This window comes from Capricornis sumatraensis, chromosome 21, assembly GCF_032405125.1.
Source record: "Capricornis sumatraensis isolate serow.1 chromosome 21, serow.2, whole genome shotgun sequence".
In the NCBI taxonomy this organism is placed as follows: Eukaryota; Metazoa; Chordata; class Mammalia; order Artiodactyla; family Bovidae; genus Capricornis; species Capricornis sumatraensis.
This window is the reverse complement of record NC_091089.1, coordinates 37,452,241-37,596,419: the sequence shown is the minus strand read 5'-3', so window position 1 is coordinate 37,596,419 and position 144,179 is coordinate 37,452,241. Positions and strand designations below refer to the sequence as shown.

General features: G+C 41.4%; 1 protein-coding gene, 1 non-coding gene and 1 pseudogene across 4 annotated transcripts; 1 reads left to right on the top strand and 2 right to left on the bottom strand.

Moving 5' to 3' along the window:
• The first annotated feature begins 31,822 nt into the window (after window positions 1–31,822).
• GREB1L (GREB1 like retinoic acid receptor coactivator) lies at window positions 31,823–142,182 on the top strand. 3 transcript variants are annotated; one of them, XM_068993567.1, is made up of 32 exons: window positions 31,823–31,979; window positions 32,191–32,388; window positions 44,156–44,332; window positions 51,356–51,532; window positions 53,592–53,714; window positions 72,404–72,532; window positions 76,193–76,309; window positions 76,915–77,034; window positions 78,038–78,175; window positions 79,727–79,912; window positions 84,210–84,536; window positions 85,674–85,802; window positions 86,346–86,480; window positions 89,107–89,304; window positions 104,084–104,264; window positions 105,945–106,137; window positions 109,846–109,979; window positions 114,279–114,618; window positions 119,054–119,169; window positions 120,212–120,456; window positions 123,178–123,749; window positions 124,003–124,105; window positions 126,603–126,758; window positions 127,254–127,393; window positions 129,672–129,833; window positions 129,966–130,170; window positions 134,053–134,218; window positions 135,405–135,632; window positions 136,536–136,677; window positions 137,623–137,823; window positions 138,121–138,259; window positions 139,418–142,182. In XM_068993567.1, the coding sequence occupies exons 1-32, from the start codon at window positions 31,823–31,825 to the stop codon at window positions 139,579–139,581; spliced, it is 5,898 nt and encodes a 1,965-aa protein (XP_068849668.1). In that variant the 3' UTR covers window positions 139,582–142,182. The 3 variants fall into 3 exon arrangements, with proteins under 3 accessions (XP_068849668.1, XP_068849669.1, XP_068849670.1); XM_068993568.1 differs by lacking the exon at window positions 72,404–72,532; XM_068993569.1 differs by lacking the exons at window positions 72,404–72,532; window positions 84,210–84,536.
• On the bottom strand, window positions 60,602–60,774 carry LOC138097757 (U2 spliceosomal RNA; annotated as a pseudogene).
• On the bottom strand, window positions 66,553–66,655 carry LOC138097770 (U6 spliceosomal RNA). The gene has a single exon (XR_011146513.1). It is a non-coding gene; the product is annotated as a U6 spliceosomal RNA (small nuclear RNA).
• Window positions 142,183–144,179: the final 1,997 nt, after the last annotated feature.

Here is a 144,179-nt window from a genome sequence, read left to right as displayed (position 1 = left end):
AGAATAACGTGGCGTTGTTGTTGTTCAGTCACTAAGTCATGTCCATTTCTTTGCGACCCTATGGGTTGTAGCACACTAGGCTTCCCTGTCCTTCACTATCTCCTGGAGTTTTCTCAAACTCATGTCCATTGAGTCGGTGATGCCATGCAACCATCTGATCCTCTGCCACCCCTCCTCTTTTTTACCTCAATCTTTGCCAGCATCAGGGTCTTTTCCAATGAGTTGGCTCTTCCTATCTGGTGGCCAAATTATGGGAGTTTCACCTTCAGCATCAGTCCTTCCAAAGAGTATTCAGGATTGATTTCCTGGGCTTAGGGTTGCCTGTTTGCTCAATCTGGCAACATTCTCTGGGGTATTCAAGATTCATATTCCTCATTCCATCCCTAGACCCATGACTCGTAAATCTCTGAGGGAGAGGATAAGGAATGCACACAGTAAATGTGTTCTTCGGGTGATTCTGTTGCAGTCCTTAAACTAGACTTTGTGAAAAACCCTGATCTAAGGAGTTCTGAGCTAAAAGGGCGTCTTGGTAGCCACATTGGTATCATCAGGAAAAACCAGTAGTCACTCCAACCAGGCTTTCTGTTTTGTGACATTCAGGTTGAATCTAGCCCTTGCTGCAGCAGTTGCTGAAACAAATGGCAACATCCTTTTATTCTTCCTCACTGTGACTCCTGATTTCTCGTTCAGCACTTTCTCCCGCCACCACCATCACCATCTGACCAGCCTCTCTGCCCAGGTCAGCAGGACTGATTCATTTTACCTCACTTGGCTGTTGGTTGCCTTCATCCATCTCTGTGATCGCTTTTCTCCACTTTGTCTTCCTAGGATTCTTCTTGGTCTCTTTACATTATATCAGGAATAAAGAGCACTGTGCCTTCCAACTAGGCCATTGGTCTATATCCCTCAGGTCCATTAGGGAGTTCCATTTATATTACCTCTCAATGCAGATTTTCTCAGGGTAGGTAATAGAAAGAAAAATTATAAGGGAGAGAGAAGATCATATTCTTGGATGGAAATTTGTCTTTCTGGGTTGTTTTAAATTTAGCTTATTAGAAAATTTGATGTTTAAAAAAATACTAAGTAGAGTCAAATGTAAATGGCGTAGAATCCATCACACCTAATGTAAACAGTGTAGTGTGAAGGACGCCCATTTTCTTTTAGTCTGACTTCTGAAGTAAACTAGGAATAGCTTTTTAAGTTGTTTTAAAATCGAAAGCAATTCCTTATGGATGTCATTCTAACTTCACAATTCTCTAAATAGGGATTTTCACAATTTGTGTAAGTAAACTCACGTTTAACCACTTAAAATTTGTTAGTTCTCTCTTGAATTTTAATTAACAATTTTGTTAACATTTTGGGCCATTTCACATATTCTCTTCTGTTGCTGTAGAGAGCATAGTGTAACTTAGCTTGAAGAGCACAGCATATAGGGTTTAAAGAATGTAGGTTTGAATCTCAGCACTGCGGATTTTCTCAAACAAATTGCTCAATCTTTTGGAATCTGTACTCTTTTTAAAATTTTTTCTTTAAAAGAATTTTTAAAATTCATTTTAATTTTGGCTGCACTGGCCAAAAATATTCTTCCTTGCTGCAAGCTGGCTTTCTCTAGTTGCGGTGAGTAGGGGCTACTCTCTAGTTGTGATGCACGGGCTTCTCGTTGCGGTGGCTTCTCTTGCTGTAGAGCGTGGACTTTGAGGCACTCAGGCTTCAGGAGTTGTGCCCTGTGGGCTCTAGAGTGTGGGCTCAGGATTGTGAAGCTCGGGCTTAGTTGCCCCACAGCATGTGGAATCTTCCTGGACCAGGGATTGAATCTGTGTCCCTGGCATTGGCAGGTAGATTCTTAACCACTGGATCATCAGAGAAGTTCTGGAGTCTGTATTCTCATGCAATGAATACAACATGTGTCTTAAAATGCTACTCTGAGGATTAAATGAAATAAAGTGTATCCAAGTTCCCTGTACAGTTCTGAGGTGTTGTTTAGAAATTTTGGGTTAATTTAGTTGTTGGTTACATCTAATGACAAGTAGGATACCTCTGTCAGCTTGAGACTGAGGCAAGATTTTATAGGTCTATTTCATGAGTTTTCTTTGGCCAACCTAAAATAATCGTGTTCTTATAAAGATCTGGAACCTAGGACATGATAATGGGTCTTACTTTTGTTTTCATTGCCTTTTTAATCAATCAAAGGTACTTTATTGATAGGGCAGCATATCCCTCTGGAATTACCCTAAGTGGCCTGGCTCTGTTTGATTGTGATTTTTAAATTTCCTTTGCTTGCTCCTAAGATTTCTCCCAAACTCCTTAACCCATCACAAGGGCTGACATAAAGGAATGGAATGTGGCCTCCATCAGCACAGCACCTCATGTAGCAGCACAGTAGAAAAAAATACAGTAGCTCTGGAGTCAGAGATCATGCATTTGAGTACTTGGCTCTTTACGAGGGATCATACAAGGATTAACTGAGATAATATACATGCATGAAAGAACTCTGAAGCATTATTCTTCCTGTGGTTACAGATTTATATATGAAGTGTATTAACGTTTGTTGTATGCCTAATAAATACCAAGTGCTTCACAGTTATTATTTTCTCTCTTTTAACCCTGTAAAGTAGAAGATACTTTTCCCATTTTGCAGATAACTAGCCTCAGGCCACACGGATGTAGAGTAGAAGAGCATGATTTGAGTCAGATTTCTCCCTCATTGCACTGCTTATCTTTATTTCTTTAGAAGCAACATGGGTCAGGCCACTCTTGGTCCTGCCTCTTGACTGTCAAGGAGAGAAGAAAGGAGTAGATGAGAAAATGAAGGAGCCTCTCCAGCAAATAAGGAGCTGTCCAAGAAAATACACTGTCACTGACGTGACCGGGCTTCTTTCTGTCACTGTCTATGCGACAAAACTGAGAAGGCCAGAGAGGCCACAGCAATGATGAGGGTTTCTTCAGTTGAGAGCTTGTAGTTAGGGGTCACCATCCACAAACAACTTGGAACGTGGCTCTGCCACAAGTCCCTCTCAATATATACATCTTTTCTCTCTGAAACGAGAGTGATTGGCTGATTATTTACTTGTATACATATTATAAGAATTTTAAACCTTTTTATAATTTTATTATATGATGATATAGTGTTTAAGCCTAGAAGAATGGGGAAGTCAAAAAGCTTTTTGGAATTCAGACTCATTGACTTTTCCAGTGTTTTTTCACTTGAACACAAACGAAGTCAAAAGTTTTCACCTGACCTAAAAGCCTCAGGTCAGTGGTCCCCAGCCTCCAGAATGTAATGCCTGATGATCTGAGGTGGAGCTGATGTAATAATGATAGAAATAAAGTACACAGTGAATGTATATTCTTGAATCATCCCCAAACCATCCCCGTGTCCTGTCCATGGAAAAATTGTCTCCCACGAAACTGATCCCTGGTGCCAGAAAGGTTGGGGACCGCTGCCTCAGGTAACATCAGCCCATTAGCTGTAAAGCATTTCCTTCTGTTTTTGTGTAGCCTTGCTCATGACCCTATTAGGGCCCGATGAAACGATGGGCGCACCTTTTTAAGGGAAAGTATGAGCCGGACTGTTTTTGTTCTTGGTGAGGGGTTTGATTAGATTTTAAACCAGTGATGAGAAATTAATTTTTGAAAAGTAAAATTTAGGGGGAAAGGTTATCATAATTACATCTCAATTTTGATCTTAGGATTTTAGGACTATTTAAATGATCAGAACCACATTTGCCCATCTGCTCATCTGCTAGTGAGAAAGGGAGTCTCTAAATACATTTGTACAGTTTCAGACTTACTGTTTGTCCGAACACCTGAAGATGTTGAGTGGAAGGCCATTTTATCTACTCTTACGCAGAGGAGACCATGTCTTTTCACAGGACTTTAAACAAGTGATTGTTTCTATTTTACATCAGTATTATTAGTCTTGACAAAATGGATTCTTTAGTGAGCAAAATGGCAAACAATATTGGAGGCTATTAAATTTATTTAACATAATTTCTTAGTTGTCCCTCTCCCCAATAAAAAACAAATAGCAACAAATCTCAGCCTTCCCCACATGGAAATAAATCTCCCTTCAACATTTTCAAATTTAAATATCTAAATTGTATCTGAGTTTAAACTTTGCAACAAAAGTGAAACAAGCATGTAAAGTGATAGAAAATGTTCAGAAAGCTACACCAGGGCCTAACTTTTCTCTTCTTTTTTGGCCATTCATACCCCAAAAGTGTTGCTTATATTCTTTGTAAATGAGGTAACAGTGTGGAAGAAAAGTCACTTTACAGTTGGAGAGATTTGAGCTTTTCTGGTTGGTACTTAGAGTAGCACTTTTAAATAGAGTGGTAAAACCGAAATGATGTGTACAACAAATTTTAATGTCATGATAGGCCTTTAAAATGTCAGGAAGACTCAAAGGGAAAAGGCCCATGTGTCTGATTCATGAATTTTGGTCATGAACCATTTTTTTGAACCCTGTTCTTCTAGGCGTCAGTGCCTGAAACACAATTTAGGTGGAATTATTTTTTTTTAATAATTGCACTTAAGTACCTGGTGATCTAATGAAGACAATTTCTTAATGTGTCAAAATGAGTTATTTGTAGCTCACTTGAATCTTTTGTTGCCTTAAACTAATCTGCTTTAGGGCTCTTAAACCCAGGCATTTTACACTGCAGGCTCTAGCAATGGCATTCGTTTGGAATGCTGCCTTTTGTTTACTCGCCTTCCCAGACCCTTACGGCTCCCTTTGGTCATCTGGTGTCTTCACTAATGTGATTGGTACTCCTAGGCTCTGCAGGTAGCCCTGAGCCTTTATATGTGGGATTTACAATGGGACTCACAACCCTGGCTGCTAATGAAGGGAGGTACAGGGATTTTATTTTTTTGTTTTTTTGTTTTTTTCAATCTGTCTTCTGAAAGAGTGAAGGAAAATTGTATTCTGGGTTTGCTAATTCTCCTTGTTTTCCATTTACTTGAATTTTTACAATTGATCTACTAACTGTGGTGCAAAATTACAAATATTTTTGTTTAGGAGTAAGAATGTTTCATCTGGCAGCCCTTCATGTTAATCACTGGAATTGTTTATTCTCGAACCTGCAAAGAACAAAGTGGAGCCTCTGTTTAAACTCAGCCAACTGGCATTTCACCTTCATCTGTTTTTGTCTTTCAGGAATTTTGACCAATTCTCTCTTTTTTTTTTTTTAGTATATGACAGGGAGCCTTGCATTTTAGTACCAGCCTTGCCATTTACTACTTCTGCAATCTTGAGTCACTTACACCCTTTCATTTCTCATCTGAAAATTTTTAAAAAATGAAAGTGTTAACCAAAGCACACATGAGATCCAATATGATGTCTCATATTCTTCTAGCTTTTTTCTCTTTTTTACTACTGAAGTGCCCTTTCATTTGGTTTTTGGGTAAACCTACATTGAAAAATGTTTTTACCAGCGATCAAAGCAATAATCAAATATAAAGCATCAGTGTCTTTGAGCTTCCCAGGTGGTGCTAGTGGTAAAGAACCTTCCTGCCAATACAGGAGATGTAAGAGATGCAGGTTCGATCCCTGGGTCTGGAAGATCCCCTGGAGGAGGGCATGGCAATGCAGTCCAGTATTCTTGCCTGGAGAATCCCATGGACGGAAGAGCCTGGCAGGCTACAGTCCAAAGGGTTGCAGAGAGTCAGACGTGACTGAAGTGACTTAGCATGCCCACATGCATCAGGGTCTTAATTTTAAAAGTAATGTGCTTTGTAGATTATAACCCAGTTTTATAGGGAGAGGGTTTCATTCGCCCATTTTCCAGTACTGAAACATGGAGCCCATTTAAAAAAATTTATTTTTCTTATTCTTATTTTGGCTGTGCTGAGTCTTTGTTGCTGTGCACGGACTTGGTCTAGTTGCTGCAACCAGAGGCTGCTTCTCACTGCTGTGTGTGGGTTTCTCATTGCTGTGGCTTCTCTTGTTGTAGAGCACAGGCTCCAGTAGTTGCAGCATATGAACTCTGTTGTGGCATTTGGGATTCCCCTGGACCTTGAATCAAACCCCTGTCCCCTGCATTAACCACTGGACCACCATAGAAGCCCTGGAGGTCATGTGTTAATTGCTGTTTATAAGGCGGTGGTTCTCAGGTGTGGTTTAAAGGTCTTCCAGGGGGTTATGGGATCTCTGGAGTTTAGAATGAGAAGGGACACCAGCTATCATCAGGTCCAATCACTTGAGTTTCACTCAAGGATTCAGGAAACAGAGAAATGCTTGGTGACTCATCCATGGTCACAGAACCTAAAGAGTGGCCCTCAGGGCCCACCCAAACTCCAAACACAACCTGGCACATACTAGGGTGGAGGTGTCCTAATCACCTCTTGATGAAAAACAGAATAAAAGGTTGAGAGGAGACTGTTTATTCCAAGTCTGGAATCTTAAAAATCACTGCTTGATAGTATTCGATAGTTGGTTAGTTTCTACACTGAGTTTTACAGGTTAAAGTCAATCCAATCTCACAAATATTTAATAAGAACATACTGTGCATGAGGACGCATGATGGTGGGGTCACACACCTAAAGCTGGACATCCTGGAGTGTGAAGTCAAGTGGGCCTTAGGAAACATTATTAGAAACAAAGCTAGTGGAGGTGATGGGATTCCAGCTGAGCTATTTAAAATCCTAAGGGTGATGCTGTTAAAGTGCTGCACTCAATATGCCAGCGAATTTGGAAAACTCAGCAGTGGCCACAGGATTGGAAAAGATCAGTTTCATTCCGGTCTCAAAGAAGGGCAATGCCCAAGAATGTTCAAACTGCTGTACAATTTTGTTCATTTCACATACTAGCAAGGTTATGCTCAAAAGCCTTTAAGCTAGGCTACAGCAGTATGTGTACCAAGAACTTCCAGATGTACAAGCTGGGTTTAGAAAGGGCAGAATTACCAAAGATCAATTTGCCAACATTCATTGGATCATGGAGAAAGCAAGGGAATACCAGAAAAACATCTGCTTCATTGACTATGCAAAAAGCTTTGACTGTGTGGATCACAAACTGTAGAAAATTCTTAAAGAGATGGGAACACCAGACCACCTTCCCTGTCTCCTGAGAAACCCTGTATACAGGTCAAGAAGCAGCAGTTAGAACCAGACATGGAACAACGGACTGGTTCAAAATTGGAAAAGGAGTATGGCAAGGCTGTATATTATCACACTGTTTATTTAACTTCTACATGTGAAATGCTGGGCTGGATGAAGCACAACCTGGAATCAAGATGGCTGGGAGAAATATATCGACAACCTCAGATATGCAGATGATAATACTCTAATGGCAGAAAGCAAAGAGGAACTAAAGAGTCTCTAATTGAGGGTGAAAGAGGAGAGTGAAAAAATTGGCTTGAAACTCAACATTCAAAAAACATTCAAAAAACTAGGATCATGGCATCTGGTCCCATCACTTCATGGCAAATAGAAAGGGAAAAAGTGGCAGATTTTATTTTCTTGGATTCTAAAGTCACTGTGGATGGTGACTGCAGCCATGAAATTAAAAGATGCTTGCTCCTTGGAAGCAAAGCTATGACAAACCTAGACAACATATTAAAAAGCAGAGAGATCACTTTGCCTACAAAGGTTCATCTACTCAAAGCTATGGTTTTTCCATTAGTCATGTAAGAGTTGGACCAGAAGGCTGAGCGCTGAAGAATTGGTGCTTTAGAATTGTGATACTGGTGAAGATGCTTAAGAGTCTCTTGGACAGCAAGGAGAGCAAACCAGTCAATCCTAAAAGAAATCAATTCTGAATATTCATTGGGAGGACTGATGCTGAAGCTGAAGTGCTAATCAGGTGGCCACCTGATTGAAAGAGCCAAGTCATTGGAAAAGACCCTGATGCTGAGAAACACTGAATGCAAAAGGAGAACGGGGCAGCAGAGGATGAGATGGCTAGACAGTATCGCCAACTTGGAGAAGACTTGGACAGCAAGGACATCAAGCCAGTCAATCCTAAAGGAAATCAATCCTGAATATTCATTGGAATGACTGATGCTGAAGCTCTGATACTTTGGCCATCTCATGTGAAGAGCTGACTCATTAGAAAAGACCCTGATGCTGGGAAAGATTGAAGGCAGGAGAAGGGGATGACAGAAGATGAGATGGTTGGATGACATAACTGACTCAATGGACATGAGTTTGAGCAGGCTCCAGGAAATGGTGAGAGACAGGGAAGCCTGATGTGCTGCAGTCCATGGGGTTGCAAAGAGTTAGACAGGACTTAGTGACTGAACAACAGCAACTGTGAAACAGTTCCTGCCCTTACAGACAGCCTAACCAGAAGATAAAACAAGTATACAAAGTATACAGATATTGTCGTGTGAGTTGCTGGGAATAAAAATGGTTTTTTAAAAAGATTTTCAGAGTCTCAACAGACTTTTTGAAGATTTCAGAGTCTGAAGGGGAGATGGATTTAAATAATAGGTCAAGTGCCCAGGTCAATTCAGGCAACTCACATTGGGAGAGAAGAAAGGAACCGGAAAAATAATGAAATATTAGCAAGTTTTCCTACTATTGAGTTAGTGATTTATACAGTAGAAAACCCTCCCACCACTCAGACTGATATCACTATAAATTCATTATCCCTAACCATAAGTACAACTTAGTGATATCTTTGACTGTCCTTGACTGAGTTGGTCTCCTTCTTCTTAAGTAATTATTTCAAAATACTCCTTTCTTTTCAAGTCTGTACCCACAACCCTTTTCTCAACAGGCTGCTCTTCTCACTCTTGGGAGTCCCCGAAAAGTCTCAGTAATTGCCTTGACTTTAGCTGACCTCTAAGAACAATTGATGCCAAGAGCTTTATCTCCAACCTGCTTCCCCCTAAACTTCAGAAGCATCTTATCAAATTACTGCTTGATATCTCCATTTGGATATTTCATAGCCATCTCAAAATCAGTATATCTAAGACTTGAAAGCATCCCCATCTTCCATTCAAAACCTCATCTTCTTCCAAAGTGCCCTTAATCAGAGAAGACACCACCATCCTCCCCAATTTGCATTTTTAAAAAACTGCTTTGGGCCAGAACATTCCCAAATGCTGAAGGAATGTCTAGTTAAGCGGTTGGAATAATCCAAACTATTGTACTGCCTGTCATACTATTTCATACATTTCATGCCATTGTATGAGAGATAACCTAGCCAAGCAAAAACATGACACTGAAGTAAGATGAATCTATGTCTGATTCCTGACGTGACCAGTTTTCAACTAGCCATGTGAGCTTGAGCAAATTATTAAACTTTCTAAGACTGGGTTGTGTGTGCATATGTGTACTTAGTCGCACAGTCGTGTCTGACCCTTTGTGACCCCATGGACTGTAGCCCATCAGGCTCCTCTGTCCATGGGATTTCCCAGGCAAGAATACTGGAGTGGGTAGCCATTTCTTTCTTCAGGGGATCTTCCCGACCCAGGGATCGAACCCACATCTCCTCTGTCTCTTGCGTGGGCAGGCAGATTCTGTGCCACTGAAGCAGCAGGGAAGCCCCCTTGTCTTCTGTAGATGCTGTGCTTTTTCATGCTTTTGAGGGATTCTTGCTTATTTTTTCAACACTCTCCTTTCCTATGTCAGTTTGGATTACATTGACAGGAAAACTCTTAAGTAGCAAGTTAGTAGTTTATTTCTTTCCCGCGTAAAAAGAGTTCAGAAGTCATTGTCTAAGGCTGATAAAGCAGCACTGCTGTTAGCAAGGACGCCGGCTCCTGCCTTGTGGTTCTGCCATGTATGGGCTGCTTCCATCCTTTTCCTCTCTCCACTCTACACCTTCTAGTACCTGAGTCCACTGGCCATCTCCTCTCTTCTGTACCATCCATCACCTCATCCTTTTCAGGATGAGGAAAGAGTCTCATCCTGCAAGCATCTCCTTCTAGTTACTGTTTTCTTCCCCAGTGGTTCAGTGGTAAAGTATCTGCCTGCAATGCAGGAGACCTGGGTTTGATCTCTGGGTCAGGAAGGTCCCCTGGAGAAGGGAATGGCAACCCACTCCAGTATTCTTGGGCTTCCCTGGTGGCTCAGATGATAAAAAAAAATCTGCCTGCAATGCAGGAAACCTGGGTTTGATCCCTAGGTTGGGAAGATCTCCTGGAGGGAGGCATGGCAACCCACTTTAGTATTCTTGCCTGGAGAATCCCCATGAACAGAGGAGCCTGGCAGGCAGCAGTTCGCTATGGATGGAATATTAGATTGCGCTCAGGAGTGGAGGTATTAATGTTTTACTTTATCATGTACACTGTTGTTGTTCGGTCTCTAAGTCGTGTCCGACTTTTTGCAATCCCATGAACTGCAGCATACCAGGCTTCCCTGCCCTTCACCATCTTTAGTTTACCTCTTTTAGTTCCTTTATGTATATAGTAGACTAACTCTTTTCATTAGCTGGAAAAGTTTTTCTTTTTGTTTTAGCTGTTAAATATTAATATATGGAAGTTGTATATGTTTATTAGTCAAATTTGTCAGTCTTATCCTTTGTGATTTCCAGGCTTAGAAAGCTAAATTCTCACTATGACACCATAATAAATCTTGGTACACGATAAATATCGGTGTAAAAAATATTTAATTCTGTTTCTACAGTTTTTATATGGTCTGATGTGGGTGGGCATAGAAATCTATTTAAGTATAGATATTTAAATTTAATGTTTTGTCTCTCTGGCATTTATTTTTAGTGTCTAAGTTGTTAGATGTTATTTTTTGTATTGTTGATCCTTACTTCAGTAATGAAATGAACAATTAATTACTTTAAGTAATTAAATGAACAATTGCTCCTTCCCTTTATTGTTTTCAGTTCAGTTTAGGTCAGTCTCTCAGTCATGTCTGACTCTTTGCGATCCCATGGACTGCAGCACGCCAGGCCTCCCTGTCTACAACCCAACTCCCGGAGTTCACTCAAACTCATGTCCATTGAGTCAGTGATGCCATCCAGCCATCCCACCCTGTCATCCCCTTCTTCTCCTGCTTTCATTCTTTCCCAGCATCTGGGTCTTTTCAAATGAGTCAGCTCTTCACATCAGGTGGCCAAAGTATTGGAGTTTCAGCTTCAGCATCAGTCCTTCCAATGAACATCCAGGACTGATTTCCTTTAGGATAGACTAGTTGGAACTCTTTGCAGTCCAAGGGACTCTCAAGAGTTTTCTCCAGCACCATAGTTCAAAAGCATCAGTTCTTTGGCGCTCAACTTTCTTTATAGTCCAACTCTCACATCCATACATGACTACTGGAAAAACCATAGCTTTGACTAGATGGACCCTTGTTGACAAAGTAATGTCTCTGCTTTTTAATATGCTGTCTAGGTTGGTCATAGCTTTTTTTCCAAGGAGTAAGTGTCTTTTAATTTCATGGCTACAGTCACCATCTGCAGTGATTTTGGGGCCCCAAAAATAAAGTCTGACACGGTTTCCACTGTTTCCCCATCTATTTGCCATGAAGTGATGACACCAGATGCCATGATCTTAGTTTTCTGAATGTTGAGCTTTAAGCCAACTTTTTCATTCTCTTTCACTTTCATCAAGAGGCTTTTCAGTTCTTCTTCACTTTCCGCCATAAGGGTGGTGTCATCTGCATATCTGAGGTTATTGATATTTCTTCCGGCAATCTTGATTCCAGCTTGTGCTTCATCCAGCTTGGCATTTCACATGATGTACTTCGCATATAAGTTAAATGAGCAGGGTGACAATATACAGCCTTGATGTACTCCTTTCCCAATTTGGAACCAGTGTGTTGTTCCATGTCCAGTTCGAACTGTTGCTTCTTGACCTGCATACAGATTTCTCAAGAGGGAGGTCAGGTGGTCTGGTATTCCCATCTCTTTCAGAATTTTCCACAGTTTGTTGTGATTCACACAGTCAAAGGCTTTGGCGTAGTCAATAAATCAGAAGTAGACGTTTTTCTGGAACTCTCTCGGTTTTTCAATGATCCAGTGGGTGTTGTCAGTTTGATTTCTGGTTCCTCTGCCTTTTCTAAATCCAGCTTTAACATCTGGAAGTTCACAATTCATGTACTGTTGAAGCCTGGCTTGGAGAATGTTGAGCATCAATTTGCTAGCATGTGAAATGAGTGCAATTGTGTGGTAGTTTGAGCATTCTTTGGCATTGCCTTTCTTTGGGATTAGAATGAAAACTGACCTTTCCCAGTCCTGTGGCCACTGCTGCATTTTCCAAATTTGCTGGCATATTGAGTGAAGCACTTTCAGGGCATCGTCTTTCAGGATTTGAAATAGCTCACCTGGAATTCCGTCACCTACTAGCTTGTTTGTAGTGAAGTGTTCCTAAGGCCCACTTCACTTCGCACTTCAGGATATCTGGCTCTAGGTGAATGATCACACCATCGTGATTATCTGGGTTGTAAACATCTTTTTTGTATGGTTCTTCTGTGTATTCTTGTTACCTCTTCTTAATATCTTCTGCTTCTGTTAGCTCCATACCATTTCTGTCCATATTTATTGTGCCCATCTTTGCATGAAATGTTCCCTTGGTATCTCTAATTTTCTTGAGGAGATCTGTAGTCTTCCCCATTCTGTTGTTTTCCCCTATTTCTTTGCACTGATCACTGAGGAAGGCTTTCTTATCTCTCCTTGCTATTCTTTGGAACTCTGTATTCAAATGGGTATGTCTTTCCTTTTCTCCTTTGCCTTTCGATTTTCTTCTTTTCTCAGCTATTTGTAAGGCCTCCTCAGACAAGCATTTTGCCTGCATTTCTTTTTCTTGGGGATGGTCTTGATCCCTGCCTCCTGTACAATGTCACGAACCTCTGTCCGTAGTTCTTTACTCTATCAGATCTAATCCCTTGAATCTATTTGTCACTTTCACTGTATAATCATAAGGGATTTGATTTAGGTCATACCTGAATGGTCTAGTGGTTTTCCCTACTTTCTTAAATTTAAGTCTGAATTTGGCAATAAGGAGTTCATGATCTGAGCCACAGTAAGCTCCTGGTCTTGTTTTTGCTGACTTTATAGAGCTTTTCCATCTTTGCCTGCAAAGAATATAATCAGTGTGATTTTGGTATTGACCATCTGGTGATGTCCATGTGTAAATATATAAAACAATTCATTGTTTTAGAATGCCTCAATTATCATACAATAATGCTTACAGATATTAAAAATTTTTGGACTGTCACCAATGAGCTTCTCATTCTTGTGCCAGTCCTATATTTTAAATTATTAAATTATTCAGGCAGAATTTTTGAGTGCCAGAGGGCACCACAATAGGTGCTGTGATTTCAATAACAGGCAAAACCCAAAAAATATTGCCCGTACTTTCAATGTAGTTTAAAATTTAGGAAGAAAGACAAGCATTAAAACAATTGATCATACAGATTACATAGCTCAAAAGTGAATTAAATGTTGAGAAGGAGATGAAAAAGGTTCTTTGAGAGGTTTCAGCAAAGGGCTGAGGGAATTAGGGAAGCAGTGCTTCAGAGAGGATCTAGAAGGATGAGGGAATTTCACTGGGCAGAAGTGAAAGGATGAGTGGTTTCACAACAGAGGAACAGAAGTGTCTAAGTTGGTCAGTGTTTCTGGAGCCCAGCGTTTAGGAAGAGAACATTGCAAAATAAGACTGGAGAGGTAGGCAGGGATATTTACAATATTGATTTTTATCCTCAACAGTATAAAACTTCCACGGTCTTTAGCAAAGAGTTGGTGATTGTATTTCACTTGATGCAGAGTAGTGATTGAAAAGTGCCAGAGAGGAGGCAAGGAGAGCAGCTAGGGACGTTGATCCTGTCTATTGGCAGAAGGCCTCAGCTTCTACCCATGAGGGCCTCTCTACAGAGCGGCTTGGGTGTCTGTACAACACAGTGGTTGCCCTCTCTTAGAGCAAGCGATCCAAGAGGTCAGGGAAGAAACTGCAGTATCTTTTTTTTTTGTAAACTCCACGTGAAACATGGTAGAGGGAATCAACAATTCCAGAATTCAAATGATTACTTGATTTGGAGTATTTCCCAGTTTTTTTTTTAATTTTTATTGGCGTATAATTGATTTACAATATTGTATTAGTTTCAGGTGTACAGCGAAGTGAATCAGTTACATATATATGTATATCCACTCTTTTTTTTTTTTTAGTATTCTTTTCCCATATAAGCCATTACAGAGTATTTAATAGAATTCCCTGTGCTATACTGTAGAGTCTTATTAGTTTTCTATTTTATATATAAGAAACTGCAATATCTTTTATGACCTTGGAAATCACACATTGTCACTTGTTCCGTATTTTACTGGTCATGTAAGTCAGCCCTGATTCGATGTGGGAGTGGATTACACAGGAGGTGGGAACTATGGGGCCTGTTGGAGGATGGCTGCCACATACTAGAATCTGCAGAACTACCACATTTCATTGCTGGGTGGAGTATTATGGGAGTGCAAAGAGAACTGAGGAGCTGCATAGGGAAGGAGGAAAACCAGAGAGCTGTGAAATGAAACCCAGCAAAAGGAAAGGACATGTTAGACAAGAACCAAAAAAAAAATGTTCACTGGATTTAGTGACAATGAACAAAAGCTCTTTCTTCATTTAACATTTATTTTGACTCACCTCCCCTTGTAACATTTTTCAAAAAGATGTTTTCCCCATCTTTTCTCTGATAATCTTCCTTATGAATTTATGAATGTTTTCACAATGTTCCACCCAAATTTTACTGTACTTTTGATTGGAATTGTATTATTATTCTGTTTGAGAAACAAGTATTTTTACCATTAGCTTTCTCTGTAAGAAACGCAGCATATTTCTCTGTGTGTAAATTTTCACTTATATCATCCAGCTCACCTTTGGCAATTGAAAAAATGATGTTGTTACAGATCTGTCATTAAGATGAGTCGTGTGCGTTCTTCATGTTGTTCCGGTTGTGAATGGGATCTTTTCCCTTCGCCCACTGTAACCATAATGTCTTCAATCTGGAAATGGATTACCTTTACCTCTCATTTTATGGATAAGGAAATAGGCCCAGAAAAGACAGGCGACTTGGCTATGGCAGAAGGGTTGGGAACCACAGATCTTAAACATCCAAATTGTATTGTCCTGGGTTACTAGGAAATCAAGTTGCTTACTTAACTGGTCATACCTTGTTAAAATTACTACTCCCTGAACTATCAGTTTCATTGTATCTGATTTCAAAGTAGCAGCAACCATTTCATAGCACACCTCCAATTTTTAGCATCATTGTTTTGAAATATAGTGTCATTACTTGAGGAACTTCAGCTCATCTCCATTCAATTCTCCCAAGACCTGATTCCCACCAGACAGGAACTATTTCTTCTTTGAGGTCTAAATAGACCTAACAACCTATTGCACTGAATAAATATTTAATGAAGATTGAATATTTCCTCTGTGGTGGATCAATTACTCCTGCTGACTCTCTGAGGAAAGCTTTTTTTTTTTTTTAATGTCATGTGGTAGGTTAAGAAATTTGTTTTTCTGAGTATTGTTATTAGTGACAAAGTTTGTTTCAGTGATATAAAAAGCCATGTCCCTTTGGTTTTTTCAGTTATCTGTTCTTCTTGATTTATATGTGCAGGATCTCATACACAAATCTGAGATTCACTGACCTGGTAGCGTGCAATAAGGTCATCTGCTGTAAGAGTTGGTTTATTTTTTGCTTTTAGAACTTGTGGTGTTTGGAGCTCTAAAAATGAACACTATTTGCTAATGAGGTATAAGGATAGTTAGATATTTTTATTGATAAATAGCTCCAAAAACGTGAATAACTTTTCTTTGAATCAACAAAACTTTGTATTTCTTGTATTTTTAACTTTCAGGGCCATATAATTAATTTTATTCTTTTAAACTTCTCTTAACTGATATTAGATTTAAATGAAATACATTTATATTTGCCTGTAGAGTCTCTAAATTTATAAAATTAATGAATAACGTGAAAGTTTTCATATTATAAAATCAGAATCATTATAGTGGATTCATTTGGGGCAAGTTGTTAATGTGGCATTCAGACGGAATTTATCAGAATCAATTAGAAGAACAAAGCCCTGTCACTGAAATGAAAATAGAAAGCAATGAGTAGGTAGGGAAAAGAGTGTATATATTTTCCATCTTCTCTGTGTATTAGCAAGCATATGAACATAATTTTGAAATAGGAAATTCACGCCCAGTGACAAAATGTTCTCCATGTTTAAGGAGTGTTTAAGGAGTAACTTCACTGTTTCCCATCTGATAACTTCTGGTACCTTTATTTCAACTTAAATAACTGTTGACATTGTTTGGTATTTATTTTACTAGAGGAAAATTGTATGTGTGTGATGTCAGTTATAGTACAAATTTGATAACAAGTGTAGAATAAATCAGTTGAGTCATAGTGGTCTGCTATCTGTTCTTAAGGTCTTTCTGACCCAGGAGTCTGTGACCTGTGAAATCTCCACATTTTTGGGTTTGCTAAGATATTTTACAATGCAAGGATTTAAATTTACATGAACATCACTACAGGAAGTTGGCTGATGTAGCCCAAGATGTAATGGATAGCAAGGTATAAATTGGGAAAAGTTTAAGAAGTTCTGACAACAATCAACATGTGTGAGAAGAAAAAGGCTGAAGTTGAAGTTTCTTTCTTCTTCAACTTATTACAGCAAAGAGAACCTGAAATTTAACCTGGTATTTTCAATGCTCTGATTATTACAACAGCATTCCGTTTTGTGAAAGCATTGCCAAGAAAACCCAGGGTTACACACTGTTCTTGCATCTGATTGGAAAGGGCATAGGAGTTGTTTATAAGGTACTGAAGATCCAAAGCTGCACAAATGAAGGTTGAGACTTAGGGGGGAGGGTTGAGTCAGGGAAGGGAAGCCTCCTAGACATTACAGCTCTGTCCAGAGGCCAAATGGGAGATAAATCACTGCTGGCCACCTCTCTTATTATTGAAATGGTTCAGCCCTGGGGTTTAACTGAAGGCCTTACAGGGTTTTGAAGTGCAAATGGGATGGTGAAGGGTAAACCCTTTTAGGGTTTCATTTTGATGGATTTTTTTCCTGTGTGGATTTCTGGCACTGACTGTGATCTGGAAGAGGCCCTGAAAAAAGGAAAAGTTTTGTTTTGTTTTTGATCAATCAGGCAATAAGAACTTTCCACGGGGGTGTACTTTTCTTGCGTGCAGTATTGATCCTATTATGTCTTAAAGTAGGTCTTTTAATTGGGTCTTCTTTTTTTACTTTCTGCCATGGAACTGTCATTTCAAGGTCACGTCTCTCTCTTGATATTAATGCCAAAATTTGAGAGTGTTGAATGAGGTGATGTTTTTGGATCAGGGTTCTAGGGGGACAACTTAGGGTCAGTGTGTGTTAAACAAAGCTGTCTAGTTAAAGATCATCCATATTAGAACAAGTCCTTTCATATTGATAAGCAGTCTATAATTACCTAATCTTTTTCCCATTGATCTACCTAATTGTATGTGTTCATTTAATTATTTTATATACATATGTTTTTCCAGTATTAAAATAAGGATCAGAAAATTCTGACATTGTGAAATATTTGTGTTGTTTGTACAGATACACTGAAGTGTTTGAGGAAAAAGAGAGACATAAGATAATGTTAAAGAAAAAGATATGTTGACTTATCAACTTAAAAAGTTTTCTTTTACCCCACAAATACTCTACATGCAAGAGATAAAATATCTTTTAAATTTTATTTTTTCTAGTAAAGTAGGGATGAGTCATTAGTTTCTCCAAAAAGAAAGAAGTGTAACTTAAAAGATTTTTGTACAAATTTTTAAAAAAAATTAAAATATTTGTATTAAAGAAATGACATTATAAATGCTGACATTTCTTCTTAGAAATAAGGCTGACAGACTTTTCTCGAGTATTTGGCTCTTTATTTTAGATTTAACAAACGTATTTGTATCATTTACCCTGCTTGAAAATGATAATGCATTTAGCTGCAGCAGAGTTCTGTGTTGCTTGATATCTATTATAAAAAGGGGTTGTTAATCTTCATAATTGACATTGATCACAATGTTCTTAATTGCTCTCCAAGTCAGTTTTTGTTTTTCTGTTCTAAAATTTCCCTTCATTGTATTTATTTAATATTAGAAATTTAAAATTAAATTTAAATGTTAGAATTTAAATTTGCCTTTTGCTGCATGAAGATTTTAAATGCTTTTAAAAATGAAAAGCAGCCTGCTCGCCCTCCCCAAACCGAGATGGTATCAAGCAGAGTCCCCTGCATCTACAGCATCCATATCATTAGTTCGTTGCTGGGAGATGTTAATATGACCTTTTCTTTGTTGAAAAAGAGAGCTGTAGTCTTTCCCAGAATCCTCTTGTTAATAGTCTCTTTAACCCAAGTTGGAGGTTGTCTGATGAATGAATGGTGAGCTTTCTTTTATGAGCTACACATATTGTTGACATTGTGTCACACTGCTTTTTAATTTCTAATGTGTTTTTAATTTGCAAAGTATGTGTATCCTTTCACACCAGTAGCACTGAGCCAGCATTTCGGAATCTAGACATTGCTTTAATGCAGATGAGGTGGGTCAGGCTTAAGGATGCTGTATCATAAGGCTTAGATTTACTGAAACACACTTGTGAATGAATTTCACTTTGAATATTGTTGAGTGAAAGAAGATACTGGGAAAGGCTTTTCCCCTACAAGAACTTCTCTTGCCTCTTGGCAAGTGAATTGCCCCAATATAAAAGCATTGAGGGGGGGAAAAGTGAGCTGCAGAGTGAAAAGGCAATCCACAAATAATCACTCTTTTCTGCCTTTGATTGTGTCAGATTTTTTTGTGTGTGTGGCAATTGTTTTCTTTCTCGCTTAGAAGAGGTTTATGGTCCAGTGTCTGTCAAGTCAGACCCTGTCTTAAGGTTGCAGTTGTATTTCTCTCTCGAGTTCCTAGAGGTGATGTTATCTTTTGTTCACTCAGCAGTGTGGTCATTCCTGGGAGCATCTGTCACTTTAGGCATTACAAGATGGATGGGTCTCCAGTGAACTGCTGGTTGAGGCAAATGGTGAAAATAAGAAAAGACAAGGGGTTTCAGGGTCTGCAGAGAGGACAGACAACAAGGAAATACTGCTAGAAATCAAGAGTAAGCTGAGCAATAGAGGAAGAGAGAGCAAAGATGGATCGTGTGTCCTTTTATAAACATCTTGGAAATCAAAGTCTCGGGGTGGCTGCTGTGATCTGAAGGGGACATCTTCGACATGGTAAACAGTCCTGTGCTTTGGATTTTCAAAATGTGTTTGGATATATATTTTTTTAAGTGTGGGGAAAATGTTGGGAAATTACAATGATATAGAATGTTTTATGTAAGGACTTTGCTGTTTGGATGTGGTAGTAATTTACAAATTCTTTTATTGGTAAAATTTTCTTTGTATGTATTTTTTGTTATGCTCTCCTTCCTCTTTTTTTTTCCTTTCTTGTAAGCATTTGAGCATCTGCAGATAATAAAATGTTTGAAAAGTTTCAGCTATATAACTAACATCCTAACTGTTTCTTGAAGCTTCTTTGACATTTTTGCAGGGGAATTCTGAAAATTCTGTGCTCATGCCTTAGGGAGGCTGAAGCAGATAGTAAGTTATTTTAAGTAAACTTCCACTTTAATCAGCTCTTTGAGGAGAAAAATATAATTGTTATCACTCTGTGAGAGCAAGATGGAGATTTTGTATTATATTTGAAATTCGTTTTGTTGGTGAAAGTCAAAATTTGTGAATGCCGGCTGATCAAGAGTACCTTCTGTGGTAGAGAAGGGACAGGAAGGAGGTTGGCAAAGAGTAAGAAAAGGGAAGGAGGGGAAAGTATGTGGTTGAAAAAAAATGATTTTGTCAAACTTTTTGGCATTCGTCTATGAAAAAACCATAGGTTGAAAGGCAAAGAAATTAAGATGATTAGAAGCTTTAAGCTATACAAATGGTGGAGTATCTTCCTTCTCTATGGGTGTAAATAATAGATGAAAGAGGAAGAGTGACAACAAAGGATCAGGTCGTTTAAGAGAATGTGTGCAGCCTGAATAGGGGTCTGTGGCCCGGGGCCAAAGGTCTTAGCTTTGAGTGTAATTAGAAGAAAATACAAAAATGTCATTACTAGCAGGTGAAGTGTGCAGCACGTGGCCAAAAATTAGCAATTTTAGACTCTGAAGCCACTGGAATTGGATTACTGACTTTTTTTTTTTTTAATCATTAAGGTCCTTGTGGAGTCATATAGTTTCATTGGCAGTAATGCAGTTTGACCTTGCTGACCATATGGGGTAATCTTAGGTTTGGATGGAGGGAGCAAGACTCTTGACTCACAAAAAGATGTCTACTTGTGGGTGGGTGGACGGGTGGGTGTGAAATGCATGAGATTGAACATCCAGGTCTTGCATTTTTAACTGTGCTTTTGCCTGAAGACATTCTTCTGACTGTAAGGGAGGTAAGATATTTTTATTTCAAAATCTAAAATGGTTCTTTTCTCTCTTTCAAGTTGTCCTAAAAGGAAAATAAAATGAAAGCTTTTTTTAAAGTAAATATACATTGATATTACTTTACATATTTTAGTGCCGTAAATATGCATTGAAACCAGTATATTCTTTAAAAAAATCCTTTTATTTTCTCTTTAGACATAATAACAAAATAGAAACACTTCTAAGTTATGTATAAAAATCAGTGAAAATTAGTTCTTATTTCATTTTCTGGTTCTGACTATATTTTCTTGTATATTTACTATAATCTACTTAGCAGAAGAATATGTTCACTGTAATTTTCAACCAGTTATATGTAATTATAATTATTTAGTTTAATTTCTTCTAGGAATACACTAATCAAAAGGATAGGAAACAGTAGTTGCCTTTATTCTTTCAGGCTTTGTTTGTTGGAAATTATTAAACTGTTCATTTCAAAAAGTTGAAAAATAATTTTAATCAACATTGGTTATGTCTTAAATTTTTGATACTTCTTTAAGAAGATAAATTTTGGTGTAGCACCAGAAATTATAAAACTCAAACTCCTTTGAGTAAGGAAATTATCTTTCACCAATTTCTCTCCTAAAAATAAAAATAATCTGTGGGCTTTAAGCATTATGGTAACACCTGTCCAAAATGCAGACTTAACAGATTTATTCCAATTACATTTAGTAGGGGGAAATCTTAAAAAGGAATTATTTCCAGGTATGTAAAGAGTGATCATTTGAGGAAAGAGGAATATTGTATCTGCCCTTTATAATATATATGGAATTGTATAAGACTGATAAATTTTCTAGTTGCAATATTTGTAGAATTGTAAATATTTAAGTTACTGTATTGTGGAATATAATGCATTTGGAAATTAGTTCATGTCTTTATGTATATATTATTTTTTGTTTTTGCAGGTACAAAAAAGCTTTATTCAAGTAAAATCTAGGCAACAGGCTCCCTGAAGTGTTGACAGCCCAACTAAATCATGAACATGGTTCAAAAATGTTAATAAATAAACCAAGGTATTGTACAATTATAATATGTCCCCTCATCCAAATCTTTCATGGTCAAATTTGGGAAGGGAACATTTTAGAATCTAAATAAAGCTCTGTCTTTGGCACTTAAACTGATGAAGCAGATATTTCTATGAGCTCCTCTCCTCCTATTTTCTCTCCTCTTTGCTTTCCTCTCCCCTCCCCCATCCTCGCCACCAAAAAAAAACCCCAAAAAAACCCAAAACAAAACACTTTCTCAGCTTTTAGGTTTTTCTTTTTTCTTACAACAGCCTCTGTGTTATATTTCCTGCATACCTAAATTAAGACAATAAGAATTCAGCTCTTGGTTCTTTGTTGATTGTGGTTTTATCTTTCAACTTGTCTAACAAGAGAGACATCAGATTATTGGCCTCCGCAGAGAAGACCAAACAGCCTCTAGTGACTGCATGTATTTACATTTTTTAATCATATACCCTGAGATGTATGTTTTAAAAGTTTTATGAAAGTTTTCTGTTTCTATTTTTGGCAGCCTTTGAATGCAAGGAAGGGGAGAAAGGTGATCCTGTCCTTTTCCCCTTCTATGTCAAAGAAAATAAAAAATCCTCTTAGAATTAAGAATTAATTTAGGGACACTGCTTAGGTAACTCTTGACTGTCAGGGCATAACCAAGACCGGCTCCCTCCTTTTGGAAGTTACAATGTACTTAAATAGCCTGACATTTCCAAGAGAGGCCAAAGATCTTTTCCTCTTTTATGACCCGTTGTATCCTTTAGAGGCCAAAAAGAACAAGAGAGGTCATTGCCACTTCAGCTCGGTTCCTGTAGTTCCTGCGTGGTGACCACGCAGATCCTGAAACCTAGTATTGGCTTAACATTTGGGCCTGGGACATCTGGAAAGTGGCCCGCGATCTCCTCGCGAGAGGGAGACACGGTTGGGTTTTGTTACACCAGGTGCTAGGAGGAAGCCTCATTCGCCTTTTTGATATGGGAGGCAAATTCTGTGGGCCCTGGAGTTAGGCTTCAACAATTGAAGAGGTCAAAGGACAGCTGAGTGGGGTCAGTGAGACACCATGGGGTGTATTTTGTTACTGAGTAAAAGGAGCAGGCTCCTAAAACCTTCAAGGATTCTCTTGAAAATCTTGTGTTGTGAAAAGGTTTTATGAGTCTCATGGCAAAAACTCCTGATTTATCTAAGGAATGCTTGCTTTTGCCTAATGGAAGGATAATCCTTACCAAATGTTGGCAACGACTATGAGTCAATATAGGTCTGAAAGAACAGTTAGGGTTTGAAGTGTACTTTGCTTTCCAAAATGTTTATCATTTTAATGTTTGTCTCTCAGTGAAGAATTTTACACTGTTGAAATATCACCTTTTCCTTGGAGCAGAAAGTGGCAGGAGTTGGGGTTGGGGAGAGGTGGGTAAGCAATTAGTTTACATTAATTTTAAAATCATTCTAACAAGCTTTTGACTGACCCCAAAGCAGAATAGTATACACCTTTAAAAACACCAAAAGTTAACTCTGGAAAGTTCTTTGAGTTTATTTTAACATAAAAGGAATAAACAGCTCATGAAGTGTCATTTATTTTTGGATTACAGAATTTTTTTTTTTTTAATTTAGTTGTATTTCATAGAAATGGGTATCAGCCAATGAATAACCTTAAGCGTGGGGTTTCTCCCTGACTGTGCTTCTGGTACATTTTGTGGTAGTAAGGAGAAAACCACATTTTGTGGTAGTAAGAGTCAAGAGGGGAGAAGAAGAAAAGCGAATAGAAATACAGAATTTTCTCTTTGGAGGGAAATGGAGAAAGAGGAGGCGGGAGTGGAGTGGTGGGGTGGAAATCTGCATGTGGGAAGAACTTTCTTTGCCATGGCCTCAAGGTACCGCTTACATGATTGTGGAGACTTTCCACAGGTGTTGCCACCTGGCAGACAGGTAGTAAAAGAGGAATTTGGCAGTATTTTGATATCCCAGTTTATATACTCTATACATGCACATAGACATAGAGTGTGTGTATTGCCATCTGTATTGTAAAGGGGAAAAGATAAAGTGATGAATAGTACAGAATAGGCTTTGTTAAGCATTTTCTTGCTCATTGATAACTTGACAATCAGTTTGAATTACCTGTGTGTGTGATTTTTTAATGCTTTAAAATAAGTTTTCGTTTTAAAGCCACACGCACATAAACGTAAGGCTTAATGAGGCAGCGTGCTCTGTGTCTATTTTCCCAAGGTTAAAGTGCCTTTCAACAACTAATTTAGAAACCTAAGTGTAGTGACTGATAATTGCCTAGAGAAAACCCACAGCTGTTTTAAGTAGCTGAAATTGTGGCAAAACTGACAAATAGAATTAACAATGTTAATAAGATAAGAAGATGGAAAGATAGGGCAAATGACAGTGGAAAGATGAAGGAAGCAAGAGTAATGCGTCTATACAAGAACTGAATGTTATTCACAGTGGCTTTGCATAGCCAGTGCTTTTTCCTTTATGCTAAGCCCTTCTTTTATTAGTCTCTAAATCACCAGTAGAATGAGTGTTTACAAGTTAAACAATTCAGATACGTGTGTGTTCAGTCCCTCATTCACATCTGATTTTGAAAGAAGACATTGCAGTAGCGGCTAAGAAAATCGATCAGATTTTGCTTTACTAAGGCACAGTTTTATTCGTGGTGCTTTTTAAAAGTGCATTTTAAATATATTTCTATCATTACATGAATGAGAATTTCTTTACCCCTCTTTGTACCCTTATGATTCTTATCAGTCAACTACATACATTACAAAGGAGACCAAAGCCCTGTTTTTGGATTTAGTGACCCAGTATTACCAAAACAAAACAAAAAACCTGCAGAAGTCTTTAAGGTGTTCTTACTAATTATATTTATCTGGTTAACGTTCTTTGCCTGCTTTCCAAACAGAATGGGGGCAGGTAAATAAAGAAAAATAAGGTGAATCTTATATGGAAATTATTGAATCATCTGTGTTCTTCCCACTCTACTGGTTAAAGCATCCTATGACCTTTGGAAAATTATTGTAATATCTTTTGAAATTCAACTCTGCACTTGGGAAATTGGTTTTTGCCTCTGGTGCTTTATGCAGATTTTAATGACTGTTATGATAAATCCCCAGAAGTTTGTCCTCAGAAACCACAGAGACCCAGAACTCTCTGAATGTGGCAGCCTTGATGGATGTGCTAAGCCACACTTTGGAAGCATTTCTGGTTATTTAATGTTTTCTGTTCTGGATTATTGACTCTTCTGCCTGTTGAAAAATTGGTCTCTGGCGACATGGTAGAGGTCACACGTTGCCTGTTATTGTTTCGTTTCTTTGATCTGACACAGCAATTGCCTCTGGTAATTATACTAGTTCCAGAGCGTCTTGATGAGATGTGTTTATTTTACAGAAGAATTTCTGGTATTCCGAGGAAGAAAGTAAAAATTTCCAGTAGTAACATGTAACTCCCTGTCAGAAAGGAAAAGATAGCATTATCCCTTATCTTTTAATTATGACAGCTTTTATATAATCATTATGAAATTAGTTCACATAGAACAATAAGCATTTCTATGGCAATTCAGGACATATTACATATCCCTAAGTATATTGGTTAAAAACAGTTAATCTTAGAATAAAGTAACTAGGGCTAGGTTTTTATTTCAGTACTTAAAATAATTTTGGCTTCAGAAACTGCCCAAGGAGAGTCACCCAGGTTTAAATGTACAGAACTATTAAAGGAGGCTCAAAATTTTGTCTTTTAATTTGTTTGCATTTTCTAAAGATTTTCAGCAAGGAGAATGACTAAAAATGAAATAGAACACTTCTGTTTTGAATGCATCATAAATTTTGTGCCTTTTTTGGAATGTGCTTGACAAGACATAATATCTCTTCAAACCTGTTTACTGTATAATTGAGTAAGACACAAAAAAGCTCAATGTATTCTTTTTTGTTTAAATTCAACTCTGGTTGTAAATACAATGTTTTGCCCCAAGTAGTTGCAGTATAATGGGAAAATCAGATACTAGAGCAACAAATATCAATTTAAAAGAATACATAAAATGAGAGAAGAGCATAAAATAACTGTAACTATATGCTTGTTTTTTAATTTTGAATTATAGACTCTTTGAGAACTTGCAAGAACCATGTTTGATTTCTTAGTCCAATAATCATATATTATCTCTCTCATCAGTGAATATGTTTAACAGAGCAAGGGTGTGTTAACAGGCGTTAAACAGTAATGCCTTAAACAAAAATATTTTATATGGAGCCAAAGAATCTGATAGCTGTAAGAGGCAATAATGATGTGTATATATGATTGTAAAGTTTAATAAGTGAATTGTATATATCACCAAATACCGGTTTTTGCAACTTTTACATTGGTGGTCATTTGTTACTAGAACACTGCCTCCAAAATATACAAGGAGATACATCTCAACTTTTCTTAGTATACTCAACATAGCACCAAGCTTACAAAAAGAAGTAAACACTACACAGTACTTCTAAAATTTTCTGCACATTTATTTTGTGCCAGGCACTATTCTAAAAACATAAAATCTTATGTATTCTCACAGAAGTCTATGATACTGATTGTATTGCCCCATTTTACAGATGAGAGATTAAGTAACTTGCCCAGTATCATACAGGGTAGTGGGTGCAGGATTTGAATTAAGACCATGTTACTCCAGACCCTGTGTGCTAAACTACTTCAATAGTAGGATTTTTGTAAATGCTATCTGGCTGTGTGGATGATTGTTAAACTTTGGAAAGTAGGTGACAACATCTATAGAGAACAAGATAAGTAACAACTCATAAGTTATTCGAAGCTATTTAGTACTATGCCTGGCACACAGTCAATGAATTGTGCCTAAAAAAAAATTCGAATCAAAAACAAGTACACACAAACAGAATGTATCGTTTTCAGTCACATTTTTTTCTACTGCAGATAGCTTGGTTTAGCAGGGAAAAAAAACAGGCTTTTGAGTAAACATTTGAATTCTAGTTCCATCACTTACAAACTAGATAACCTTGGCTCCTTTCAGAAACTGGATTGCTGCTCTACTTGTCCCTCTTTCTGAATCTGCTTGTTTCCATGTGGTTTCATTTAACTTAGTCCTTCATCCCATAAATGGAAGTTAGACTTTGACTACATTCCTTACCCGCTTTGGCAGGAATAAGTCCTAGGTGGTTTCTGTATGCTTCATGCTGTTTCCCATGGAGAGGGCCACAGTGTCTCATTGCCTCACTTTTGATACTAAAAAAAGTGATATTAAACTTGATCATTGGTTCAGAAGGCTGTACTAGTGTTTTTATGTAAGGGACTCAGGCATCCGTGGATACTGGTCTCCACCAGAGTCCTAGAACCAAACCCCTAAAGACACTGAGGGCAATTCTGTTATTCTTTGTGAAGTACTTTACTCTCTGTTCATATCTTATCTTTCACCTCACATTTACAGTAAGGTTTGGGTTTTTTCATTGAGAGGAGAAGTGGTGTTTTTATTTTGTTTCAATTTTTTAAATTATTGCTTGTCTTTGTGACTGTTTGTCTGGTATCCAACATTAAAACTCGCATTTCAGCCTTGTTTTGCAGCCCCGGAATATATAGATGCACTATTGTTAAAAAAAAAAAATCCACCTGCCAGTGCAGGAGCCGTAAGAGACTCAGGTGCGATCCTTGGGTTGGGAAGATTCCCTGAAGAAGGAAGTGGCACACAACTCCAGTATTGTTGCCAGAAGGACTCCATGGGCAGAGGAGCCTGGTGGGCTATGGTCTGTAAGGGTTGCAAAGAGTCGGACATGAATGAGCATCTGAGCAGATGGGTAGACAAGGAAAAATCAGCAAACAAAGCTCTTTTTCCTTGATTTTTATGTATTTATTTTGGCTTGGCTTCACAATTTAGGAGGCATTTACATAATATGCATTTTTCCCAATTGGGTCATTATTGTAGGTGTTTTAACTACAGAATGGCATACGTGATTAGATAACCTAAGACGTCTGCTGCCATAGACAAACTGATTAGATTCCACTCCTGTCTTGGCCTTTTCCTCATAGTATGACCTTGGGCAAGTTCCTGAACTTCTCTAGACCTTGGTTCTCCTAAAAATGGAGGCAGTAATTGTATTTTCCTGGCGGTTGCTAAGTTCCCCTGTGTTACTGTTATTATTGTGGTTTGACAAAGAATGTTTTCTTTCAGATTTCTTGACAATGACAATGATGACAATTACTGCTACTACCATCACCACCAAGACCACCACTATGACCATTCCCTGTGATACTAATAATGACGTGCTTGCATGCTTAGTTACTTCAGTCGTGTCCAACTCTTTGCCACCCCATGGACTGTAACCCGCCAGTCTCCTCTGTCCATGGGATTTCCCAGGCAAGAATACTGGCCTGGTTGCCATTTCCTTCTCCAGGGGATCTTCCCAACCCAGGGATTGAACCTGTGTCTCCTAATTGGCAGGCAGATTCTTTACCACTTTTGGACATGGGAAGCCCCTGTCCTTCTGTAGAGAAGGGGTAAAGGAAGAGTAGAAAGACACCAAACTACACTGTCCTGATGGTTTGCGCTTGATCCCACTTGCATTTTCAGCAATTAATTATGGTGCTGAAAGAGCTCATATAGGGTACCATATCCTTTTTAGAGATTACCCCAAGAGTGCCTGTTCGCATCTCAGAGGCCTGTGGTGCTATGCCAAGACAATTAATATAGTTTTCCCTGTGTAATTTCACAACAATAAAAGGAAACATGGGAAAGCAATATAGTGCAGTCTCACAGCCAGTGACAGCCAGAGACATAAAATATGTGCCTTTGTACGGAAGTCACAGTCTGTCCTTCTTGTATTTCATTTAACAACTGATTCTAAAAAGTATTTCTCCATTTTCTGACCTGAAGTTAGATTTATTTACACTGACTTTCAGTGGGATGTTGGGCTTCCCTGATGTCTCAGTAAAGAATCTGCCTGCAGTGTGGGAGACCCATGTTGGATCCCTGGGTTGGGACGATCCCCTGGAGAAGGGAATGGCTACCCACTCTAGTATTCTTGCCTGGGGAATTCTATGAACAGAGGAGCCTGGTGGGCTACAGTCCATGGGGTCACAGAGTCAGACATAACTGAAATGACAACAATTTCTTCACTTTCAGTGGGATGTTATGCCTGGGGGCTCTTTGAGATTCAGAGGAAGAGATTTAGTAGTCTAGGTGGATAAGGCCAGTGATTTCAGTGACCCCAAATATTATGTACAGCATATGATATTAAGAATGCAAATTTGCTCAGTCGTGTCTGAGTCTTTACAACCCCATGAACTCTAGCCCACCAGGCTCCTCTGTCCATGGGATTTTCCAGACAAGAATACTGGAGTGGGTTGCCATTTTTTTCTCCAAGATATTAAGAGTACCTTGCATTAAAAATTCTTCTTTTGACCTCTGCCCTTCTTTGGGTAGAACTGAACTGTCAATGAAGAACTTGACACTCAGCACCAAAGAAGTTTGGGGTCAGTTTTGTCATTCTTCACCTTATAAATTATCATTTTTAAAACTGCCTGGTTATGTTTTCATCTGGAATAGTCAGCCCCTTCTTTTTGCTCTCCCAAGGCTGTTCCATGAGAACTTACTGTTGTCTTCATCGGAGGATTTCCCAGGGTTATGCTCCTATATTCTGCGTATCTTCTATGATGGTGAAACTGGATCACCCCTGTTTATATTGATTTAATAGTTTAACCAGCACAATATTTATTTGCCATATCTAGCATATTACTCCTTAAACTATGTATAAATTGAAGGGATTAAGATTATGTTATCTTCCATGTATAGTTGAGTACTTCTTTATTCAACTAAAAAGGTCCCTTGGAGAATGTAGGTTTTCAGTGATGAAAGGAAGATAACTTGTTGAGCCGGTAACAGATTAAGAAGAGGCAAGATTTTCAGGCATTTGGTGCTCTGGAGAAAGGCTAAAGGTCCACCTTTGAAGTTATTCTATTGTTTTCCGCGGTAAGAAATCCCATGAGTACCCATGCTAGTTCCTCATATTTTTCTCCCTTCAGGGAGGAAGAAAGGTCAGATGGCCATTGGATTTTGACTTAGACGCATATATTAGTGACATGGTGTATTTCTCTACCAACCTCCGCTCTGTTTTGATTGTGTGTGGTTCTGGTGAAAAAATAAATTGCTGTAGAAAAATTGAATGTTTATACTTGTTCCAGTAGGGTTTTACAAGTTTGAACAAAACCTTGGTTTTTGATTACCTGATTCATATATTTTAGTACTTCCTGTTTGAATCCTATCTTCAAATTGTTGCAGAAGATAGAAAACATGAAATTAAAATTAAAATTTCATGTTTTAATTCTAAAATCTGTAAACTTAATTCTTTAAGAATATCATAATACTACTCCTGAAACCTTAAAAAAACCCTTGGTATTTCAGGAAAATTTCACTTGAGAGGCTTTGTTGATTTTCTTCAACTTACAACTTCGAGTATTATATGTATACTTTGGCACATGTACTTATCATAAGAAAAGCCTAGTAATTTATTTTTTCCAGTTTTACTGAGATATAGTTGATATATAACATTGCATTAGTTTTAGGTATACAGTATAATTATTTGATATATATGTGTGTGCTTAATTGCTCAGTCATGTCCAACTCTTTGCTATCCCATGAACTCTAGCCCCACCAAGCTCCTCTGTCCATGGGATTTCCCAGGCAAGAATACTGGAGTGCATTGCGCTTTCCTCCTCTAGTGAAGCTTCCCAACCCAGGGATCAAATGCACATATCTTGCGTCTCCTGCATTTGTGGATGGATTCTTTACCACAAGCATCACCTGGGAAGCCTTACTTCAGAATCAGTTCAGTTCAGTTCAGTTCAGTTGCTCAGTCATGTCCGACTCTTTGTGACCCCATGAATCGCAGCACGCCAGGCCTCCCTGTCCATCACCAACTCCCGGAGTTCACTCAGACTCGCGTCCATCGCGTCAGTGATGCCATCCAGCCATCTCATCCTCTGTCATCCCCTTCTCCTCCTGTCCCCAATCCCTCCCAGCATCTGAGTCTTTTCCAGTGAGTCAACTCTTCGCTTGAGGTGGCCAAAGTACTGGAGTTTCAGCTTCAGCATCATTCCCTCCAAAGAAATCCCAGTGCTGATCTCCTTCAGAATGGACTGGTTGGATCTCCTTGCAGTCCAAGGGACTCTCAAGAGTTTTCTCCAACACCACAGTTCAAAAGCATCAATTCTTCAACGGTCAGCTTTCTTCACAGTCCAACTCTCACATTCATACATGACCACTGGAATACTGAGGATTAAATAAAATAATTTTTAGGAAGTACCTGGTATATTCTCTAGCCCAACATTTTCCAGACTTTTCATCTCATTACCTCTTTACACTCTTAAAAACAATTGAATTTTGTTTACGTGTATTATATTTATTAGAAATTAAAACTAAGAAAATTTCAAAATACTTAATAATTTTAAAAGTTAACAATAAACCCATTATACATGGAAAATAAATGTATTTCCCCCAAAAAAAGTTAGTAGAAAGAGTAGTCTGTCATCTTCTGCCTTCAATCTGTTGTGGTGTCACTCATGAAATAGCCTCTAGAAAGTTCCACTGTAAATGTTTGAGAGAATGAGAATGAAAAAGGCAAATAATATCCTAATAATAGTTTGAAAAGACTTTTGACATCATGGAACCCAGAAAAGGTCTTGGGGTCCTTGACCAATCATTAGCATTAGCACCCAATAAATTTAGTTATTATTAAGATATATGGAAATTTTTGTAACTATTGATGAGAAGTAAAGGCGATTGCATCAAAACTTCTTATTCCATGCTTTTCTGAGGTCCCAAATAAGACTGTGATTCAAACTAAGCAAAAGAAACAGCATTGTTTTTCAAATAAATACTAATAATACATGAATGAGTTCTTTGAATTTTAAAAGGCTCAAATCTTGCTTTTAGGAATTCACCAATTAAATATATTATCACAAAGCTTTCATTTTTTTTTTTTCTTTTTCAGAGAAGAATCCTCCTAGGGTAATAAAATCTTAGTAGAGAGAGAAGTAATTTGATATTTCCTCTGAAACCACTGATAGTGTTCCTTTGGGTTATGGCAGTCTACCACTCACCAGTTTAAGGAGAAGGTGTGGCCCCCTTGTCACTGTGCTGGGCTTCATGATTGACAGGTCAATCTTGATTTACTAGTTGGAGAAACTTCGCTTAAAGCACTTATTGTGGTTTGATCCTTAGACACATGATCCCTTAAAGGGACTTTTTGAAAGCCCCTTTGGACTCTGAAGACAAGAAGCAAAAGTGATAGAATAGATAAATTGATAAGTTATCTCAAGAAATGTGTAGTTCATATAGTTTCTATTGTAACAGGATATGTGGGTATAGTTTATATCAGCTCTATGTGTACTTTGCATACATATAACCCTCTACTAATGTCAACTTTCTCCTTTTTCTTTTTCTTTCGGGGGGGTGGTATAGACCATGGGGAATTCATATGCTGGGCAACTGAAATCTGCTCGATTTGAAGAAGCTCTCCACAACTCCATTGAAGCCTCTCTGAGATGTAGTAGTGTGGTACCACGACCAATTTTTTCCCAGCTGTACCTGGATCCTGACCAGCATCCTTTCTCCTCTGCAGGTAAGTTTCTCAATCCCACACATTTCTACATGCCTTTTAAAAGAAGTGGGAATTCTAGATCTGGGGATCTCTGAAATATGTGGGTTAAATGTTAGCCAATGCCTGTCTTCCTGTCCTCAGATATCTTTTCAGAACTATGAATTTTTCTTTTGGCTATCTCCCCATATGCATCTTTTTAATTAAATTAGCTATGATTTATTTGCTTTCCCAGAGGTAAAACCCAAGGTGGAGGATCTGGATAAAGACTTGGTACACCGATACACCCAAAATGGAAGCCTGGATTTTTCTAACAACCTCACAGTAAATGAAATGGAAGATGACGAAGATGATGAAGATATGTCAGATTCAAATAGCCCACCAATTCCCTATTCACAGAAACCTGCCCCTGAAGGGTCTTGCACTACAGATGGTGGGTTTCCTCTTTTATTTTTCAGTTCCTCTAATATTGTCTGGCTAGTTTCTAATCATTAATTGGCTGCTTAAGGCTGGAAACCAGTAATTATAGAAAGGAATGAGGAGTAATCATGCTTTCACTCACATTGTTGCCTGTGACTTCGTGAGTGAGTGAAGTCGCACAGTCGTGTCCGACTCTTTGTGATCCCATGGACTGTAGCCCACCAAGCTTCTCTGTCCATGGGATTCTCCAGGCAAGAATACTGGAGTGGGTTGCCGTTTCCTGTGACTTCATAGCAGGTGTCTATTAAGAAAGACAAGCACTATCACCCCATCTTATAGATCAGGAGACCGAGAGACAGAGCCATTGAATGACTTCTCTGACATGGTATGTGGCAAAGACAAGCCTAGACCCAGCTCAGAACTTTTTCAGTGCCTCACGAACTTCTGCAAGAATGCTGCTCGAAAGTGATGTCTCTACTTCTTTCTGTTCCACTCTTAAAACAACAACAGAGATATCATGTGTTTTAATATATACCTTTTCCATGTATTTTGAACATTCATCCAGTATATTGTTATCAATAGAAGATTAAAATGAACATGTTTTTATCATCCCATTTTATTTATCTTGTCAGCCTCCTCTTCTACAAAGGCTTTTAACCACACTTTAAAAAAAGAAAATCCTACTTAAACATTTTCAGTATTTCATGTTTTCGATCACATAACAAATTATACTCTCTTCCCTCCATTAATGGTATATGGTCCTGCTTCCTGGCTATTCCAGCCTGATTTCTAATTAGTTCATAATCTGGTCATGGTAAAGAATCCACCTGCCAATGCAGGAGACGCAAGAGATGTGGGTTTGACCCCTGGGTGGGGAAGACCCCCTTGAGAAGGAAATGGCAACCAGTCAATATTCTTGACTGGAAAATTCCCTGGACAGAGTACCTGGTGGGCTACAGTCCATGGGGCTGTAGAGTTCGGACATGGCTGAGCACACACTCTTGATAGTTTATAGCTGGTCCACAGCTCTTTCAGTGTGGTTCATTCTAAGGCAGTTCTAAGAGTCCTCTCACTCAAAGGCAGAACAGCCCTGACATTTTCCTAATGATTTTGACAGTGGAATAGGGCAATATAGTACCTGGGTTTGTGTCAGCAGACCAGCTTCCCTTCTTGGGAAATCTTCTATTTACCTAAGACTCACAGGAAGGTAAAGCTATTTTTAGAGGCAATTTAGATAAGCAGATACTTAACACCTGATGGGCTTCTGGGGTTTGCCATTCAGATGTAAATTTTGGCTGCTAATTTCTTATGTAAATTATTGGTAGGTTTCTACCCCACTGGGAAGCAGTTGATTGTCTAAAGGGGTAAAGGGCCACCAAATTTTAAGCCTCCAAATACGGCTTTGATTACTTGAGTTTGTGTTTACAGCTGTTTCAGTAAACTTTCCCCTCCCCCACTTAGATTACTCTGTAACCTTCAAGTTGGAGGTAATTGGAGAATGCAAATCCTGGTTCTGTGAAGTGAAAACCTTGGCTGTTTTCTTAAGGAAAATGCAGATGAGGTTTGCAAAGAAGTGCTCTGTACTAGGACTCCTTTAAAATTAAAATCATTTGCTGCAAGAGTCTTGGTTTTAAGGCAACATGTCAGTATTACTTTTAGAAAATGAAATTATTTAGGGGCAAGTGTGTCCAAGAAATTGTTATTTTTGTGCCCCATTCCATATCTTTCTTTCCTTGTGTACAGTAATCAGGCTTACACCATCCTTAGAGTATTTCCCCCCAGATCATCTAGTGGCTTCTAAAAGAAAAATCCTATCTTTTTTTCAAGATTAGTCCAGATGAAATTTAAAATTACCCTAGAGGGGAGTATTAAGGTTTCTCCATTTTATTTGACGTTTTAATTGAGATTTAATGAGGACGAGATGGTTGGATGGCATCACCGACTCAGTGGATATGAATTTGAGCAAACTCTGGGAGATGGCAAAGGACAGGGAAGCCTGGGGTGCTGCAGTTCATGGGGTCACAAAGAGTTGAACACGACTGAGTGACTGAACAATATTTATTATATTAATATTCTGACATATTTCAAATAGTGAAGAAATAGAGCTATCTGCTATTCCAGATATTTAGATCCTATAAGTCTTAAATAGAATCAGATTTCGTAGATTCTTTAGCTACTTCTGTACAGATGCACAGAGCTTATTTTCAATCTCTTTTTAAAAAAGCTAAATTAAATATTTTCCTTTGCATAGTATATATTTTTCTTAATTGGAGGTCCCTGATGATATATTTTGTATATAATTAGCTGATCTGAGTCCCAAGAATGAAGATTTGTAGGAAACAGTCCAGACTCTTGTGAGCGTCTTCTCAAAGTAACTATGAAGTAAACTGAGGAACTTTTCTTTGATTTTGAAATCTTTTCTGGCTTTGGATTGATTTCTTTCTTCCTGACTCTCTCCCTGGACTCACCCTTGCCTTCATTTCCTCACCTATTTCCTCTTAATTAAATTGCCTATAGTCTTGTGTTGGTGATTAACTGAAAGGCAAAAAGACAAAGTAGGACATTTAAAAAATGAACTTAAAAAAAATTTAGTTCATTTACAATGTTGTGTTACTTTCTGTTGTATAGCAAAGTGGTTCAGTTATACATATAAACACATTCTTTTTTGTATTCTTTTCCGTTATGATGTATCGCAGGATATTGAATATAGTTTCCTGTGCTATACAGTAGGATGTTGTTTATCCATTCTCTACATGCTAGTTTGCACCTGCTAACTCCAGCTCCCAACGTTACTCCTCTGCTCCTTGGCAACCACAGATCTGTTCCTTATTAGACTTAATTTTTTTTAAGGACAGTTTTAGATTTACAGAAAAATTGAGAAAACAGTACAGTTTCTGTATGTCCCCACAGTTTGCCCTATTGTGAACATGTTACATTATTAGTAATTTTAGTGCTGACTAAAGTCCATAGTTTATTTGGATTCTTTAGTTTCTACCTGTTGTCCTCTTTCTATTCCAGAACCCATCTGAAAGTGTTCGCTCAGTCATGTCTGACTCTTTGCAACCCTCTGGACCGTTGCTTGCAAGGCTCCTCTGTCCATGGGATTCTTCAGGCAAAAAGACTAGGGAGCCATTTCTTTCTCCAGGGGCTCTTCCCAACCCAGGGATCGAACCCTGGTCTCCTGTATTACAGCTGCTAAGTCACTTCAGTTGTGTCCAACTCTGTGTGACCCCATAGACAGCAGCCCACCAGGCTCCCCCGTCCCTGGGATTCTCTAGGCAAGAACACTGGAGTGGGTTGCCATTTCCTTCTCCAGTGCATGAAAGTGAAAAGGGAAAGTGAAGTCGCTCAGTCGTGTCCGACTCCCAGCGACCCCATGGACTGCAGCCCACCAGGCTTCTCCGTCCATGGGATTTTCCAGGCAAGAGTACTGGAGTGGGTTGCCATTGCCTTCTCCTGTATTACATGCAGGCTCTTTATTGTTTGAGCCGCCAGGGAATATCCAGAACTGGTCTTCAGTTTAGTTCAGTTGCTCAGTTGTGTCCCACTCTTTTCGACCCCTTGGACTGCAGCACACCAGGCCTCCCTGTCCATCACCAACTCCTGGAATTTACTCAAACTCATGTCCATCGAGTCAGTGATGCCATTCAACCATCTTATCCTCTGTTGTCTCCTTTTCCTCCCTCTTGCCGTCAGTCTTTCCCAGCATCAGGGTCTTTTCACATAAGTCAGTTCTTCACATCAGGTGGCCAAAGTATTGGAGTTTCAGCTTCAGCATCAGTCCTTCTAATGAACATTCAGGACTGATTTCCTGTAGGATGGACTGGTTGGATCTCTTTGCAGTCCAAGGGACTCTCAAGAATCTTCTCCAACACCACAGTTCTAAACTATCAATTCTTTGGCACTCAGCTTTCTTTATGGCCAACTCTCACATCCATACATGACTACTGGAAAAACCATAGCTTTGACTAAACGGACCTTTGTTGGCAAAGTAACGTCTCTGCTTTTTAATTTGCTGTCTAGATTGATCAATAGAACCGGTCTGAGGTACTATTAATACATTAGATGTAGCTGTTGTTTCTCCTTAGGCTCCTCTTGGCTGTGACAGTTCCTCAGACTTCCTTTGTTTTTGATGATCCTGATAGTTTCAGAGATTATAGATCAGGTGTATTCTAGACCTTCTGTTGGAATTTGATGTTTTTCTCCTGATGAGACTGGGGTTATATATGGGTTTAGTGAAGAACGATCACAGAGATAAAGTGTCATTTTCATCTTACTGTATCAAGGGCACATACTTTCAGATGATTTATGGGTGGTGATGTTGACCTTAATCACCTGGCTGAGATAGTGTTATCTCCATTCCCCATGAGTATCCCATCCCTGCTGCACTCCCCCTTCATACTGTCAAAGAAAGTGCTTACACTCAGCCTACGCTTTTTAAGGAATGGGGAGTAAGGCTGCACATCCTTGAGGGCAGAGTAGCTACATAAATTATTTGGAATTCTACTGCGTGGAAGTTTGTCTCTTTTCCCTCATTTATTAATTTACACAGTCCTTTGTTTATATTCATTCATGAATATTTATTTTATTTGGGGGTTATAATCCAATACTATTTTATTATCTTGTTTAACTTTTTCCAGTTTTAGCCCTTGGTAGCAATTTCAGTTGGTTCTTGTGCCCCTTTTATATGCTGCCATCATTATGAGTTGTTTTTTTTTTTAACACAAAAGAGGAAAATTTCTCTTCTCACTGTAACAAGCAGTTTTTTAAAATTTTTATTCATTATTTTAAAGTTTTGGCTGTGCTGAGTCCTTGTTGCTTCATGTGGACTTTATTGTGGTGTGCAGGGCTACTCTCTAGTTGTGGTGCATGGGGTTCTCATTGCTGTGACTTCTCATTGCTGTGACTTCTCTTGTTGTGGATCACGGACTCTAGGAGGCGAGGGCTCAGCGATTGTGGCTCACAGGCTTAGTTGCCCCTTGGCATGTGGGATCTTCCCTGACCAGGGATCAAACTGGTGTCCCCTGCAATGCAAAGTAGCTTCTTAACCACTGGACCACCAAGGAAACCCACAGGCACTTTTTGAAAAAAAAAAAAAAATTAAAGGAAGAGGTTTGCTTCCTCCTATGAGAAAAATTTTTCTCCTAGAATCCAGTCATTGTTTAATGATTATAAGTTTTCACCTCTAGGTGTCCTCATATCATAAATGGGAAAACCTTTAAAGGCTAAAGTGCTGAAAGCTGTTAGTGCTTCTTACTTTGAGTGGACTGTGTAGTTTTCCTTATATCACAGACATCACGTTGAAATCATCTTTCTTCCTGAGCAAATCCTGCTTTCTTCAGATATTTTGCACACAAACTGTGTCTTCTCTACTCTATTCCTGTTTGCTGCTGCTGCTGCTAAGTCGCTTCAGTCGTGTCTGACTCTGTGCAACTCCATAGACAGCAGCCCATCAGGCTCCACCGTCCCTGGGATTCTCCAGGCAAGAACGCTAGAGCGGGTTGCCATTTCCTTCTCCAATGCATGAAAGTGAAAAGTGGAAGTGAAGTTGCTCAGTCGTGTCCGACTCTTAGCGACCCCATGGACTGCAGCCTACCAGGCTCCTCCGCCCATGGGATTTTCCAGGCAATAGTACTAGAATGGGGTGCCATTGCCTTCTCTGCTATTCCTGTTTAGCCCCAAACTAAAATTGTACTTTCCTCCCTTAATCTCCCTTTGGCTGCAATGTATTGCTTTGAGAAAGCTCATTAGAAAGGGGCACCTTTGTGACTTGCAAAACTTTTGAGGATTCACTGCGGCTTCCCTGGTGGCTCAGACAGTAAAGAATCTGCCTGCAATGTGGGAGACCCCTGGATTGATCCCTGAGTGGGGAAGATTCCCTGGAAAGGGGAATGGCTACCCACTCCAGTATTCTTACCTGGAGAATTCCCGTGGAGAGAAGAGGCTAGTGGGCTACAGTCCATGGTGTCCCAAAGAGTTGGACACGACTGAGCTACACATTCACTTTCAGTAGGTGTGAGATAGGTGGATGCTGACAGAGCCCATGGCTGGCAGGGACTGCTCTGACAAGTGCCCCCAAGGATTCAGCCTAGAAAGCTAGGTGATGAGACTCAGCAAAGATAGGCAATGGAGAAGCCATAGGAGAGTGTCCTACGTCAGACCAGGGACGCTCTTGTGGTCAGAGTAACCTTTAGTCTGTGGTCACAGTGACATTAACTCTCTAACCTGGAGTCAAGAGACCTGGGTCCCAACTTCTTGGGTTGCTGGGAATTTGACCTTGGATTGTTTTCTTAACCTTAATGGGTCCCGGTTTCCTTGTCTACAAACTAGAGATAGGGATAGATTAGTGTTACCCAATCTTTGACTCACAAATCTCCTATAATAGTACATAATTTTTGGACCCCTTAGGAATTTAAAAACTAATTCTGTCACTGCATGGCATGTGATAAAGAATCAATTTTAAGTAGAATATACTCATTTTAGATCAATATACTAATTACTCTGTGATATTATTCACACATGAGAAAAAATTGCCTACATTTTATCCTTTAGTTGCTGTTTAGGGCTTTCCTGATGGGTCAGCAGGTAAAGAATCCACCTGCAGTGCATAAGACACAGGAGATGTGTGTTTGATTCCTGGGTTGGAAAGATCTCCCTGGAGGAGGAAATGGCATCGTGCTCCACTATCCTTGCCTGGAAAATTCTATGGACAGAGGAGCCTGGTGGGCTATAGTCCATGGGTTTATAAATAGTTGGATATGACTGAGCATGTAGCAATTACTGTTTAATTTACTTTAAACTGGTTGTGTAAGGAAAAGCATATTTTGTTGACAAATTCAAGAATAAAATGTTAACCCTTTTTCCCCCAGGTAGGAGGAGTGGCAGAGGACGGGAGCCAAGTGTATTTATATGTTTCCCAGCATCAAAAAAAGGCCAGATCCACTTGTATTCCCCAAACTTTGGAACTTTTACATTTTAGGATTAAAAGTGAAATTCGCTCAGTCATGTCCAACTCTTTGGGACCCCATAGACTGTAGCCTGCCAGGCTCATCTGTCCATGGGATTCTCCAGGCCAGAATACTGGAGTGGGTAGCCATTCCCTTCTTCAGGGGATCTTCCCAACTCAGGGATTGAACCCAGGTCTCCTGCATTGTGGGCAGATTCTTTACCATCTGAGCCACCAGGGAAGCCCAAGCATAGATGGAGTGGGCTGTCTATCCCTTCTCCAGAGGATCTTCCTGACCCAGGAATCGAACCAGGGTCTCCTGCATTGCAGGCGGATTCTTTACCAGTTAACCCAGCAGGGTGTTCTAATTTATTTTTATAATTTTTGCTCCATGTGAGGAAAGAGTTTCAGACTGCTCTTTGCAGAATTTGTCTGCAAATAATATGCTGCTGAAAGAAGTAGGCTTTTCCTTCTTACACAAAAAGCCAAACTGGATTGTTGTCGTTGTTTAGTTACCAAGTCTTGTCTGACTCTTTGCAACCCCAGGGACTGTAGCCTGCCGGGCTCCTCTGTCCATGGGATTTCCCAGGCAAGAGTACTGAAGTGGGTTGCCATTTCCTTCTCCAGGGGATCTTCTCGACCGAGGGATTGAACCCGTATCTCCTGCATTGGCAGAGGGATTCTTTACCACTGAGCTACTGGGGAAGCCCCGAATTGTATTATAATCACTAAAATTTTACCTTAACATTGCTTTTTTTTTTTGGTGCCCTAGAAGTGTATTTTATGTAATTTGATAAGTGAGGATGAGGTTGACTCTAACTTTCATATCTAGCAAAGAGTAACTTAGGCACATTTGTAAAATGACTGTGTCCATCAAACACAATCTATGTTCCCTAAGCTTCCCATTATTAACCACTAGCTTATTATGGGTATATATTAAGCAACATATCAATACATGTGACTGATAATAAAAATCAATCTTAAAATGTGGGATAATCAAAACCACACATTGATATGGGCTTCAATCAAGTGAGTACTGAGTTCGCTCATCTGATTTCCACTATCCCTACATGTATAGTATAGAATGTCCTTAGAACATTTTACTTTAAAGGTAGACTATTAGAATAATTATTAGGTTTTAGAAATTGGTAATGTTATCTATTTTAGTTTCATGTATAGTTCTCCAGTATCATGGAGAATCTTTATGAATCCCTAGGACTTTGATAACTCCCCTTTGGAAAATCCTGTATCAGATGACCTTGAGATTCCAGATAGCTCTGATGTTCTAAAAGTTGTCTTCTTGTTCAGTCGCTAAGTCATGTCCGACTCTGACTGCAGCACTCCAGGCTTCCCTGTCCTCCACTGTCTCCTGGAATTTGCTCAAATTCATGTTCATTGAGTCAGTGATGCTATCTAATCGTCTCGTCCTCTGACACCCCCTTCTCCTTTTGCCTTCGATCTTTCCCAGTATCAGGGTCTTTTCCAAAGAGTTGGCTCTTTGCATCAGGTGGACAAAGTATTGGAGCTTTAGCTTCAGCATCAGTTTTTCCAGTGAATATTCAGGATTGATTTCCTTTAGGATTGACTGGTTTGATCTCCTTGCTGTCCAAGTGACTCTCAAAAGTCTTTTCCAGCACCACAATTTGGAAGTATTGATTCTTTGGCATTCAGCCTTCTTTATAATCCAATTCTCACATCTGTACATGACTATTGGAAAACCATAGCTTTGAGTATACAGACCTTTGTCAGCAAAGTGATGTCTCTGCTTTTTAATAATATGCAGATTGGTGCAGATTGGTACTGAGTTATGTATTTTTTCTAATATGGAGTGACTGTAAGTTCAGAGAGTTTGTAATACTACTCCTTAGTGACAGAGAAATCTCCTCAAGCAGAAATCTCCTGTTTCCATCAATCAGTAATCATAAACCTCTCATCACAGAATTATCTACATCCTTTGCAAAGGTGTTTATGTTTTGCCCTTTGGAGAAAGTTGTAATAATGGTGCTACCTACTAGGGATAGATTTCCTGTCTATATATGAATTAATAATTCCTTTGATTAAGAAATTTACTGCTCCTTTTAGGAGTTTTTTTTTGGCTGCATAGCATGTGGGATCCTAGTTCCCCCACCAGGGACTGAACCAGTGCCTTCAGCAACAGTGTTCTAATTTAACCTGACCTCCAGGGGGTCTCTATTTTAGCCTCCTAGGGTTAGGATTTTAGAATTTGGTAAAGACATTTGTGTTAACCCCTCATGGTTTTGGCTCTGGAGTATAACTATTCTTAGTGCCTTTTTTTTTTTTTTCCAAGTTGACTAATATATTTTATGCCTGTTTTTATATAGCAAACTTTCCATGTCTCACATCACTGGACATTATGGGACTCATTATGTAAGCTTGGACAAACACTCTCACCTCTCTGAGCCTCAATTTCTCCATGTATGAAAGGGATACAGTCATACCTAGCTAGAATTATTGTAAATAAGAAAGTCTCTGAAGTGCTTAACACTCCACCTGGCTTATGTTAAGTGCTCCATAAATTTTAACTGCCTTTCATATCATATCATCAACTCCCAACTTTCAAACCTGAGAGTTTTGTCCCTTAATGGAGGTGGAGACAGCTGATTCTTTAAAGGGTTCAATGCATCTATAGGCAAAAAAAAAAAAAAAAGTTTGTAATCTGAATAAATAATATGACCCCATATATAAATGATTATTCAAATAAATACAAATGATATTGTGAATAATAAAATACAAATTCATTCAAATTGTTAAAGAAGTCGCAATAACATTTGATATTATTTTTCTCAAATTGTGAACACGGGATGTTACATTTGAGTTTTTAGTTTTAAAAGAGGATCTACAAGCTTGGAATAGTTGAACCCCACCGTCTTTATCATTCTAGCCTTTGATTTCCTGGCTTTTTTCTAATTTTATCTGTCTGCTTTTGTGGTTTAATGATCCAAACCATACAGTAGATTCCTATGCAGCATAGCTTCATACCATATTTGGTTGTTTTTTTAAAAATTTATTTCTCATATACTCACTGATGGCATTCTATTTTTGTTGGCATTTGGTTAACATCGTAATATGCATTGATTCTGGGAGAGCCTGGCATGGTTCTGGCCCACTGTGCTTTGGGCGATGATCGCGCCCTCCCCAGGGTTGTGTCTGGGAATTAGCCATCCGTCCTCTGTTGTCCAGTTTTCTGTCAGGTGCCCAACTATGGCTAGAAAGGTGGGATGTTCCAGTGGCCCAGCTTGGACCAGGTGCCAGCACCAGCTCAGGCTGGAATATCACAGCTGTCCGGGGGAATCCCATAACTAGAGTGTTGGGAGGATCCTTTCCCAGAAGACGTGGAGATTGGTGCTTTGTAGCAGAGCATAGCTGTCCTCTGTTATATTGTCTTGTAATTGCCAGTTCCTTATACATCCTTGCAGTTGACTACAAGTGAGTTATTAGAGGATGACACATTCTGTTCAGCTCTATCCCCAGGCCAAAGACAGCACTTGTTGAAAATCATTTTATTTTGATTTTATTTCTTTATTTTTGTCTGTGCTCGGTCTTTGTTGCTGTGTGCAGGCTTTCTCTAGGTGCGGCGAGAGGGGGCTGGCTCTTCCTTATATTGGGCAGGCTTCTTATTGCAATGGCGTCTCTCATTGTGGAGAGCAGACTCTAGATGCGTGGGCTTCAATAGTTGTAGCTCATGGGCTCAGTAGTTGTGGTGCGTGGGCTTAGTTGTCCTGTGGCATGTGGAATTTTGCCAGACCAGGGATTGAAACTGCATCCCCTGCGTTGGCAGGCAGATTCCTAACCACTGGACCACCAGGGAAATCTGCAAATCATTCTTAGTAAATGATGAACTAATGAATTAAGGTAATAATTCATGGTTACAAAGCAGTTACGTAAGGTTTTGCTGTTTCTTATGATGTCTCATCTAGTGAAAATAACCTAAACAGTTTGGAGTTCTGGTTCTGATCCATTCATTTATGATTCACTAAACTCTGAGCTTCAGTCTCTTCCTCTGTGAAACAGAAAACATTTGGTCTATGATCAATCTGACTTAGAGAAGTGAATTTGCATTGAAACAAAGAATACTGTATTATAGTCACATAAAATTATGTATGTTTGTCAGTTTCTTATATATTTATCATTTCCTAATCTGTGGATCAGAAAATATAAAGTCATCAGTGTTGGCTAAAGGAAATATCTCCTTTTAGTAAGTTTTTGGGCTTCCCTGATGGCTCAGTGAGTAAAGAATCTGCCTGCAATGTAGGAGACACGGTTAGATCCCTGGATTGGAAAGATCCCCTGGAGGAGGGAATGGCAACCCACTCCAGTAATCTTTCCTGGGAAATCCCATGAACAGAGGAACCTGGTGGGCTACAGACCATGGGGTTGAAAAGATTTGGACCCTGAAGCAACTGAACATGAGTATCTTTTTAGCTCTGCTCAGAAGAGCACATGTGGGAGATGTGTGTTTGAGACTTCCCTGGTGGCTCAGATGGTAAAGCGGCTTCCTATAATGCGGGAGACCGGGGTTCAATCCCTAGGTTCAATCCTGGAGAAGGAAATGGCAACCCATTCCAGTATCCTTGCCTGGAAAATTCCACGGATGCAGGAGCCTGGTAAGCTAGTCCATAGGGTCGCAAAGAGTCGAACACGACTGAGAGACTTCCTTTTCTTTCACTTTGCATATGAACTTTAAATTTAGTCCTTCATAGTGATTCCCACAGGCAGATCTACTCTCCAGATGGGTGATGCGGAGTTATAACCTCTCTAAACATTCCACTGTGTCCTTTTTCTTTTTCTTTTTTTTTTTTCTATTGGTTTCTAGGTTTTTGTCAAGCCGGAAAAGATTTGCGTTTGGTATCTCTGTGTATGGAACAGATTGACATCCCAGCAGGATTCCTCCTGGTGGGGGCCAAGTCTCCCAACCTTCCTGAACACATCCTAGTGTGTGCTGTAGACAAGCGATTCCTGCCAGATGATCATGGGAAAAATGCACTTTTAGGTGAGTATTTCATACCTGCAAAGTTCCCTCTGAGATAAAGGAATTAAATAAAATACAAGTTTATTTTAAATTATCACAGAATTTTAAAAAATCACAGAATTAGCTGCGGATTATATAGTTTAGTTTAAGTAAGAAACATTTTTTCATTTAGTTGTTGTTGAGTCACTCAGTCGTGTCCAACTCTTTGCAACCTCATGGACTACAGTGTGCCAAGCTTCCCTGTCCTTGACCATCTCCTGGAGTTTGCTCAAACTCATGTCCATTAAATCAGTGATGCCATCCAACCATCTCATCCTCTTCTCCTCCTTCCTTCAGTCTTTCCCAGCATCAGGGTCTTTTCTAATGAGTTGGCTCTTTGCATCAGATGGCCAAAGTATGGGAGCTTCAGCTTGAGCATCAGTCTTTCCAATGAATATTCAGGGTAGATTTCCATTAGGATCAACTGGTTTGATCTACTTGCAGTCCAAGGGACTCTCAAGAGTATTCTCCAGCACCACAGTTCAAAAGCATCAATTCTTCGGTGATCAGCCTTCTTTATGGTCCAAATTTCACATCTGTACATGACTACTAAAGCACAGCTTTGACTGTATGGACCTTTGTTGGCAAAGTAATGTCTCTACTTTTTAATATGCTGTCATTTAGTAACTTCTCACAAGTTAACTTTCACTTTTTTATTAATCTCAAAATATTCATCTTAACGAAGAGATTTTTAAAACCAGGCATTAAAGAATGCCATGCAATTTATCAAAAATAATTATTTTGTGAAATAAAATAGGATTTACTCTCTCTAGAGTCATTGATCTGGACCTGATATAAAATCAACTCTCAATTATTCAACTGTGGATTATCCACTTTGTAAGTTATTGATACCTATTCTGTACCATCCATTATTTCTAATTATATTTTATTGATGTGGTTCTCATTTTATATTTAGCATTAATTCAACCAAGATGTATAGGAATATATCTATGATATAAGATGTGTAACTTTTTTTTTTTGATGTGTAACTTTTATCTCAGAGTTTTTTTTACTTTCTAGTGTTACTTTAAATCTGGCTCTTTTTTCACAATTTAGCTTCTCTACATCATGGAAAATAACAAAAGTGGATTTACTTTTTAATTATTATTTTTAAAGTTGAAGTATAGTTCATTTTCAATATTAGTTTCAAATGAATGGCATGAAGTATCATTGATTCAAGTGATTCAGTATTTTTACAGATTGTACTCCATTAAAAATTATTACAGGATAATGGGTATAATTCCCTGTGCTGAAATATATATCCATGTTGCTTACCTATTTTATATTAGCAGTTTGTATCTGTTAATCCCTTACACCTATCACACCCCCTCCTTCCCTTTATCCTCTGATAAGCGCTAGTTTTCTATACCTGTGAGTCTTTTTGTTTTGCTGTATCATTCATTTGTATTATTTTTGGATTCACAGATAAATGACATCATACAGTTTTTTTCTTCTATCTGACCTATTTCACTAAGCATAATACCCTCTAAGGTCATCGATGTTTTTATAGATGGCAGAATTTCATTCTTTTTTATGACTGAGTAATCTTCCATTGTGTGTGCATGTGTCTGTGTGTATACATGTGTGTATGTATACATATATATTAAGGCCACTACATACAAACCTTCAAGTTGCAGCCTTTCAAAGATGTGAATGTATATGTGCACGTCCAGTCATGTAAGGTGTGAGTGAAATTGCAGCTTGCCCTCCATCTCCTATTGCTGACAGTCCTTCAGCTCTGCCATCTCCCACCCCTTCTCCCTCCTCTAGTCAGTAACTCTTCTTGCCTGTTCTCTGGATGCCAGCCCCTGTATGCCAGCAATACATACCGTATTATATATAATACAGTGCAATAGTACAGTATCAATACAGTACTATTGCACTTTTTCAAGATACTGTACTGTAGGATTGAAAATGTTTTATTTTTTGTGTTTGTCTTTCATGTATTATTTGTGTGAAAAGTATTATAAACCTATTACAGAATAGTACCATATAGCTAACTGTGTTAGTTGGGTACCTAGGTTAACTCTGTTGGGCTTTTGAATAAGTTGGACTTATGAATACACTCTTGGAATGGAACTCGTTTGTATGTTATATATATATCACGTATATATATATCCACAGGATATATATATGATGTATTATGTATACATATGTATATACATACCACATATTCTTTATCCATTTGTCTGTTGATGGATGCTTATGTTGCTTCCATATCTTGGCTATTGTAAACAACATTGCTATGAACTTCGAGGTGCTTGTATCTTTCAATTTAGTGTTTTCATTCTTTGGCTTTATACTCAGCACTGAAGTTACTGAATTATATAGCAGTTCTGGTTTAAGTTTTTAAAGGAACCTCTGTTACTCTTTTCCATAATGACTGCGCCAGTTTACTTTTCTACCAAAAGTGTACAAGGGTTTTCTTCTCTTCACATGCTTTCCAGCATTTGTTATTTGTAGACTTTCTGATGATAGCCATTCTAACAGGTGCGAAATGATATCATTGTTGTCTTGATTTGCATTTCTCTAATAACCATCAGTGTTGAGCATCTCTTCCTGTGCCTATTAGCCATCTGTATGTGTTCTTTGCAAAAATGTTTATTCATGTTTTCTGCCCACGTTTTGATTGAGTGGTTTGTTTTTTCAATACTGAGTTGTAGAGCTGTTTGTGTATTTTGTATACTAACCCGTTTGTGGTGATATCATTTGCAAATATTTTCTCCCATTCCATAGGCTGTCTTTTCATTTTGTGTATGGTTTCCTTTGCTGTGCGAAGTCTAGGAGTACACAGATCAGTATCTTGAGTCAGAAAATGATCCTGCACATGCTTTGTAAAGTTTCCTTAAACTACAGTTCAAAGCCTGCTCTTGATTCATAGAAAAAGAAGTGATAATTTTCATTTTCATGGGCTTTAATTTTTTTAATATCCATTTTTTTCTTTTAGTGAAATTGAGCAGATGGTTTAATATAGACACCTAATGGTAAAGTTTGTTCAGTTCAGTTCAGTCGCTCAGTCGTGTCCAACTCTTTGCAACCCTATGAACCGCAGCACGCCGGCCTCCCTGTCCATCACCAACTCCTGGAGTTCACCCAAACTCATGTCCATCGAGTCAGTGATGCTATCCAACCATCTCATCCTCTGTCATCCCTTCTCCTCCTGCCCTCAATCTTTCTCAGCATCAGGGTCTTTTCAAATGAGTCAGCTCTTCGCATCAGGTGGCCAAAGTATTGGAGTTTCAGCTTCAACATCAGTCTTTCCAGTGAACACCCAGGACTGATCTTTAGGATGGACTGGTTGGATCTCCTGTAAAGTTTGTACATTGGACTAAATTAGCAAAGAAGATCCAAGTATTCTTTTGTTCATTTATTCATTCAACAGTGTTTTTTCAAAAAAATTACATTAGGCTATGATATGTGAGCACAAGAATGATAAGACACGGTCTTTTCCATCACAGAGCTAAGAACCTAGTTGGTTCTGGAAGAACAACTTTTTGTTGTTGGAAACCTTTTTAGCACTTTAAAAGCATCAAAGTTTTATCAAATGGGACAGTGCATATGTGGTTCTGATTACAAACATAGAAAAATCTCTTATAATGCCTTTTTACTCAATGCCTTTTCTTCATGACTAGAGGGATCCTCTCAGAATGTCATGGAAAAGACACAGAAAAGACCATCAGAATAATAGATTTTATAATCCTTTGTAATCAGGAATATGAAACCAAAGGCTTTGGAATTAAAATTGGGTTTAAATCCCAGATTTGCTACTTAGCACTTTAAGAACTTGAGCAAGCTACTTATTTTCTTGAAGACTCAGATTCCCCATTTATTGATATGTAAAGAAACCGATATTGCCTACCCTGCAGGGTTATAATGATCAAAGGGGTGATGTTTAGGGGGTACCCAATAGCACAGTGCCTGGCACATACTTGCTCTTTAAATGGTAATTATTCTGCCATTCTATCATATTTATTAAATAACCTTATAGACATGGGACTTTGTTTAATAATTTTTTATTAGCCGCTACTCCAAGTGAAAGTGTAGTGACACAAAATGGTAAAAGTTCTCGTAGACAGGCACTGTGAGATTTTGATATGTTCATTACTCTATTGTGGAAAAGTTAATATTCATCTAACATTTCCTACTTAAGATGAATGATTTTAGTATACATTACAATATAGTGGGGGGAATTCCCTGGCAGTCCAGTGGTTAGGGCTCTACACACTCACTGCTGAGGGCCCACGTTCAATCCCTGGTCAGAGAATTAGTACCCACAAGCCATGTGGCACAGCAAAAAAAAAAAAAAAAATATATATATATATATATATATATATAAATATAAATATATAAATTTTAAAAGATTTAGTGGGAAATTTTTTTAAAACTTAAAATATTCTATAATCCTAGTAGACTCCAATATCAATTTGTCTAAATTTTTATATAGAGTATGCAGGTTCCAAAGACTATGGGGAAATCGGTTTTAAAATAAATTGATCCACTTGGCAGTGCATATGCCCCATATCTGCCATGCAATTGAAAGATCTGATTGCTAGAAAAACTAGAAAGGTAATTTGGCTGAAAGAGACATTATTTTTTTGTGATAGTAACAGCATGCACTTTGAGCAGATAAAATCTGTCTTGAATCAAAGTTAATACGGAAACCATACAGAGTTTTACAAATGGACTATCGCATTCTTACTCGTTTATATTGCTAATTCTCATCATTAGTAGGAAGTTTCTCTTCTTTGAAGATTATCCAGATCCATTGCTTTTCTTCCTCCTTACACTCTTTTGGTTTTCACCTCAGGAAACAGGTAGAGGAAAAGAGGTAAACTCTAATCCCAATAATTTTTTAATTCCAATTCTTGCATTAATCTTTTATAAACTACCTGGCTTGGACCTTTGAGATAAGCCTCATTTTTGACACCGTTTTTATTTTAGCTGAAGATTCTTATATTTATTGTGTTTTGAGTGTGTTGCGTCTGCCTCATAGGTCAGCCAATTTTCCATCAAGGCATAATGATCACATCAGAAAGCAGGGTCCATGGAGGCCGTGGTTTTGTCTTCCTTGTTCAGTGCTAAAACCTGGTACCCAAAATAGTGCCAGCACATAGCAGCGTACAGATATTTGTTGGATGGATGGATGGACAGGTAGATGCATGGATTAGTGGATGGATACGTGGCTACGTGGATGGATGAATGGTTAGATGGATGGTTGACTTTAGGAATTTGGTGAATGAGGCAACCATTGACATCTTTATTCTTTCAGTCTACAACTGCAAGGTATTAGACAAATAGCTAAATGCCCTCGAATGCAATCCATCTCTGAATAAGTTTTAAATAATTTATGAAATTATGTTAATATTTATATCTCTATAAGTGATGGTAATAAACTAATTATGTAGAATTACTAATATTATGTAACTGATGGGAGGTTGTGACTATCTTTCATTCACTGCTGGTTTTCCAGTGTTTAGCACAATGCCTGGCATACAGGTAGGTGCTCAAATAATCATTGAATAAATAATAATAAGTTGGACTGCCCATTTCTAAGTATTCTGAATTGATTGTCAGCATTCTGAGATTGGGACATTATAAGACAGTCTGTCTTGAATCCCGTGGTCCTTCTCTTCTCTTCTCATATCAGTCAGTTCAGTCACTCAGTTGTGTCCGACTCTTTGTGACCCCACGGACTGCAGCACGCCAGGCCTCCTTGTCCATCACCAACTCCCGGAGTTTATTCAAACTTATGTCCATTAAGTCAGTGATGCCATCCAACTGTCTCATCCTCTGTTATCCCCTTCTCCCACCTTCAACCTTTCCCAGCACCAGGATCTTTTCAAATGAGTCAGTTCTTCGCATCAGGTAGTCAAAGTATTGGAGTTTCAGTTTCAATATCAGTCCTTCCAATGAACACCCAGAACTGATCTCCTTTAGGATGGACTGGCTGGATCTCCTTGAATAGAGAGGAAATGGGAATTTCAGGAAACTTGTGCCAAAAAGTACAACTGGATCTCATAGAAACTAGAACGTGAACAATGCCCTGAGTTTATACATCTCTGTTCGTACTCTCCTATCTGGAGACCAACTCCTCTTCACGATTCCAGTTTGCTCTCTCCCACAGCCTAGCTGGCATAGCCCTGACTTGGGTTCAAATTTTACAAAACTTTACATATCCAGGGTCTGGTATCATCTGACCGATTCTTTTTGTATTTATTTCAAAATTCCAAGAGAGAGACTGACTGTCCAAGATGAGGTCAGATAATGGTCCACAGTCTAATCAGCTGTGGCTATGGAGTCAAGTCCACATGGTGGGTAGGATGGAGAACCAGGGCCAGTTGGTTAAGAAGGAAATATGGGGCTTCCTTGGTGGCTCAGTGGTAAAGAATCCACCTGCTAGTGCAGGAGGCACGGGTTCCGTCCCTGAGCCGGGAAGATCCCACATGCTGTGGAGCGGCTAAGCCTGTGTGCTATCCTATCGAGCCTGTGCTCCGGAGCCCAGGAGCCGCTACTACTGAAGCCTGTGCGCCCAGAGCCTGTGCTGCACGACAAGAGAGACCACTGCAGTGAGGAGCCTGCACATCACAGCTAGAGAGTAGCCCCTGCTCGCCGCAAGTGGAGAAAACCCTGTGCAGCAACAGAGACCCAGCGCAGCCAAAAACCAATACAATTTTAAAAAAAGAAGGGAATTTGTAAGGAGGAAATAATAGGTATCTCTAGGTCCAAAATTTTTCATATTTTTGTGTCAGCTATATAAATTCTATCCTATGATATTATCCATTCTAGTCCCTTAATCATTATCCCTTTAGAGCATTTTAAAATTATTTCATCTTTCACTGTTATAATTGCTAAATTTTTTGCACCTATTTTTTTCCCTTTGAATTATTTCCTTGAAATTAGGAAGTTAACAGGCCCAAGAGTGAGTATTTCTATCCTTTTTGAATATAAAATTTAAGTATTATAACAACATGCAAGGCCACCAGTAACTGTTTTTCGTCATTTCAGGGTTTTCTGGAAACTGTATCGGCTGTGGAGAAAGAGGATTTCGGTATTTCACGGAATTTTCCAACCACATAAACTTGAAGCTCACCACCCAGCCAAAGAAGCAGAAGCACTTAAAGTACTACCTAGTCAGAAGCTCCCAGGGTGTACTGTCGAAGGGACCTCTTATCTGCTGGAAAGGTAGCGTCAGCTTCCGGGGGTGGGAAGAGAATGTGAGTGTTAGGATATTGACAAGTGACCTGTGACCCACACGGGGTTCAGAATCCAGGTGTGGAATGGATAAATACCTCCAGTTCAGAAGACTATGCCAAAATATAAAACCCCTGACAGGTTATGTGACTTGCTTCGGTTTTTTGTTTTTTGTTTTTTTTGGCCACTTCACGTAGCCTGTGGGATCTTAGTTCCCTAATCAGGGAAGTAACCCGCTCTCTCTGCAGTGGAGGCAGACCTTTACTGAACCGCCAGGGAAGTCCCTTGACTTGCTGCTTTTCATTTTTAATAGAAACTATTTAAATTTCTCATTGTATTTATCTCTTGGGGTGTGGAATACATCTCTCTTGCGGGGAGGGAATGGACTCTTCCTAGCTCTTCTGGCATTTAGTGTGCATGCCTGCTCAGTCGCTCCAGTCATGTCCGACTCATTGCAACCCCATGGACTGCAGCACGGCAGGCTTTCCTGTCCTCCACTATCTCCCAGAGTTTGCTCAAATTTATGTCTATTGAGTCGGTGATGCTATTTAACCATCTCATCTTCTGGCGCCCCATTTTCCTTTTGCCTTCAATCTTTCCCAGCATCAGGGTCTTTTCCAGTGAGTCAGCTCTTTGCATCAGGTGGCCAAAGTATTGAAGCTTCAGCTTCAGCATCAGTCCTTCCAATGAATATTCAGGGCTGATTTCTTTTATAATGGATGGGCTTAATCTCCTTACTGTCCAAGGGACTCTCAAGAGTCTTCTCCAACACCACAGTTCAACAGCATCAGTTCTTTGGCGCTCAGCTTTCTTTATAGTCCAACTCTCACATCCATACATGACTAAAACCGTAACTTTGACTATACAGACCTTTGTCGGCAAAGTGACAACACTTTGTGTTGATACAAAGTGATGACTATTTTATGGTTGCATAGAGTATCTTTAAGTTCTTATTTAGTGCTCAGTGACAATTCATCTTTCTGGTAAAGAATTACCTTTTTAAAATAGTTTGTGACACAATGATCCTGGGTGACTTCTGGAACCTCACACTTAGAGCCATTGCTATTTTGGAATTGTATTTATGTATATAATGTCAAATACATATTTGTATACAATATACCTAACATGGAGATATCCTTTTCGGCCAAAATATAGTAGCTCTTCAAGGAAGGTCACAGCATAGAAGATTGCAGAAAACTGCACCTACTTTTTGCATGTCTCCAATAAACTTGGAAGCTCTCTAAAGGACCCACTATAATTAACTTTGTCATTTACAACCATTTATATTCCTTTTTCACCTGCTACCTTTAAATACTAAATGGTGCAACATATAGTATAAATTGTTTGGATGTTATAGCCACACAGGTAGTCACAATATTTGCTATCTACCTGAATCAGTGCAAAGTATTACTAAAATACTACACCAAAGCCCAATTAATATTGGCTCACTGAAAATGAAGTTTAGTGTTGCCCAATCAGTAATTACTTTGAATAATATCTACCAGTTTCCTTTAATAAGAACTGAGAATAGTAAGAATTTGAAAATTTCTCATTTTTCTCCTCTGCTTACAAATTTTTCTTTGCTTCTGTTTCTGAACATAAATTAAGGTTGAAGGGAGTCTAGGAGGCTCCAAATCTAGGTTACTATTCTGCACTGAAATCAGTCCCAGACAAGAGATTAACCGGTGCTTAAAAGCTTACCAAGTTTTTATAAATTATTGATAATTTAACCTCAGTCTTACCCATAAAACTAGCATGACTATATTGGTTATGAGTAATTTTTCTCCTGGGAACTAGTCTGTGCCTAACAAAAGTCAAACTGTTCTAGGGAACAAAATCATCTCTTTCTTTTCCAAACATGGCCCTAGAAAGACAAATTATGTTCACCAGCTTGGACGTTCTGTTGGAGTCAGGACTGGGGAAGGGGGATCTCTTAAAGAAAGTGGCTGCCCCTTGAGGAGCAGGAGTTTATTTCAGAGATTTTGTGGATTGTGGCTCCATCACTTGTTTTAACAGAATATTGTTCTCTATGGTTCTTATTCCTTCCTAGAATGTAGAAGCCGACAATCCTCTACCACTTGCCACTCCATTAAACCAAACTCTTCAGTGTCATCAACTGCGACCCCAGAAAATGGCACAACAAATGGATACAAATCAGGATTCATTCAGACAGGTAACGGGTTATTTTCTTTCGCAGTTTCAAGCAGCAAATGTATATTTATTGAGGCATTTTAAACTTACAGTTGGCTGATTTGAACAGAGGTTTTTTTTAAAAATAGAGGCATTACTTGAGTTACTATTCGAATTAGAACTCAGCATTGAGATGGGTCAGTCTGTAGGTGACCAGGACCCCAAATCCCAAAGAGCACTGCCAATGCCAGGCAAGGCAAGGAGACAGGAACTGACAGTTGGTAGAGAATTTAGCTCAAGCTTAGGACCTGTGTCTAGAGGAGTCTGACAGGAGGTAGTGCATAGAAATACAGCCATGAGAGAAGTTTGCGTCATAGCTATGAGGTGGCATTTATTGAGGACCTTCTCATGAAGACTGGGGTGCTAGGTAGGGCTCTGACTAGGCTTGCTGAACATTATATTGAGTATTACAAACCAACCTGGATACAAACTAAAATCCCAAAGCGGGACTGGAGATCACAGTGGAAGAATCTAGGATCTAGTTTCAGGTAATACAAGATTGCAGCTTGGTTACAAATAACCAGATAAAATCTTAGGACCTGAAGCCACGTTACAGTATCAGAGCAGGGTCAACAGAATGGCTGATCTGATAACTGAGCAGATAAACCACTAGTCTAAAACTTCTGAGAATTCCTCTAGTGTGAAGGCCTGCACTCAGGTCAGGATAATACTCCAGGGGGACTTAATGTTTCTAGGTGGCTGAAGGGCTGGAGGCTGTAACTGAAGAGATCCCTGAAGATAGTATTTGAGAAAAATTTTCAGAACCAGCCTAGGTTGTATCTTAGGCAAGAAGAGAAGTATTTCAAAAGTATGAGTGAATTTTTTTTCAGTTCACTTGTATTTTGGAAAGTATTTTACCCACAAACCTCATAGCATGTGTGTTCTGCCAGAGTTCACTCAACCACAACGAATTGGAAAAAAGGCTGTCTTTCTTCATTGCACTACTTGGCATTTCTCTTCCAAATGTATATGAAATTTTGATGAGCTGGTAAATGGTTTCCACTTATTTTCAAGGTGGAAGTGATTATTAGAATATATTAGTAACAGTTGCAGTGATAATGAAGATGACTTTATTTGGGGACATTTTTTGCTATGTATCTGGACTCAGCAAAAACCATTTCATCCTGGATTTTAAGTCTAGCCTTTAAACTGTCCAAGAGATTTATATAAAGGCTGTCATTTAAGAGAGAAGAGAATATTCTAAATTCTCATTTATTCTAAATGAGAGAACATCATGTCATTAGGTATTCAAGTAAGAAAAAAGTTGGCATTTGGCTCTTTGCACGGAAATATTAGCTTTTGTTACAGTGATGTCTCCTACAATTTTAGTAATTTGATTCTGCAGTATATTTTCTGCCATTAGAGCTTGGGTCTAAGGAAATGCAATTTTAAAACTACAGCATTAGTAGTGAATACTTACTTCATTCCAACAGAAACTTACCATGTGTTCATTATATTCCCAGACCCTTGTCAGATGGTATAAGGCAGGGTTCCAGTACTTGATTGTTGGCTCCAATGATTTAAAAATCACTCAAATAAGGGATAAAAGCAATAAAACATGTTACCTTTCATAAGGGAGAGGTGAATTTGTATAAATAACTAGTCATACCTGAAAATAATGAAAAGATACTGATATGTTAATAATAAATAGTGAAATGTTAATTAGCATTTTAATTATGCAGAAATATATTTTGAAAATGAAAATTGCTCCAAATAGAGGAATTCAAGATTCAGGCTTTATTTAGCAAAGGCTCCTTCAGTTTTCACAATTGACTTACAGTGAACACAAGTGACCAAGTGCCATGTCAATATTCTTGTGTATCCCTTGTTGAGGTGAGAATGGTAATTTGACCATGAAATTAGCTATTAATTTTAGGTACAATCCAGAGAATTTAATAGAAGATGGTGCCTTTAAGAGTAAAACTTTGTGTCTAAAACTTTCTTCTTGACAAATAATATTTATGGAGTCTTCAACAATAATTTTTTTCAGTGTATTTTGAAAGTAATAGACTGTAAGAATTTTATACCAGCCTATATTTTCATTTCAAACATTAAGCGTATGCAGCATCTCCTTAGCTGATAGAGATTTACCCTCCTGTAGGAGATTGCCTTCTTAATCTGCAGTCAATGACTGCCTGTAATCAGCATTTCTTAGCCAGAAATGTAAGCATACATTTTAGCAAAATATTTGCTAAAGCACACAAATAAGGAAAATATTTGAAGATGGGATTAATTTACTATTTACACAGCTTTGTCTTTCATTCTAACTGCCAAGCTCTGGACATTCTGTTCTGGCTGGCTTGCTGCTTTATCTTTTGGATATTTTCTTTCAACATATTTGTGTCACTGATAATTCAAATTTTAGCCAACAATCCTGGGAAAATATTTTATGGTTTTGACCGAAGGTGGCTACATAGTTACTACCTATATTGTACACACTTACTGCGCACACACACACACTTATGTGTTTTGTGTTTAATAAGGACAGGAATTCAAGAATAAGATCCTGGAAGCCGTGTGGTACAGCCAGAAATAAAGAGGGAGAGGAAAAAAGAACAGATAAAAAAAACTTTGCCTAACACAAAATTTTCCATATTTTTTCCTAAAAGTTTTATTGTTTTATCTCTTGCATTAGTCATTTTGAGTTAATTTTTGTGTGTCATGTGAGTTGAGCATCTAAGTTCACCTGTTCACATGTGGATGTCCAATTGCTCCAGCATCACCAGTGAAACAGATTGTCTTTTTGTCAGTGAATTTCACTTATCAATAATCAATTGATTATAAATAAAAGGATTTATTTCTGGGCAAATTGATAAAATGGACCTCCTCAAAATTCAAAGCTTTTACACTTCAAAAGACAGTATTAAGGAAATAAAAAGATAAGTGATAAACTAGAAAAAGATACTTGCAAAACACATATTTAATAAAGGATTTGTATCCAGAATTTATGAAGAAGTCTTACAACTCAGTAACAAGATTATAGTCCAATCAAAACATGGGGAAGAGATTTGGAACAGACATTTCTTCAGAGAACATATATAAATAGCTAATAATCACATGGAAAGATGCTCAGCATCATTAGTCATAAGGGAAATACAAATCAAAACTGTAATGAGATAATAATATTAATATTACCCCCATCTACCCAGGAGAAATAAGGACATGTTCTTGCAAAAACTTGCACACAAATGTTCATATAGCAGCATTGTTCATTCAGTCGAAAACTGGAGACAAGCTAAATGTCAATCAACTCATGAACAAATAGACAACATTGTGTATCCATAAAATAGAATATCATTCAGCAATAATAAAGAGCAAGCTACTGATACCTGCTATCGTATATCATGAATGAACTTCAAAAACACTGTGCTAAGTGAAAGAAACTAGTCAAAAGAGACCATGTATTATATGGTTTCATTTATATGAAATGTTCAGAAAAGGCAAATTGCTAGAGATAGGAAATAGATTAGTGGATGCCTGGGGCAAGGAGGGAATGAAAATTAACTGAAAGTGGGCATGAGGTTTCCTGTTGGGGGATGGAAATGTTCTAAAACTGGTTTATGGTGATGGTGGCACCACTTGGTCAAGTTACTAGAAATCACTGAACTATCCACTTGAATTGAGTAAGCTTTATGATAGTTAAGATATCCCTCAGTAAAGCTGGGGAGGGGAGATTAAAAAGCTGCTCTAAAGACAAAGGTGAAATCATTTGGAGTGGCAACATTTCTCCCTTGGTTGAATCCAGTCTAATTTACTGAGTGTTTTCTAAAGAATGAGCGGTGTTTCTGACCAAACAGTAAACTGTACAGGGCTTGGAGTCCGAGTCCTGGTGTTCAAATACTGTCCCCAATGTTTATTGGTTTAGGCTTGGGAGATGCCACTCAGTTGTTGTGTCTGGATTTTCTCATTTGTAAAACTGAAAATAACAATACCTATTTTGCAACTAAGGATTAACTCAGCCTTACTATTGTACTTGTGAGCCAAAACCACAATAACCACGATGGTGTGATCACTCAACTAGAGCCAGACATCCTGGAATGTGAAGTCAAGTGGGCCTTAGGAAGCATCACTACAAACAAAGCTAGTAGAGGTGACGGAATTCCAGGTGAGCTATTTCAAATCCTAAAAGATGATGCTGTGAAAGTGCTGCACTCAATGTCAGCAAATCTGGAAAACTCAGCAGTGGCCACAGGACTGGAAAAGGTCAGTTTTCCTTCCAATCCCAAAGAAAGGCAATGCCAAAGAATGTTCAAACTACTGCACAATTGGACTCATCTCACACACTAGCAAAGTAATGCCCAAAATTCTCCAAGCCAGGCTTCCACAGTACATGAACCATGAATCTCCAGATGTTCAAGCTGGATTTAGAAAAAGCAGAGGAATCAGAGATCAAATTGCCAACATCTGCTGGATCCTTGAAAAAAACAAGAGAATTCCAGAAAAACATCTACTTTCGCTTTATTGACTATGCTAAAGCCTTTGACTGTGTGGATCACAACAAACTGTGGAAGATTCTGAAAGAGATGGGAATACCAGACCACCTGACCTGCCTCCTGAAAAATCTGTATGCAGGTCAAGAAGCAACAGTTAGAACTGGACATGAAACTACAGACTGGTTTCAAATTGGGAAAGGAGTACATCAAGGCTGTATATTGTCACCCTGCTTATTTAACTTATATGAGAAGTACATCATGTGAAATACCAGGCTGGATGAAGCACAAGCTGGAATCAAGATTGCCAGGAGAAATATAATAACCTCAGATATGCAGATGACACCACCCTTATGGCAGAAAGCGAAGAACTAGAGTCTCTTGAAGAAAGGAAAGTGGAAAAGTTGGCTTAAAACTCAACATTCAGAAAACTAAGATCATGGCATCTGGTGTCATCACTTCATGGCAAATAGATGGGGAAACAATGGAAACAGTGAGAGGTTTTATTTTGGGGGGCTCCCAAATCACTGCAGATGGTGACTGCAGCCATGAAATTAAAAGACGCTTGCTCCTTGTAGGAAAAGCTATGAGCAACCTAGACAGCATATTAAAAAGCAGAGACATTATTTTGCCAACAAGGTCCATCTAGTCAAAGCTATAGGGCTTCCCTGGTGGCTCAGATGGTAAAGCATTTGCCTGCAATGCGGGAGACCCAGGTTTGATCCCTGGGTCGGGAAGATCCCCTGGAGAAGGAAATGGCAACCCACTCCAGTATTCTTGCCTGGAAAATCCCATGGATGAAGCCTGGTAGGCTATAGTCCATGGAGTCGCAAAGAATTGGACATGACTAAGCGACTTCACTTCACTTCACTTCACTTCAGTCAAAGCTATGGTTTTTCCAATAGTCATGTATGGATGTGAGAGTTGGACTATAAAGAAAGCTGAGTGCTGAAGAATTGATGCTTTTGAACTGTGGTGTTGGAGAAGACTCTTGAGAGTCCCTTGGACTGCAAGGAGTTCCAACCAGTCAATCCTACAGGAAATCAGTCCTGAATATTCATTGGAAGGACTGATGGTGAAGCTGAAACTCCAATACTTTGGCCACCTGTTGCAAAGAACTGACTCATTGGAAAAGACCCTGATACTGGGAAAGATTGAAGGCGGGAGGAAAAGGGGATGACAGAGGATGAGATGGTTGGATGGCATCATTGATGTGATGGACATGAGTTTGAGTAGACTCTGGGAGTTGGTGATGGACAGGGAAGCCTGGCGTGTTGCAGTCCATGGGATCACAGAGTTGGAACTACTGAGGGACTAAACTGAACTGAACTGTCTGCCATTCTCCCAATTGTGATTTATTAACCATCTATATTCTTTTTAAAATAATCTTTATTTCTGTATTTTTGGCTTACGCTGGGTCTTTGTTACTGCAAGAGGGCTTTCTCTGGTTGTGGTGAGTGGGGGCTGCTCTCTAGCTGTGGCGTGTGGCCTTCTCATCGCAATGGCTTCTCTTGTTGCGGAGCACGGGAGTAGTGGTGCATGGGCTTAGTTGCTTTGCGGCATGTGGAGTCTTCCTGGACCAGAGATGGAACCCGTGTCCTCTGCATTGGAAGGTGGATCTTAACCACTGGACCACCAGAGAAGCCCTCATCTATATTTTTTTATATGCTAGAAACTGTCGGCTCATTTTATTTATCCCTCTACACCCTAGTACCTGGCAGATGCCTGGAAATAAATATTTTTTAATTCCATTTTTATTTAAATTAGCATTTGTGGGATTGTTAATTTGCTCATGCATACTCTTTTTCCAACTGAAGATGGTATGCTCTTCTACCATGAGAAGGAAAAATTAGCTTGTAAGCTGGGATAGAGATGGGCCACCTAAGCTCTACCCCTGGGACTGATAGTGTCATTTTTCGAAGATGCTATTAGGCAGGACCTGGTGTGAATCTATGACTGTCTTAGGCCCTGGCTACATTTGCCTAAAGTATTTAAAGTTCTATTTTATGGCTGCATTGGTATTAATATAAAGATGACTATGCATGAGTGACATGTGTGTGTCAAGTCACTTCAGTTGTATCCGACTCTTTGCGACCCTGTGGACTGTAGCCTGCCAGGCTCCTCTGTCCATGGAATTCTTCAGGCAAGAATTCTTCAGGCAAGAATTCTGCAGTGGGTTGCCATGTCATCCTCCAGGGGAATCTTCCCAACCCAGGGATCGAATTGCAACTCTTATGTCTCCTGCATTGGCAGGTGGGTTCTTTACCACTAGTGCCACCTGGGAAGCCCCAGAGATGAATATATTAACATTAAATGTTAAGACACTTTCTTTGACCAAAAGTTCATCTTTTTCTTCTAATTTTAAAAGAAATTAAAACATTCTCATGAACACCTAAAAGTGTTAATGGACCTGAGGCACTGTGCCTTCTCTGCCTAGTGGAGAAGGTAGCCCTGTTATTGGAGACGAATGCACAGTCCATGAAACGGGGTTTTCCTGTAGATGAACAACTGATGGCTCAAAGTAATGTAAACCCCTTACTGTCTTATGCTTGTGTATTAAACTGATAAGGACAGATACTACACTTAATCTTAGCCAAAAGGCTGAGAAGTGATTATGCTTCTGTATTAAAGAAGTCAGAACAATAACAAATGAAAGGACTGGCCCTATCATATATCAACCTCATGAAGCTTTCCTAATAAAGACAGCATGGAGTTGGTGCAGGGATAGACAAAGAGCAGCAAAACAGATTAGAAAGTCCCCAAACAGATTCCTAGGACATGTGGGTGTTTTCTACTTAACAGAGTGACTTGCAGATCAGCAGAACCTTTCCATTCAACAAATGATGCTCAGAAGTTGGGTATCCCATGTGGAAAAAAATTGAAACTGGACCCCTATTGTCCTCTATCCACAAAAATCAATTCCGGGTCGCTGAAGAATCTAAATGCAGCAAGCAGAAGTGTCAAGCTTTAAGGAGATATTGTAGATATCTTAAATGTAGAGACCAAAAGTGCTGTATCATTTAAGCGTACCTTTCCTCTTTCGATTTGTCCGTTAGCCACTAAACTTCCTTAAGGTCAGACTAAGCAAAGTTCCTCTCGCAGGTTTTTCTAAGCTTAGTTCCTCATGAATATTCAAATTATCCTTTTACCAAAACACAGTCTCCTTTTTCCACATGTGGTGGAACCCTTGGGCTGGCAGATCTGCCCACTCCTAACTAGATACCAGGAACACATGGGCTTTTCCCTGGGCAGGGATTGTATCTTTGCCTTCTTCCCCTATTCTATCCCCAGAGCCTGGCATCATATCTGGCCTCCTGAAGCAGCTCAGTAAATATCCAAAGAGGGAATGCTTCTCAATAAACATCCAAAGAGTGAATGGGAGGGAGAGTGAAGAAAGTCAACGACCAAACTCCTCTGAGACAGGGCTGTAGTGCTTTTGAGACTCCTGCTCACAAAAGAGAAAATGAAACTCTTTAGCAAGTATAAGGGGGAATGGTGCAGTTTGTAGAAATAAAGAAACTGCAAATCATGACAATGAAAAGTCATTCATCAGTTCTATTAACCACAATATCCCATCTTAAGTGATAATATACAGTGCTGGCAAGCATATAAGACTGACAATCTCAGGCTGATGGAGGTAGACAGAAATGTGACTTCTTTTTTTATGTTTTTATGTATAATTTTTTGTGTGGCTGTGCTCCATCTTCGTTGCTGAGAGGGCTTTTCTCTTGTTTTGGAGAATGGGGATAACTGTCTAGCTGTGGTGCACAGGCTTCTCATTTCAATGGCTTCTCTTATTTCGGAGCACAGGCTCTGGGGCTCACAGGCTTTCAGCAGTTGCAGCTGCCAGGCTCGAGAGCACAGGCTCAATAGCTGTGTCTCATGGACTTAGCTCTGAGGCAAGTGTGATCTTCCTGACCCAGGGATCAAACCCGTGTCTCTTCCATTGGCGGGTGGATTTTTTTACTACTGAGCCACCAGGGAAGCCTCAATATGACCTTTTAAGAAAGCAATTTGGCAATATATAACAAGACCATTAAAAATATTTATATCCTCTACTCTAGTAATCTCACTTCAGAGGCCTTAGCCAAGAAAATAACCTAAAAGGACACTCAAGATATTCACTGCAGTTATCCTTTAGATGAACAGAAAAGAAGCACCCTTTTAATATAGAAACAAAGAAATCATAGCATATTCACAGGACAAAGATGTCCAAAAAAAAAAAAAAAATTGGGACACTGTCCAACCACATATGAAATAATCCTATTAAGGTTAAAAAACAAAAACATATTAGGGCTTCCATGGTGGCTGTGTTAAAAAATCTGCCTGCCAATGTAGGAGACATGGTTTTGATCTCTGGTCTAGGAAGATCCCACATGCCATGGACCAACTAATCCCAGGCACTACAACTATCGAGCCTGTGCTCTAGGGCCTGGAGCTGCAACTTCTGAGCCCACGTGCTGCAGCTGCTGAAGCCCGTGTGCCCGAGAGCCTGTGCCCTGCAGCAAGAGAAGCCACTGCAATGAGAAGCCCGCCCACCACAACTAGAGAGTAGCCCCTGCTCACCGCAACTAGAGAAAGCCCCATGCAGCAACAAAGACCCAGCACGGGCAAACATCAATAAATAAATAAAATTATTTTTTAAAAAATATTAACCTCTATAGGTATTTTTGTTATAGCATGGAAAAAATACTGGAGTGTAGCCAATTAATTGACACACAATGTTATGATAGTTTCAGATGCACAGCAAAAGGACTCAGCCACACATATACATTTATCTGTTCTCTCCTAAACCCTGCTCCCATCCAGATGGCACATAACATTGAATAGAGTTCCATGTGCTATACAATAGGTCCTTGTCTATTATCCATTTAAAATATAGCAGTGTATATGACCTTCCCAAACTCCCTAACTGTCCCTTCCCTTTGGTAACCATTAGTTCGTTTCCTAAGTCTGTGAGTCTCTTTCTGTTTTGTAAGTTCATTTGTATCATTTCCTTTTAGGTTCTACATATAAGGGATGGCATATGGTATTTCAAGAAGTGATATTTTAACATGTTTGTTTCTATTACTGAGTTTTCCTTTATGTTATATTTTTCATAATTAAGCACTAGAAATTCTCAGGATGAAGTCGAATGTACAGGCCAGTAGAAAGATCTGGTTTTCACTGATCTTTCTTCAGCATCCTGTGTAGGAATAAAGACCAGAACCTAACATATATGCATCTAAGTTACAGTTAGTTAGAAGGTAACAAAACCAGAATTTGAACTTTCTCTGCTCACTATTGACAATTTTATTAGGCAATTGCTGGGTTATACAAAGATGATATTACCTCGAATTCTTTATAATGTTCATAAATTACCTCAAATTTCAAGAACAGAGTAAAAGGCAAGAGGAATGGGAAGATGAGAGGGGAGGACTAAGGTTGAAAAATCCATGAAGAAAAGAAACAAAATTGGGTAATTTGTAGTGATGTGGATGAACCATGTGGATGAATCATGCCCAGGAAGTAAGTCAGAAAGAGAAAAGCAAATATCATATACTAATGCATATATATGGAATCTAGGAAAATGGTATTAATGAACCTATTTGCAGGGCAGGAATAGAGACGCAGGTGTAGAGAACACTTGTGGACACAGACAGGGAAGGAGAGGCTGGGATGAACTGAGAGAGTAGCATTGACATATATACACCACCGTGTGTAACATAGACAGTCAATGGAAAGCTGCCGTATAGCACAGGGGGCTCAGCTTGGTGCTCTGTGACGACCTAGAGGGGTGGGGTGGGGAGGGGCGAGGGAGGCTCAAGAAGGAGGGGATATGTGTATATTATAGCTAATTCACTTTGTCATACTGCAGGATCTACACATTGTAAAGCGATTATACTCCAATTTAAGAAAGCATCCCCCCCAAAAAAATCTGTAAAGATCAATTCTATATCCACTTTTGGCCAAAATGCATTAAAAGGGACTAAGTTTATCATACCACCTGAAACAACCAGGAAAAAAGAGACAAAACTACGTGAAAAACAGTTGTTAGGACACTGTCCTTCAGGCAACAAACGACATTGATTCTGAGCAATAGGAAGCAAATAATGTGAGTCTTAGCATTGCCCCAGCTTACCTGCCAGTTTCCAGTCCATGATCCAGAGAGGGGGAACTGTGGTGGAGCCCAATGGTCCCCTAAATTGAGTGGAAGGAACCAAAGCAGGTAAAGTTCACTGGACCAAGTACCAGAAGGCAGACAGCCGCACAGAGAGATCCCCAGCACCGTGCGAAAACTTCCCTGAAATGTTCAGTATAGGGTCAGTTGATGCATGCATATTTGGAAACTACTCAAGGCTGTATAGTCAAAGCTATGGTTTCTCCAGTAGTCATGTGTGACTCTTAAGAGTTGGACCATAAAGCAAAGAATTGATACTTTTGAACTGTGGCGCTGGAGAAGACTCTTGAGAGTCCCTTGGACTGCAAGGAGATCAAACCAGTCAATCCTAAAGGAAATCAGTCCTGAATATTCACTGGACAGACTCATGCTCAAGCTGAATCTCCAATTCTTCGGCTACCTGATGCAAAGAGCTGACTCTTTGGAAAAGACTCTGATGCTCGGAAAAATTGAAAGCAGGAGAAGGGGATGACAGAGGATGAGATGGTTGCATGGCATCACCAACTCAGTGAACATGAGCTTGAACAGACTCCGGGAAATGGTGAAGGACAGGGACGTCTGGTGTGCTGCAGTCCATGAGGTAGCAAAGAGTTGGACATGACTGGGTGACTGAACAACAACATGAGATCTATCCAGTTCTTTGAAAAATGGGTTAAAAAATTTAAAGCAAATTCTTCTTTTATCCCCACTCATTTATTTAAATATTTTGGTGCTACAAATGTACCCTTTGGAATTCGCCCATTTGGGTTTAAGTTCCACGTGTATCTATTGCTGTGTGGCAGACACTGAGAACACTTACTCTTTCTAAGTCTAGTTCCTCATCTGCCGAACAGAAGTGTGAACTACAGCCACTCCACAGTGTTGTTAGGATTACTTTAGAAAATCCTCAGTTGAGTGGTTGGCATGTAGTGAGTGTACATGACTGCAGACACTCATGGGCATTGTGTAAGTTCAGACGTGACTGAGTGACTGAACAACATCAAGGCTGGTAAAAAGTTCCATCCAGAAGAGTGGGAGGGAACATTCACACAGGGCCAGGAATAAAGGCTGTTCCAACCAGCTAGCTGGGAAAACCTCACAATTTATCAGGCATTTAATGGAGTACTTGGGAAAGTCTTATCTCAGTCATGAAGAATACTTAATTCTAGATTGAGCACTACTTCAAAATAGCCTAAAAATATCGCAAAACAAAATCCAAAAGGATCAAATTGTTTCCAAGCAATTTAACTGTCTGGAGGAGGGCATGGCAACCCACTCCAGTATTCTTTTAGTTTTTTTTAATTTAAAAAAAAAGAAAAATAGAGTTTATTAGAGTGGGAGTCACGCCAAAAACAGTGGGCTGCCTTCCTGATAGTCATGGAGAGCCGATGACAAGCATAGGTCATTTGCCTGTTTTTATAGATGGGGAAGAAAGTAGGAATATGTGTCTTACCCAATCACTCTAGTATTCTTGCCTGGAGAATCCCTTGGACAAAAGGAGTCTGGTGGGCTACAGTCCATAGTGTTGCAGAGTTGGACATGACTGAAGTGACTTAGCATGCACACATGCAATTCAACTGTATTCCAGAATAAAGCTCAAGAATATTTATAGACAAACTTCCAATTATAAGATAAATAAGTACTAGGGATATAACATACAATATGATAAAGATAATTAATAGTGCTGTATAATGTATGTGAAAGTTGTCAAGACAATAAATCCTAAGAGTTCTCATCGCAAGGAAGAATTTTTTCTTTTTCTTTTATTTTGTATCTATATGAGATGATGACTGTTCATTAAACTTCTTGTGATAATCATTTCATGATGTATGTAAGTCAAATGCTATACACCTTGAACTTATACAATTCCCATGAGTGTGTGCAGGCTCAGACGTGTCCAACTTTTTGTGAGCCTATGGACTGTAACCCGCCAGGTTCCTCTGCCCATGGGATTCTTCAGGCAAGAATACTGCAGTGGGCTACCATTTTCTCCTCCAGAGGATCTTCCCAACCTAGGGATGAAACCAGAACCTCCTGCATTGGCAGGTGAAATTCTTTACCTCTGAGCCACCTGGGAAGCCCATTGAAAGAGGCAGAGAAACACGATTAATATTGAGACTCATTAATCCATCAAAACCAACCCGGAACTGTCAGAGGTGTCAGAATTAGCAGAAAAGGACATCAAAACAGTTATTAAACATATCTCATATGTTCAAGAAGCTAAGTAGACACTGAAGATATTAAAAAGCCCCAAAATGGAATGCTTCGCAAATTTGTGTGTCATCCTTGAGAGGGGCCATTCTAACCTTCTCTGTATCGTTCCAGCTTTAGTATATGTGCTGCTGACATGAGCAAAGGATTGTGTTTTAATTAAGTGCTAGTCTCATTAAGTCAGAAGTAAAACATGACTGACATGAATGACGCAGCCTCAGCGTGCATTAGTGAAAATATTGTGTCTTATTAGAAGACTATTACTGTAATTGTCAGTATGAATGTGAAAATAGGTTCAGAGTACTGTCCCCAGGAAAGAAGCAAATTATGTAGTCTATGTTTAAATATTTATTTGGTTGCAATAAGTCTTAGTTGCAGTGACATGTGGGATCTAGTTCCCTGATCAAGGATCGAACCTGGGCCCCCTGCATTGGGACTTCAGAGTCATAGCCACTGGACCACCAGGGAAATCTACACAGTCTAAGTTTAATACAGGTACCAAGGGCAAAAAGAGGGCTTGTAAAGGTTTAAAGTCTCAAGCATCTGGAAGCCCCTTAATAAGACTGAGCAAGACAAGTATTTCTTGAATATCTGGTGTGCTAAACATGTTAATTGCTACAGTGAGGCAGGTTTTAGGATCATTTTGCCAATCACAAAACAGAATCTCAGAAAAGGTTAATTATTTGGCAAAAAAAAAAAAAAAAGTAATTGACAAAATCAGAATCCAAAGTCTTTCTACTTGCTACTTAAATGACTCCCTTAAAAAAAAAAAATTTTTCCCCCAGTGATCTTGGGCTAACAGATTGAGCTATTGCATAAAGAGGATAAGGAAGTTGTTGCGGCTTTTTTTTCACTGTGTTTCTTTAGCCATGATGTGGCAGACCTTGTGCCAGAAGCTGGGAATGCCATCAAGGAGCTCATGACCTAAAGAGCGAAACAGGATCTTACAAAATCCTACAACACAGAGAGCAGAGCTGTGACTTGCTCGAGGATTTTTCCAAGTTTTCAAATGCTCCCATGTTTACAAGTTCACGGGTAAAGATAATCGGGTCTTGGTGACAGTCGGGCCAGGTGATCAGTTGTTTACTCAGTGTCTAAGCACCAGTTTCTGCACAACAGCCTACAGTTCAGCTTCACCTCTGAGTAAGATCACAAAGGCTATTGAATTTTGGACATTGGGGCTGCTCCCAGTTGATCAAAACCACTGTTAAACACTGAATATGCCAATACCTGATAAGTTCAAGAATACAAGCATGGGCAAGATGGTAAAGAGTAGGGAATAATATAAAATGATTCATGTTCACTCTGACCTTATCTAATGCCTAACTGCTTTCTGACTATATGCCTACATACGTGGCCTTTTGTGACTGGCCTCCTTCACTTGACATCATGTTTTCAAGATGCATCCGTGTTGTAGTGTATATCAGTATTTTATTCCTTTTTGCTGCTGAATAACATCCCCATTTTATGGATATACCACATTTTATTAATGAATTTATGAGTTGATGGATATTTAGGTTTTCCTACTTTGTTCAGTTCAGTTCAGTTCAGTTGCTCAGTCATGTCTGACTCTCTGCAACCCCATGAAGTACAGCACGCCAGGCCTCCCTGTCCATCACCAACTCCCAGAGTTCACTCAAACTCACGTCCATCAAGTCAGTGATGCCATCCAGCCATCTCATCCTCGGTCGTCCCCTTCTCCTCCTGCCTCCAGTCCCTCCAAGCATCAGGATCTTTTTCAATGAGTCAACTCTTTGCATGAGGTGGCGAAAGTACTGGAGTTTCAGCTTTAGCATCATTCCTTCCAAAGAACACCCAGGGCTGATCTCCTTCAGAATGGACTGGTTGGATCTCCTTGCAGTCCAAGGGACGACTCTCAAGAGTCTTCTCCAACACCACAGTTCAAAAGCATCAATTCTTCGGCGCTCAGCCTTCTTCACAGTCCAACTTTCACATCCATACATGACTACTGGAAAAACCATAGCCTTGACTAGACGGAACTTTGTTGGCAAAGTAATGTCTCTGCTTTTCAATATGCTATCTGGGTTGGTCATAACTTTTCTTCCAAGGAGTAAGCGTCATTTAATTTCATGGCTACAGTCACCATCTGCAGTGATTTTGGAGCCCCCCAAAATAAAGTCTGCCACTGTTTTCACTGTTTCCCCACCTATTTCCCATGAAGTGATGGGACCAGATGCCATGATCTTCGTTTTCTGAATGTTGAGCTTTAAGCCAACTTTTTCACTCTCCTCTTTCACTCTCATCAAGAGGCTTTTTAGTTCCTCTTCACTTTCTGCCATAAGGGTGGTGTCATCTGCACATCTGAGGTTATTGATATTTCTCCTGGCAATCTTGATTCCAGCTTGTGTTTCTTTCAGTCCAGCGTTTCTCATGATGTACTTTGCTTATAAGTTAAATAAGCAGGGTGACAATATACAGCCTTGACATACTCCTTTTCCAATTTGGAACCAGTCTGTTCTTCCATGTCCAATTCTAACTGTTGCTTCCTGACCTGCATATAGGTTTCTCAAGAGGCAGGTCAGGTGGTCTGGTATTCCCATCTCTTTCAGAATTTTCCACAGTTTATTGTGATTCACACAGTCTATTGTGATTCACACAGTCAAAGGCTTTGGCATAGTCAATAAAGCAGAAATAGATGTTTTTCTGGAACTCTCTTGCTTTTTCGATGATCCAGCGGATGTTGGCAATTTGATCTCTGGTTCCTCTGCCTTTTCTAAAACCAGCTTGAACATCTGGAAGTTCATGGTTCACGTATTGCTAAAGCCTGGCTTGGAGAATTTTGAGCATTACTTTACTAGCGTGTGAGATGAGTGCAATTGTGTGGTAGTCTGAGCATTCTTTGGCATTGCTTTTCTTTGGGATTGGAATGAAAACTGACCTTTTCCAATCCTGTGGCCACTGCTGAGTTTTCCAAATTTGCTGGCATATTGAGTGCAGCACTTTCACTGCATCATCTTTCAGGATTTGAAATAGCTCAACTGGAATTCCATCACCTCCACTAACTTTGCTCGTAGTGATGCTTTCTAAGGCCCACTTGACTTTGTACTTTGGGGCTGTTGTAAATAATGCTACTATGAACATTTGTGTACTGATTTTTGCATGGGCATATGTTTTTACTTCACTCTCATTTTATACCTAGGAGTGGAATTGCTGGGTCATAGCTCTATGTATACCCATTTGAGGAACTGTTTTCTTTTTTTTAATGTATATATTTTTATTTTTATTTATTTGTCTGCATCAGGTCTTAGCTGTGGCATGCAGGATCTTTAGTTGCTGCATGTGAACTCTTAGTTGCAGCATGTGGGATCTAACTCCCTGACCAGGGATCGAACACAGGTCCCCTGCCCTTGGGAGCATGGAGGCTTAGCCACTGGACCACCAGGGAAGTCCCTGAGAAATTTTTTCCAAAGTGGCTGCACCATACTACATTCCTACCAGCAACGTGTGAAGGTCCCAGTTTTTCCATATCCTTGTCAGTACTTAATATTATTTTGCTGTGTTGTGTTTCACTTTGTTTTAGCCATCCTAGTGTATGTTGGTAGTATGGTTTTGACTTGTGTTTTTCCAGTGACTAATCATATTGAGTATATTTTCATGTGCTAATTGGCTACCTGTATATCTTCTTTTGGAGAAATGTCTATTCCAAACAACTTGCCCAGTTTTTAGTTGGGTTATTTGTCTCTCTATTATTGAATTGTAAGAGTTCTTTATACATTCTAGATACAAGTCCTTTACCATATATGAGTTGCAAATATTTCGCCTGAGTTGTCTCTTTGTTCTCTTGGTGGTGTCTCTCAATGGTCTCTCCATGGTGTCTCTTGAAGCACAACATTATTGTATCTTGATGGAGTCCAGTTCATCTATTTTTTCTTTTGTTGCTAGCACTTTTGGTGTCACATTCAAAAATGACTGCCTCAGCCAAGACCATGAAGATTTACTCCTGTGTTTTCTTCTAAGAGTGTTAACGGTTTTAGCTCTTATCTTACATTTAGATCTAGAATCCATTTCTGGTTAATTTCTATATATGGTGATAGGAAGAGCTTTTATTGGTCAGTTTCTTTATTCTTGTGCATATTTCTGTACATTCATTTTGTACCTGATGGTCTGTGCTTATCTGAATTCACTGACTTGAAAAAATTACCACCACTTAAAATTTATTAACCAGATTTCACCTGTATGCTTATCTGGACTGTTAGAAATATGCTAAAATTCTAAGTGTAAACTAGGAAACAACGAATCTTGCACCAAACAATATATTTGTGGCCTGAAACATAATGACCAACCTGTATAGAGACATGGCATAGTTACCTGGGACTCCTGTAGTTATGGTTCTCTGTTAGTACCTGAAAAACTTGGGCTGTCTTCAGTTTCCTGAGACTTTATAATGTTGTGTGTGCAGTTGCTGGCTTCTAGTCTTCCTGTAGGCATTAAAATCACTCCATGGTGTAAGTTTGACCTGCAGAGAGGAATATGAACTCTCCTGAGCCAGCAGGGGACCATTTTAGTCTTTGGAGTTCTTATGAGTTCTTATGCACTGGTTAGATGTATCGGGAATCACATTGTGGTATGAGCATTAATTTTTTATATAATTTCTAATGTAGTATCGTCAGAATCCTGCTGTTCAGAACACTTTGTTTTTTAAACTCTCAGAGTTTTAGTAGTTCCTTTGACCCATTCCTATGTTACCTGATTACACTGTTCTGCTGGTGTAGTCGGGGACTTCACACTCCCACTAAGTTGCTCAGTTGTGTCCAGCTCTTTGCGACCCTGTGGACTATAGTCCACCAGGCTCCTCTGTCCATGGGATTTTCCAGGCAAGAATACTGGAGTGGGTTGACATTTCCTCCTCTAGGAGATCTTCCCAACCCAGGGATCAAACCCATGCCTCCTGTGTCTACTGAAATGCAGGTCCCTCGTGGCTCAGATGGTAGAGAATCTACCTGCCAAGCAAAAGACTTGGGTGTCATCCTCTGGATCAGGAAGATCTCTTGGAGAAGGGAATGGCAACCCATTCCAGTATTCTTGCCTGGAGAATTCCATAGACAGAGGAGCCTGGCTGGCTACAGTGCATGGGGTCACAAAGAGTCGGACATGACTGAGCGAATACACAACTGAGCGAATAACACTTTCACTTTTTTTTCTTTACCCACTGAGCTACTGGGGAAGCCCATAGAGTCAGGGACTTGGGGTCTGTTATATTCATTTCAGAAAACTCTAGTTGGCTGGAGTCTTTATCTCTCACATAGCCTGCCTCTGAAATGGCATTTGATTTTTCCATGTTGAATTATTTTGTGAATCCAAATTGGGATTTTTTTTGGATGTCCCTGGTATTACATAGGTAGAAATTCTAGTTTATTTCCAAATATTAACACAAGTTTTCTTCAAAGGCAAGTTGTTTTTCCAACATTACAATGACTTAGCTTGCATAATACTTTTTAAATGATAAACTTATCTGGATAGAGATAAATATATCTCATAAAAATATGACTTTGAAGGAAACCGTAGAGATATTTTTAGTATGACATATGATCATATCTTCGATGCCACGTCATGTGACTTTGACCAAGTTAAATGGCTACCACTATCTAAAGTAATAGTAACAGCCTCATTGAGTTCATATAGTAATTAGGTGAATTGATATATTTAAAGTGCTTAGACTATCACCCAGCACATTGTACCTGTTAGGGAGTGTTTGTTAAATACATAAAAAGAAAATAAAACTGGTGTACAGCAAAATGGACTTTCTTAAAATAGATCAAGGGATAACTGTAATTCTACAGTCTACTCTCTCTCGGCTCACTCTTGTTGAATTAACTTCCTTCCCGCGTATATAACTAGTTTCTAATTTGAACAACCTCTTTCATTTTAAAGATTCACCGGTTCTCAGTCCAGCTAATTCTGCAATCAGTTTAAGTGGAGCTCAGGACCTGACCCGGAATAAGAATGTTGTGAAGCCACTGGCTTTGTCTTTGCAGGTTGTAGGGAAGACTTTTGCTGCAGGTGATGTATTCCTCACTTATATTTCTTTGGTGAATACATAGTCTACAAAAGACTTGTGAGAAGTTTAATTAGCAATTTGGTAGAAGAAAACAGAAACTCCTTCTTTGCCAGCTGAAGGCAAAAGTGGGGCTGTCTACAATAGCACATTATTATACAAAGCTTTGCATTTTCTCTGTTAGATCCGAAAGAGTCAATGGACATTTGGCACACAGGGGAGACAAAACAGATTGATTCTGTTCAATATACATTTCTCTGATGAGGAACTGGGGATACTAAGATAAATAATGCTCAATCCCTGACTTCTAATGTGCTTATAACCTTGTAGAGGAGATTGACCTGTGAGATGTTTTCAGTATACTGCAGTAAATAGAGGGCAGAATTCCTGGGTGGTGCTTTGGTAAAGAACCCACTTGTAATGTAGGAGACATGAGACATGGATTTGACCCCTGGTTGGAAGATCCCCTGAAGAAGAGCCTGGCAACCCACTCCAGTATTCTTGCCTGGAAAATCCAGAGGATTTTGGCCAGAGGAGCCTGGTGGGCTACAGTCCATAGGGTTACAATAAATACATAATATCCTAAGGGGAGCACCTCCTAGAGGAGGGGCATCTAGCACAGCCTTTTAGGGAGACATTAAGAATGAGTTCTTAGAGGAGTACAGTCTTGAGCTATGAGGAGATGTTCACTGTATAGCAGAACAGGGGAAAGACATTCCATGTTCAGGGGAAAGCGGGAGCAAAGCTTGAAAGGAAAAGGAGAGAAGCAGTATAACATGACATGTGCAGGAACTTCTGGCAGGTTGGACTTGTTAGAAACATACAATATAGAACTCAAGGACAAGCAGGAAGTAAGCACGATGCAGACAAAGGAAGTTTCCCTTGTGGCCCAGACGGTAGAGTCTGCCTGCAATGTGGGATACCTGGGTTCAATCCCTGGGTTGGGAAGATCCCCTGGAGAAGGAAATGGCAACTCACTCCCATATTCTTGCCTGGAAAATCCCATGGATGGAGGAGCCTGGCAGGCTATAGTCCACAGGGTCACAAAGAGTTGGACGTGACTGAGCAGCTACACTTTCAGACAAGGGAAAGGTCATAGGAGTTCAGACTCAGAAGCATGAATTTTACTCTATAATTTACAGCACAGGGGAGTGACATAGTCTTCTTTTAACTTGACTAGATCGTTTGGGCAGCAAAAGAGAGATGACAATACAAGTTGCAGGTCTTTCAGTAGTCTGGGTGAGAAATAATGAGGTCTTTGACCAGGGTGAAAATCGGTAGGGGAGGAGGAGATAGATTGGAGAACTCAGAATGTGAAATGAGCAGACCCGACTGATTAATGGGAGCGTGAAGTGGAAGAAGGGGTCTCGGTTGATCTCCATCTTTATGGGCTAGTGGTTGGTTCTGTTACTTGACATTGGGAATACAGCAGGGGTAGCAGTCTCCCCGGGAGATGACGAGTTCAATATAGGACGTATTGAGTTTGGAATAACGATGAGGCATCCAAATGGAGCCACTCAACAGTCACTTAATTTGTCATAGAGAGAAAGCAGGACTAATGGTGTAAAGCTGACCCACCAGCATGCCACAGTAAATGATATCAATCAAGGAGAAATGTAGAGTAAGGCAAGCTGTGAGCTAAAGGTAGAACCCTAGAAAATGGCAGTGTTTACCAAAAAGAAATGGTCAGAGAGGTGGAAGGAAAATGAGAAAGAGAACCTATTATTGTTGGCAACTTTCCAACAGTTAGGCATCATAATTTATCCAGACCACTTTTGTTCTTACTTTGGTCCAACAATTCTTACAGAATCTGTCTTCTGGTTAGATTATAGACTGGAACAAACTGAATCCCAAGTTTTTACAGCTAAAGGAAAAATTGATGAAATTATGAATCTTGGTGGTAATCATCATGGTTGCTAAAACTATAGTATGAAAGGCTGATATAACTTGAGGATTAGGCTAACAACTCTTAAACCCACTGATGAATCTTAGCATCACAAGAAGCGAACAAACTAGCTATTATGTGCCTCTCTCAATGGAAGTATACAACAAGACTTAGGAGGTATTCTTGTCAGAAAAAAAAGGAAAATCAAATGAATCTGAGGAAGTATCTATATCTGATGATTAGTTTAGGAATTAGAGGAGATATCAAATTATACCATGGATATGCAGTCAGCAAAATACAGAAAATGAGAAATTCTGCAAACTAATTGCAAGAAAGAAAAAACAAGGGAGTGGGAGGAATTTGGAGATTGGGACTAACATATATGCACTATTGATACTGTGTGTAAAACAGATAACTAATGAGAACCTACTGTATAGCATAGGGAGCTCCTCTCAATGCTCCGTGTTGACCTAAAAGGGAAGGCAATCCAAAACAGAGAGGATGTATGTACACATATGGCCGATTCACTTTGATGAACAGTAGAAACTAGCACAACATTGTAAAGTAATTATACTCTAATTAAAATTAACGTAAAAAGCCTTGAAGGAAAAGCTAAAAATTAAAAAGAAAACAAAAAGGAGAATCTTACAGATTAAAAGAGGTTTAAGGGACAGAGCAACTAAATTCCAGAGAAGGCAATGGCATCCCACTTCAGTACTCTTCCCTGGAAAATCCCATGTACGGAGGAGCCTGGTAGGCTGCAGTCCATGGGGTCTCTAAGAGTCGGACACGACTGAGCGACTTCACTTTCACTTTTCACTTTCATGCATTGGGAAAGGAAATGGCAACCCACTCCAGTGTTCTTGCCTGGAGAATCCCAGGGACGAGGGAGCCTGGTGGGCTGCCATCTGTGGGGTCGCACAGAGTCGGACATGACTGAAGTGACTTAGCAGCAGCAGCAACTAAATTCAATGTGTGGGTATTTTTAGAACCCCAGTTTGAATAAGAAATGTAAAAAGCCATTTCTGAGATGACTGGGGGAAATTCAAATACTGATGGGATATTTACTATGAAGAAATTATTGATTATTGTTAATTTTAAGTATAAAGCAATATCACAGTTATGTTTTTAAGAGTCCTTTTAGAAACACATACGAAAGTATTTATGGATGAAGTGATATGATAAATGAGTTTGCTTCAGAATAATCTAGAGCCCATATGTGCATATGTGGGGTGGGGGAGAAGAGATAGGGAGTATAAATAAAACAGGATTGGGTATACCTTGATAAATGTTGAAGCTGGGTGGGGGGAACGTAGCTCATATACTATTCTCTCTATATATATTTGAAAATTTCCATGATAAAGGTCTTTTTTAAAGTTTTCTTTCCACCCACCATCTCCAAAGATGTCGCTGAAAATGATTCTAAAAGATCTCTTGGGGGAACTTCTCTGGTGGTTCAATGGTTAAGACTCTGCGCTTCTACTGCAGAGGCATGGGTTCCATCCCTGGTTGTGGAACTAAGATCCCACATGCCTCACAGCCAAAAAACTAACTAAATAAAAAAAGATTGTTTAGGGTCCTAGAAAATTATCTGGGGTGATAGTTCATGTTACTGAAGGTACTACTCTGATGGTTGTAGTTGGCTTTGCGCAGCTGAGCTGTCCCATCAGTGGAATGTCTTTGAATCCTAGGGTGCGTGGTTTGTCTTACGGTTGCAGCATCACAGAAAGCAGTGTCCCGCCCAGACTCTGTTCTGAGTGGCTCCTCTTTTGTACCACAGATGCTGCTAATGGAAACAGTAGCCACGGAGGAAAGAGCAGTGCGTCTAGCTCCATGCCCGCCCGCCCAGGGAATTATTCGTTGTCACCAAGACCTAGCTTTGCCTCGGGAGACCAAGGTACGATACCCATCTTAGAGTTTTGAAATAATGCAACTCAGTTATGGAAGAAGTACTCCAAAGAGTTTGGAATGATGAACTGTCTGGCAGGGCACTCCCAGTTTTTCCTTAGCTTCTTGTGCAATATTTTGAAAGTTTATGATTGGTATGAACAATTACAGTTGTGTGTCTACTGCCCGTTCTACTAGGATGGGCCTACCAAGGAAATAACATTGAAGCAAATATATAAGATGTATCTTTAAAAGTCATGGGCTTTGATGAGCAAATTACAGGGTTCAAAGTTCATCTCTGCTATGTGACCCTGAGTAAATGTGAGCCTTTCATTCACTCTCTATGAAATGGATATAACAGTGTAGTTGTCCTGCAACTTCATGGAGTTGTTGATAGAATCAGATGAAATAATTTAGGTAAAACTGTACATCATAAAACAGCCTGCAGTTGTTAGATGATATTGTAAATATGTGACTTTTTCTAATTTTATCCTTACCGCTAGAAAAGTGACTTCGACTTTCTGAGTATAATCATAGTAAAGGTCCTGTGTTACTTTGACTTCTTTCCTTACTTCCGTCACTAAGGACAAGCCTCATCTTTCTTTTTGCATTCAGCTACCATGTTCATTTCTGGGCCACCAAAGAAGCGACACCGAGGATGGTATCCTGGGTCACCCATCCCCCAACCTGGTTTAGTTGTACCTATTCCTACAGTTCGCCCTCTTTCAAGAACTGGTAAGATTTCAACAGAAGATGGGCTTTAAGTTTCCTTAAATTAGCAGAGATATCTCCTAATCTTGTTCTTTCCATGAACGCTTGAAGATGAATTTCCTTTACCAACAATTGCGTCCAGCATTCTAGCAGCTGATGTTTTGTCCCCATCGTATCTGCCATCCGAACAAGCACATGTGCCATCATGAAAGATCTTGAGTCACCATCTGGCTTTGTTGTATCCCATAGTATCCATAAAGCATTCTTTACAGAGGGCATAATGCTATCAGCCCACCATCACAGATCATGAGTGAACTTGCACTGTGAGTAGTGGTGTTAGATGTCTTCTCCTGTGATCTGGGTCCTTACATGACCTGTACTTACTATTTCTGAATTGAGTGGTTCAGTCTGTGACTAGAATCCTGAAATCCAACTGAGTCTCCTCTTATAATACCCAACTGTGGCCATTTGATGCCTACAGTTAAAATGTTCAAATGCCCATCTACCTTGCTGTATAAAACACAGACAAATGTAAACATACCAATTCTAGGATATAAGGTTATTTAAAAGTTTGTTTGATTAAAAAGTAATTCTAAAGACTGTGTAGAAATGATACATACAAAAAGAACTGTGCCAACATGGTACTGTGATTGCCTGTAGGTATACTGACTAATTATGAATTTATCCCTACTCTCATTTTTCTATACTTTTCACATTTTCTGTAATGACTAGATATGCCTTGATAATTTAGTGCAGGAAGAGATAAAATACAAAACAGAATCCAAAATACTGTATATGGGAAAACAACTAAAAAGAAAAACTGCCAAAATGTTAGTCGCTCTCTCCAGATGATTTGATATATTTGTTCCACTCCTTATTTTATACAGTAAGCATGAATATCTTTAATAAAACAGCTATTAGACCTATAAAACTTGCATATTAAAGGTAGTCACACTGTGTTGATTTCAACTGTATTTCATTTAGCCTTCCTATCTAATCCTTCTTGTCAAACAACTTTTTTTTGCAGAGTCCCTTTTATCTACCCCAGTTCCACAGACCCCATTAACTGGAATTTTACAACCTCGACCCATTCCTGCAGGGGAAACTGTAATTGTTCCTGAAAATCTGCTGAGTAACTCAGGAGTTAGACCAGTTATCCTGATAGGTAAGGAAAGGAATTCCAAGTTGCCTGTGTCCCCTGGAATCTAGAAGCACTCCTCCATTTCGATGTGTCTTTATTCATGTATTCGTGAATGTAATCGTTGATGCCTCTATTAATTCTTTCAGCTTTTATTGGTCAGTTCCTCCAAGCTGTACTAAACAAGGGACTAGAAGTTAGGAAGAAGGCAGTCTTTCTGCCCACAAAGAGCATTGTTTAGTGGGGGGGACTCTAAAGTTCACAGCCAAGAACTCCAAGAGCTCAGAGGAGAGGGAGCTTAACTCTGGAGGGGTCTGAGAAGACTTCTCAGAAGTCACCTTTCAGCTGGGGACGTGAAGGGTGGGTGAAAGCGGACAAAGCTGGGGAGGGCTTATTTCAGTCAAAGAGATCCAGGCTGCAGAGAAAAGGAACAAGCTGAGCTGGCGAAGAGGCCCCTCTCAGGAGGACCAAGAGGCCCCAGAGCTGCAGATTTCAACCATGGGAAGCTGTAGGAGTGAGAGCCTTTCTAAGCTCTCGATAAGTGGTGGTACCTTTCATACCCACATCAAGAGTCCCCTCGTTGCCGGGGGTGGTGGTGAGGGGGAGGTGCGGCTAGCTGAGGCCAGAAGAAGACTGCTGACTTTACCCCCAGGACTAAACAGATAGGGTGTTTAAACCCAGTGGGTCTTTATGGTATGTCTATGTGAGGTGTTATCTGTTTCTTGCAGTTGGCTTAAGCCTACTGACATGGATGGTTTTGCTTTGAGCCCTGTTCTTTATCAGGCTGCCCGCTGGACCTACAGGCACTGGGGGAAATCCAGTTGTTTAAATTCCATATAGTCAGGAAGTGCTTACTGAGCATTTGAGTTACATGCACGATGCAGCTCAGCCTTGGAAGGATAAGTAAAACTAGGACCCTTTGGTGTCTGTCTTTTAGAAAGACTCATGGAGGGACTGTTCTCTCCATCAGACCATCAACACAGTATGTATTTTCAACACATTTTGTCCTATCTACTTCTAAGATGATTTGAGACTTTTATTGACATTCAGGAAGAGAACATAACAAAAATAGCTAAGATAGCAAAAAGAGTAAGACCCTCCAAGTTTTAATACCTGTGACTGGCAGAATATTGCTGTTGATCTGTGAGTTTAGCTTAAACTTTTTAAAAGAAAACATCAAGAAGTGAAGTAAGCATGTTATGGTAGTCTATCTATTCTCTGACTTCTTATCTGATCAGGAATTTTATCTGAAAATATTTTATTCCTGCAGGTTTACAAAGGGTACAGAGATGTTTTTGCAAACTTTCATCGATCCTCTATGGCAGAGATATTAATTAGCATGTCCCTATATAATATAATTTGAGTATTTTGTTTCTTGTTCATCTAATTTAATAAAAGGGTAGAATTTAGAGCATTTGAGTGAATTCTCTAGGATTGATATATTTGAGTAATTTGTTTGGTAGCCATTCAGAGGTCAGGGAACTTTGGTAGGCATCGTTGATCCTAGCTGAACAAATATACCTGGTTGGACCTCAGGAGGAAATGTTGAACTTTATTGACCTGCTTCTGTTGGGGCAGGCTATGGCACTTTACCCTATTTCTATGGAAATGTTGGTGACATTGTTGTCAGTCCTCTGCTGGTGAACTGCTACAAGATTCCACAGTTGGAAAACAAGGATTTGGAACAATTAGGGTTGACTGGCAGCCAACTCCTGAGCGTGGAAAACATGATTCTTCTGACAATACAGTATCTCGTACGGCTGGGTAAGCTATTTTCAATAATCATTTGATGGTGACCATTTTTATTCTGTTTTGTAACATACTTTTTTCCTTTCTCACCCACTTTCTCACCTTTATCCACTTCTTCCTTCTCCTTTTTCGCTTCTAACATTCTTTTTCTTCAACCCTACTCACTATGACTTTTCCTCATCCTTTCCTCCATTTCTTTCCTTTCATTTCCTTCTCTTTCCTACATTTTTTCTCCTCTTTTCTCAGACCTAGCCTCCCTTGCTCCTTGCTTTACTTCTTCAGGTTCTAGAAGAGATAAATTGCTCCACCTAGTGTCCAGTCCCATGTTGATCTAAGGTCTCCAAAGCAATTGATGGCAGACTGACTGAGAGCTAACCCTTGGGGACTCAGGCCAAGCCACCTTTCTGAAAGTGCAGCTCCCATCTGGAATGCAAATGTAGTCATTGCCTTAGACAGTTATTTTCCGATTTTCCACTTGGCCTTTTTATCTTATTTATCCACTGTCCCTACATGCTTTTTTTTCTTCTCTAGCTTCATCCCTTTGATGTGGTCCCAGACCACTTCCCTTCCTTGAGGTAGTATCTTGGAACTCCCTGGAAGGTCTTCTGGGCTTTAGGGTAAAGGGATACGTAGGTCATGAACCCTTCACTTCCTTCCTCTATTTGATATCTCCTCCTGAGCCCCATAGTGGGTGTATGCATGTGCCCCAACAATACTGCAGTGGCTCCACAGCATTTACATTGCAATGTCCTTTATTTTGCAAACTGCAGTGGGCCATCTATTATGCAGCCTAATTATACACTCTTTCCATGACTTCAAACCACTGATTTACTTAGGAAAAATGTTTGAGGTGTAAAATTACACATTAAAAATTTTATCTGTGCTCTTGTGAATTTTTTTCAATGTTTTAAAGTACTTTGGTGTTAAATGACAAAAAGACATGGGGCTAAACAATGTTACACACTCACACACACACACACAAACTTCACCTTCAGCCTTTGGATCATCAGCTTGCAGCCTTGGCTGTACCTCTTAGTACCTCGAGACCCCAAAGGCATGCCTTGACATAGGATCTGCCTTGACGTGGGCTTTTGAAATTTGGTGAGGCTTCAGGTATCTCATGAGCCACTTTCATGATAAATCTGGGACTTGCTAATCATTTTTATTAGCAGGTGGTAAAATTATAAAAAATCTCCTAGGTCTGACATTTGACATCATAATTTTAATTGATACATATTGACTTTCAACCATGTTTCAGGATGAAAAAACAGCTTCAAGATGCATTCAGGATCAGTAAGACAAGACCACATGAAGTAATGCTATTATAGCAAACCAAACATATCAGTATAGCATTTTTTTCAATCTCAGTAACAATTTAAGCAGTCAAAGTCCAAGTTAATTAAATGAACCACATGGTCTAAACAAAACATCTTCCCTTAAATTACTAAAAGCTCTTTTATTAAAAAATAGAACACTCTTTATTAGACAAAACTCTTCTCTGCCCTTCAGGATCAATTCAATCCAGAATTTTACTGGCAACCAATTAATTATGTTTCTTGATGTCCAAAATAAATAGCTGTTTCTTTTTCTTAATGTAAATTTTAAACATTGAGACGTCAGTTCTCCTCAACTAACTCTTCTGGAGTCCTTTTTTTTTGGCCTTCAGAAATTTCAAAGAAGGCAGCAAGAATATTTTCACATATTGTATAGATTATAAATAAACATCCAAAAAAATAAATCCAGACTCTTAAGAGGACAGGGCTAATACTCAGATGGTTCAGTTACCTGAATGTAACAGAGAAGAAGAAAAGCAAGATTTTTCAGAAAGAATGGATCCTTCCACTACAGTCACTTAAAAAAAAATAAGTCTCAGTTATTTCACAATCTGAAAGTCTTTTGAAGTAGATGATGAAATCAGCAAATCCAGAGTCTTGGAGGACCTTGAGTCGGTTGGACCCTTGTTCTTTCCTATTATGGCAGCTCTAGCTGAAAAGCCTTTAGCCCTGTTGTCTGGGCTGAATAACTGGAGATCAGTACTTGAAGGGGGAAAAATGACCATAATCAAATGGAGAAAAGGCTCCTGCAATTTAGCTGTAAAGGCTCAGGATGAAGAAATGATGGGAGGTGATTGGAAACTAGGCAATTTACTCTAAAAAAAGTCTCTTACTTCATTTAAACTGTAATACTTTTTCCTCCATTTCTCATTCCTAACAGTAATTCAATCAAAACTCTAGAAGTGAATTTTAAGGTAATCAAGAATGCCATGAATGTGTTTGAGATTTTATTTTCCCAGAATGCCTTTGTGTTTGGGATTAATGATGCTGCCTAATAGAACATGTTAATTCCATCGTGGTTTGGTGTAGGTCCTATGACATACCTGTTCACCAGCTTCTTCAGATGGCCTATGAGAAGCTGGAGGCAGGCAGAGCCACATGCTTTTTGAGCTGTGGTTTGTTCTGATGGGAGAAATCTTTAAACAGACGACCACCTTCCCTTCTCCTCATACAGTCAATACAGTTCTATGCACTTTGAGCTCACTACTAAGTGTGTACTTAATGGCCGTGAACCATGGTGCTAGTTTGGTAAAGTTAAATGAAGACCAGAAACTTTGGTGGCTCCCAGGTGATAAGAAAGGTCTCCCCTAGTAAAGGATTGGGGAATGCATGGAACCATAAAGCCAGTGTTAACATTGCCAATTCTTTGCCCTCTTTCTATATACAGAAGAGAAAAGTCTATGAGGACTTCACTCTTTTACTTCCCTCTGGCTCCAGCCAATCCTGGAAAAAACTGGGTTGTTTGTTTTTTTTCTTTTTCAAGTTAAAATTGTTTTTTTTGTTAACTTTTTATTTTGTATTGGGGTATAGCCAGTTAACAATGTTGTGATAGTTTCACAGCACAATCACATGATGGACAGCAAAGGGACTCGGCCATACATATGCATGCATCCAAACTCCCCTCCCATCCAGGCTGTCACATAACATTGAGCAGAGTTCCCTGTGCTAGACAGTAGGTGTACTTGTGGTTATCCAAAATTGTTTATTTTTAAAACATATTTAAAAAGAAAAAACCTATAACATTGTCCTAAACATTACTAAACTTTCACTTTCTTCCTTTCCCAGAGATGACGGGCAGGGTCAGGGAGACCACTTAAATCCTTGTTAAAGGAAGGAGAGATTTCTGATTCATTCAAGTGCCTCCTTCCCATACAGAAGTCAGGTCCCTCATCCCTGTATTTTTCTGCAAGGGGCTTTTGACTCTGGATTCCAAGGCAATTGCTTGATCTCAGATCACAGACACCGAGGGGTTCTAGATCTGTTTTAGAAGCCTGAGTTTCAAAGCTCAGTTCTGCACAGCCAAAGAAGGGGTTTTGGGTAGCAGTAGTGAACATAGTCCTTCCAGTTTCAACTTAAACTTAAGTGTAAGAATTCATTTATGTCACTTGGATGCCAAACATTGACTTGCTTATTTTGTCCTAAAGCCTGGTTGAGTTTCTAAAGAGAAACAAAATCCCCCTAATTCCAGGGTGGACGGATCAACTGTGAAAGCTTAGCCATAACCACAGCCAGAGAGGAGGGCCAAAGGCCATCTTTACCCCAGAACTCTGGGAAATAACTCACTGATGAGAGCATTCTTTATCTGGGGAAAGCGTGAAACTGCCTAAATATAAATTGGGAGTGAAAAATAACTTAACTTTCTTTGTGGACAGTATTCTCAAAATTTGGTACAGAGGCTATACATGCAAATGTTTTTCTAAAGTATTGATGAATAAAATGAGAACTTCGTGAAGCCTGAAGCTGATTATACACACTAGTGGGTTAGCGTCTTGCATTATTAGTCATTAACTATTTCCATAATGCCAAGTTTCATGTGTCAACAAAAACACTGCCTTCAGCATGCTGCAATCTATGGGTTTGCAAACAGTCGAACACAACATAGCGACCGAACAACAACAACAGCAATATTATATAATAATATTTCTGATATTATTTTTTAAATTACCACCCTCAGTGACCATCTCCCAAGGCATACAGTGGAATTGATACTCTCTGAGCACATCTTTTTTTAAAGGTAACAGGAACAGAAGTCTGCATTGTAAAAATATATACTGAGGTAGACAGAGAAGAGAGAAGGCAGTTTCACAATCAAAAATGATTAGTAGATGCACCATACCTAAGGCCACTACAGGAAGAAAAGCTTACTTGCCAGCCAGAATAGACAGCATACTGGTGTATTTGTGTGCGTATGTACGTGTCTCTCTTTTCTAGCTGTGATCTAAAAAAAAAAATTCTAGCTATAATTCTCTTCAATTTAGGTCCTGATCAGATACCTCTCAGGGAAGAATTTGAACAAATTATGCTGAAAGCTATGCAGGAATTCACTCTGAGAGAGAAAGCCCTGCAGATGGGTGCGCAGTGCACACCAGTGTCACCAGGACAACTCCCCTGGCTGGCTAGATTAATTGCCAGCGTGTCTCAAGACTTGGTTCATGTGATTGTGACCCAGAACTCTTTGGCAGAGGGCATTTCAGAAACTTTGAGGACTCTCAGTGAAATGAGGCGCTATCAAAAACTACCGGATTATGTGGTAACCATTTGTGCTTCGAAAATCAGAGGAAATGAGTTTTGCGTGGTCGTATTAGGTGAGTAATTTTTAAAATCTATTCATTCAATCATCTGCCCATTTGAAAACTACTTGCTGAGTGTCTCAGGAATCCATGCAATTAATCTCTGATCAAGGGCCTCAGCTTGGGCTCTTCCTCCTAATTTTAACTTTTCCTTTGCTCCTCAGATCAGAGTTTTTACAGCCTGTAGTTTGGCTGGCGTCCCTGTCAGCTGGTGGTGGGAGCATTATTTCAAAGCACATCCTGGTAACAGATACCCTTGTCTCATGTCCCTTCTGTCCTTAAAAGGTTTTGGAAATGTTACCACTCTAGCATGTGAGAAAGCCACTGCCACAGGTGGCCTAAGCCAGTTCATCGTTATCTGCCAGGAGCTTAACTCACATATTCACCTCTTCACCAGAGAGGGTATTTAATGCTGTAACATTGACCGTAAAGAAAAGCTTCAGAAAGTTGGTACATTACAAAATGTGTTTTTGTTTCTGGTGCTGATTTTCTATCAGATGCCATCCTGAGTTGCCATTTGGACTAAATTTTGCTTTTCTCCTCTCCGTGAATGGCTCTCACATCTTTCTAACAAAGGGCCCAGCCTCCTTGCTTTGATGAAACCCACCTGCCTATCTCTCTGTGATGTATGTATCTTTCAACAAGCTTCATCAGAAAGTAGAACACATTCATTTTTTCTAATTTTCATTTGTTAAAAAAACAACATAAGTTAACATTTTTTAAGACTGATATTCATAATAGCCATGCAGACAATTTTTTAAAGGTTTTTAACATCCCTCTGTTAGTTTTTAAATACATCCATGGCATGTTTTCCCAGTTACAAACATGCGTGCCTGTGTGCCAGGCTCCTCTGTCCACAGGATTCTCCAGGCAAGAATACTGGAGTGGGTTGCCATGCACATAAGGGATGTTGTTTTTTTCCCTTAATCACCTAACTTTGTATCTGAAACTTCATTTCAGATGGAGTTTTGGAATCATCCTTTCAAATGCTGGGGAGTCACCAGCATTACCTTTGGATGCACCAGACTTTCCTTATCCAAGTCCCTCTAGGCACAGACTCTGGTTGCATTTTCAGTTCTGGATGTTTTATTATAAATCATGTCCCGGTGAGCATTTGTCCACTGGCACGTCATCTCTCCCTCTGTTCTGCAGGTCAGCACCAGTCCAGGGCTCTGGCAGAGAGCATGCTCACCACAAGTGAGTTTTTGAAAGAAATTAGTTATGAACTCATCACGGGAAAGGTCAGTTTCCTGGCATCGCATTTCAAAACCACATCATTAGGTGAGTGGCTGTCAGATTCAGCAACGCTGCTGGGTCCCCAGCTGCATGATTTTCTGGATCTAAATCTTAGCCTGTCCATGAGCTGAGAGTGGAGCTTAAGCTCGACGACTTATGTTCTCTCATTTGGAATGGTTTCTGCTAAGCATTTTGCTCCTAACACAGCAGAGGGGTCCAGGCACTATGATGGGAGGCCTCAGCTCAGCCACTGCTGTGTTGTGTGACCTTGGGCAACACCGGGCCTTCCCAGACCTAGTTTTCTAATATGTCAAATGGAGACGCAATGATCCCATCCTGCCTGCTCTGGGTTATGACAGTGGCCGAGAGAGAATTATCAATAGTATGTGAGAGCCTGCAACCTGTAAGCATGATACAAACAAGGATAGCTGTGGCTATGGGGATTCTGTTACAGGGGTGACTGTGAATTCTGATGTGAGAAGTGGGATGGCCGGCAGATCTCGACAGAAACCCAGCCTAGCTGCCCAACGTCTGGTACAAACACGTCCTTCCTGGTGACTTCCTCATCTCTGCTTCATTTTGTAACAGGTGATGACCTAGACAAGCTGCTAGACAAAATGCAACAGAGACGAGGAGATAGTGTGGTGACCCCTTTCAACGGAGACCTTAACGAATACGTGTCGCCTCAGGAGGCTGCTGCTATGATCCCCACGCAGAACCTGGGTAATGTCACCTCAGGCCAAAAGGAGGGAACCCCATCTTCGAGACGGACATAGAAGCTGACTCGTTCTGAGGGTCCTGAGGTCTTGTCTTTCAGTCATGGACTGTGACAGGCCTTTCCTCATTATATCCTCGAGAGGTCTGGCTCAGGTTAAAAACGCCTTACCCTGTGCGTGCATGCCTGCTCAGTCATGTCCGACTCTTTGTGACCCATGGACTGTAGCCCACCAGGCTCCTCTGTCCGTGGGATTTCCCAGGCAAGAATAGTGGAGTGGGTTGCCATTTCCTTCTCCCTTACCCTGTGGCCTAGGTCTGGTGCCTTTGTTCTTAGTAAATGTCACCTAGAATTAGGTCAAAGATTTTATTTTAAACAGTACTCCTCTCTCTTTTTTTCTCCCTCACAAGATTCTGGGGTCCTTGGTGTACCTTCCTTAGCTCCACAACTGGGCCCACCAGCTCTAGGTGTTCACATAGGGCTTTAGAGAACTGCCTGAAAGAATCTGGACAAAGTCTGGCCTAGGCCCCTGGCTCTCCACTCCCTGTACTTACCTTCCAATATGTAAAACACACATCATCTCAGAGGTTCCCTGATGGTGCTAGTGGTAAAGAACTTGCCTGCGAATGCAGGAGACATAAGAGGTGCAGGTTTGATCCCTGGGTTAGGAAGATTTCCTGGAGGAGGATACAGCAACCCATTCCAGTTATTCTTCCCTGGAGAATCCATGGACAAAGGAGCCTGGTGGGCTACGGTCCACAGGGTCAACAAAGAGTTGGACACAACTGAAGTGACTTAGCAAGCACAGTCTCAGGGTTAGTGAGGCCTTCCTGGAAGCTGGAGCAGAAACACTGGCACATCATGTGCCCTACAGTGGACTTGCAGGATGCCAAGGGGGACGGTGGGACCAGGGTGAGGAGTTGGATCTCTAGGTTGGATTCCGTTAGGTTCAGATTCCTACCTCAAGTTCCTGTTTGATAGGGACAGTGTCAAAAAGGACAGAACAAAGAACAGAGGAATGGATATGAAACAGATCTGTATGAGCAGCTGCTGACAGCTTTTTGGCTTCTATTAATACTTGGTGGGAATGCATCCTTCAGGCATCAGGATGACCACAATAGGAAAAGGAGCGTGGCTTGGCATCACCCCAGGCATAAAAATGAATTTGAAGGCAATAAAGATTTTTGACTCCTGGACGTTATATGGCAGTAAAGTAATCATCTGCATGATCTAAAATGTATTATGTGAACCAAGTTAGAATTTTAAAATTCTCAGACTTACAGCTTCCCACATTCACACCCTCGATTCCCTGTTTAAGAAACATTGCCTAAAATACATAATAAATAAATAAGAGATTTTAATGATGAAAAAGAAACACTGCTTAAACACATTTTTAGCTTTCATCCAACGTCAAAATTTGCTAAGTTCAATTCTGCAAAGTTATGCCTCCTCTTTTAGTCCCCAGCTGTCTAACCTGTGAAGTGAAGGATATAACAGTCTAACTATCCAAAGATGGATTTTTTATTTTGATTGATTATCTTTGTGGGTCAAAAACTATGTGGGCTGTTCTTGAAAATTGCAGTTTGGGGCTTTTCTAGTGGGTTCTCTCAGCCAGTAGGGAGACCCACTCACTGTCAGGGTTCCATGGTGGCTGGTGGTCATGTGACCACTGTCTTTGCCTGGGCTGTGTTGCAGCTTGGTTTTAGAAAATATTTATTAGCACAGGTTAATTGGGCCCTTGTGTGTGCCGCTCAGACTTCCACATGTGTTCCTGATAAAAAGCAGTCCTTTCAAGAAGCATTAAATGTTTCCTGCTCAGGTGTTTAGCTGACTAACCCTATCTCTCGTGTGTGTGTGAATGCATGCACATATAAGAGATTGATTGCTTGGTTGTAACTTGTAATAAAAAGCTACTGCCATGTTTAAAGTATCTGGGCAATGTTTTTCTGATATGTCACCTGTTGAGCAGCCAGCTGGATGTGTCATGAATCAGGTCTCTTCAGATAGTACAGGCGTCAGCACCACTGTTGACCAGACCTGCCAAGTCACACGCACTGGCAAAGTGGAGTTAAGTGGAAAGAAAGATGAAGTTAGTGTCATGGGGAGGAGAATTTCAAACCATGTTGCAACTGACTTGCTGGAGAGACAGTGTTTACTGCAGTGCCATCCAGAAAAGCTCAAAGGAACTCAGCAAGATTATGGTTATGGCATTGCCTCTGGTCAGGGTCTGGGCTTGGGCACCTGACCTGTGCTGACAGTCCTAAAGAAACCAGGAAGCTTATTCCCTTTCCAGAGATGAGTCCTGGCTCCAGCTGCAAAGATGTGGTCTGTTGGCCTTGTTTCTGGGCAAGGGAGGGGTGCTGAGCTCATACTTTGTGAGACGATCGATTTTACAATAATACGTTTGTGAAATTGCCACATTCACTCTTGAGCACATCCTTTCAGCTGAGTTGTCAGGAAACAATCTGTTAATTCTGGACGATCTGTTAAAAGTTAATAGAGAGGGTAGGAAGTGAAGGTTCTTGGTGACAGAGCATCACTTTACACTGGGTGTATTACTTGTCCCTGTATAGATTCATAGAGGCCATCACAGAAGTGAATTAATCGTATTCTTATGACTTTTTCACATTTTAGATTTAGGGAATGAGACCTTCCAGATTTATCAGCCGCAGCTCACAGTTGCCAGAAAACTCTTGTCCCAGGTGTGTGCTATTGCAGACAGCGGCAGCCAGAGCCTGGACCTTGGCCACTTCAGCAAAGTGGACTTCATCATCATTGTCCCAAGGTCAGAAGTCCTGGTGCAACAAACTCTTCAACGGATTCGACAATCAGGTAAGATGGAGCTTTCAAGGAGGGCCCTACCTAGATCCAGTCTTAGATTCACTCTGCTTTTTCCTTTGGCTTAATCCAAGCATGTTTAGAGCACTTCCTTCTGTTTACAGTACTAAATATCACAGGAGTACTTTAAATATTACTTCAAATTCATGTGTAAGTATGTCCTCAAAGTACTCTGACCTTGTTCCTCCTAGGTCAAGGGTAAACTGATGTGCATGTTTGCCCGATTCTGTTAAATCTGTGATATCATCAGTGGCCTGGAAGCTGGTCACTCATTTATGAAGAGAAATTCCCTCAGGGCAGAGATAACCCTGCTTGGGATGGTGGGGTCTGAGCTACCTGAGCTCTTTCTATGGCTCAGTGAGTCACATTCTCACAGGAGGACTTTTATTATACATTTAGCACACTGCTGCTGCTGCTGCTGCTAAGCACACTACCAGCACATTTTCAACCTAGAAACCAGAATACCGCTCCCCGTGTTAGCAATGAGAAACCTCATTTTAAAAATTCAAAGTTAGAATTTCTCCTGATGACCTTAGGAGAAGGTCATCTCCTAAGAGAATAACCCGAGAAGGAAAAAAACCTTTTTTTCCAGAAAATGTAAAAAGGTAAGGAGCAAATATTTTACTACTCTGTGGTAAATAACATCCCTCTCAAACATCACATTTGGTTAGAATTACAAGAAGCAATAAGGAATTTAGAAAATTGAGACTGCTGGAAAATGCCTGCTTTTGTTAACTTTAGGTTTGAAAAGGAAATGATAAATGTCAAGTTGCTTCTGAGTACCTTAGCTGATGGCAAACACACACAAACACACTCACAGAGATTTTTAAGTGGAGGATAAATCTTTTTGCCACAGTAAAGAAATTTATTTTCTATATATTTGAAAACAGGTGGGAAGCAGGAAAATTCAGAAGAGCTTGAAATACTCTGCACCTGTCGTTTACTACACCTTAAACTGTACTGTACATGCAGAGCACCTGGGGACCTTGTTATTAATAAAACACACATTCCTGGGACTTCCCTGGTGGTCCAGTGATTAGGAATTTGGCTTCCAATGCAAGGGGTGTGGGTTCGATCCCTGGTCCGACAGGAGCTAAGATCCTATATCCCTTGTGGCCAAAAACCCAAAACATAAAACAGAAGCAATATTATAACAAATTCAATGAAGACTTTAAAAAATGGTGCTCATAAAAAAAATCATTAAAAAAGAAAAGCACATTCCTTTCAGCAGGACTGGGTTGGCTTCCAGCAAGCTCCCAGGGGAGACCAGACGGCTCGTCAGAGGAGTACCCTTTGATGAGTACAGCTCTCTGTGAAATCTTTCGTTGCTAGTTCCATGGGCTAGATGAGCCAGCTAACCATAGCCTTTTCCCTCTTTAACACCTCTTAGTGGCTATGCCTGAGACATGAAAGGTTTGTCCATTCCTTCTGGAGACCCAAGCACCTGATTAACAGTGCAATCTTCGCTTTAACCTCTAAAATTTTGATTGACAAGTTACACCACACTCAGTTGGAAATACTGACTTGTAAGTGTATTAGCCAGAGATGGTCAGACGCCTTCTCTCTCAGCTCTTCCAGAAGCAGAAGTGAGTTCTAGGCATCTTCCACTACTGGCCATTCTGCATTTTTCTCTCTGCCCACTTCCATTGAGGGAAGCAGAGGGGCTTTCGTCGCACCAGGCATTAACCAGATTTTGGTTACTTCTTGTGGATTTCCCACTTCCTTGCCCTGAAGGGAGCACCTTCTCTTATAGGTGTTTTCCTTATACCAAGTGGCATTTGTGGCCTTGCCGAGTTTGTTATCCAATAGCTCAGTCATACGCCGGCCAGGGTATCTGAGCACCTGTTTCAAGAGGTGAAGTCATCTCTGGTCAGCGGTCGGACTCCCTCACCCCGAGCCTTTTCCTCAAATAACCTCTTGATGACCTGCACTTTCACCTTTCTTAATCAGTGAGTGAAAGTCGCTCAGTTATGTCCGACTCTTTGCGACCCCATGCAATATACAGTCCATGGAAATCTCCAGGCCAGATTACTGAAGTGAGTAGCCTTTCTCTTCTCCAGGGGATCTGCCCAACCCAGGGATCAAACCCAGGTCTCCCGCATTGCAGGAGGATTCTTTACCAGCTGAGCCACCAGGGAAGCCCTAGAATACTGGAGTGGGTAGCCTATCCCTTCTCCAGTGGATCTTCCTGACCCAGGAATCGAACTGGCGTCTCCTGCCTTGCAGGCGGATTCTTTACCGACTGAGCTTATCAGTGCAAGACCCTAAATAAAACCCTGCACATTTGACAGCTAGAGAAATTTCATTGGCCCTTCCTTTCCGCTTCTCAATGCCCTTGGATTCTTCCAAAGTGAGTATTTTGAGATTATCGTTCCTCTGAAAGGTACTGGAATTTGACTAGTTACAGTAGCTTAAAATTAAAGAAAATCAGTGCTATAGACAGATTCAGAAAATTCAAGGCAAAGCACATTTTTAAAAGTATTCACATCTGGCCTTGGCATGTATACTGAAATATTTGCTACAGAAACAATCACTTCTAGATATTTTTAAATAACTGTACTCATTTTTATTATAGGAAAAAAGTTATTTTTTTAACTTTGAAAAACAAAAGTAGGAAGTTTTAAGCACTTATTATCCTGCCACTCGAGGATAATCACTTTCAGTGACTTAACCCTAATAGTCTAGGCTCTCTTCTCTGCCTGTGTCAGGTGTTATAGTTGGCCTATTTTTCCATCTCATTAAGCTTTTGTAAGCATCATTCTTATTTTATTTTTTGTTTTTTAAAATATTTATATATTTTGGCTATGTTAGGTCTTAGTTGCAGCACTGGGGATCTTTCCTGGCAGAGCACAGACTCTTACCTGAGGATAGCATGAGGGCTCCTGGGATCCTAGTTTCCTGATCAGGTATTGAACCTGCATCCCCCACATTGCAAGGTAGATTCTTAACCATTGGGCCACTGGGGAAGTCCCTTGTAAACATCATTTTTAATGAATGTGTATGATATTCTATATCATAACAACACCACAGTTTATTCACTTTTTTATTTGAATACCTTCATATTCTTGAAACACGTAACAGTTAATAGAATGTGAAGGACCTGGAACATGTTAGGGTGTAAAGAGATTTTCCAGAGCAGAGATTCTCCACTAAAACAATTCTTGAAAGTCATTGCTATGAAAACAGAAAGGATTCTCAAGAAGTCATTTGACTCAGTTTCCTTGTATTTTGGTCTGTGAATCAAGGAGAGCTTCATTTGTGTAAGGTCCAGTGGGCAGTGCTTTGGGGACAAGGACTGTTTTCTCATCTCTGTGTGTCTGGTGCCTCCTTTCTGCCTCTCCTGGGCCTGGCACCAGTAGGGGCTCAGCTACTGTTTGACGGGCAGGGTGGTGCTGGAGGGAGGAAGGGGAGAGACGGGCAGAGGGAGCGCCAGTGTCTAAGTGCTTCACTCTCTGGTTCCATTTGCCTTTCCCTAAAAGAAGCGTTTCTGGGGCCCACCTGCCAGGAAAAGCACCAGGCAGGGAGAAGCAGCCAGGACTTGCAGAAAGGCCACTTCCTTGGCAGCCCTTGAGTGGCTGAAAGAAAAAGGTGGAAATAGAAACCGTCAAGCTGCTGCCGACTCAGCACCGAGGTGACCCACTGATACCTCAGGTCCCTTTCTAATTAAGGAAGAGAGGCAGGGAGGGAAAGAAAACATTAAGAAAAGAATTGGAAGGTGAAAAAAAGATGAAATGGGTTAATCGTTTTTGTGTGTGCTGTGCTAAGTTGCTTTAGTCGTGTCCGACTCTTTGTGACCCTGTGGGCTGTAGCCCACCAGGCTCCTCTGTCCATGGGAATCCTCCAGGCAAGAATGCTGGAATGGGTTGCCTTGTCCTCCTCAGGGGGATTAAGTTTGCCCTAAAAGGACTTGTAAGTGGTGCAGCAGTCCATGGGATTTCTAGACTATAGGAGGTACTTCTGTTTTAGTGTCATTTTTTAAATAGGCTGATATTGTAGTATGATTCTTCTAATTCAAAAAGTTCCAAATTCTGTAAATTAGAATTAGGTTATCAAACTGTAAGCCACTTTCAACTCAACATGGATAGGATGAAAACAGGAAGGGTTGGTGACTGTCCGTATTTTCCTCCTCCCTGCTTTTTTTAAAAATAGTCCCCGGGATATTTATTTAGTTTGGCTGCACTGGGTCTTTGCTGCCTTGAACTCAGGCTTTCTCTAGTTGCAAAGAGTGGGGCGCTACTCTCTTGTTGCAGAGCCTGGGCTTCAATAGTTGCAGCATGAGGGCTCAGTAGTTGTGGCCCATGGGCTTCATGTGGAATCTTTGGCATGTGGAATCTTCTCGGACTAGGGGATGAACCTGTGTCCCTTGCCTTAGCAGGTGGAGTCTTATCCACGGTGCCACCAGGGAAGTGTTCCTCCCTGCTTTGAGAATGGTATTAGTGGGAGCCCCCAGCAACCGAGAACAGGTCTGGCAGCATCCAGTCAGGGAAATTTCATCATGTGCAGGGGAATGACATAAATTTGACAGCTCAGTGCATGCGTGATCAGAAAATAACCAGAGAGACAGTGTCATCTGCTGATATGTAGATAGGTCATTCCAACCAAAAGAACTTAAGGAAGCATTAAGGCAGTGGTAGAGATTAGGAGGGAGGCAGAGAGAGAGAAGGCATTTTCACTTTCTGAAAGGTACTTCCTTGATATCATCAACTTTAGATCTCCTTGTCATCACCTGAAACGTAAGCCAGAAAAACAGGCAGTGACAAAGGCAGCATGGAATAAGATCCAGGGAAAAAAAATACAAGAAAACCACTCTGTCCTGAGATGAAGTGGAGAAATACCAAGACTCCTTCATTTAAGTATAACTGAACAAGTACCCAAAGTCAGCATCTGTGCAGTCAGTTTCCAACTAAACAGTAGCCGCACAGTGCCCACCTCTAGTATACAGCCGATGCTGGCACCTGGCTCACAGTCTCTGTCTCACCAGCTCCTAGTTTCTCTTCTCACGCTTTCTTCCGAAACACCATCACCTTTACTCCTGCTTGGTCACCTGCTCCTAGTCACATTGCAGACCCTACGGATCCTGGAACTGTAAATCCCAAGGTCTCCAACAACAGACCACAGCCTCCTTTGCAACACACAGTGTAGGGGGAGAAATCAGCCTGATTGATGTCTCATAAATTCTTTCTGGTTTCTTGGTTGGCTCTTTCTCCCACCCTCCGCAGTGACTGGCTGTTGCAGACTCAGTTTCATTCACAGTTCTGACCTCCTCCTTCTCTTAACAAATGACCATGCTGCTTGTTTCTCTCCTCCCTCTCCACTTTAGATTATAAACTTCCTTCTAAATCTGGAAACCTAACTGCGTACACACTGGTCTTTCCCCTCCCTTCCCCGTCAGTGAAGAGCTGCCCTCCTCTGTTGAAGTCTGATGCTCCCAACCTGGCTCTGGATGCTGCCTTCTCCTCACTATTGATTCTTTTCTCTTATTGCTACCTTCCATTTCCTTCCCGCCTGGAACTCATCCCATCAGTTTTAAGCTGCCCCACTATCTCAAAGACAAAACAAGCCTCTGTTAACCCTGTCTAAACCTCCAGTTCTGGCTATCCAGGTGGCGCTAGTGGTAAAGAACCCGCCTGCCAATGCAGGAGACATAAGAGATGTGGGTTCAATCTCTGTGTCAGGAAGATCCGCTGGAGGAGGGCATGACAGCCCATTCCAGTGTTCCTGCCTGGAGAATCTCAGGAACAGAAGAGCCTGGTGAGCTACGGTCCATAGGAACGCATAGAGTCCATGCAATCAAACTTTGCATCTCCCGTTATGGGACAGATTGACCTTATGAACAAAGGGAAGTACATGACATCACCCATGAAGTATAATTGCCAAACGTGTTTAACTGATTCTAATCATCTAAGAACACTCTCAGGAAAATCCAGAGTGTGTGAGACTCTACAAAACACCTAACCTGCATTTTTTAAAAGACCAAAAAGAAAAAAAAAACAAACAAACAGGGGGCTGTTTTAATTATACAGAATAAATAGTCTGGACAACCAAGTACAATGGTTAATTCTTGATTGGACCTTAGACCTAAAAATAAAAAACACAGCTCTGGGACAATTAATGAAACTCATATACACTACTATATCCAAAATAGATAACTAATAAGAACCTACTGTTAGCACAGGGAACTCTATTCAATAATACTCTATGATGACCTATATGGAAATAGAATCTAAAAAAGAGTGGATATGTGGATATGTGTAACTGATTCACTCTGCTATACGCCTAAACTAGCACAACATTGTAAATCATTTCAGTTCAGTTCAGTCACTCAGTCGTGTCTGACTCTTTGCGACCCCATCGATGGCAGCACACCAGGCCTCCCTGTCCATCACCAACTCCCGGAGTTCACTCAGACTCATCACCATTGAGTCGGTGATGCCATCCAACCATCTCATCCTCTGTCATCCCCTTCTCCTCCCGCCTTCAATCTTTCCCAGCATCAGGGTCTTTTCAGAGTCAGCTCTTTGCATCAGGTGGCCAAAGTATGGGAGATTCAGCTTCAACATCAATCCTTCCAATGAATATTCAGGACTAGTTTCCTTTAGGATGGACTGGTTGGATCTCCTTTCAGTCCTAGAGACTCTCAAGAGTCTTCTCCAACACCACAGTTCAAAAGCATCAGTTCTTCAGCGCTCAGCTTTCTTTATAGTCCAACTGAAAAACCATAGCCTTGACTAGACAGACCTTTGTTGGCAAAGTAATGTCTCTGCTTTTTAATATGCTGTCTAAGTTGGTCATAACTTTCCTTCCAAGGAGTAAGCATCTTTTAATTTCATGGCTGCAGTCACCATCTGCAGTGATTTTGGAGCCCAGAAAAATAGTCTGCCACTGTTTCCCCATCTATTTGCCATAAAGTGATGGGACTGGATACCATGACTATACTACAATTAAAATTCATTTAAAAAGTACAAATCTAAGCTGTGTACTAGAGAGCATTATATCAATGTTAGTTCAGTTCTTTGGACATGATAAGGATATTTTAGTTATATAGGAGAATTCCATTGCTCTTAAGAAGTACACATTGAGGTATATAGGGTTGAATATTACATGTGACTTAACTTCCAAATTTTTCAGCAAGAATAACAACAATGGATAAAAATGAAGAGAAAGAGCAAATATAGCAAAATACTAACAATTGGTGAAACTCATTGAAGGGTATATAGGTATTTCTTGCACTAGTCTTTCAACTTTTCTATAGTAGTCAAAGTAGAAAGTGATGGGAAAATAGTTACTGTATTTTGATGATCTATCCATCAAATAGATTTTGTATGCCTATTAATGTCTTTTTAAAATTTCTAAAAGAGGGGTATATATTTATTTTCCCCCTTTTAAGAAATTTTAAATATTTAACAGATCAAATTTATAAATTTTGTAAGAGATATTAAAAATTACAATATAGGGAACACACCATGTTCCCATTAAAATATGTTACTCTTGTTCCCCTCTCCATGCTAACATTCATCTTCTTTGAAAGGTAACCATTGTGCTGAGTTTTGTGTTTATTATTCCCTTGTTTCATTTATAGTTTTGCCACTGTACAAAACTCCTAAATAGTTTATTAATTTTATATACTTTAAATACTTTCTCTAAGTGCATTTGCCTGTAATTTCCTTTTTATACTCAACATATGTTCCTGAGATTAATCCTGTAGTTGTGTGTAGCTGTAATTTACTAACTTTACTGCTTTTTAGTATTCCATTATATGAATATAACACACATTTTAAGAAATTCATTTCTGCTACTAATGGACATTTAAGTTGTTTCTATTTTATTTCAAGCAGTGCTGGTACACAGGTAAACAGTTTCTCGGAGTAGAATTGTTGGGGCATAGATTGTGTACGCTTATCAACCTTACTAAAATAATGCTACATTTTTTTCCCAAGGTGGTTGGTTATATTTTACATTCCCACCAGCAGTGTGTCTCAGTTGCAAATATTTTATATGGTTGTGCTTCTTGTTAAGTTTTTTTTTTTTAATTTTAAAATACTACAAAAAAGTCACAGAAACATTGCAAGAAATCCAAAACTGACATTTAAAAAGAATTCCATTTATTATAGCATCAAAAAGAATAAAACACTTAGGAGTATATTTGATGAAACAAGTGTGAAACTTATACTCTTAAAAACAGAAAATATTCTTGAAAGAAAATTTAAAAGACCTAAATAAGTGGGAAGACATTGTACGTTCATGAATTGGAGGACATTAATATTTTTTATTGTTTATTTATTTTTGGTTGCATGGGGTCTTTGTTGCCATCTGAGCTTTCTCTAGTTTTGGTGAGCAAGGGCTAGTCTGCCTGTGATACACACACCTCTCATTGCAGTGGCTTCTCTTGTTTCACAGCACAGGCTCTGGGCCTGCTGGCTCAGTAGTTGTGGCACATGGGTTTTAGTTGCTCTGCAGCATGTGAAATCCTTCCAGACCCCCAGGTATTGAACCCGTATCCCCTGCACTGACAGATGATTCCTATCTACTCTACCACCAGGGAAGTCCCATTAATATTTTTAAGAATGACATTATTCCCCAAATTGATCTACAGATTCAATGCATTCCATATCAAAATGCCAGCTGAGTTTTTTGCATAAATTAACCAGCTGATTCTAAATTTCATGTGGAAATTCAAGGGACCCAGAATACCCAAAACAATATTTAAAAAGAAGAACAAAGTTGGAAGACTGACTGCCCCATGTTAAAACTTAATCCAAAGCTATAGTGTTTAGACATTGTGGTACTGGCATAAAGATAGACATATAAGTCAATGGGTAGAATGGAGAGAGTCCAGAAAGAAATCTTCCTATTTATGGTCAACTGAATTTTTGCCAGGTGGCCAAGACCATTCAATGGGGAAAGTAATCTTTTTGACAAATAGTGCTGGGGCAACTGGATATCCACATGCAAAAAGAATGAAGTTGGACCTGTACCTCACAAACCAAAAGCAATAAAATGGATCAAAGACCCAAATGTAAGACCTAAAACAATAAAATTCTTAGAAGAAAACATGGGTGTAAATCTTCATCACTTTGGATCAAACAATGATTTCTCAGATAAGACTCCAAGAGCACCATCGCCACTGCCGCTACCAGCAACAACAAACAGACTGGACACGGTTAGATTACTGGGTTGCGAAGATCCCTTGGAGAAGGGAATGGCTACCCATTCCAGTATTCTGGCCTGGAGAATTCCATGGACTGTGTAGTCCATGGACTTGCAAAGAGTCGGACACAACTGAGCAACTTTCACTTTCACCATCAAAATTAAAAACATTTGGGGACCTCTCTGGTGGTCCAGTGGCTAAGACTCTGCATTCCCAATGCAGGGGCCTGGGTTCAATCCCTGGTGAGGGAACTAGATCCTTCAAGCCACAATTAAGTTCTCATGTTGCAACTAAAGATCCCACAGGGTGCAACAACTACAACAAAAGAAAAGATCCCGTATGCAGCAACCAAGATAGAAAATCCCGAGTACTGCAACCAAGACCTGATGCAGCCTAAATAAGTACGTAATTTAAAAAAATTTAACAGTATTTGTGCTTCAAAGGATGCCATCAAGAAAATGAAGAGAACCCACAAAATGGGAGAAATTATTTGCAAATCATATTTGTGATAGGGACTTAAACTATTTAAAGACTTATAACTCAATAATGAAAAGACAAATAGCCTAATTAAGATATGGGTAAAGGCTCTGAATGGGCAAATATCCAAAGAAGACATCCATATAACCAATGAGCACATGGAAAGATACTCAACACCATTAGGCAGTTGGAGAAATGAAAATCAAAACCACAATGAATACTACTTTACGAAACCCGCTAAGAGTGCTATAAGCAAAAACAGAGAGGATAACAAGTAATATGAAGAGAAACTGGAACTGTATTTATTGTTACTGGTGTGTAATTGCTCAACACACAGAGGTAGAAAATAAATGTATGTATATTAACCTAGGCATATATATGGCCCCCAGGCTTCTCTGTCTGTGGGATTTTCTAGGCAAGAATACTGGAGTGGGGTGCCATTTCCTTCTCCAGGGGATCTTCCTCACCGAGATTGAACCCTCGCCTCATGGGTCTTCTGCATTGACAGGCAGGTTCTTTACCACTAGCACCACATGGGAAGCCCTGAATATAGACTCAGATACCTCTTTATTTCTATATCTATATACTGATCTTGCCAGTTCCATATGAACACTGCAAGATGCTTTTTATATTTTTATTGGAGTATAATTGCTTTACAATGTTGTATTAGTTTCAGCCATACAAAGAAGTGAATCAGCTATATATATATAAACATATATATATATCCTCTCCCTCTTGGACCTCCCTCCCATATACAATGGAATATTACACAGTTATAAAGAGGCACAAAGTTGGGTCATTTGTAGAGATGTGGATGGACCTGGGGTCTGTCATACAGAGTGAAGCAAGGTTCCTTTTAGTCCTTCTTGTGTCTTTATTTGTGACTTCTTTCTCTGACAAGGGAACCTAGTTCTTGCTATCTACAATGTACTTTTTCACTTCTTTGATTTTTTTTCTAGAAGTTGTGCAATTCCCAACCCACACTGATTTGTTTAAACTTAGACTTGCTGTTGTCATGCTCACCTTTTCAGGATGGTGATGTTCGATTTCATTTGTTACCATTTGGATTCCGTGTTGCCTGCCTTTTCTCCCTTCTGACTCCACTCTCCCATCCCGCATTCTATTCTTGATTAACTTTTTTCTGTGGTTCTAAGAGCCAAAGGTGGTATGAAGCGTCCCTTCCCTCCTCATACTTACCCATTCTCATTCTCACTTCTTTACACCGCTTTCCCATCCACTCTCCTACTGGTAACCAATCTCTTTAGTTTCTGGTTTATCCTTGAATTTGCTTTGCAGAAATGCTAACATACATAAGTCTGTCTTTCATCTACTTCTTCCTCACAATTATCTTGTTTTTTTTTAAATTTTATTAATTTGATATGCTTCCATTTTATATGCTTTTAATTTGTATTTCCCTTTTTATTAATGTGATTGAACATCTTTTCAGATGTTTATTGGCCATTTGGGTTTCTTCTAGGAAATGCCTGCTCCAGTTTTTTTGCCCTTCTTGGATTTATAGGAGGAATTTCTCTATTCTGAATACTAATCCTTTTTAGTAATACTAGTTATACATTTGGAAGGCTCGTATTTTTGTTTATAACATCTTTGATGAATAAACTTAAATGAATCTTAAAGTTTATCTATCCTTTGGCCTTTTGTGTTTAAGAAATCCTCTGTGAGGTCACACAGTTATTCTCCTTCATTGTCTCATAAAAGTTTTAGAGTTTTTTCTTTCACATTTAATCCACCTGAATTTCTTTTTTTTTTACTATCAGGTAAGGTAAGAGCCAATATTCATTTTTCTTCAGTACTGGTTATTAAAGAGTCCATTCTTTACCACTGATGTACATTGCAAGCTTTATCATAAATCAGGTTTTTACACACATGGGGGGTCTGTTTTCAGGGTTTGCCCCATGCCAAAACATGGGGCAAATACATAATGATTTTGTATATAAAATAATACAGCTGATAATTCTTGGTTTCTGGGTAGATAGATCTCTCCCACCTTTTCTACTTCAGAGCTGTCTTGACTATTCTTGGTTTTTTGCTCTGCCATATACATTTAAAAAATAATTTTAACTATATTTTATGATATAGTTCTATTTAAGTTTTCTTTAATGTCATTAATAGTTTCATTTTCTCCACAAAGGTCTTACATATCTTTTATAAGATTCATTCCTAAGCAGTATTTTTTGACATCATTGAAAATGGTTTTTTAAAAACACATTTCCTGTTTGCTTTTGGTATATAGAAATCCAACTAATTTTTATAAATTGATTTTGAATCCATCAACTTAACTAAATTCTTATTAATTAATTTTTCCGTGGATGATTTTGTGTTTGCTACCAAAATATATTAGTAGTAAAGAATGATAGTTTTGTTTCTTTCTCTTTTATTTTTGCAGTAATTGATTGTTCCACTTATTTCTAAATATAGTAGCTGCACAAGAAACTTTTACTGAGTTGAAATAAAATGCTTGTAATAGTGCCATTAACACCTCTTGAAAGAGATGCTCTGAAGGAAGAGACCATACTCATTTTTGTTTTACATTCACTAAGGAGAAGCTGTGAAGGGAGAAAGGAATTAGACTGGAATATTAAATTATATTCTGTTTACATTTTAATATACATGGTGTAAGACCACCAGGTTCTATGAAAGGATAAATACTGTATCATTAGACTGGTTGTGGATGGTTTTATTTCTCACTTTGCAGTTATAGGTGAAAAAGGTCAGGATATACAATTGCAAAATATGAGCTAGGTAGAAGAATATCCATTAAAAAAAAAGACAGGAAGAAATGGACAAAAATGTTTGCAGTACTTATTTCGAGTTAAAGAATCATGGATGATTTTTTTCTTCTTTTTTAATATATCTCTATACTTTCCAGTTTTCCCAAGATGAGTATCTATCACTTTCATAACCAGGAAAGAAACAAAACTTAAAACTAAAAGCAAGTCTAAAACAAAATTTAAAGGTAAGGATGATCTACTAAAAATGTCCAGTTAGAGCTAAAACAATCAAGTACATCTGATGTGCCTCCTTCCACCCAGACACACCACTGCAGAGCCAGCTGGCTACATAGACTAACACACCGTGTTATGTCTAAGAGAACGACCTCAGAGATGCGTGGAACTTCACCTTTCCGTTAAGGGCGTGTATGGACCTGATGTGAAAAAGTCATACACAATTGGTCTTCATTTCATTTGTTTTGAAATGTGATCAACTCAATTATCCACAAGATATATTTTTCCTTTTTGTGAATTATTTATCACGTTTTCATATTTAGAGATTTTTAACTTGCACTGCTTGTTTCTTAAGGATAAACTTAGGAAATACAGGCTAATTTTCGACTGGCTCTACTCTCCATTTTTACAAAAAGGAAACAGAAGCTCCCAGAGATTAAGTAGGTCCTTTCCCTGTGCCTCTGCTCAGCTGCTCCCTTCAAAGGGCTTTGTCTCTCATCAGATACTTGTCAAAAATATCCGTCTTCTCCATCATAAGATCCATGAGATTAAGATCTTTGTCCTGCCCTCCTGTGTATCCCCAAGCCTAGCACAGTACCTGACATAGTACCTGATACATAATAGATGTTGAAGAAAATTCTACTGAATGTTAAATACACTTTATAAGCAGTTCACTTTCTAAGAAATCAGGTTACCTGCCAAATTAAATATCTGATTGATGGCTTTTGGAAATAGTCACAATAGCATTTGACTACATTTGGGTGGAAATTGAAAACAATCTCTGAGTAAAGAGAAAAGTTAGAAAAAAGTTTCAAAATCTTTGACTAATGAAAAAAGTTTGAAAGCAAAATTACTGTTCTGTTCACCTTTTCCAGTATAGTGAATGTTTCATATTGTAAAACATTTTTCTTACTTTCCTTTATACCATTTAGAGCTGTTAATATTATGGCATCTAGATGCTAAGTACATGTCGTTGTTAATTGAGCTGGTTTTATATGAAAAAATTGATTAATGAAACTAAGTCAACATAATTTGTAAAAGTCTCTTCATTTCACTTATCTTTCTTAATTTAAAACTTTTTCCCACACAGTTGGGACTGATAGATGTGGCTGATATTGGATGTTAAATGAATATGTTTGGAAGATCATATCTAACCCCAGATCAGTCTTCTGGTTCCTCCCCAGAGAGTCATAGGCTTGAGTCACAAGGTCCTCCTCTCAGAGGGCTGAGTGTCTCGGGATGGGCGACGGAGTGCTGTGCACCCTTGTTTGGGGGCAGTATTTTTCCCAGCTGTATTGAGCCATAATGAACATATTGTGTAAGTTTGAGGTATACATTGTGATGTTTTAATGCATGTATATATTGTGAAACGTTCACCATGGTAAGGTTAGTAAATACGTCCTTCACCTCACATAATTACCACTTTGTCTGTTCATCTTAAAGGAGGATTTGGTGTTTTAATTATAACAGCTTCTTGCACCTAGACCTATTTTAGATGTTTGTATATAGAAGTAATTTTACTATAGACAGAGATAATGATACAGTATTAAAGTTGTACAGTTTCTAACATTTTGAAAAGATAGTTTTCATGAGTAATTCAGTTCATTCTTTTGATTTGGCACATAACCCCACTTTCATTGAGGTCTTCCCATACTTTGTATACTGTGCAACATTGGCACTGTATAAAATGAGTAAAATACCACCTTAAAAAAGCTCATGATCTGCCTGTGGTATCTTTGGACATTACATTTTATTTTCCTTTTTTCTTATATGTGTTATGTTGCTAAATTTGGGGTAAGGAAAACTTGCACTGTTATATTAATTTGGCCAAGAGCTGTAGCCCAAAGCTTCATTTTTTCCCCCCGCAGGCCTATAGCAGAGCACTTCACATAGAAATAGAATTGATTGGACAGAGGTCTCATTATTCAAGCTTCTACTTAATGTATCAGATTGGTCCCTGGTGTCATTTGTATGTGGTATGGCAGGTCAAGTGTGGTATTCTAAAGAAAAGGAAAGCTGATATTTCCTCCTCAAATAGTGGTGGGCAATATGGAAAAGGAAAGCTATCCACTCTGTAAATCTCTCCATATATGGTTAGTACTCAGTAAATCAGTTGACACTAAACTTAAGTTTATCTCATAGATATGTACGTAAAAAAAGATAATCTCTGTTTTCTTCTTGGCAGGTGTCCTTGTAGACTTGGGTCTGGAGGAAAATGGAACAGCCTATCAGAGAGCAGAGAAATATGTTGTTCGTCTAGACAATGAGATACAAACCAAGTTTGAAGTTTTTATGAGAAGGGTGAAACAGAACCCGTGCACGCTGTTTGTGCTAGTTCATGACAACTCCCATGTGGAGCTAACGAGGTGATTGCTTCAGAGTGAGCAAATAGATTCCTTCTCAAACAGTAATGGTTATGTAACAAATGATTTAAAAGGTGGTCATTTGAAAGCGCATCTTCTCATGGGTAACTCATTCCCGCCCTTTCCTTGCTCTCCCAGTGTTTCTTACTGCTTTAATATTGATGTTAACTATACTGTGGGCGAATTTTCAAATTCAGAGTTTCAAGGTCCTGTTAAAATTCCCTCTTAAGAGCATCTTGGGACTCGGCTGCTCCAGGGAAAGGGTAACAGCAAGGAGGAGCTGGTGAGCAGCCTCCCAGAAGGTCCACGTGCTTCCGTGTTGCAGCCTCTCTTCCTCCTTGGTTCTTCTCCTACCCTCCCTTTCCGGGCCCTCTTTTCCTTCCTCTCCTGCTATTTCTCCTCCTCCTTACCTTTCTTTCTTCCCTCTTCCCTTTAACAGCAGTAGGGATGCCACATCCATGATCTGAGAGCATTTTCAGAATCTTCCACAATTTACCAGTTTAAACAAGAGAACGTTCTCTTTATGGGCTTTTTAATGATAGGGTAGTATGTGCGGTGTGATGGAGTCAGATCAAATCACAGTACTTATCTGGTAGGGGGTATCTTTGTTGCTATGGATTGGAAAAAGCAAAAAGATTTTTTTTAAGGAAAAATAGTTGTCACATATTACATATCATGGTTTGTCCGAAAATTTTAGCATCCTCAAGCACTCACAGACTTTCTTTCCTTGGGACACACTGAGGTTAGGCATCTGGATTTTGTTTTTTGATCTGTGATAGAGATGTTAGAATTACAAAAGCACTTGTTCAGAAGTTAGAATGTGCTTGGTACTCCATAATCTGGTCTAGAGCCCCATGCAGGTGTAAGTAAGATCTTGCATAACTTGTTAAATTTGCAGAGAAGGACAGAGGGGTGAGAAGGGGGTAGGAAAGGTAAAGAAAAGAAATTTTGCCCACATCCTGTTCAGTTACTGCTTGTGTTCTATGAGCAGAAATAGCTCACTGACCTTATATACCTCATCTTTGAAACTTCTGAGGGTTTCACACTGAATCTCTCTGTTTAATTCTCATGGGCATTGAGATTACTTCTTTGACTATATATATACACACACACACACAAACGCATATGTTTTTGAGGCTGCATGGAAACCTGGTACATCCACATTGAATGGAACAAAGATATAAAAGTGTTGGTCATGGGGAGAGGGCAGGAAGAGCCCTCTCCATGGTCTAGCAGCCTCAAGGGAGGAAGCAAAGTGTATTAACACAGCAAGGATTCCTTGTCGTTTGGGGCATCTCTCTAGGGGCACAGATCATCGCTCAGTTATAAGCATCATTTTTTGATCGAGAGCTCTCTTACACTGGTGAGGCTTTCAAACTAAAATAATCCACCTCAAGCTACAGACTTGGATATCCTTGGCTTGGATAATGGAGTTTAGACTTCAAGGTGTATCATGGACAAAAAAAAGGAAAAAAAAAATGTCCCTGAAAGCTGTCTGAAAGGGGTAAGAAAGAGGGTTGTTTCTGCTCTTCTACATCAAATGCTGATTGTTTCCACTGCTGGTCTCAGTTAATAAGAACTGAAAAAAATAGGAGCTAAGACATGACCTCTATTTTGCTCTCTGATTGTGCATCTAGTCACGTAAATGAGGAGGTGTTAATGTGACTTTCAATGTCTCTACAGTGTCATGTCGGGCTCTTTGTCACATGGTGAGCCGGGCCATGGATTGGCTGACAGGATCATAAACGGCAGAGAGGTTCTGGAAGCTTTCAACCTCCTGGTGCTCCAGGTCACCTCCTGTCCATACACTCTGCAGACCCAACAGTCCCGAATCAGCACCAGCAATGAGGTGCACTGGATGCAGCTGGACAGCACGGTGAGTCTCTCCCCTACCTTCATGTTCTCGGTTCCCTCGGGAGCAGAATAGCATCATAAAACATGATCAAAAGCCTCACGGATGCTTTAGCTTCTAAAAGTTCCATATACTTACAATTAGTATTCACTAAAGGCTAAAGAATGGGCTTCCCAGGTGACTCAGTGGTAAAGAATCCACCTGCCAATGCAGGAGACTCGGTTTTAATCCCTGGGTTGGAAAAATCCCCTGGAGAAGGAAATGGCAACCCACTCCAGTATTGTTGCCTGGAGAATCCCATGGATAGAGGAGCCTGGTGGGCTACAGTCCATGAGGTCATAAAGAGTCAGACACAACTTAGTGACTAAATAATAACAACAACAAAAGCTAGTGAATAGTGTTCTCTACGAATTTGATTCGGTGGGCTCTACTTTAGGTTATCATGCAGATACAAAACTATCCACCTGTGGAGTTTGTCCCCCTAAAATGTAACATGATCTGACATAATCATCAATATCCTGGATTAGTTCTGTGCTTTTGAATGATTCATTCTGAGACTTCCGTGGTGGTTCAGTTGTTAAGACTGTTTTCCAATGCAGGGCATGTGGGTTCCATCCCTGGTCAGATAGCTAATGCCTCCTGGCCAAAAAACCAAAACATAAAACAGAAGCAATACTGTAACAAATTCAATAAAGACGTTAAAAAAGTCCACATTAAAAAAAAAAGAGAGAGAGAGAGACATAGAGAAAACAGATTGGTGCTGGAGGGCAGACAAAATGGGTGAAGGTGGTCAAAAGGTACCAAAATCCAGTAATAAAATGAATAATGTACAGCAAGATAACAATAGTTCATAACACTGTACAGCCCGTTTGAAAATTGCTTAGAGAGTAGATCTTAAAAGTTCTCACCACAAGAAAAAAAGAATTACAACCATATGTGGTGATGGGTGGATGTTAACTAAACTTGTGGTGATAATTTCACAACATATGCAAATAGCAGATTATTATGTTGTACACCTGAAACTAATGTAATGTTCATGTCAATTATATTTCAGTAGTTTTAAAAAAGAAAAAAATCAAGTTATACACCCTGTGTGTTAGTCACTCAGTCGTGTCTGACTCTTTTGCAACCCCATGGACTGTATGTAGCCCATTAGGCTCCTCTGTCCATGGGATTCTCCAGACAAGAATACTGGAGTGGGTTGCCATTTCCTTCTCCAATATATACATCTTAAATAAATACAATTTTTATTTGTAAAAACAAAATGACAAACATAAAAAAAGAAAAGAAAAGAAAAACAAAGTAGAAGAAGACAATTGCAAAAAGCCAAAGTGCTCTGTGGGTTGAAGGAGGGAAAGTGCCACCCATTTGAGAGCATCAGGAATGGTGACAAGGAAGACAGCACACACGGGGTGGTCTCTGGAGGAGAGGAAGGACAGAGCAGACACTGCCAACAGCAGACAGCAGGGCAGGGCCAGAGAGGAGGAAGCACCAGGCATTGTTCAGAAAATACTTAGTGGGATTGAATGAAACCTGCAAACATACATATGAATCTTTGAGACAAGGCTGGGAAAGCTTACGCTTGTTACACGTCGGTGAATGATTTTTTTAGCAAAGGCACAGTATTATTAGAAATAGCAGAACCTACTCTTTTTTCTTTTTTGGCTGTGCACGCAGTTTGCAGGATCTTAGTTTCCTGATCAAGGATTGAACCCAGGCCATTGCAGTGAAAGTGCTGACTCCTAACTGCTGGACCGCCAGGGAACTCCCAGAATATGCATAATTCTTATATTTTTTAGTTTCACAATTATTCAATGTTAATATACAGCTCTGTGAATTTTCACGAACTGAACATACCCGTGGAACCAGCACCCAGATGAAAAACTAGAACATGAGCTTCACTGCAGAGGCCAGGCACTCTGTCGCCAGAAGGAGGCACTCTTCTGGCTTGGTTTGCCTCATTTTGAATGCTATATAAATGGAACTGTGCAATAGGCATGGGCTTTCCAGGTGGCGCTAGTGGTAAAGAACCCCCCTGCCGATGCAGGAGACGGAAGAGATTCAGGATTGATCCCTAGGTTGGGAAGATCCCCTGGAAGAGGAAATGGCAACCCACTCCAGCATTCTACCTGGAGAATCCCATGGACAGAGAAGCCTAGCAGGCTGCAGTCCATGGGGTCGCGAAGAATCGGACACGACTGAGGTGATGGGCAGGGAGGCCTGGTGTGCTGCCATTCATGGGGTTGCAAAGAGTCGGACACGACTGAGCGACTGAACTGAACTAAAGTGATGCAGACAAGCAGCAGGCGCTCTGTGATATATAACTTCTTTTGCTCAACATTGTGAGATTCTTTTATATTTTAATCAGTCTTGAAACAGTCGTTCTTTTGGTTGTATACAGGTTACGCTGGGTGACTCACCACAGTTGATTTATTCACCCTGTTCACCGATTTCAGTTGCTGCTTTGAGCATTCTAGCTCATGCCTTTTAGTAGACATCTGTATACACTTTTGTTGGGTATGTATCTGGGAGTGAAATTGCTGAGTGCAGAGTTCAGCTTTAGTGGATACTAAGAGGCTGCATTTTAAGGCAATTTATTGACTATAAGAGGTCAAGTCAAAGTGATTAGAAAGGTGGGGGTGAGTCATCTGGCTTCTCTGATAATTCAGGTTCGAATGAACGAGTACCTCAATCAGAATAGAGGTGCTGGCAATAAAGAGGATGGAAGAAATGGTAACTTTTCTAGGATTTGTTTTTTGAGGAAGAGGGAAAAGGCAGAGATATTTTTAAGGTGGTGCCTTTAGTGGGAAAAGAGAAGATAGTAGAGCAGTAGAGCTGCGTGCGGAGGGCACACAAGACAGATGTGAACTGAGCAGAGGCCAGGCAAGTGCGCCGTGGCAGACACAGAGCTGGGGTGGGAGCTGGGACTCTATGCTGAGGATTTGGAATATTTTTTCAGGAATGTTGATCAGTGACCGAAGCAGCTGGTATAGATAAAATCATGGAAGAAAGTAATGAAGAGAATGGCTGAGAGAGCAGCGAGGCCAAGGACTGAGGGTTTGGCCTCAGGAGTCCTTGGTGACCTTCCAGGGAACAGTGTCCATGGAGCAGAGGGTTGGGCTGGAGGGAAAGCAGAGATGGCCGCGCAAAGACAGGGAGTGCTAAGCTCAGGGTCACTGACAGGGCAGGACTCTGGGAGCGGAGATTTTTTTTTATTTTAAGCAGAGGAACATTTTCCCCAAAGATACAAGAATTCAGTAAATCATGTCACTTATGATTTGTGATACTGGGGGAGCCCAGTAGCTCTAGTTCTTCAAACCCTGCTAGCTCCAGGTGATTCTAAGCCATCTGTGTAACAAGCTGCCCCTATCATTTTGCTAAGAAAGAAGAAAGAGAAGGAAAAAAAAATGAAAGCATTTTGTTCAGATCTTCTCACTTTTTAACTGGATTGGGGGATTGCTGTTGAGTTATATGAGCTCTTTATGGATACTGGATATTAACCCCTCATCAGTAAATGGTTTGCAAGTATTTTCTCCTATCCAGTAGGTTGCCTTTTCACTTTGTTTCCTTTGCTGTGCAGAAGCTTTTTAGTCTGATATCGTCCCACTTGCTTATTCAAAATTTTTTCTAATTTTCAGGCAATAACATGTTACAGGTCCCTCCTCCCCAACCCTGAAAATCAGACACCTTGTGCCTTGCCCTCACTGGCTTTTGCTCTGTGTTTTGAACCAGGAGGACATGAGCTGTGAGGAGAAGCTGTACTTCGGCCTGAACGAGTACAGTAAATCTCTGCAGTGGGGAATCACGAGCCCCCTTCTCAGATGTGACGAGACATTTGAAAAAATGGTGAACACGCTCTTGGAAAGGTAAGTAAGGACCTTCAACCTTGTCTTTAGCTGCTCTTGTTTGTCTGAACACACCAAACATCTTTTTTGTCAGAGTCACAGGGAGTTTTGGTGGAGCCCAGGCTATGCAAATGACACTCAAGATCAGAATAAAAATAGCCTGTCCTGAGATGACCTTTCACTCAGCTGGGTTTTCTATCATCATCCAGGACCAGCAAAGGAATCCGGTGACCCCGAGTGGGAAGGAGGACCACCTTCCGTGCTCTGAATCATCTCCCAGGCAGGTTCACAGCTGCACCTAGAGATGATTCGGGCAGAGAGGGATTGGCTTATTAGAAGCCATTCCTCTGGGGTCTGGCTTCCCCCTCCCCATCATGCGCCCCACACTTTTCTCCTCTGTCTACCACAGGCAAGCACCCTCAGTAAAGAAATAAAACTTTACTATGAGAGACTTGAAGTGTAAACTGCTGCTGCTGCTAAGTCACTTCAGTCGTGTCCGACTCTGTGTGACCCCATAGACAGCAGTCCACCAGGCTCCCCCATCCCTGGGATTCTCCAGGCAAGAACACTGGAGTGGGTTGCCATTTCTTTCTCCAATGCATGAAAGTGAAAAGTGAAAGTGAAGTCGCTCAGTTGTGTCCGACCCTCAGCGACCCCAGGGACTGCAGCCTTCCAGCCTCCTCCATCCATGGGATTTTCCAGGCAGGAGTACTGGAGTGGGGTGCCATTGCCTTCTCCGGAAGTGTAAACTGGAGAACGCTAAAGACTGGAGAACACTAGAGAATAATCAGATTGTTTGAGCTCAGTTTCAAGTGGCCCTCCTCCAGTCCCCAACTTTGGGGTAAAGGCTTATGACTCTGTCTCCTTTTTCTTCCTCAATTTCAAGTCAAATGCTGGAAGAGCAAAGGGATTTTCTGTTTTGTTTGTTCATTTTATTTCCCCTCTCTGATCTTGAACTATAGACTCAAAAAAAGAGGCATAAGAATTTAATCTAATAGGGAATTCCACAGCAGTCCAGTGGTTAGGACCATGATTGAATCTGTGGTCAGGGAACTGAGATCCCTCAAGCTGGGCATGGCCAAAAAAAAGAAAAGAATTTAACCTAGCAGAGGTTCCTCCCTGTCCACTACAGTATTCTGTCTGATCATCCAGTGATGGGGCAGTCAGGCACTATGTGATGAGATACATTTTTAGTAGCTCTAGTTCTTAACACTGTCTCTCATTGATCACAAACCATCTATTTTAGAGCTGCCCTATAAGGTTGCTAAGAAAAAGAAATAAAGATGATCAGGGAGAAACGTCCTACCCAGCAAGTTATTGGGTGGTGTCAGGAAAAGGAACAGGCTTGCAGTGGGATTTTGTACTTTTGCAGCTGTTGGGTTTGAGAAGACTTAACAGACACTGAGATGTTAATCCCCTCATGGCACCTGTGATCTGAGATTTCTAAAACCACCTCATGAGTGTCCCCTCTAAGTGTTCCCCAGCCTCCTGTTCTATCTACCAGCTTGGAACCTATCTTTTCTTTCAGTAACATCTTGCAGTTTTATAACTTGTATTTTAATGGACAGTCCCATCAGCTCCTATACAACTTTTGTAATCCTTACAAAAACTATGATTACAATTGAATACAAACAAAAACAAAATTGGGAAAACTATTCACTTCTAAATTCATAGCTCTTTCAGTGTAAAATTTAAAAGCCTGTGTCAGATGGTAAAGAATCTGCCTGCATTGTGGAAGACCTGAGTTCATTCTCTGGGTTGGGAAAATCCCCCGGAAAAGGGATTGGCAACCCACTCCAGTATTCCTGCTTGGAGAATTCCATGGACAGAGGAGCCTGGTGGGCTACAGTCCATGGGGTCACAAAGAGTCAGACTCAACTGAGCAACTAACACTTTCACTTTTCATATCAAAGTTACCCTTTGATCTAACTTTGGTTTTCTTACATGCCGCAGCAAAAAAAAAAAACAAAATAGTAAGCCTTAAACTTGCATCATCTGTGCTCACTTCCTCCAGCCCAGGTCCCCCAGGCTCATAATAGCTATGATTTATTGAACACTTGAATGGATTGGTTCAGGAGGACCGAGGGAACTAAAGGAGTTCTTTACTTTTCCCCAGTCTACTAAATCTTTACCATTTGAGAAGACATTGTCAAAGAACTGAATAAAATCTACACTCTTGTCTCTGACTGACTGGATGATCTTAGGCAAGTAGCTGAATTTCCCCCAGTCCTTAAATCAGCATCTTTCCATGAGAAAGTGAATCAGAACCCAGGGAATCAATCCATGGTCTTTTCCAGCTCTAAGTATTTCAAAACCATAGTAGTCATTTGCTGACCTGAACTGGTATTTGACCCTGGGCTTTCCTGTGCAAGGCTGGTGATGACTGTTTCACTTTAAATAGAATTATAAAGTAGAGCAAAGGTGAAATTCCCCTCTGGTCTACCCAGCTGCTAGGAAGCTGCCTGTGCTACAAGCCAGCATCCAGGAAGAAAGTTCATAGACCCGCCATCCTTCCGCAGGCTCCACGGGAGGCCCAGCCAAGCTCTGGTCCAGGCCTTGCTTTCCCCAGGCCTACTTTCTTGACCAGCACCTCTTCAGGTCTGCGAGTGTGTCCTCTTTACCCATGTGTATGCCTTCTGTCTTCTGGCCGGGTCTTATGAGGAATAGCACGTAAATGAGAGGTTTATTTTCTGCCTGCTCTGTAATTGTAAAAAAGAAAGAAAAAAAAAAAACAGTCGAGTTGGTCTAGAGGAAGGTGGTGAGCGGGGAATGTTGGGGTGAGTCAAGGACACCCCTGCTATTTATTTCCCGGGGCTCCTTTCGCCCAGGTGGATGGGAGACCACACCACTAGGGGATGCTATTTCTCCAGCTGGCTCCAAGCTTCCTCCATTTTTATGAGAAGATACTGTTATTGCCCTGACTCAATGGACATGAGTTTGAGCAAATTCTAGGAGATGGTGAAGGACAGGAAAGCCTGATGTGCTGCACTCCCTGGGGTCGGAGAGACTCGGACAGGACTTAGCGACTGAACAAGAACAATTGTTATTACTACAAGGGAGCTGACCTCAAATTAGCCATAATAATTACTCTTTTTACTCCTTATACTTCACAGACATTACATTAGTGTATCAGTTTCCTCAACTGTAATTTTAAGTATCAGAGAAATAAGCTACCAAGCATTCAAACCCCAGGACAGCAGCAAGAGCTTAGAATTTAGGGATGATCGTTTACAACTCTGTGGATAGTCTGAGCGGACCAGTGCTTCTCAAGATACAGTGTGGTGCAGATCACCCAGGGACCTTGTCCAGGCTGTTTCTGATTCCGTGCACATCGGGTAGGAGGGTTTGGCACATCTAACAAGCTCCCCGGTGGGGATGCTGCTGGTTCAGAGACCACTCTGGGAGAAGCTCAGATCCCTAGACTGTCCCTAAGCCTCTTGAACTCGAGGTACCTGTGCCAGCAGGTGTTGTGAGCTCAGCTTTTCCTTCTAGTGATGTGGGCTCCAAGGTCATTCTTCTTTTTAAACTTTTTAATTTTGTGTTGGGGTATAGCCGATTAACAATGTTGTGGTAGTTTCAGGTGAACAAGGAAGGGACTGATCCATACATAGGCACGTATCCACTCTCCCCCAAACTCCCCTCCCATCCAGGCTGCCACATAACATTGAGCAGAGTTCCCTGTGCTCTACAGGAGGTCTCCAAGTTCATTCTTTTTTAACAAATTTATTTATTTTTAATTGAGAGATAGTTGCTTTACAATATTGCTTTGGTTTCTGCCATACATCACCATGAATCAGCCATAGGTATACATATGTCCCCTCCCTCTTGAATCTCCCTCCTACCTGCCATCCCATCCCACCCCTCTGGGTTGTTACCGAACCTCAGTTTGAGTTCCCTGAGTCATGCAGCAAATTTCCTCTGGCTATTTTACAAACGGTAGTGTATATGCTTCCATGCTTCTCTCTCCATTCGTCCCGCCTTCTCTTTCCTCCCCCCCGACCCGCGTCCATAGTCTGTTCTCTCTGTCTGCATTTCCACTGCTGCCCTGCGAATAGGTTCATCAGTACCATCTTTCTAGGTTCCATATATATGTGTCAATATCCGATATTTGTTTTCCTCTTTCTGACTTCACTCTGTTTAATAGGCTCTAGGTTCATCCACCTTATAAGAACAGACTCAAATCCAGGTCATTCTTGAGCTCAAGCCCACCACCCACCACTATCCCCTGCCCACCCTGCTGGGTCTCCGTTCCTACCGCACAGCCCTCGCGATCCCAGGGCTCCACAGCCCCCATGCTAGTGCCCCTGTGTTCTGTTGAAGGTACCCCAGGCTGCACAGCATGGTGGTTCGCTGCTACCTCCTCATCCAGCAGTACTCGGAGGCTCTGATGGCCCTGACCACCGTGGCGTCCCTACGTGACCACAGCACACCAGAGACCCTCAACATCATGGATGACCTCCTCAGCTGCCCGGGGAAGAACCGCAGCGGGCGCGGACACATGCTCATCCTCAGGGTGCCCTCCGTGCAGCTGGCAATGCTGGCCAAGGAGCGGCTGCAGGAGGTGCGCGACAAGCTGGGGCTCCAGTACCGCTTCGAGGTGGTCCTGGGGAACCCCGCCTCTGAACTCAGCGTGGCAGCCCACTTTGTGGCACGACTAAAGGTTAGCAATGGACAGACCTTCGCTCCATTTTCTAGGACCCCCCCCACCCCCACCCCGCGCAGGCGGCTCAGAGGCCTGCAGTTTGCTAGAGTTTTGCACAAGTGTCACGCAATCTTCATGACAACGTTAAGGCTAAGCTAAGGGATGTGTCCGCCTTCCTAGTTTATTAAACATTCAGTCTGGGTCCCCCATGTGAGTGCATGCGTGCAGTTGGTCTTCCATGCTCTCCGACTGCAGGTGCAAAAAAAAATGCGATGACCCAATTTCACCCCCTGTTTATTGACCTTGTTCAAGATTCATCTAGCCCTCGGCCATCTGTTTTCTCAGAAAAAAAAAAAAAGGTAAGTTGTTCTCTCGGACCTCCGTGGGGGCACGCCTTTCAATATCATCCATTCACTGGATCTTTTCTGTCCACCCAGAGTCGGTAAAGTATCCTGTTTTCTCTTCAGGGCTCACAGAGGACGATTGCCCACCCTGTTGCATGTGGATTCCCCAACAGTTTGCTGTTTCTTTGTACTTGCTTTGGCCCCAAGTGTGGGCTGGACTGAGACTCTTCCAAGCCTGTGCATGGCTAAGTCCCCCACCCCTCTGCACGGGGAAGGCATTGCTTTTTCTGAACCCCTCCTGTCAGGTGTGGTGGGGGCGGGGGAGACTTCTTTGATCAACTAACCTAAGTCCCTACCTCATGGCCCGCTCAGATTTTTCTGGGGACTCTTCTAATCCAATGTGTCCCAGCCCTTTGACAGCACTTAATGAAATTCTGCACACAGATAGGTGCGGTACTGAGCAAGGTGCTGTATGTCTGGGTTAGATCAACATGGTTTCTGAACTTTGCAGAAACTGAATACTAAGCTAACCTGGATGAAGAAAAGCCTAGTTTGGCACAAATTGTATAAAAAGAAAGCATGCAGTCTTAAAGGAGTTACATTTCCATCTGGGCTGCAGTTTACCAGCTGCAAAATGAGCATTAGACTGCCTGGTCTCTAAGGGCTGTAATTTGAGCATTATTATTTCATATTCATAGAGCATTTTACAAATGTAAACCTTTGTATTGTGTATAACTACCTAACTCAAATAATCCAAAATGCAAACAAAATGTCTTGTATTAGCTTGATACACAGTTGGAACAAATAAATCTGTCTAAACATAGAAGCTCCTATATTTAGTGGAAGTTGTAACATTTACATTTCACATATGGATATATAGATATAATGTTCACAGTTTTGAATTAAAGTCATAAACCACAATATAGCAGTATTCCAGGGATAAGTAAGAAGTGAGAATCCTGAAACTCTTCTTACAATACAACTTGTTAGTTATGAGACAATTTGAATGATGCTAATGATGAGGAATCTGGACAGGCAGGTAATCAGCACTGCTCTGTGAGGTCTCGCACACCTTCTGTAGGGAGATGTTCTAACAGGCTATGAGGCTGCAAGGTCTTCTCTGGGTCTCCGTTGGCACTGACCGGGTGTAGCTGCTTAGAGCGTCTTAGGTCGTTTGTTCAGATACTTACTAAGTCAGTGTAAATCAGCAGTCTTCAATAATTTGCCCCTGTGGGCCATAGTTTGAAAACCAGTCAATAACTGAGGTTCCTACCTGGCTGCAACGGAGAAGGCAATGGCACCCCACTCCAGTACTCTTGCCTGGAAAATCCCATGGACAGAGGGGCCTGGTGGACTGCAGTCCATGGGGTCACTGACAGTCTGACACAACTGAGCGACTTCACTTTCACTTTTCACTTTCACTTTTCACTTTCATGCGTTGGAGAAGGAAATGTCAACCCATTCCAGTGTTCTTGCCTGGAGTATCCCAGGGACAGGGGAGCCTGGTGGGCTGCCGTCTATGGGGTCACACAGAGTCAGACACGACTGAAGCGACTTAGCAGCAGCAGCAGCAACCTGGCTGCAAGCACATCAGAATCACCTGCAGGGCTTCCAGGGGCTGCTAGGGGTGTGCCATGAAGAGATCTCAAGTGATTTACTTCTCAAGCAGTTACACCTCAATTCGCATGAGTAGTGGCCAAGCACCAGCTACACAGAAGAGATTTCCAGGGACTTCCTTGGCGGTCCAGTGGTTAAGACTCTGACCTGTAATGCAGGAGTGCAGGTTTGATCCTCTTGGAACTAAGATCCCACATGTGTGGGGGATGGCTTAAAAACAAGAGAGAGAGTTTCCATATGTTCAAAATCCCTCAATCACATCGATCCATCCTTTTTATATTCCACCTTTTTATTTTTAAAAATATTTATTTTTATTTATTTATTTGTCTGTACCGGGTCTTTGTTTCCGCACACAGGATCTTTAGTTGGTAGCATGTGGAATCTAGTTCCCTGACCAGGGATCAAAGCCAGGCCCCCTGCATTGCAAGGTAGAATCTTAACCACTGGACCAGCATGGAAGTCCCTATTTTCCACTAGTGTGGAAGTGAAAATTTGAAACATTCACATCCCTAGTAAGACTGCCACTTGGCAGGTGGTCTCTGTTTCACCTGCTGATTTCTAAATTATTAATACCAACCTTTACCACTGATGAAACAGCACCAGGATCCCTTTTGTCTCTGCTGCTGCTGCTGCTAAGTCTCTTCAGTCGTGTCTGACTCTGTGCAACCCCATAGACGGCAGCCCACCAGGCTCCCCTGTCCATGGGATTTTCCATGCCTTTTGTCTCTAGCCTTGGGTAATATCCAGTGCCTCTTTTTCCATTAGGGGGTCTTATTTTTGTGCTTATCCTTTAGGTATTGTGGTTAACTTTTAAGTGATAATAAGTACTTTGGAAGGATATAAGTTTATATCTAAGTTAGTCTGTCCAGAAGGCCTGTGAAGCTTTCATTAGATTTCCTTGACCTCAAACCCCATAGGAGCCCCTAAGTCAATGCTCTCTCAGTCTTTCGTGTTGTCTTAACTGCTTCTGTAGGAAAAGCTCCCTGAGGGCATGATAGACAAGTAGAAGAACGGCAGCCATCCATCATCATAAGTAACAATGGGACAGGAAAACATTATATAGTGGGTTTGTCTCGCTCTGATTGCTCAAGAGTAAAAGTGGAATCTGTTTAATCATTTTTTGAAAATAATTCTCCTTATAAAACATGACATCTATTCTTCCATCATTATAACCCAACCTCATTCTTGCTAGAACCATGAAGTATATTTGGGGAGACCTAAGTATATTCAGGGATCTCATAAGTCCAACAAGAAGGTTTATGAGTAAAATTATTCTTATTTGCGGAAGTATTTGCTTTGACTTAGGTAATGTTCTAGTTCCCTTTGACATGAAGATATATGGAAAACTGAATTGGGGGTGGGGAGAAACTTTCTGCTAATGTCTTAATGTTTTTGACAGATTGATTTTCTAAGACATAGAAGGTCTCTCAAACTTATAAATAGTTATGTAGATCCACTGAGTTCTCCTTGGCATAAAAATATATGACAAAAGATTGAGGTTTGGGGGCTCTTCCGGTTTTACAAACTGTATGCATTTTACTTGAAATAATTGTGGGTATATTTATTTCCAAGACTGGTTTTTATAGACATCAACAACCCATAACCAAACTCTGTTATATTATATCATATCATATCTTGCCTGAAATATTTCTTTTTATCCCAGGTTGGTTTTAGCAAAGGAAATTCCAGTCTGTTTTAAAATAACATTATATGCATCTCTTAATACTTCACCTCATAGTTCTTGTTCCCCAGAACATCAGAAATGTCAGTTCATTTCTTATAATAATTCCTGCTAGAAAGCTGATATAAAGCCCAGTTAGATGCTACACACTTCATAAAAAGTAGTAGAAATCACCTTATCCACTTAAGAGATGGTTTATTTTCTTTCTGCTCTAAAATAGAAAAAAAATCTGTAAGATCTTTTCACTTTCAAGCATCCTTCAAGTTGAGATTTTCTTCCTCTTGATAAATTCCTGTATTTGAGATTGTTCCATTCATTAAAGATATACATATGTGTGTATATGTACATTTCAGTTAATGTATAGAGGTGATTATATATAAGTTTTGCTGTGATTATTTTATTAGTCATTTACAACCGAAATGATCTTTTTCAATCAATCAATCCCAAGAGTCTTTCCATTATACAAAGAAAGTCTTGTACTTAAGAGCACTGAGTCAGGTAGTTTAAGTAGGGTTTCTGTAAGATTTGTACCAGTGGTGGGATATTTCACATTGTATATTTCTTTGATGTGCATGGCTAATAGATGATATATTCATTAAGATTTCCTGTTTTACCTTATTGAGATAACATGAAAGCCCACGAGTACTTGGTGTATTCTTTTCAGTAGCAATTAAAATATATGTACACACACAAACACACTTATTGGAAGTCATTTGGAAGCACAGATGTGTGTAAAATCTGACTGTAGAAACAAAAAAGGTAGAAACTCAATGAGGGGTTTTAATTTTATCGTATGGGTCCCCTTCTACAGACCTGGAGAGGAAATGAAGCGGAAGAATGGGTCCCTCGGACGTACCAGGACCTAGAAGGTCTGCCTTGTATTGTGATATTAACTGGCAAAGATCCTCTTGGAGAAACCTTTCCCAGGTACGACGCGAATCACTAATTCTCATTTTCCATTGGTTGCTTGGCTGAGCTGACGGTTAAAACTTAGCTGATGCTCACCTACTTCCTTCACTTGGCAAGTGAGAAGGCAGTTGTTTTACTCGGGGATATAAGAAATTTAGCCTTCTTGAATTCTTTCAACTTTCCAGAGATTGCCTAGCAATTTGGGGAATGAGAGAGAAGCCCCGGAGGAGAAGTGTTTATGCATGAAAGCTGGGCAGCCAGAGCTTTTTGGATGAAGTGTCTCTGTTAGGCTGCTGTTCCCTCAAGGATCTGGGGCCTGTGGGTTGGAAGGCAATAGCAAGAATAGTCATTGTTGTTGTTTAGTTGCTCAGTTGGGTCCAGCTCTTTGGGGCCCTGATGGACTGTAGCCTGCCAGGCTCCTCTGTCCATGGGATTCTCCAGGCAAGAATACAGGAGTGGGTTACCATTTCCTTCTCCAGGGGAATTTTCCAACCCAGGGATTAAACCCAAGTCTCCTCCATTGGTAGGCGGATTCTTTGCTACTGAGCCACCTGGGAAGCCCAAGAATAGTCACAGCATTCACTGAATGCTTGCTGTGAGTTAAGTGAACGTTGCTCAGTCATATCTGACTCTTTGCGACCCCATGGACTGTAACCCACCAGGTTCCTCTCTCCATGGGATTTTCCAGGCAAGAATACTGGCGTGGGTAGCCATTCCCTTCTCCAGGGAGTCTTTCCAACCCCGGGATCAAACCCAGGTCTCCTGTATTGTGGGCAGGTTCTTTACCGTCTGAGCCACCAGGGCAGCCCACTGGGTATTGGTCTAAACACATTGCCTGTGCTGTGTCAGTCATTCCTTGCAATAACTGTCAGCTGGGCACTGTTACTCTATTCCATGTGTGGAGAAAGTGAAGTGACTGTCCCGAGGCCCTAACAGCTAGGAGGCGGCAGCACTGAGGTTTACATCGAGGATTACCTGGCACCGAAGCTCACCATTTTGACCGCTGTCAGCCACACGTAAACGCATCGCGCCTCACCAAAGACACCATTAATTTGTGCAGGTCTCTAAAGTACTGTGACCTCCGGTTAATTGATTCAAGCTACTTAACCCGTACGGCCTTGGAGCAGGAGATGGGGCTGGCCTGCTGCTACGTGTCCAAAGAGGTGATCCGGGGGCCCACTGCTGCCCTGGACCTCAGCGGCAAGGAGCAAGAGCAAGCTGCGGCCAGTGAGAATGACACCGAGGAGCTGCTGATCGACCTGGAGAGACCCCAGAGCAACAGCAGCGCGGTCACAGGAACTTCAGGTCAGTACCTTCTCTCTCCAGGGGTTGGGGCAGGAGAGAGGAAGAGGTAGAATTAGGGAAGGCAGAGGCACCTGCTGACTCCCATCCAGCTTTCAGAGCAGCGGTGGCTGACCTGGGCATCCCCTCCAGACCTCAGTCCTGGGGAGACATAGTTGACAAACGTGAGTCATGAGCAGCCACAAGACATTTGCCTGAGAAGCACTTAATGAAGAGCTTGCTAATAGGCTAAATGCATGCGTGCATGCTGCATGCTAAGTCACTTCAGTCATGTGCAACTCTTTGTGACCCTATGGACTGTAGCCTGCCAGGTTCCTCTGTCCAAGGGATCCTCCAGGCAAGAATACTGGAGTGGGTGGCCATTTCCTGCTCCAGGAGATCTTCCTGACCAATAGGCTAAATACAATAAGTAAATTTCATGAATCCTCACTAACACCACGTCTCCTAGTCTCTGTACCCTAATCATCTCATCGATATTACGCATCTGATATTTGCACAAAGGCCTTCTTTTCCTTCCAGACCCTGAAGTGGTTTGTGCTAATTGGCCTAGTACCTGGCACTGAGTATGTTTGTTTGAATGAGTGAATGAGTGACTTTTCCCCCAAGTACCTAAATGGCAAGTGTTTACATACGGAAGGCTACTCTGGGACCACTGGTTGATTGGGATGATCCAGTCTACAGCCTACCAACTGCCCTCTTATTATGTTTTTGTGTGGCTGATGGCAGTGCCTGGCAGCATTATTTCCAGGGCTTCCCAGGTAGCGCTAGTGGTAAAGAACCCGCCTGCCAGTGCAGGAGACATACAAGACGTCAGTTCAATCCCTGGGTAGGGAAGATCCCCTAGAGGAGGGCATGACAACCCACTCCAGTATTCTTGCCTGGAGAATCTCATGGACAGAGGAGGCTTGTGGGCTATGGTCCATGGGGTCCCAAAGAGTTGGACACAACTGAAGCAACTTACCCCCCCCACACACACAGCATTATTTCCTTTTTTTTTTTTTCTGATTGTGAAAGTTATAATAGAGTGTAATATAGAGAACTTGGAGAATGTAATGAAGTATAGAGAAGAGATGAAAAATGAAAATCCCACAACAGAGGGAACCAGCATTCATGTTCCTTCTGCCCCGTGTTTCCCTTCTCTTACCTCATGACACTGACACACACACACGCAAACAAACACATACATACACCCCTTCCGAATGGAAGAGGCAGGTGTCTGTCCCTGGAAGAGCATGAGAACTGTTTTACCGAGGTCTGCTTCAGTCATGGGTCAGGGCTGTACCCCCAGCCTCTAACGACAGGCTCCCCGGTTCTGCCTGGTAGACCAGTTTAGAATAAAGGAGGGAGTTTGGGAAGATGGTAAAGGGTAACAGAAGGAAGGGGAAGAACACACCTAGAAGCTTTTCCACACCAACCAGCATCAGTGAGGGAGAGGAGGAAGGTGGAGTGGGGTGGGGTGATTAGAGTCCACTTCCTCCCTGGGCTCCTTAATCAGCCCCCTCCCTCCCCTCCACGTGAAGAGCTGCCCCCCAGACTCTGGATTCTGGCCTTGCTCTCATGAACTCTGATGTCTGGAGTTCCCCCTCCCCAATCTTGGAGGACCCAGGTGCTGCCCTCCTACACATACCACCCTACCCACCACCCCACCAGCCTCCAGCTGACTTTCAGGGCCCTCAGGGGGTGCTCATTGCCCAAGGCATGCAGGCCAGAAGACTCAAGGGCCTTGAAGGCAGAAGAAAACCATCACACAGAAGTCAGCTGAGCAGCAGTGATGAGGTCACGAGCCTCTGGTTACTGGCCCTTCACCTAGGAGCTCCCAAGGTTGGGATTTGCCCGCATGCCTGGGAGGCACCAGTCTGAGCAGAAAGAGTCTTGCAATTCGATTCTGGTTTGTCTTCAAACCACTTCGTTGCTCAGTCGTGTCTGACTCTGTGACCCCATGGACTGTAGCCCTCCAGGCTCCTCTGTCCATGGGATTCTCCAGGCAAGAATACTGGAGTGGGTTGCCACGCCCTTCTCCAGGGGATCTTCTCCACCCAGGGATGGAACCCAGGTCTCCTGCACTGCAGACGGATTCTTTACCGTCTGAGCCACCAGGGAAGGGTTGGGGTGGGGGACATTTGCGGTGAGTTGGCTGCAGGGGAGCAGATCTCCGGCCCTGGCGGGTAGGGAGGGAGGAGGTTACGCCCCGCTTTCCCACGCCGGTCTGGGCATCTGTGGAAGGGGCTGCACCCCGGGGAGCTTGTCCACAGCCAGGAGGGTGGGGCCTTGGACCCCAGAAGGAGGCGAGTGCCGCTGGACAGGGCTTGGGTGTGGAGCGTGTATTGGTCAGGGTTCTGGAGTGATTCGGATGGCTTATCCAAACGACGTAACCAGAGGAGAGTTTAATAACCCGCGGTGTACAAAGACGAGAGGGCAGATGGAAAGAAGCAGCAGGAGGCGGCGGGGCGGTTGGCCCCAGGGCACCGGGACTACCAGCAGCCTGAAGACGTGGGGAAGATAGGACGTGGGTCCAGGTTTCTACTGGCCGGCCGGAGGAAACCGGGAATAAGTGGCCGTTTCCGAGCCCACCCAGCAGCCAGGGAAGGGGAGAGGGGGCCCGAGGGGGGCGGCAGGGCGCCAGGGGCAGGGGGGCGGCCCGAAGCCCGAGCGCCGCCTGGACCCCCCGGGCCTTCCCGCGGGGCAGGGGCGGCGGTGACAGCGCGGCGTGCGCTCCGCTTTCAGGCTCCATCATGGAGAATGGAGTCAGCTCGTCCAGCACCGCCGACAAGTCCCAGAAGCCGCCCCCGACGCCCAGCTTCCGGAGCCCGGTCCCCAGCGCGGGGCTGGACGAGGGGCTCTCGGCAGGCCCGGCGGGACCCGGGGAGCCCCTAAAGCAGGAGTGCGACTCGCTGGGGCCCCCGCTGGCCAGCAGCACCACCGCCAAGCCGTCGCCGTCGTCATCGGGGCCCGGGGCGCTGCCGTGGCCCGGGCCGCCGGGCCGGGCCGGCCGGCCCCCCCAGGCCGCGCTGCCCCCGGTGGTCATCCTGTCCAAGGCGGCCTACAGCCTTCTGGGCGCGCGGCGGGGCGGCAAGCTGCCGGCGGCCGCGGCCCTGCTGCCGCACCCCGACGTGGCCTGGGCCAGCCCGCTGCGCCCGCCGCCGCCGGCGCACGCCGGCCCCGAGGAGCAGTCGCTCTACTACCGCCGCTGGACGGCCGCGCGGCCGCACCACGCCGACCACGGCAACCCGCCCGACCCCGCCTCTGGCGCGCGGGCCTGCCACCCGCGCCGGCTCCTGCTGAGCGGGCCCCCCCAGGTAGGGGCAGGGAGGGCTGGGGCGGGGGGAGTCGGGGGTAGGGCGCGGGGGCAGGGGGCTCTGGGGTTGCAGGGTCGGGGTAGGGCGCGGGGGCAGGGGTTCTGGGCTTGGGGGGTCGGAGGCAAGGCGTGGGGGCACGGGGTCTGGGGGTGTCCCGGGTCGGGGGGCGTCGAGGCCCGACTCAGAGCCCAGGTGTGACCTCTCTTTTCTCTTTTCCTCCCCCTCCCCGCCTACAATTCGATACCCGTCCCAGGTGGGGAAGACGGGCTCCTACCTGCAGTTCCTGAGGCTCCTCTTCCGCATGCTCATCCGGCTCTTGGAAGTGGACGTGTACGACGAGGCCGAGATCAACACCGGTGAGCGCTGGGCGTGGCGGTGCGCGCTATTACCACCACATCCCGGGGCTGTCGGCGGCCTCCGGAGAGTTAGTGCAGGGTGATTGAGAAGTTAGAGGCCAGGAGCCAGCAAAGAGTTGTAAGATAAAGTGGCCGTTTAGGTCGGGGTGTGACTTCCCCTCCTTTGAACCCTGATCCCCACTGTGTCCCCCGAGTCGCTGGGCACAGAGGCATCTTATAAAGCCTGTCAGGTGGGTTCACGGCTCAGATGGTGACACTGCTCAGATTTAAAATTAGTAGACTGCGATGTTCTATGGCTTAAGGGTCCAGGGCACGATTTATACTCCATCAGGGTAACCTTATGTTTTGCCTGCTGGCTGCGAGTGAAGGTATATGGATTACTACCCAAAGGAAAACTTCCTTGAGCAGGACAGAACCCTGGCGCCATCAACAGCCCCTTGGGGATTGGCAGAAGGGTGGAGGGGCTGGTGCTTGACAGGCCATCCCCAGCCTGCCCCTCCTGCCCCACTTCTTGGCCCTGCCACCCTGCTGTCACTTGTGAGGGAGGCGGTTCCCCTCAGCCTGTCCAGCAGGGCCGGAGTGTGGGCCTGAGCAGGGGTCAGCCAGCATTAGCCCTGCAGCCAGGGGAGGGTGGCTTCGCATCTCAGAGGGACTGTGGTGCTGGAGGAAATGGGGGGTGGGGTGGGGGCAGGAGTAGTCATGAGTAGACCGTCTTCCCAAGCCCTGAAAGATGAAGCCAGAGAAGAAAAAGGCCTTGCATCATCCATCACATTAGCCCTTGGAGACCTCCACTCGCTTGCTTTTCCTAAACAGTTGGACCTGTCCTGTGACCAGCCCAAGGGATAGATTAGTTCAGAGCCAGACTAGGTAAAATCAGCCATGTTTAATCATCTTCCTGTGGCTTTTGATTCAAGTTCCATCCTCTGCAGTTTACATGCATGATTCCAGACAAACGCACACAGTCCTGACTTCCTGTCCACATCTCCTTGTCTGTGTGCCCGGCTGAGCTGTAGCAGACCCCAGGCCAGCCCAGAGGGGACTGAAAGACCCCAGGGGCTGCCCAAAGCAGGCAGGGCTACAGTGCAAAGGCAGAGCCAAGCTGACCAGGAGTGAGGGGCCGTCATCCCATTGACCCCCACCTCCTAGGCTCCTGGGAAGAACGATGCCTTTAATTTTCATCTCACATTTCCACTACAGGGCCTGCAGCTGTGAGAGTCAAACCTGGCCTTTGTGATGAGCGGCACTGTTAGGCTTTATTCCTTCACCCTCATTTTGGTGCCGGTGAATGCAGCAGGTGCACTGGAGAGGCATGGGGATATGTTTTTATTAAATGAGAATAAGCTCTAACTTTTAAATACAATGCATATTTTTAAATGAAACTTAAACTTTAAAAAGGTCCAGGATGTAAAAATAAGCAGTGTTGTGCTTAAAAGGTAATAGCTGTGCTCCTAGCTTGTAGGCTTTTGGCAGAGGGGAGTTTTTTGTTTCTCCTTTTGAGGGATTCCCCAGTGGCTCAGATGGTGAAGAATCTGCCATAATGAGGTTTAAAAAATCTGGACATAATGAGACATGGGTTCGATCCCTGGGTTGGGAAGATCCCCTGGCAAAGGGAATGGCAACTCACTCCCGTATTCTTGCCTGGAGAATTCCATGGACAGAGGAGCTTGGCAGGCTACAGTCCATGAGGTTGCAAAGAGTTGAACACAACTGAGCAACTAACACACACACACACACCCTCTACACTGTCCTAAGCTGATCTTATAGTTTTTATTGTTAATAACAAATATCACCTATTGGACACACACCATGTGCCTGCCACACGGTGTTAGCACTTTCAATATGCTATCTGGACTTCTTAAAACAATCAGGGAACCCTAAGAAATAAAGGTGCCTACAGGTGTGAAGTCACAAGATCAGCGGGGGCAATGGCCTGGACTCAAACCCAAGGCCCCAGGCTCTCAACCTCTTTCGAATGCTGGAAGCACTTGAAGGAGCTTTAAATACAACAAGTGCCTAAGGAAGGAAGGTGGTTCTAGGCCGTGTGGCCTGAGCACAGGGGTTTTACAAGCTCCAGTGGTTTCTAATAAGCGACAGACACTGTGAATCTTGCTTAATGAGCCCCTGAAATCCTTTCAGCTGTCAGCATCTTAAAACCCCATGACTAAAACTCTTGTGATAGGATTCAGATCATCCAAAGTTAAACAAGATTTTAAGGACATCTGGAGGTCGGGTGTGGGAGACTATTGGATCTCTTAGGTTTGGGAGTTTCTGGGCTGGGTGTGTAGAAGCTAATGGGAACCAGTGAGGGCCAGCATCCCTCCCAGCAGGTCTGAAGGATACTCTGCACCCTTCTCCCCCGGACTCGGGAGCTCATTTCTCAGAAAGGCCTTTGTCCACCTACCTGGGCTGTATGTTTCCCTGACACTTGGGTGAGAGGGAGGGAGGGCAGCCAGTCGGTCTGATTGGGCTGCTCTGTGCACTTTCCTTCTTGGCCTAGATCACAGCGAAAGCAGTGAAGTGAGCCAGTCAGAGGGCGAACCCTGGCCTGACATCGAGAGCTTCAGTAAAATGCCCTTTGACGTCAGTGTGCACGACCCCAAGTACAGTTCGATGAGCCTGGTATATACTGAAAAGCTGGCAGGGGTCAAACAAGGTCAGTGTACGTGGAGCCTGAAGGTCGAGGGTTCACCTAAATGAGGGCAGGAAACCTGGGGCTGTTTACTCGTTGAGAGCAGTTTGTCATACTGCTTTGCATGTCTCATTTTATTCACATGATTGTCACCTTTTGGGCTTCCTGGGTGGCTCAGTGGTAAAGAATCCACCTGCCAACGTAGAAGACGTGGGTTCGATCCCTGGGTCAGCAAAGATCCCCCTGGAGGAGAGCATGGCAACCGACTCCAGTATTTCTGCCTGGAGAATCCCTTGGACAGAGGAGCCTGGTGGGCTACAGTCCATGGGTTTGCAAAAATTGGACGTGATTTAGTGACTAAACAACAGCAAGGTCACCTTGTAATTTTCAGAGCTGCCTCTCGGGGCATAAACTGCAGAATCCTAGAAAAAGCCCTTCTGGGGGTGGGGGACTTTTTGCCGAGGCATAGGGGCTTCACACACAGCATGGGAAGGTATTTTTTTGTCTCTTTTTACACAGAAGTGATAAAGGAACGCAAAGCTGAGGAGCCCCGGAAACGAGAAACTATGTCCATGATGCTGACCAAGTATGCGGCCTACAACACCTTCCACCACTGTGAGCAGTGCCACCAGTACATGGACTTCACCTCTGCCTCCCAGGTGCAGCCCCTGTGCTCCTGCCTGTTACCCAGCCTGGGTTCTGTGTGCAAGAGAGGGAACGGCCCAGTTTCAAGCCCTAGACAAAGGGTGGCTTCTTTGGTTTTTAAAAAATATTTATTTAGTTGTGTCGGCTAAAGATGCTCTCTTTTCATTAGGCCAAATATTGTCTGCATTGTAAAGACCTGTCTTAGTTGCCACATGCAGGATCTTTTCATTGCTGCGAACAGACTCTGAAGTTGCAGTGCATGGGCTCCAGAGAGCACAGGCTTCAGTAGTTGCAGCCCGTGGGCTTTATAGCTGCCCCGAGGGACGTGGGATCTTAGTTCCCCAACCAGGAATCGAACCCACGTCCCCTGCATGGCAAGGCGGAGTCTTAAGGCGGGTCATCAGGGAACTACCAAGGATAGCTTATTCATGAGATGGAGCCACTCATTTGTGAGCAGAATGCATGAAGCAGTTGATAAAATGACTTTGGGTTTATTGGGATTATAGGCAGGGGAGAGAAAGAAACTGATTGGTGTCTTAAGTCACTTCATCAAATGGTTACATGTGTTTAGAAAGTAACTGGTATGTCTGTGATTCTGAAAAAGCTGGATATTACAGTATGTTTGGCAAAAGGGTCTCTTTCCCTCCTTCGGGTTGTTGATGAAGATGGTGTTACTATCTGCAAGTCCATAGGGTGTGCCCTGTGAGCTGTGATCTGCACAGACCCAGTCTCCCTCTTACTCCAGCGTGGGGTGGTTTTGCCCACTAGGCACACAGAGGAGTCAGAGTGTGCTCTTTTATCTGGAGAGCACTGAGAGGTAGAACACGGAAGCTGAGCAAGTATCCCGCACCACTGCACTCCTCCTTGGCCAGAGCATCTTTAGGCATAGAGGATGGGAAAGCAGCCAGTGATGGTTGTATCCAGCGCCTGTGTGGGGGCTGAGCTCCACATTGCTTCCCCACTCTATCTTCTTGACCTTTAGCGCTTGGCCCTGAACGTCTAGAACAACTCTTCCTGTCTATAGCATGTGCTGGGTGGGCACCCCGCTTCCTCCCCAGACTTGCTGCTATGCTTGAGGATCTGATCTCCATTTTCCCCAGGGAACCCAGAAGGATGTACTGGCCTTTCTGCTCTTCTGATAGAAGTTACCTTTCATACCTCAAATGGTTTCCCGTGTCACTGAAAACTTTCAGTGGACTGTTGGAAATCAGCTCGCAATGCTTTATGGAATATAGATGATACAAACCCCTGATCTATAAATCATTAGAAAATTCATTTTTTAGACAATATATTAAAAACCTTCTATTTAGTTTCTGTGTGATTACAGTACTGCCTGATACTTGTGAAGCAGAATGAAGGAGATCTTAAGGGAAGTATTACAATATTATTTTTCTATGAAGTATAATATTTAGGTTGAACCTCTTGGGAAGGCTACCTGGATTCTTCTCGTGCCTGCTGACTAGTGATGCTCTCTTTTCATTAGGCCAAATATTGTCTGCATTGTAAAGACCTGTATATAATTATTCTCTGAGGTGGGTTATGAGAGAGTGTGTGAACTTTCCAGCAACTTAAAAAAGAGGTTAGATTTGTATGTGGCTTGGATGAGTCAAAAGTCTTCTGGAAGCCAGAGTTCTAGGGTAAGTGATCATTCAGACATCTTCAGCTTCCAGTGTAGCCGGGAAAGATGGGCCCACAGGGCTGTTTTAATGATGCCAATCTTAATAGTTTATTTAGGAAAAATATCATTTGACCTGACCCACTCAGAAGAGGATCCCTTGGTCAGGAAGATCCCCTGGAGGAGGGCATGGCGACTCACTCCAGTATTCTTGCCTGGAGAATCCCATGGGCTGAGGAGCCTGGTGGGCTACAGTCCAAAGGGTAGCAGAGCTGGAGACGACTGAAGCAACTTAGCACACACGCATGCGCAGAGGAGCGTTTTCCCCCATAACTGGGCAACTTTGGGAGTGTTTGGATAGCAAGACCTCCCAGAGGTATACTGGACTTCTGCAGGGCTGAGCACTAGTGGTTCTAAGGAGGTGAGAAATCTTAGTTTTCAGCAGCAGTCACTGCGCCACCCTCAGAAAGGGTTTTTGGGGTGAGAAGCTTGGATCTCGTGTCAGCCACTAAAAGATGAAGTGTTTGCCTTTTCTGACACTGCACACACAGCCAGGTCTGGCGGGAGGTAGAAGTCCAGGATAGCTGGCCTCTATCAGTAACCATCTTGAGAGGAGCAGCCTGGAAGCTTGCCAACTGTGAGCTTACACGCCCTCCCTTTGCTCTTGGCAAACGCAGATGTCCGACTCCACTTTCCACGCCTTCACGTTCTCGTCCTCCATGCTGGGAGAAGAGGTGCAGCTCTACTTCATCATTCCCAAATCCAAAGAGAGTCACTTTGTCTTCAGCAAGCAGGGCAAGCACCTGGAGAGCATGCGGCTGCCACTGGTCTCAGACAAGGTAGGTGATAGAGCGTCTGGGTGCACGGCCGGCCGGCCTCAGGTGCTAGAGCCAGCTTTATAAGCATCTAGTATCTAAGGGCTCTAATTTTTCTTTCTGGCCTCTGGCCCTTTTTTTTTTTTCTTTCAGCAGAATCTGAACGTAGTCAAGAGCCCTATTTTCACCCCCTCCAGCGGTCGCCACGAGCATGGACTTCTAAACCTCTTTCATGCCATGGAGGGCATCAGCCACTTGCACCTCCTGGTGGTCAAAGAGTATGAGATGCCGCTATACCGCAAATGCTGGCCCAACCACATCATGCTGGTGCTTCCCGGCATGTTCAATAACGCAGGCGTGGGTAAGGGGGCACGCGGGACGCCGGGCAAGGGCTAGGAAGAGAAATACCAAGCTCCATTCCTCAGGCTTCCAGAGGGCCCCATGACCCTGGAAAGTGTCTTGTTCTGTGGACCAAAGGACTTTTGACTCTTCAAAAAAAAATTATATTTGGCTGGGCTGGCTCTTTGTTGCTGCAGACTTTTCTCTAGCTGTGGTGAGCCGTGGCTCCTCTCTCGTTGCGGAGCATGGGCTCCAGGGCATGTAGATGTCAGTGGTTGCGGCATGTGGGCTCAGTTGTTGTGGCTCCCCGCCTCTAGAGCACAGGCTCAGCAGTTGCGGCACATGGGCTTAGTTCCTCCTCCGCATGTGGGATCTTCCCCAGTCAGGAATCAAACCTGCGTCTGTGTCGGCAGGTAGACTCTGCACCCCTGTGCCACTAGGGAAGCCCTTGACTCCTCTTTACGTGAGTTTTCATTTCTCTTCATCTGCAGTCTTGCAGAATGTTTTAACTTCTGAGGACTAGCATCCAAAGAAGTCACTGATACACTGAGCACCCTGGGAGGGCTTGGGACTCTGGCCAGCACAGGCTGCAGGTGTTACTCGCTACCAGCTGGCAGCAGGGACCTCACAGACAGGAGGACGGCCAGAGGAGGAAGGGGTGGTTAGCAATTCAGACCCAGGTCTGGAGGGATCACTGGGGGTCATCGCTGATCTTAAAGGCACACAGCAAGTTCTCGGGGGTGCTGTACAGCTGGAGACTGGAAGCACCATCACTGCCAATGGCAGTCATCTTAAAAGTGCCTGGAAGTCTTTCCTGCTTTTCCTGTCTGGGTTTAAGGTCAGTGGGCTGATTTCTCAAGGGGACACCTGGCTGTCGAGTGTACTGACAGAGCGGGAGGAGGAACTAGAGAGAGAGGTCCAGAGCTCCTTCGTTTACCCCTGAAGGCAGGAGACCTCCAACTGGACCCAGTGTCCTAGAGCCCTGCCCTCTGCCCACTCCCTGCATCTCACTCACTTCCTGTTGGCTTCAGTGGGAACTTCAAGGCAGAGCTTCAGGAGGGCTGAGGATCAAGAAGAGCTTTAGAGCCCATTTCTGGAGTGAAGGCAGAAAAGACCCGAGTAGTGCCCTGGATCCACGTGGCCCTTCTCTCCAGGTCTCTCTCACCTTTCCTTCTTAAGACTCTTCCTTTCTTGTTCTCCATTTCATTCCTTTTCATTTCCTTAAGTTTTAGCCTTAATATTGATTAAAATATTTTCCAAACAGGTTTATATTTTTAATGTAATTTTATTTCCCATCACTTAACATCAAACGAGATAAGAATTTCACATATTTTTAGTCCTTTATCCTTCCCCAAAAACACATATCCCCAAACTTAACTAAAATCTTTCTCTATATTTACATGACCCTCACACTTTTCTGTGCCTAACTGACCTTTAGGAGAAAATACTTGCTCATCCCAGATTTGAGTGAATTTGTTTAGTGCCAGTTTTGCCATTTTTGTAATCATCTGGGGAGAGAAACCAACATATATGCAAATGAAGCAGCTTTTTTTTTTTTTATATTGATAAAACAGCACAAAATTTAGCCAGTGTTAAGTGAAGTGTACGGTTCAGCATTCATTAGTACATTCACATTGTTATGCAACCAGTCTCCAGAACTCTTGTCCATCTTGCAAAACCGACTCAGTAACATCAAAGGTTAACTCCCCATTTTTATTACCATTCACTCACTAATGGACCCTTGGTCTGCTCCTCACCTTACGACTATTGTGAATGCTGCTGCTATGGACATGAACACAAATCTCAAAACCCTGCTTTCCGTTCTTATGGGTATATACCCCAAAGTAGAACTGCTTAATCACACAGTAATTCCACTTTTAACTTTTTTTTAGGAATTGACATATACTGTTTTTTCATAATGGCTTGTACATTCTTACCAACAATGTAAAATGGTTCCAGTTTTAACACATCTTCACTAACACTTGTGTTTTTGGGGAATTTTTGCTGTTGTTGTTAGTAGCCAACCTAATGGGTATGTGACGGTATCTTGTGATTCCCATTGTCCTAATGGTTAGTGATGCTGACCATATTTTCATTTGCTTGCTGGCCATTTGTGTATCTTCTTTGGAGAATCTATTTTTTAGATTGTGTTGTTGACTTGTAGTTCTTTGTATATTCTAGATTTTCACCCCTTATCAGATAAGGTTTATAAATATTTTCCCCTATTCCATAGAAGAATGTGTTCTTTGCACAGTTTAAAATTTTTATGTGGTCCAATTCATTTTTCCTCTTGTTGCCTATGCTTTCAGTGTCATAGCCAACAAATCAACAAACTATTGCCAAAACCAGTATCATTAAGCTTTCCCCCATGTTTTCTTCTAAGAGTTTTATAAAAGCTCTTCGGTTATTTTGACTTCTTTATACAGCATTAAGGTGAGGGTCCAGCGTCATCGTTTTGCATTTGAATGGTTTTAGCAGCTCTATCAAAAATCACTTGATCATATATGCAAGGGTGTTTCTGGGCTCTGTTTTCTGATTCCATTGGTCTGTGTCTGTCTCTATGCCACTGCTACACTGGTTTGATTACTCTAGTTTTGTAATCAGTCAAGTGTGAGACCTCCAGCTTTGCTGTTCTTTTTCGAAGATTGTTTTGGTGATTCAGAGTCCTTTGAAGTTTCACGTGAATTTAAAAATGAACTTTTCTAACAAAAGAAAAACTGATATTTTGATAGGGATTGTATTACATTTGTGGATTGCTTGTGGGATTTGTCAATAGTATTGCACCTTCCAGTCCCTGAACGTGTCTTTCCACTTATTTGGAAACACTTTCAGCGGTATTTTGTAGTTTTTAGTATAGTGGTCTTTAGCCTCCTTGGTTAAACACCTATTCCAAGTATTCTTTTTGATGAAAATGAAGCACTTCTTAATTTCCCTTTTAGATTGTTATCATATAGAAACACAGCTAATTTGTGTTTTTTGTCTGCAACTCTGCTGAATTTATTCTAACATGTGCATGTGTATAATAGTTAAGGTTTTCCTCACATAAGTCATGTCTACAGATAATTTTACTTCTTGCCAACTCGGGTGACGCGTGTGTGTGTGCGTGTGCATGCGTGTGTGTGTGTGTAATTTCTCTGGCCCTTATAATGCAAAGTATTACACGCAATTCTCTTAACAAACTATTTTCCTGGTTCCTCCATGGACTTAACTGGGGTTTTTTGAGCTTCTTTATTTCTGTGTTTTGTTTCATTTTAGGGTCTGTGTTAGTCGCTCAGTCGTGTCTGACTCTGTGGGACTGTAGCCCAACAGGCTACTCTATCCATGGGATTCTCCAAGAATACTGGAGTGGAAGAAAAAAAATACTGGAGTGGGTTGCCATTCTCTTCTCCAGGGGATCTTCCCGACCCTGGAATTGAATCCGCGTCTCCTGCATTGCAGGGAAATATTTTACCATCTGAGCCATTAGGGAAGCCTCATTTTAGGGTGGCCCACTCATAAAACCTGGCTAATTCCTGATGGTCATCATCTTAATTGCTAACACTGAGTCCTCACTCACCATGTGCAGCACTGTCCTGAGCACCATACAGCAGTCTATGAAGTAGACATTATCATCGCCTTCTTACAGGTGGGGAAGCCTAGGCACGGGGATTCTAGCAGCACTCCTCAAAGTGCAGTTCACCAATCATCAGTGAAAAGGTCTCTGGCCCCTCATCAGACACCACTAGTGTGAGCCTTTGGTGGTGGGCTCCCGTAATCTGTATTTTAAACGATTTCCTGGATGTCCGGTCAACCCTGATGTGTACAGTCACCAGGCGAACACGCATGCGTATGGAGAGAATGTGACATGTCTGTGGGGCCTCTGCTAAGCCTGAGGGGAACATCCCAGCCTTGTGTTGCCTTCCAGGTGCTGCCAGGTTCCTCATTAAGGAGCTGTCGTATCACAACCTGGAGCTGGAGAGAAACCGCCTGGAAGAGCTGGGAGTTAAACGCCAGTGTGTCTGGCCTTTCATCGTCGTGATGGATGACTCGTGTGTCCTGTGGAACATTCACAGTGTTCAGGAGCAGACCAGGTAGGGGCAGTTCTGTGCAGTTCTAGGAATGTGACATGCCACCGAGCAGGTCCTCTCCTCGGCCATCATGGCACAGGAAAGTAAACGAGGGGCACAGCTTCCCAGAGCAGAGCCACCATCTGAGACCACTTACTCTCACCAGCACTTTCTGTGGCGACTTAGGGATTTTTTAATCTAGACATTTGGTATGCCATTAAACTCCTGGACTGTTTGTGTTACCGCAGCTTTGGTCTGCTGTAAGAGTCTGTTGAAAGACACTGTGGTTTATGTAGAAAGACCACTGGCTTCTGAATTGGAATGATTTTTAGCCCTAGCTCTTCTTCCTAACTGTCTGGATGAAAAGGAAAGTTATTCCATCTCTGTCTCAATTCCATCCCCTATAAAATTACGGCTGGGCCAAAACACATGGTTCTCCTCCTGGCGCAGCGGTGAGGGGATCCATGAGGACCATGAAATGCTAAACCTGGAGATGTCCTATGCAGTAAATGAGCCCAGATGTCCTCAGCCCCAGTGAAACACTGTGCCACATGGTCTCAAGGCCCTTCCAGCTCAGACGTGTGACCCTGTGCCCTCATTTCCCTGGTGGATTTGAAGCCAGGGACATTAAGAAATATTCCTTTATTATACCGTAATTACCAGGACTGACTGGGAAGAGTACCTGTGTGCTCCTAACCTCTGGCTGCCTCTCTTTGGTAACTCCCTGTTCATTACTCACCTTGAAAATGGGCCAGATTTCTTTCTCTGCCTTTGAGGGGTCAGCCTCACCCCAGGGGACTGCCCTAGTGGCTTCGTGGTAAAGAGCCTGCCTGCCAGTGCAGGAGGTGCAGGTTTGATCCCTGGGTCGTGAAGATCCCCTGGAGGAGGAAATGGCAACCCACTCCAGTATTCTCGCCTGGAAAATTACAGGACAGAGGAGCCTGGCAGGCTCCAGTCCATGGGGTAGCAAAGAGTCGGACACACACAAGGACACTCACCCCTGGAAGGCAGCTTCTCTAGATCAGCAGTGACAGGCAGCATGGAAACCAGGCTTGACATCCTTGTCCACTCCAGACTAAGAGAAAGTCATCCAGCTAGTTGTGTCCTTTACAGATAGTAATACCATACAGTAGTGTCAGCTCTTCCCAAGTGACCATGTCTTCAGTGATACTGAGTTATCTCTTATGTAAACGAACTCTGCATTTCATAGCCAGCCCATGGAAACAGGAGTTTCCAGTAAGAATGTGTCCTTGAAGAGTGTCTTGCAGCACATGGAGGCGACACCGAAAATCGTGCACTACGCGATCCTGGGCATCCAGAAGTGGAGCAGCAGGCTGACTTCTCGGAGCCTCAAGGTCCCGTTCTCTAGGTGCCACGTGCACGACTTCATCCTCCTCAACATAGACCTGACTCAGAACGTGCAGTACGACTTCAACAGGTAAGCTGGGCTCCTGGATGCACATCATCCTGCCGGTTACTGTTTCTGCCCAGCTCCAGCCTCTGTAATGTGTTTATTCGTCTCTGAGAAACTAAGACTGTTTATACGGACAGAGAATGGGGCATCACAAGCCTCCAAGTGCCCCTTCATCACTGTTCAAACTGACCCAGACTGTCATGAGTGCTGCAATGTGAAATGGTTAGGAAACATATTTCAGCCATCTTATTATTCCACAAGAACTGAAACAGGGACCAAATTGTTTCATCAGTGGAAATCAGTGTGTGGACCCATAAACCTGTTCACGATTAGCCTTTCACTCGGAACTCGGAAGGTAGTCACTTCCTGAGATGTTAGCAAGACCCTGAGATCTGGATCCTGTGGGGAAAAGCCAGCTAGCCCTGGCCTTGCCTCCCGAATGAACTATGCACTTGTCCCAGAAAATCCAAAATGGCCAAGGAAGAATGTCAGAGGCCGCCGAGTCCCTCTTAAGTCAACCCCCAAGCTGCAGCTCTTAAAATATTCTGTAGCGATTTCACTTCTGTTTTAAATTTGGCAGACGCTTCATCCTGTTTGCAGCCAGGATGTTAACACTGGGAGCAGCTCTGCACTCCTGTCCCACGAAGAGTATACAGAGTACGTGGTCCTGTTTCAGTTCAGGGTTGCCTAAGTAAGGGGCTGTGCCAGGTCTGGGACCAGTCCCCTCACTGCTCCTTCTTTAATGACTGTAGTGCCCCCATCAGGGCATTACAACACAAGCCGGTGCTCACGGAGCCAGCCCCACGTGGGGGAAAGGCTGGCTCTCTCTGAGGCGGTCACCTAACATCTGCCACAGGTGTCGTCTCTGTAAGTAGCACAGCTGAGAGGTGACAGTCCACGGACCCTGCCATTGTGGTTCTAATTTAGGTATTTCTGTGAAGACGTTGACTTTAACCTGAGAACCAACAGCAGTGGACTGCTCATCTGCCGCTTTAACAACTTCAGTCTCATGAAGAAACATGTGCAAGTTGGCGGGCAGAGGGACTTTATCATTAAACCAAAGATCATGGTAAGTTGGCAAGCTTGAGTCTCCTGCTGAAAATAAGATGATCCCTCAGTATCTGTTTCCTGGTACCAGCATTTAGTATGAGCCTTGTTTCCCTGAGGACTCATCTAGAACCAAACCTACGTTTTCAAATTTCAACAAATTACCTTTCTTTAGATTTAAGGCTTAACTCCATCAAAGCTTTAGTTTCAAATGTGTTCTATAAACTGGCAAAGTTAACATTTTTTACATTCTTTATGTAACAGGTGAGAGAAAGGTAAATCAAATTGCTTGCTTGCATGGTCCTTTGCCAGTTATAAAGTAAGGCAGATCAAAACGTGTTAAGGGTTAATTCTGTGGGCCTACCCTTTTCCGTTTATAAGATTTGCTGGTAGCTATCATTTATAGGGCTGCCCAGGAGGCACAGCAGTAAAGAATCTGTCTGCAATGCAGGAGACACGGGTTTGATCCCTGGGTTGGGAAGATCCCTTGGAGAAGGAAATGGCAACCCACTCCAGTATTCTTGCCTGGGAAATCCCATGGACAGAGAAGCCTGGCAGGCTACAGTCCACGGAGTTGGAAAAGATGGACTTGACTGGCCATGCAGTCATTTATAGCATGTGGACTATCCGGTGGAGCTTAAAGACCTCCTTGCTTTTTTCCCTGGTGCTGACAGGATGGGATTTAACCCATCCACGTCCAGCAGTGCTGTAAAAAGGTTTCTGTTGGTCCTTACAATGTACATGCTAAATGCGCAAACTTTCAAAGAAGCCTCCTTTAACATTTGCTCGGGCCCTTGCTGCGTATAAATTACGTTAAATCCAACGGGAAGAATTTCAGAACCCCAGGATGACAAGACAGTGCTGCTGCCTTTCCTGCGGGCTGTCAGGATGCAGGCGTGCTCTCCTGGCGGGGGTCACACAATGCCCACGCAAACATTTCCCATCACTCCCTTGGCTCTGATTCCAGGTGTCGGAGAGCATGGCGCCTATCCTGCCCCTACAGTACGTCTGTGCTCCCGACAGTGAGCACACCCTTCTGGCAGCCCCTGCACAGTTCCTCCTGGAGAAGTTCCTGCAGCACGCCTCCTACAAACTCTTCCCCAAAGCTATCCGAAACTTTCGGAGCCCCGTGTTGGCCATCGACTGCTACCTTAACATTGGACCAGAGGTAAAGGGGGAGGGGCCGGGGCGCTCAGGTAGAGGGGCTTGTTCTGCATCTGGCAGTTTCTCTCATAACTACCCTTTATTACGAGAAATAAGAGAAGCTCTAGGTAGGTTAAAACATGACACACAGAGGGAGTACAAAGCTCAGATAAGCAGCCCCCTTAAGTTCTAATAAAACATGTCTCCATTACCTGACCCTGAGAGGGACAGCTAGAAAGGTAGGCACGGATCATTCAACTGACAATGCAGAGGTTTTACTGGCTTCTGAAATGCTAGTGTGCTCTGTGCTTGATGGTTGCAGGTGGCCGTATGCTACATCAGCTCCAGACCCCACTCCAGCAACGTCAACTGTGAAGGGGTGTGCTTCGGTGGACTCCTCTTGTACCTCTGTGACTCTTTTGTAGGTGCTGATCTTCTTAAGAAATTTAAGTTTCTCAAAGGTAAATCAAATTCAGCATCTTGCTTGTGAGTGCTGTTAGTTCCCACTGGACAAAATGCAGAGGTGAAAACCATAAGAGCACTTTAACACTTTTTGCCAGTAAGCTGATATACCTTTCTTTGAAACTGGGGCACTGACTTTTTTCAAATAAGGGAGTTAGGCTAAATGTGGATAAATCTAGCCAGGTTTAAAGATGTTGTCGCTGCTATTAATTTTACATAGGAATGATGCAATGCAAAGGCTTCTCATATAAATCTAATTTCAATAAAAATTAGTGAGTTACGATTCTGGAATAGAAGCCAAAGTTGCTTCAACAGGTATGCAGCATACAGAGGTTTGCTTAAGAACAAACTGCAGATTAAGCATCACAAATAACCTTGATAAGGTGACTCCTGAGGTTGGTGAAAAAAGGTTCAGTATGTTGTGTACAGCGTGCCATTTTTATGAGAACAGTGTGTGTATAAAACACATCTGGAGGTGTGTGTGTCGGGGTGGGGGGACAGGAGGAAGCATCTTGGGGGCATTTGGCAATATCTGGAGACATTTCATGTTGTCACAGGGCAGGGTGCTGCTAGCACAGAGTGGGAAGAAGCCAAGGACACTGCTAAACATACCACAAGAACAAAATAGCCCCACAATAGTCTTGTGGCCCCAGTGCCAAGGTTGAGAACCCTTGATCTAGCGGGACTCACAGACCCTTACAACGTGGGTTTTAATGCTGGTTACCATAGCAGAAAGTCTTCCCTAGTGGCTCAGCGGTAAAGAATCCACCTGGAATGCAGGAGACCTGGGCTCAATCCCTAGATCGGGAATATCCCCTGGAGAAGTGAATGGCAGTCCACACCAATATCCTTGCCTGGAGAATTCCATGGACAGAGGAGCCTGCTGGACTGAGCAACACACACACAGACACACACACACACACGAAGGGGTGGGGTGTGGTTGGGAGGGCCTTCACTTTACACTCTTTCAAACTTTGGCATTTATATCAGTTTCTTTATTCAAAGTAAATAATCAAATGAACAGTCCTGACAGGTTACTTTTATACGTTGGTTCTCAAAAGTGTTCGCTTAGGGGATATAATCAGAGGGAGGTAAGAAAGGTTCTCTAAGTCCTTTCAACCCCTGAGCCTAAGACACATCCCTGCTCTCTCCTGAAGGTGCTACCCTGTGTGTCATCTGCCAAGACAGAAGCTCCTTGCGCCAAACAATTGTCCGCTTGGAGCTGGAGGATGAGTGGCAGTTCCGCCTCCGGGACGAGTTCCAGACCGCCAACAGCAGCGACGACAAGCCGCTCTACTTTCTCACCGGACGTCACGTATGACCTTTTGAAGAGACCAAAACTAGCAGAGGAATGCCTAGATGGGGTGGGGCAGAAATAATTATTGGGGATTTAATTTTTTCCTTTAAAGTACAATCACTGTGGAGCAAAGTGCAACATGTATTTGTCTGTTCTCCAAAGAAACCCCCCCACCCCCAAATCTGACCCAGATCTCTGGGGGGCATCACTTTCCTTCATTTCCAGTTTCAGGACCTTAAATTCAGGTTAACTCCACCCTAGGTAGTTATGCAGTTAACTCAAGATGTGGTCTGCCCACGGGAGCCTGAGGAGGAAATACTGTGGAGAAACCGCATGGATGCTGCGTTGTTTTTTCCTACTATGCTCTGTCAGGGGGAAAACTGACTCTTGGCGTTAGCGAGCCTGAATGTGTTATGTGAGACTCACGCCATTGGTGTGGAATTAATTGAAGATTAACATTTGAGGCCTGAGCCCTCAGTTTCTCTTCAGATCTGTACTTTGGTACAGTATTACTCAGGGGTCTGAAATGATAGAATGTAGAAGAAGATATTTGTATTTAAAAAAAAAAAAGTAGCCTTGTCTTTCTCTGTGCAGTGTTAGTTTATGATTTATAATCTTGTATGTATTGAAACTTTTGGCAAAATTTCCACAGGAGTTGAAAGTTTACTATTTAAACTGAACAAACACGTCAGTAAATGGAGAGCAGGCGCTGTGTGTATTTATGCAGCTTCTCCTGGCTTACGTTCTTTTGCTTTATCCATTCTTTAAAAATGTTTCCAGTCTCTTAAGCACATCATGCCTGTGAGAATATGAACAGTGATTAATCTTGTACAAGGAAAACCTGATTCAAAGGTTGAGCCAATTAAGAAGGTTTCAGCAGTCAACCCGCACCCACTCCACTGGGTTGGAATTAAGCATTTGGCACCAGCAAAGCTAAATGTCAGGCAGGCTAAGCTTCTATGTGGAGTGGAACTAGTTTGTTTCAAAGACTAAAGCGGAGTTTCCTTTCAAAGATACACTGAATTAGCTGCCTTATACTGACAATACCACAGAAACTGCTGAAATGGGAAACAGAGCCATAGAGAGATGCTGTTTTACTTAATTCTACCAGTGAGTGAGTGAGTGAGTGAGTGTGTGTGTGCAGTAAAGAAGAATTCCATTTAAGTCTTTTTGACTCAAAAATCAGCAGGGGATCTTTGTTCAGCATCAACAGTAGGAAGTGTAAGTTTATACAGACTTTTACCACATATTTTAATCAAAAACAGATTTCTAGACAATGTTCTAGAACATACTAAGTTTATTGGAAGTTGATTCTTCCAGATTACTTCAATTTTCATTGATGGCTTGACATTTTTCTTATTAGCCCATATATCACTTTCACTTTATCTCCACTTTACACAGCCATTTTTACTTGAATAGATGTCTTGTTTAAGGCCTGAAACTACTGAGGGGCCTGCTAAGCCTGCATTCACTCAGAACAAATAGTGTTACCTGACCAGCTTTACTAGTTTGTGATACGGAGTTTACAGAGAGTGAGAAGATAGAATGTACTAATCTGAAAATGATTTCATATCTCTTGGTTTTAATAGCTATTTTTGTTGTATATGTATCTTAAAATGAACAATTCCTTTTAAAAATTCCATTTTTAATTGATCCTGCCTTATATATGCTTTAAAAATACTTGTTTTTAGTACAGCAGAACTTTTGGCAAAGAGGTACGTTCTGAAGCAGGCTGATTTAGATATGAATGTATTTCACTTGTTTTGTTCAAAGGGCCTACTGCAGATGATATCAAGAAACCCACTGTTTGTGCAATATTCCAATATTTACTATATAGGGCAAATACAATACTTGAAATAATCCTAAAACAGCTGTTCCTAGGGCAGATGGCCTCTCAGGGTTTCTTCTGGCTTTATAGCTTCAGTTTAAGGAAAAAAATTTTAAGTACTTATTTGAGCTGTGGAGACTCCATATTTATTAGGGCTACCCTCTGAAAAAATCAGATGATTATCATCCCTTAAATTCTGTTTAACTCTTTGGAAGAGAAATGCCAGAATAAAGCCAAAAGACCATCACCCTGATGATGGAGAATTTAAACTGACCTGCCTATTCTTTCCAGTGTCTGTCTTACTAAGGCTTGGATCTTTTAAAATCACCGTATCAGTATAATTCTTTAGAGAATGTTAGGTCATTCTCCTTTAAGGATAAAATTGCACAAGCACAGACCACCATGATTTGGTTAATACAACCCCTGGTGTGTTCCACTTCGAGCCTTGCCAGCCCTTAGAATATCATGGTGTGGATGTGTTCACTTGGCCTGCAGAATAACTGACCTATAGACCTGTTAAACCCTGCCATATGTGAGGGTTCACACAGGTTAATACTGAATGTAAACTTACAATGAGAATTGCTGTATTCAATTTTTGGGGCTGTAATTTATGCAATTGCTTCTTGTGATTGTTAGAAAAAGAGGCACCCGTGTTACTTTATTACTGTAAAGTTTCTTAACCAAAATTTGGTGAATTTCACTAGTCAGTCTACCTCACATTTTGCTTATGATTCTAAATTGTCTTAAGTTGTGTTGACAGTACATTCTTGTCCTTTCATTTAATTTGGTGAATGTATTAAATTCTCCCTCACCCTCTAAAAAGAAAGTGTGTTTTCTTTACATTTTCTGATATGTTCAAAAATGGAATGAGCTGGTTCTGCCAGTGTCCGAGAAAGGCCACAGGTCCACCTGTCATAAGTTGGATAACTCTAAGATTCTACTATTCTGGCTTAACAGTGCAAGAAAGTGCTGAGTAAGTATTTGTGGACTGAAAATCTATAGCTTATCCAAAGAAGATACACACATATAAAGTATCTACACACCATGCCCACTTGCAGAGTGCCACATAATCATGAATAACAGGTCTAGAAATGATTAAAGAGATGTTAGAAATATCCATGGTACATCCCCGATCTTTTATAGATGGCAACTATATTCATTTCCATGTCCCAAGAGGCAGACTTTGGGACGGTAGAACTGTGTAGTATAACCTGAGGTTACTCTCCATTTTATTTCTAAACTCTAATTTCACCAGCTTTGGAGAATTAACTTATTATTCTGGGGGGGTGGGAGGGGGAATGCCTTTCAGTTCTATTATATTGACAGTGCTAAAATAACCTTTGATATAGAACTGTAAAAACATTCTTTAGGGTCAGAGGTCCCTGGCTGTTGCCTCAGGAGGGCCTGTAACTATTTTAAGTATGCTGACAGATTCAGGAGCAAGGAGGAAACTGCCCAGTGTCCCACTACAAACTCCAATGAGCTGCCTTGGAAAGACTACCAGCTGTGAAACTGACTGCTGTACCGTTGTATTCAACTACGTAGAGCTGAACAATATCCAGAGAACACACATTGCTCAGGCTTGTCTTCAGTCATGGCAAGAAGCTCATAGCTCCCTCTGGGTCTAAGAGAATATCGATAAAACAATGAAACCCTGGCTTCCCTGAAAAAAGACAAAAAAATCATAACTGAAGATGCAGGAAGGACCTCTGGGACCAAGGAAACACTGTAAACTCCTATGTCTTAGCTGTCAAGTATTAAGCTGAGGAAAGAATCTATAGTTGACCCTTCAACAATACAGGTTTGAACTTCACAGGTGTACTTATACACAATTTAAAAAAAAAAATGTACTACAGTATTACACAATCCCTGGTTGGTTGAATCTACAAAGTGCTAATATAAAGAGTCGACTGTAAAGTTACACCTGATTCACGACTACACGTGGGGTTAGCACCCCAACCCCCACGTTGTTCCAGGGTCAGCTGCACTTCAGTGATTATGACGGCGAATGGGATAGGAATAGCTAGGAAAAGCAACAAGTTTTCTTACCAGTTCTTTGCTGTTCTGAGACAGAATCTTCCCTTGATCTGCTAGAAAGCCCAAGAGCCATGAGAACAGGTAGAAGGCCTATGTGTGTCTGCAGTCGCTACCCCAGAAATCAATTTAGCCACCTTCACCGCCAGTGAACTACAGCCAGGAAGGAATGTGGCTGTGTTCCTACCAAGATCCCCTAGCTGAGCAGCCATGCAAAGTAAGCGACAATTAAAATATCAGTATATGTCTACTGTATTTACTGTTCTTATGATAGTCATGATTTTAGTAGATATATCAAGTTCACTCTTGCACATTATAAACTGATAAAATACTGATTTTTATAATGCTGACAAACTGAAATAAAACCATTGTACGTCCACGTAAACAAGAGCATAACATATAAGATCACAGGGTGTCTGTCTATACTGGTGGGTCCTATAATGTCAATATACCAGACATTCAGCCCAACTATTCAAGGGTAGCTGAGAAAACATTTACAGGCACCTTTGTATAATTAGCAATTACAGAATCAATCTGCTGATGTTTGTGACCACTAGCATTTACTCACTGTAGCGCTGGTGCCTCCACAACTCCACAGAGACCACAATGCTGCTTCTGTCGTCACTCTTTCATCTTCAGTGGTGTGACAGTGTAGACGGTTCCTGAGTCTTGGTTTCTGCCACTTTCTCCTGGTTCTCCCCTTGCATGTGCATCCTCACACGTTCTTCAATAAAGTCTCTTCTACCCTCTAATTTTATAA

Coding starts and splice junctions, on each gene's coding strand:
- GREB1L (XM_068993567.1), top strand. CDS start 31,823: ATGGGGAATTCATATGCTGGGCAACTGAAATCTGCTCGATTTGAAGAA. Junction 77,035..78,037: donor TCGCCCTCTTTCAAGAACTG/GTAAGATTTCAA, acceptor TTTTTTTTGCAG/AGTCCCTTTTATCTACCCCA. Junction 126,759..127,253: donor GCTGGCAGGGGTCAAACAAG/GTCAGTGTACGT, acceptor CTTTTTACACAG/AAGTGATAAAGGAACGCAAA.